General features: G+C 44.8%; 3 protein-coding genes across 4 annotated transcripts in view; all 3 read right to left on the bottom strand.

Annotated features, from left to right (window-relative positions):
• Window positions 1-16,821: 16,821 nt before the first annotated feature.
• MOB2 (MOB kinase activator 2) lies at window positions 16,822-63,657 on the bottom strand. Of its 2 annotated transcripts, none has more exons than XM_073658765.1 (5): window positions 63,501-63,657; window positions 21,995-22,155; window positions 20,479-20,572; window positions 19,808-19,932; window positions 16,822-17,840 (listed from the first exon to the last, which is right to left on the bottom strand). In XM_073658765.1, the coding sequence occupies exons 1-5, from the start codon at window positions 63,515-63,517 to the stop codon at window positions 17,548-17,550; spliced, it is 690 nt and encodes a 229-aa protein (XP_073514866.1). In that variant the 5' UTR covers window positions 63,518-63,657; the 3' UTR covers window positions 16,822-17,547. The 2 variants fall into 2 exon arrangements, with proteins under 2 accessions (XP_073514866.1, XP_073514865.1); XM_073658764.1 differs by lacking the exon at window positions 63,501-63,657 and adding an exon at window positions 37,697-37,912.
• Window positions 63,658-80,580: 16,923 nt separating this feature from the next.
• Window positions 80,581-91,815, bottom strand: IFITM10 (interferon induced transmembrane protein 10). The gene is made up of 3 exons (XM_073658763.1): window positions 91,641-91,815; window positions 87,808-88,158; window positions 80,581-83,667 (listed from the first exon to the last, which is right to left on the bottom strand). The coding sequence occupies exons 2-3, from the start codon at window positions 88,069-88,071 to the stop codon at window positions 83,518-83,520; spliced, it is 414 nt and encodes a 137-aa protein (XP_073514864.1). The 5' UTR covers window positions 88,072-88,158; window positions 91,641-91,815; the 3' UTR covers window positions 80,581-83,517.
• Window positions 91,816-102,155: 10,340 nt separating this feature from the next.
• LOC141174100 (cathepsin D-like) overlaps window positions 102,156-121,896 on the bottom strand; it is a 41,919-nt gene continuing 22,178 nt past the window's right edge. The window contains exons 2-9 of the mRNA XM_073658762.1: window positions 112,069-112,219; window positions 107,413-107,536; window positions 107,005-107,123; window positions 106,606-106,805; window positions 105,090-105,212; window positions 103,498-103,642; window positions 103,288-103,386; window positions 102,156-103,213 (exon numbers count right to left, since the gene is read on the bottom strand). Of these exons, the coding sequence (XP_073514863.1) occupies window positions 103,052-103,213; window positions 103,288-103,386; window positions 103,498-103,642; window positions 105,090-105,212; window positions 106,606-106,805; window positions 107,005-107,123; window positions 107,413-107,536; window positions 112,069-112,219 (1,123 nt within the window). The 3' untranslated portion in view covers window positions 102,156-103,051. The remainder of the gene's footprint in view (window positions 103,214-103,287; window positions 103,387-103,497; window positions 103,643-105,089; window positions 105,213-106,605; window positions 106,806-107,004; window positions 107,124-107,412; window positions 107,537-112,068; window positions 112,220-121,896) is intronic.

Genomic DNA, 121,896 nt, shown 5'->3' with positions numbered 1-121,896 from the left:
CCCAGATAAGACCCTATTGCACTCATTATCTTTCCATTTTTTATTACAATTTAAAAAGGAATATAGTAACAATCTCACATATACCTTACGTAGGTACTAATAAAATCATGACATATTAATAAAGATGACCATTGTGCAGTTCTGGTGAACTAAGGCTAAGGTCATAGCATAGCATAGAAATGCTGTATTTAAAGAGTTTGACCCATTTCAACTAACTTTAGCCCACAGGTTCAGTGAGATATAAGAAACAGACTGAGCTCTTACCCTCCCAGGTCCAGCACTGCCTCTCTAGTCTTTATTGATCAGCTGCATGCAATCACTGAGCTAAGCTACTCATGCTGTCTACAGCGGTAGAGTCATTGCGCTCAGTGATTGGCTGCAGTGGTGATATGCAGTATAGTCATGACTTCACCACTGCAGCCAGGAAAGAATGGATCAGTGACGGATAGCCGGTGCTGGACCCAGGGAAGGCGAAGACTTTCTGTGGTTGTTATTTTATATATACAGTGGGTACGGAAAGTATTCAGACCCCTTTAAATTTTTCTCTCTTTGTTTCATTGCAGCCATTTGGTAAATTCTAAAAAGTTCATTTTTTCTCATTAAAGTACACTCTGCACCCCATCTTGACTGAAAAAAAAAACGAAATGTTGGAATTTTTGCAAATTTATTAAAAAAGAAAAACTGAAATATCACATGGTCATAAGTATTTAGACCCTTTGCTCAGTATTGAGTAGAATCACCCTTTTGAGCTAGTACAACCATGAGTCTTCCTGGGAATGATGCAACAAGTTTTTCACACCTGGATTTGGGGATCCTCTGCCATTCTTCCTTGCAGATCTTCTCCAGTTCCACCAGGTTGGATGGTGAACGTTGGTGGACAGCCATTTTCAGGTCTCTCCAGAGATGCTTAATTGGGTTTAGGTCAGGGCTCTGGTTGGGCCAGTCAAGAATGGTCACAGAATTGTACTGAAGCTACTCCTTTGTTATTTTAGCTGTGTGCTTAGGGTCATTGTCTTGTTGGAAGGTGAACCTTCGGCCAAGTCTGAGGTCCAGAGCACTCTGGAAGAAGTTTTCATCCAGGATATCTCTGTACTTGGCCGCATTCATGTTTCCTTCAATTGCAACCAGTCGTCCTGTCCCTGCAGCTGAAAAACACCCCCATAGCATGATGCTGCCACCACCATGTTTCACTGTTGGGATTGTATTGGGCAGGTGATGAGCAGTGCCTGGTTTTCTCCACACATACAGATTAGAATTATCACCAAAAAGTTCCATCTTCGTCTCATCAGACCAGAGAATCTTATTTCTCATAGTCTGGGAGTCTTTCATGTGTTTTTGAGCAAACTCTATGCGGGCTTTCATATGTCTTGCACAGAGGAGAGGCTTCTGTCTGGCCACGCTGCCATAAAGGCCCGACTGGTGGAGGGTTCCAATGATAGTTGACTTTGTGAAACTTTCTCCCATCTCCCTACTGCATCTCTGGAGCTCAGCCACAGTGATCTTGAGGTTCTTCTTTACCTCTCTCACCAAGGCTCTTCTCCCACAATTGCTCAGTTTAGCTGGACGGCCAGGTTTAGGAAGACTTCTAGTGGTCTCAAACTTCTTCCATTTAAGGATTATGGAGGCCACTGTGCTCTTAGGAGCCTTGAGTAATGCAGAAATTCTTTTGTAGCCTTGGCCAGATCTGTGCCTTGCCACAATTCTGTCTCTGAGCTCCTTGGGCAGTTCCTTTGAGCTCATGATTCTCATTTTGTCTGACATGCACTGTGAGCTGTGAGGTCTTATATAGACAGGTGTGTGCCTTTCCAAATCAAGTCCTATCAGTTTAATTAAACACAGCTGGACTCCAATGAAGGAGTAGAACCATCTGAAGGAGGATCACAAGGAAATGGACAGCATGTGACTTAAATATGAGTGTCTGAGCAAAGGGTCTGAATACTTATGACCATGTGATATTTCAGTTTTTCTTTTTTAATAAATTTGCAAAAATTTCTACATTTGATTTTTTTCAGTCAAGATGGGGTGCAGAGTGTACTTTAATGAGAAAAAAAATGAACTTTTTAGAATTTACCAAATGGCCGCAATGAAACAAAGGGTAAAAAATTTAAAGGGGTTTGAATACTTTCCGTACACACTGTATATGTGTGTGTATATATATATATATATATATATATATATATATATACACAGTACAGACCAAAAGTTGGGACACACCTTCTCATTTAAAGATTTTTCTGTATTTTCATGACTATGAAAATTGTACATTCACACTGAAGGCATCAAAACTATGAATTAACACATGTGGAATTATATAGTTAACAAAAAAATGTGAAACAACTGAAAATATGTCTTATATTCTAGGTTCTTCAAAGTAGCCACCTTTTGCTTTGATGGCTGCTTTTCTCACTCTTGGCATTCTCTTGATGAGCTTCAAGAGGTAGTCACCGGAAATGGTCTTCCAACAATCTTGAAGGAGTTCCCAGAGATGCTTAGCACTTGTTGGCCCTTTTGCCTTCACTCTGAGGTCCAGCTCACCCCAAACCATCTCAATTGGGTTCAGGTCTGGTGACTGTGGAGGCCAGGTCATTTGGCGTAGCACCCCATCACTCTCCTTCTTGGTCAAATAGCCCTTACACAGCCTGGAGGTGTGTTTGGGGTCATTGTCCTGTTGAAAAATAAATGATGGTCCAACTAAATGCAAACCGGATGGAATAGCATGCCGCTGCAAGATGCTGTGGTAGCCATGCTGGTTCAGTATGCCTTCAATTTTGAATAAATCCCCAACAGTGTCACCAGCAAAGCACCCCCACACCATCACACCTCCTCCTCCATGCTTCACGGTGGAAACCAGGCATGTAGAGTCCATCCGTTCACCTTTTCTGCGTCGCACAAAGACATGGTGGTTGAAACGAAAGATCTCAAATTTGGACTCATCAGACCAAAGCACAGATTTCCACTGGTCTAATGTCCATTCCTTGTGTTCTTTAGCCCAAACAAGTCTCTTCTGCTTGTTGCCTGTCCTTAGCAGTGGTTTCCTAGCAGCTATTTTACCATGAAGGCCTGCTGCACAAAGTCGCCTCTTAACAGTTGTTGAAGAGATGTGTCTGCTGCTAGAACTCTGTGTGACATTGACCTGGTCTCTAATCTGAGCTGCTGTTAACCTGCGATTTCTGAGGCTGGTGACTCGGATAAACTTATCCTCAGAAGCAGAGGTGACTCTTGGTCCTCTTTTCCTGGGGCGATCCTCAAGTGAGCCAGTTTCTTTGTAGCGATTTATGGTTTTTGCAACTGCACTTGGGGACACTTTCAAAGTTTTCCCAATTTTTCGCATTGACTGACCTTCATTTCTTAAAGTAATGATGGCCACTCGTTTTTCTTAGCTGCTTTTTTCTTGCCATAATACAAATTCTAACAATCTATTCAGGAGGACTATCAGCTGTGTATCCACCAGACTTCTGCACAACACAACTGATGGTCCCAACCCCATTTATAAGGCAAGAAATCCCACTTATTAAACCTGACAGGGCACACCTGTGAAGTGAAAACCATTTCCGGTGACTACCTCTTGAAGCTCATCAAGAGAATGCCAAGAGTGTGCAAAGCAGTCATCAAAGCAAAAGGTGGCTACTTTGAAGAACCTAGAATATAAGACATATTTTCAGTTGTTTCACACTTTTTTGTTAAGTATATAATTCCACATGTGTTAATTCATAGTTTTGATGCCTTCAGTGTGAATGTACAATTTTCAAAGTCATGAAAATACAGAAAAATCTTTAAATGAGAAGGTGTGTCCAAACTTTTGGTCTGTACTGTATGTATATATATATATATATATATATATATATATATATATATATATATATATACAAACACTTGGGGCCATGTCTTTTGAAGGAGGATAACCCCTTTAAAGCAGTGATTTTAAGGGAAAATACATTTGTAATATATCTGAAACCATAATGTTTGCTTTTCAGTCTGTAAGGGCTGGAACATACTACAAGGCTCCATAAGGATTTTGCATGCTTGGGATTTATAAGGACAATTTAAATTAGGCCTCATTAAGATGTCTGTGTTGCAAATACGTGTTGTATCCGGTTTTATTTTCATGTATACCACCATTATAATCTATAGTGCTATTCACATATCTGTCAGATGGCAAGGTCCAATATACAGTCATGGCCGAAAATTAGCACCCTTGAAATTGTTCCTGAAAATTAAGTATTTCTCCCAGAAAATTATTGCAATTACACATGTTTTGTGATACATATGTTTATTTCCTTTATGTGTATTGGAACAACGCAAAAATGGAGATTGGACATAATTTCGCACAAAACCCCAAAAAATGGGGCGGACAAAATTGTTGGCAACTTTCCAAAATTGAAGGTAAACAACTTTGTTTCAAGCACGTGATGCTGATTCAAACTCACCTGTGGCAAGTAACAGGTGTGGGCAATATGAAAATCACACCTGAATCCACATAAAAAGGGGAGAAGTTGACTCAGTCTTTACATTGTGTGTCTGTGTGTGCCACGCTAAGCACAGGGAACATAAAGAGGAGAAGAGAACTGTCTGAGGACTTGAGAAACCAAATTGTTGAAAAATATCAACAATCTCAAGGTTACAAGTCCATCTCCAGAGCCCTTGATGTTCCTTTGTCCACGGTGCGCAACATAATCAAAAAGTTTAGAACCAATGACACTGTAGATAATCTCCCTGGATGTGGACGGCAAAGAAAAATTGATGAAAGCTTGCAACGCAGGATAGTCCTGATGTTGGATAAGCAGCGCCAATCAAGTTCCAAAGAAATTAAAGCTATCCTGCAGGCTCAGGGTGCATCAGTGTCAGCGCAAACTATCCGTCGACATTTAAATGAAATGAAACGCTATGGCTCAGAAGGATCCCAATGCTGACACAGAGACATAAAAAAGCTAGACTGCAATGTACCAAAATGTACGTGAGTAAGCCAAAATCCTTGTGGGAAAGCGTCTTGTGGACAGATGACACCAAGATAGAGCTTTTTGGTAAAGCACATCATTCTACTGTTTACCAAAAACAGAATGAGGCCTAGAAAGAAAAGAACACAGTACCTATAGTCAAATATGGTGGAAGTTCATAGAGATTTTGGGTTGTTTTGCTGCATCTGGCTCTGGTTGCCTTCACTGTGTGCAAGGCATCATGAAATTTGAAGATTACCAGAGGATTTTGGGTCAAGGTAGTGTCCAGTGGCAGAAAGCTGAATTTGTGTCCTAGGACATGGGTCTTACAGCAGGACAATGACCACAAACATACTTCAAGAAGCACCAAGAAATGGATGGAAACAAAGTGCTGGAGAGCTCTGGAATGGTCAGCAATGGGTTCGGTTCTAAATCCTATTGAACACCTGTGGAAAATTTCTGTTGGGTAAAGGCATCTTCAAATATGAGAGACCTTGAGCAGTTTGCAAAAAAAGAGTGGTCCAAAATTCCAGTTGAGAGTTATAAGAAGCTTGTTGATGGTTATAGGAAGCGATTGATTACAGTTATTTAGTACAAATATTAAGCATCCAAATATTAAGTTGAGGGTGCTAACAATTTTTTTCCAGCCCATTTTTGCGTTTTTGTTTTAAATTATTTGAGATTTGCCTTTTTTTCCCCACTATTTTTTTTTGCGTTGTTCCAATACACACAAAGGAAATAAACATGTTTTCTGGGAGAAATAATTCATTTTCTGGAACAATTTCAAGGCTGCCAAAACTTTCGGCCATGACTAAGTCTATTGTTCCATGAAAAACACGCACAGCACACAGATAGCATCAGAGCGCCATCCGTGTGCCGTACATGTTTAACACTGCAAAGTATAGGAGAAGATTTCTAATTTCTTTCTTTATCCATACCGGAAAAACACTAATGACACTGATGGTAATAATGGACATACTGATGCAAAACACCGGTACCATTTTTTCACATACATGTTTAAACATGGATGTGTGAATGAGGACTAATGGAGACAAAAAAGCAAAGAAATAAAAATCACTTGTATTATGGCATTTCAATTCATTCTACCATAGGAGCAGTTCTCAGAACATCTTGTATTGCTGCTCCATTTAGGTTTTTTTTTTATTAAACATGAATACTGCATATATCAGTTTTTACAGTGCAGGTTTGCACCCCTGTCCACTCTTATCTGACCCATGAGCATTTCAGCAAGAAATCATTTCTGATTGATCACACACTATATTAGATCTCCTGGATGACAATTGTTTCTGTTACTTTGCTTATGTTTGTTTGTATATTTCAAGAGTTAAAACCAAAGTCAATTGCTGAAGATCGACTACAGAGGCTCAAGCGTCCTCTTCAGCCACATTCTCCTGGAGCTGGTACTGATACACTACGAACATCTGAAGAGTCTTGTGTCTTTTAAGAGATATATTAATACCTTTGCGACTGGGTGATTTTTTTGTTTCTACACTTCCTTCTTTCAATTGCCATAACTTTTATTTTTCAGTCAACATATCCGTATGACAGCTTGTTTTTTTTTTGCGTTACGAGTTGCAGTTTTGAATGACACTATTTGTTCATAAAATATATCGGAAATCTCAAAAAAAATTCAAGTGCAGTAAAAACCGCAGATAAAATAAATTTGTGAAAAAAAAATTGTTTTGTGTCGCCATTTTCTGAGGCCTGTAACTTTTTAATTTTTTTGTCAATCAAGCTGTACAAGGGCTAATGTTTTTATTGATACCACATATGATTTTTTGATTACTTTTTTTTTTTATAGTTTTTATGGAGGTGGAGCAGCTGAATAAGGACAATTTTATTTTTATTTATTTTTTTCAGGCAGGGAATAGGAAGAGGCAGGAGAGCTGTAAGTGCAGCGCTCGCTCACTGCACTCACGGCTCATTAGCTACTATTTCAACTATGGATTTCTCTAAAACAAAAAAACAGAATTATACAAAAAAGATAAGGATTTACTCAGCATTAAAGTGCCTTTATATACATGCCATTAGTTTGGTGTATAAAATCTTGATAACACATTCTCTTTAACATAAAAAGGGGATATAAGTTCGTAAAGTTTGTTTTTTGGTGTGAACCTACTAACTGTCCAGAGGTAATCGCTGACTATACAGCAACAAATATTAGCAACATATCAGATCTTGACTAGTGTTGAGCGAGTATGTTCTATTAACCCTATCGCCGAGTATGCTCGGGCGAGCACCGAGTATTTATAGCTGCTCGGTGATATGCTTGAATCGCTCCCATGTGCATGATTTGCAACTGTTTGACAGTTTTATTACATGTGAGGAATGTCTATTTCATGCCTTTTACCACCGACCTTTACCAATGGCCCAGGTTTTCCTAGACTGTGGTGCTGGGAGGGTGTTAAGGAAAGTGGGGGTGACCGAGAACCTCCAGATGTTTTACTGGGAACTGATCTGGGACCGTTGGTCGCTTAACACATTCCTGACAACACTCACAGATCTAGTACTTCATGTGATTCAAATGTCGATGACTTGGATGTCAATGTTATGCATGAGGATAATGTGCTTAGTTGTACAGGAGAACTCTGCCATGTCACGCTGCGGGGTGATGTTGCTGAGGATCCCCTAAAAGGAGCGAGCATCAGTGCTAAGGACGATGGGAACAGGCACCATGATCATAAACAAGGTGGTCGCGTACAGCTGGCCAGTGTCAGGATGGACTGTGACATGGCTGGTGGTAGCAGCCCTATGATTAGCACTGCTGTTGAGGTATTAGGTAGGGGAGGACGGGAGCAGGCACGGGTATCATAAAAGGAGGTGGTGGCATGCAGCTGACCAGTGTCACAATGGACTGTGGCATGGCTGGCGGTAGCTGCTGAGGTATCAGGGAAGACAGGGAAAGTGTTATTCACAGGCTGTCAGGGTGATGGCAAAGAGGTATGCATAGCCTGTCAGGGTGATGGAAAAGTTTTATCCAGAGCCTGTCAGGATGGTGGAAAAGTATTATCCACAGCCTGTGAGGATGGTGGAAAAGTGTTATCCCCCAGGAAGGGGGGGGGGGGGGGGCAGCCTACATAACCACTGTTAGAGTGCCCATAACGCAGGTGGTGCGCTGCCTTGTGGACCCTCATCAGCTGCATAACAAAACCAGTTACTGACCCTGAGCAAGTCCCAGAGGTTTCTGTGAGGTTAGGGCCTTAACTTTGCTTCTGCCTGCCTCTAGCCAGGAGTTTCAGACTGCACTACCCGCAGTCCTGCTGTACCGAGTGACCTCACGGAGAAGCTCATGTCCAAGTCCAAGAAGGAGAGGGTATTGTGGGATCCAGAGAGGTTGTGCTGTGAGATGGGCTTGGGAGACGCTGTAAATCAGTCTCCAATGCTACCTCTAAAAATGGGAGGTGCTGTAGAGAAAAATCGTAAAATCCATAAAGATATCTCTGGAGAGGGGACATATCACCCTCACATTGAACATATGGGATTAATTATAACTGGGGAAGTGAAAAGAGTTGACACTTCAACCTCCATTGAAGTAGGACCTCCTGCTGCGAACCGCTAATTACAGCAGAGATCTGCTTTAAGAGCTAGTCCCTGAGTCTAGGATTAGTGTACTCAGAGGTAGAGAAGTACAGGGGCTTCCTCTGCTCAAAGGATTTGTCTCAGATGCTCTGGAGCCAGTGGTCAGTGATGAACACTGTGGTTTGCATCAATCTGATACTCATGGGAGATATATTTTCGGTATTGTAGCAAAGGAACGAACATAACACATTCACCCACATCAACTTAATATCGGGACGATGGATACATGTTTCATCCATATAGAAAGGTAAAATCGTGATAGAAAACATGACAATATCTACCGCCTGGGACCTCCAGGGGCGAATATATCATGAGAGTTGGGGATCTCATAAAATTCTAAAACACCTAGCACATTCCATGACCAGAACCCATATGGGCTCACCAAGGGGAGATATGTTGGTGTAACCTTTATCTAATAAAAATCAGAGTTTGGTTTTTTATCATTTGTCAGTCCTGGAAGGTACATCTTGCTGTGGGTTCGGTCTGTTTTCCTAAGGATTCCTTCCCTCCGCTAAGCTCTGAGCCATATCTATGACACAGATTTAGTACTTTTCTTTTGTTAACCCATTTATTTTATGTGATTGTATATACCATATTGTTTTGTCTCATTGCATATTTTTTATAAAACACTGCCTACCTTCCCGGATTAAATATATAAAATTGAATAGTTCTGTTCCTCTTACTCTGTAAACTGCAGCCCTGAAGCCATACACAACCTGTAACAGGTTTCTAATCTGCCTGTACAAACGATTGGTAGTGGCTAGTGATGAGCGCAGGTGCTCGTTACTCGAGTTTGCCTAGGATGCCTGAGTGACATGTTCGAGTCCCCGCCCTGCATGTTTCGCAGCTGTTAGACAACCACAAAACATGCGGGGATTGCCAGTGTTTGTCAGGCAATCGCTGCATGTTTGTGACTAATAGCCTCAAAACATGTGGCCGCGTGGACTTGAGCATGTCACTCGAGCACCCGTGATACTTGGTGCATACCCGAGAATCGAGAGCACTTGCGCTCATCACTAGTGGTGGAAGCTAGTAGTTCCTTTTGTTATTGTGAAGTTGGCAGTGATCGTATCGGGGTATTTGTATTTATACACTGCTCAAAAAAATAAAGGGAACACTCAAATAACACATCCTAGATCTGAATGAATGAAATATTCTCATTGAATACTTTGTTCTGTACAAAGTTGAATGTGCTGACAACAAAATCACACAAAAATCATCAATGGAAATTAAATTTATTAACCAATGGAGGCCTGGATTTGGAGTCACCCCCAATATTAAAGTGGAAAAACACACTACAGGCTGATCCAACTTTGAAGTAATGCCCTTAAAACAAGTCAAAATGAGGCTCAGTATTGTGTGTGGCCTCCACGTGCCTGTATGATCCTGTGGGATCTCCTCCCAGACCTGGACTAAAGCATCCGCCAACTCCTGGACAGTCTGTGGTGCAACGTGATGTTGGTGGATGGAGCGAGACATGATGTCCCAGATGTGCTCAATCGGATTCAGGTCTGGGGAACGGGCAGGCCAGTCCATACCTTCAATGCCTTCATCTTGCAGGAACTGCTGACACACTCCAGCCACATGAGGTCTGGCATTGTCCTGCATTAGGAGGAACTCAGGGCCAACCGCACCAGCATATGGTCTCACAAGGGGTCTGAGGATTTCATCTCGGTACCTAATGGCAGTCAGGCTACCTCTGGCAAGCACATGGAGGGCTGTGCGGCCCTCCAAAGAAATGCCACCCCACACCATTACTGACCCACTGCCAAACCGGTCATGCTGAAGGATGTTGCAGGCAGATCGCTCTCCACGGGGTCTCCAGACTCTGTCACATCTGTCCCATGTGCTCAGTGTGAACCTGCTTTCATCTTTGTAGAGCACAGGGCCCCAGTGGCAACTTTGCCAATCCTGGTGTTCTGTGGCAAATGCAAAGCGTCCTGCACGGTGTTGAGCTGTGAGCACAGCCCCCATCTGTGGACGTCGTGCCTTCATACCACCCTCATGGAGTCGGTTTCTAACCGTTTGTGCAGACACATGCACATTTGTGGCCTGCTGGAGGTCATTTTGCAGGGCTCTGGCAGTGCTCCTCCTGTTCCTCCTTGCACAAAGGAGGAGGTAGCGGTCCTGCTGCTGGGTTGTTGCCCTCCTATGGCTCCCTCCACGTCCCCTGGTAGCGCCTCCAGCCTCTAGACACTACGCTGACAGACACACCCTACCTGCAGAACCACTCCTTTATTGAGGGTGTCTTGATAATTGCCAATAATTTCCATCTATTGTCTATTCCATTTGCACAACAGCATGTGAAATTGATTGTCAATCAGTGTTGCTTCCTAAGTGGACAGTTTGATTTCACAGAAGTGAGCAGTGTACAGTCATATGAAAAAGTTTGGGCACCCCTATTAATCTTAAGCTTAATGTTCTATAAAAATTGGTGTTTTTGCAACAGCTATTTCAGTTTGATATATGTAATAACTGTTGGATACAGTAATGTTTCTGCCTTGAAATGAGGTTCATTGTACTAACAGAAAATGTGCAATCTGCATTCAAACAAAATTTGACAGGTGCATAAGTATGGGCACCTCACCAGAAAAGTGACATTAATAGTTAGTAGATCCTCCTTTTGCAAAAATAACAGCCTCTAGTCGCTTCCTGTAGCTTTTAATGAGTTCCTGGATCCTGGATGAAGGTATTTTTGACCATTCCTCTTTACAAAACAATTCCAGTTCAGTTAAGTTTGATGGTCGCCGAGCATGGACAGCCCTCTTCAAATGATCCCACAGATGTTCAATGATATTCAGGTCTGGGGACTGGGATGGCCATTCCAGAACATTGTAGTTGTTCCTCTGCATGAATGCCTGAGTAGATTTGGAGCGGTGTTTTGGATCATTGTCTTGCTGAAAGATCCATCCACTTTGTAACTTCATATTTATCACTGATTCTTGAACACTATTGTCAAGAATCTGCTGATACTGAGTGGAATCCATGCGTCCCTCAACTTTAACAAGATTCCCGGTGCCAGCATTGACCACACAGCCCCAAAGCATGATGGAACCTCCACCAAATTTTACTGTGGGTAACAAGTGTTTTTCTTGGAATGCTGTGTTTTTTTGCCACCATGCATAACGCCTTTTTGTATGACCAAATAACTCAATCTTGATTTCATCAGTCCACAGGACCTTCTTCCAAAAAGAAATTGGCTTCTCCAAATGTGCTTTTGCATACCTCAGCCAACTCTGTTTGTGGCATGCTTGCAGAAACGGCTTCTTTCGCATCACTCTCCCATACAGCTTCTCCTTGTGCAAAGTGCCTTGTATAGTTGACCGATGCACAGTGACACCATCTGCAGCAAGTTGATGCTGCAGCTCTCTGGAGGTGGTCTGAGGATTGTCCTTGACTGATCTCACCATTCTTCTTCTCTGCCTTTCTGATGTTTTTCTTGGCCTGCCACTTCTGGCCTTAACAAGAACTGTCCCTGTGTTCTTCCATTTCCTTACTATGTTCCTCACAGTGGAAACTGACAGGTTAAATCTCTGAGACAGATTTTTGTATGCTTCCCCTGAACAACTATGTTGAATAATCTTTGTTTTCAGATCATTTGACAGTTGTTTTGAGGAGCACATGATGCCACTCTTCAGAGGAGATTCAAACAGGAGAACAACTTGCAAGTGGCCACTTTAAGTAGCTTTTCTCATGATTGCATACACCTGGCTATAAAGTTCAAAGCTCCATGAGGTTACAAAACCAAAAAAAGTGCTTTAGTAAGTCAGTAAAAAGTAGGTAGGAGTATTTAAAACAAGAAAATGATAAGGGTGCCCATACTTATGCACCTTTCAAATTTTGTTTGAATGCAGATTGCACATTTTCTGTTAGTACAATAAACCTCATTTCAAGGCAGAAACATTACTGTGTCCAACAGTTATTACATATATCAAACTGAAATAGCTGTTGCAAAAACACCAATTTTTATAAAACATTAAGCTTAAGATTAATAGGGGTGCCCAAACTTTTTCATATGACTGTATATCCCATGCATTGGAAACCTAGGTGTATATACCATATGCTCACTGTGAATAACGGGTCAACTACTGAAAACAGCTGCAGCCTCGTCCATCACTTGTCAATTGCGTAATTGTTCTGACGATTGGAGGCATCGGAGTTGCGTCCCCTGACAAACTGGTGGCAGCGGTGGGATCTGCGCGATTCCCCCAGCTGTTATGTGAGAAACTGGTGGCAGCGGTGGAATCTGTGTGATCTCTCCGGTGTTCCCCCTTGACACTCACCCTAGTGCTTCTGTGATCATGCTAACCTGGTCTGTCTACCCCTCCGACCGCCAATAGTGTCCTCAACACTAGAGGCTGCTGGTGGGGGACAAGAGAAGCATTATCATGGGAGTGACTGTATTTGGGTAAGGTTTTGGAATTTTCTGGAACCGCTCACTTCTGCGTCATATGGCGAGCAGCACTAATGACATTGTACCTAGACCAGCATGTGACCTGGTATGTACCTGTTGACAATGCCAATGTAGACGCTCCCCTCCCCATGTGAAAGCGGCACCAGTTTTTTTTTTCCTGCTTTAGCTTTCTCCTTTAAGTTCAATGAAGAAATCCAGACTAAACCAATCACATATATTAAGAATGCTGTCAACTTACAATTCTCTTACTACAGGTTAATATCTGTGTGTAAAATTTCCGGGCATCACGATACAATTTTATTTAATCTCTTTGGTGCTCCTATATTCCAGCTACGGATTTTGCACCTGAAAATCACGGTTGTATATGCATCACACAGGATACACTGAGACTGACTCTACTGTATACATCACACAGGGTACACTGGGACTGCTATATACATTACATAAGAGACTGACTCTGTTGTGTACATCACACAGGATACACTGACTGCTGTTTTTACATCACATAGGATACATTAAGACTGTTGGATATATCACATAGGATACGGAGACTTGGCTGAATACATCAGTTGACGACACTTCTGTCATTGATAGATCATTGGCCACCATTAGAATATGAGCAAGAGATTATGGTATCATTGGAAATGTATACAATACATCCCAAAAAAGTGGAGTGTTGGGCAGTAGGAGCGCTTTCAACCAACACCATGAATGTGGGTCAGTAACTTTCTGTTCTTACCATTTCCATCCTTTTTTCACACTCATGGAATATACTTTTGCATTTTATCTTCATTGATCCCAATTCCTTCCATTTATTGCAGCAGCCAAAATATTTTGGATGTTCTGTATATCTAATCCCATATTTTATGGGTTTCATTCAACAACAAATATGTATTTTTTGATTTTTCTTATCCCATATCAAATGTATTTGGCTTGATGACATCATTGATATTTCTAATTCTTTACTGTAAGGATTCAGTTCGGTACACAATACCAGGTACATACGGGGGAAATAATTATTTGACCCATTGCTATTTTTGTAAGTTTGTCCACTGACCAAGCCATGAAAAGTCTATAATTTTAAGGGTAGGTTAATTTTAACATTGTGAGATGGAATATACCCCCCCCACCCCCCAAAAAAAAACAAGAAAATCACATTGTATAAATTAGATTTTTTTGCATTTTGCAGTGAGAAAAAGTATTTGATCCCTCTGGCAAACAACACTTAATACTTGGTGGCAAAACCCTTGTTGGCAAGCAGTCAGATGTTTTTTGTAGTTGATGATGAGGTTTGCGCACATGTCAGGGGGAATTTTGGTCCACTCCTCTTTGCAGATCATCTCTAAATAAATAAGATTTTGAGGCTGTCGCTTAGCAACACAGAGCTTCAACTCTCTCCTTCAGTTTTCTATGGGATTAAGGTCTGGAGACTGCCTAGGCCACTCCATGACCTTACTGTGCATTCTTTTTGAGCCACTTCTTTGTTGCCTTGGCTGTATGTTTTGGGTCATTGTCTTGCTGGAAAACCCAGCCACGACCCATCTTCAATAATCTTACTGAGGGAAGGAGGTTGTTGGCCAAAATCTCACGATACATGACCCCATCCATCTTCCCTTCAGTACGGTCCAGTTGTCCTGTCCCCTTTGCATAAAATCACCCTCAAAGTATAATGTTTCCACCACCATGCTTCACGGTTGGGACGATGTTCTTAGGGTTGTACTCATCCTTCTTCCTCCAAACATGGTGAGTTGAGTTAATGCCAAAAAGCTCAATTTTTGTCTCATCTGACCACAGCACCTTCTCCCAATAACTCACAGAATCATCCAGGTGTTCATTGGCAAACTTCAGACGGGCCTGCACATGTGCCTTCTTGAGCAGAGGGACCTTGCGGGCACTGCAGGATTTTAAACCTTTAAGGCGTAATGTGTTACCAATGGTTTTCTTGGTGACTGTGGTCCCAGCTGCCTTGAGATCATTAACAAGTTCCCCCTGTTTTTTTACGCTGATCTCTCACCTTCTTCATGCTCAAGGATACCCCACGAGGTGAGATTTTGCATGGTGCCCCGGATCGATGTCGATTGACAGTCATTTTGTATTTCTTCCATTTTCTTACTATTGCACTAACAGTTGTCTCCCTCACCCAGCGTCTTACTTATGGTTTTGTAGCCCATTCCAGCTTTGTGCAGGTCTATGATCTAGTCCCTGACCTCCTTAGAAAGCTCTTTGGTCTTGCCCATGTTGTAGAGGTTAGGGTCTGACTGATTAATTGAGTCTGTGGACAGGAGTCTTTTATACAGGTGACTATGTAAGACAGCTGTCTTTAATGCAGGTAAAGAGTTGATTAGGAGCGTCTAACTGGTCTGTAGGAGCCAGAACTCATAATGGTTTGTAGGGGGATCAAATACTTATTTCTCACTGCAAAATGCAAATTAATTTTCTAATTTATACAATGTGATTTTCTTGTTTTTTTGGATATTCTCTCTCTCAATGGTAAAATGAAGCTACCCTTAAAATTACAGACTGTTCATGTCTGTCAGTGGGCAAACTTACAAAAACAGCAAGGGATCAAATAATTATTTCCCGCACTGTAGCTCTTATCCCACATTGGAGGGGCTCAATTCAACATCAGTGAAGAATTATAAACATCATTTACATATTCAATGGGTTGGTATATATTATTGCTACAGCTCCTTTCTTGTACCAGCTCGGTCCAGTCACATATTGGGTCATCATGTGTCACTGAAACATTACCTAACAAGGTTTACACACAATTACATGTGCTTCTCTACCTCAATCATTTTCAACCATGTCCTTTGTGTATTTGTTTTTTTAAATGTCTGTGTAACCATTTGTGTATTAATAAAGAATTATTTAATTTTACCAGTGGTCTTTATCAATCCATCATTTAAAACCCCTTCATAACCGAGCCCTTTTCCATTTCTGCGTTTTCGTTTTTTGCTCCCCTTCTTCCCAAAGCCATAACTTTTTTATATTTTTAGGTCAATATGGCCATATGAGGGCTTATTTTTTGCGGGACAAGTTGTACTTTTGAACGACACCATTGGTTTTACCATATCGTGTACTGGAAAACGGAGACAAAATTCCAAGTGTGGTGAAATTGCAAAAAAAGTGCAATTCCACAGTTGTTTTTTGACCATGTTCACTAAATGCTAAAACTGACCTGCCATTCTGATTCTCCAGGTCATTACGAGTTTGTAGATACCAAACAGGTATAGGTTCTTTTTTATTTAAGCGGTAAAAAAAAAATCCCAAGTTTGTTTAAAAAAAAAAAGAAAAAAAAAAAAGTGCCATTTTCCGAGACCCGTAGTGTCTTCATTTTTCCGGGTCTGGGGCCGGGCGAGGACTTATTTTTTGCGCGCCAAGCTGATGTTTTTATTGATACCATTTTGGGGTAGATCCAATGTTCCTGTTATTGCATATAAATGGAATGTTGCGGTGACCAAAAAAATCCGTAATTCTGGCATTTTGAATCTTTTTCTCGTTAAACCGTTTACCGGACTAATTCTTTTTATATATTGATAGATCGGGCGATTCTGAATGCGGCGATACCAAATATGTGTATATTTGATATTTTTTTTTTATGGTTTTATTTTGAATGGGGTGATTTAAACTTTTATATATTTTTTAATATTTTTAAAAACACTTTTTACTTTTTGCATGCTTCAATAGTCTCCATGGGAGACTAGAAGCTGCAATTGTCTGATCCCCTCTGCTACATATAGGCGATGATCAGATGGCCTGAGTGTAGCAGAAATGCTCACGTGCTATGAGCGCCAACTGCTGGGCGAGTTATCAGCCGGTTGGACATTAATTATTGGTGGTACCTTGGATGACATAAAAAGTGACTCACGCTGATAGAATCTGTTTTATTATTAATATTATCATTATTTAACAGATAAACTAAAATAAGCCATCATTATCATTCCACCCCAACAATGGGTGAGCACCCAGCATTCCTCCTGAAGAGGGAGAGGGGAAGAGCAGATGTCCACGGCAGGCGGTGACATGGAAGCCTTGATTCATTCCACAGCGAGGGGACTGCAGGTGGCCTCTTCTATGCTCTGACAGCCAAGCTCATTTTATTCTCACCCCACTTAGGTGCCACTAACATTCTTCCAAAGCCACGGCAAAAATAAAAGTAAAAAAAAAAAAGCAAATATTTTCTCTCAATAGGATAATAGACGCAAGCCAGAAACGGCAGTGCCACCCATAAAAAGAAACAGGAGAAGAAAAGAAGGTAAAGAAGAGAGTAAAGAAGGAGATCAGAACAGAAAAAAAAAAAAAAGAGGAAAACGAAAAGGGAAAAAAAAACCTCAAGACACAAATAAAAATAAGGTGATACTTGGTGCAACATCCTGCTAAAGATAAGAGCGAGGTCTGCTCCCCTTCAGGCTGGGGTAGTACAGGCATGGTTGTCCCCTACTCCAAAACCGGCAGCGCAATTCCTAGAACCCCATTTCCCCTGTGCTTTGAGCCGGAAGGTCAGCCAGCTCTTTATAGGGGGTCAGGGCACGCTGGGAGGGGGGCAGTGGAAGGAGAGAAAGAGGGACATTTAGGGGAAGGGATGTGGAGAACAACTCATCTCTCCTTTACATGGTTCTGTGCCCCTCCTGTAGCCCCTGCTGCCTCCCTGCTGTCCTCCGTGAAGAGCATCTCAGACAGGTCGTCCAGAATGGCGGTCTCCTTGGTGTCCAGTAGGTTAAACTCCCGAATAAAGAGGAGGAAGTGACTAAAGAGAGTGTTTAAGTGTCCGTGTAGTTCCAAAGCGACAATCTCCTTGAAATGAGCTGAGTAAATATGAGCAATAACATGGAATAGATATCTGCAGATCTTTTTAACCAAGGAATCGAAAGAGCTGGGGAATTCCCTGCCTGTACAATGAATGAAAAACAAACAGCAGATTATAGAGAGAATATAGAAGAGATGCAGAAACACATCACATTGTACAATAGCCACATCTGCCTACAAGTCTCCCTATGTCAACCTTGGTGCTCTCCACAAACAGAAACTTTACCCTTTTATTACCTCTGTCAATTGCCTCTCACCCAGCCAACCAGTTCTCTTGCTTTACAATGATGAGGAGCAAAACCCCCTAAACACGTGTCTGCAAATGCAGGTTCAGGTTTGACTGTCACCTAAGTCAATTTTGACTGTTAGGATTGCTGCTTCCAATAAGTGGACTAGAGACCCTCCTCTCTTCCTCTGTGAAGAGGCTATTTACACATCCGTCTATACATCATCCATGCTACACGGAAGAAAAATATATCAAACAAGGAATAGTTGTATCAATGCAAGTTTATTTATGTGGTCAGCGGCCCTCCAATATATCTGTGCAGTGTTCTGTTCCACAATGCTGATGACCGGAGATGTTCAGGGTCCGTACCAGACACCTAGTGTCCGGTGGTGAAGTCCGAAAACGGAAGCGTTCAGAGTTCCGGGAGAAAGCGAGAAAACAAGAGAGGAGAGCGCGAGGAGAGAACGAGGAGAGAACGAGGAGAGAACGAGGAGAGAACGAGGAGAGAACGAGGAGAGAACGAGGAGAGAACGAGGAGAGAACGAGGAGAGAACGAGGAGAGAACGAGAGAGAGAACGAGAGAGAACGAGGAGAGAACGAGAGAGAACGAGGAGAGAACGAGAGAGAACGAGAGAGAACGAGAGAGAACGAGAGAACGAGAGAGAACGAGAGCGCGAGAGAGAACGAGAGCGCGAGAGAGAACGAGGGCGAGCGAGGGCGAACGAGGGCGAGCGAGGGCGAACGAGGGCGAGCGAGGGCGAGCGAGGGCGAACGAGGGCGAACGAGGGCGAGGGCGAACGAGAGCGCGAGGGCGAACGAGGGCGAGCGAGGGCGAACGAGGGCGAGCGAGGGCGAACGAGGGCGAGCGAGGGCGAACGAGGGCGAACGAGGGCGCGAGGGCGAACGAGGGCGAGCGAGGGCGAACGAGGGCGAACGAGGGCGAGCGAGGGCGAACGAGGGCGAACGAGGGCGAGCGAGGGCGAACGAGGGCGAGCGAGGGCGAACGAGGGCGAGGGCGAGGGCGAACGAGGGCGAACGAGGGCGAGAGCGAACGAGGGCGAGAGCGAACGAGGGCGAGAGCGAACGAGGGCGAGAGCGAACGCCCCATTTTACAGCACCAAACTTCGGGTCCCCATTGACTTCTGAAACTTGAACTGAACTTTAGACAAAAGTTCGGTCGAACCTGACAACCGAAAAAGGCATGGGTCCACTCATCCCTACTGATGACCTCTCTTCCTACCTGAGGAACAGACCACTAAGCACAGATTGAGAGCTTCCAACTACACAATTTTTTTCCTGGTTTCTGCTATGGAGTGCAAGCAAAATATGTAAAAGAAACAGCATTATTTTTTACACTGCTCACTTGTATAGGTATTCATTATAAAGGTGAATCTATGCTTTTAGTTGTCTACAGATATGCATTTTGTGGATATATCAGCCTTAAAGGGGAAACGGTTTGTCCTTGGCTACAATAGGAATAAAATGATTCACTACTATAGGAGATGAGGTACACAACCTGAGTACGTCCACTACACTGGGAATGGAGTTGAGGTGCTCCACTGCGTACTCCCCACAGCTGCGTGACATGCTAACATCTGACTGGTGGGGGTATTGAACCCCAACAATATGATACTGATGACCTATCATATGCTTAGGTCATCAATATTATAGCACTGAATAATCCCTATAATGGATTAACCTCTTCTTCCCATTGCCTCTTGTGATGGTGTCTTTGCTCAGACATACTGCGCATGAGTTTGCCCATATCACCATATTTTAAGGATATGATAAATAAGTTTGATATTTGCAGGTATTTTCGCTCACCGTATTTGGTGGGAAAGACGTCCTCGTCCGTCACCAATTTCTGTACAGAACTCATGACAAAATCAATATATTGAGGAGCTGTGCACTTTATCTTCTTTCCCCGCTCGTCATACCAGTAGTACTGTCTGTAGAAGCAGAGGGTAATATGCGCAGGTTAGCATGATTGCATACAGAATTATAACCCAGCGGGTACCTGGCAGAGCGACCCTCTATACACGCAGTGGCATGACCTCTTCTAGACCAGTAGCAAGGTGAAAAAATATATAAAAAAAGGACATTATGTTGAGATACGTCAGACCCAGTATGGATCCAAATGGCGTACGACTGGATAAGAGGGGAACAAGAACAGAGCGAGCTAAAAGGAGTATTTAAAGAAAATTGGAATTGGTATAAAATAAAAAAGTAACTTGTATGCACCAGTTTTCATCAGACTCTGCTTACTACCTGCACTTCCACCGCAGACATGTCAAACACGTTGGCATCACTGCTAAGGCCAACGATTGGCTGCAGCGGTCACATGCACACTGTGGACAGTACATCACTGATGCAGGAATCAGTGAGCAAAGATTGAGCAGCAGAGCTGAGGATAATACGGGTGATTACAGGGCACTTTATTGTACACTTCATAGTTAATTTTCTTAAAATAGTGGAAAAGCCTTTATATGACTCACGTGTTGCAGGCAGCCATGGTCTGGCAAGTCTCCGCTGTGCAGAACTCTGAGATGGTGCTGTACTGAAGGTTGATGTGGTTGAAGAATGTGGTAACTGCAAGAAGCGCACAAGAACGTTCAGAATAAAGGGGATCCTGTACTCGACAGACTTCACGCACAATTTCATTAATTCAACATCATGGACAGCAGGTCTTAGGACTAATAAAAACGTGATCTCTAGGACCACAAACCCCCTGTAAGTTGTAGTTATCTCTCAGCACCAAACTTTCCAAATGTTTCCACCTTCTGAACTGTGGACTGGAATTTTTTTTGGTAAATAGCAGGCCAAATGTTTTTCAATAACGCTATGACAAGGTGCAGTTAAAGGGGTATTCCCATCTCCAAGATCCTATCCCAATATGTAGTAGGTGTAGTAATAATAATAATAATAATAAATAATAATGAGCAAATACCTCCAATTAGAAATGTAGTATAGTTCTTCTGATTCGCTATGTCGCTTACCCCATGTGCAGGGCATTGCAGTAGCTTAGGTATCCATGGTTACAGCCAGTAACAGCTAGCTAACTGTCACTATATGAACGGTCATAACCGTGGATACCTAGGCTAATGCAATGCCCTGCACATGGGGTAAGCGATATAGTGAATCAGAAGAACTATACTACATTTCTAATTGGAGGTATTTGGTAATATTATTATGACACCTACTACTTATTGAGATAGCATCTTGGAGATGGGAATACCCCATTAATTTACATAAATAGTCTTCAGGATTTCAGCATCCATGTCCTGCTCATGCCTAAGAGAAGGTGATCTCTGATACATGTTCTAATACTCTATTAAAGGCAATCACAATATGCATTAAATTTAAAGGGGTATTTACTAGCGTTGGTGCAAATATATTCGCCAGACTCTGTCTGTCTATCGGCCAAGTCAGTAATCTGTGGCCGCTGGACGGGAGCCATGAGAACTGACCCTACCATGCTTTTGATTAGCCGTCCTGGCACGACATCATTTTTGCGGCCAGACGCACATGAGATATAGAGTTGGGCTGGCTAATTAATAGAAGAGCCACGGATGCTGGGAGGTTGCAGATGGTTCTCATGGCTCTCGTCAGAGATCCATGGATTACGGACGTGGTCGTTGGACCGGGTCCTGCAAATTTATACGCACCAACTCTAGTATTTCAATGTTCTAATTATGAGACATCACTAGTGGGTGTCATTCCATTGCGACCTCAGGGGATGAGAATAAAGGGACAGAGGTTCCTTAATGTTCTCTCCTTTCACATGAAGGACCCTACCATTAGACCCCACAATCAGAAGAAGATGGCTTATCGCTGAGATATGGCACTAAGAACTATTGTGGGAAACCACCAAGTGTCTCCTCCCCTGGACTGCCAACTCTACAGCTGAGAAGAGCAGTTTAGGCCTAGAAGTTCATGGCTGGGGCACCAGCTTGTCATGGAGACACTTGTCCCTATATCTTACATACACACACATTATAGATGGCCACTTACTATTGCTTGCCAGCCACTCGTTCAGGTCTATTTCCTGTGGTAAAGTCACTAGTTGCTTGAATTCAAAGTCTGTGACTCGGACACGTGTATATTCTGGTTCCAGGTACAATTTCTTCTCTTCTGAAACGGGCTTCTTACCATTGGGCTTAGTCTTTGATTTTCTGCAAGAAATAAAAGTAGGGAATGTTAAGGCTGCGTGCCCACTATGCGTTTTTCAAGCGTTTTTGCCGCGGAATTTCCGCAGTGAAAACGCTTAAACGCTTGGTAATACGTGCCCCATGGTCCCCAATGATAATCCGCATGTGCTGTGCACACGCTGCGGAAATTTCCGGTGCGGATTATCATTGCGGAAAAATCCGCAGCATGTCCATTAATTTTGCGGACACGCAGCGTAATCGCCGCCATTGACTGGCATTGGACCGCGTGACATCTGCATCACTACATGTGAACATGCGGATATCACACGGTTCAATGTGCGGATGGTACCTAGGTCTGGAGAAGAAAAGACTCTCCTCCAGACCCAGGTACCATAGAACCTGTAAAAAAAAGAATTTAAAATAAAAAATAAAGATTATATTCACCTTCTGATGTCCTCCCGGTGTTTTATCCGCTGCATCTGGTCTGCTGTATGGGTCGCGGTGTTGTGAAGGACCTGCGTGGTGACGTCATTGAGTCATGTGACCTGACACATGACTCAATGACGTCACCGCGCAGGTCCTTCACACCACCGCGAGCCACCCAAGACACCGGACGGAGCGGAGAAAACACCGGGAGGACATCGGAAGGTGAGTATAATCTTTATTTTTTTACCATTCTTTTTTTTTTTTTTTTTTTTTTTTTAACTAACTTGGTCACACTACTATAAATTCATGCCGGTTGCATGGATTTATATAGTGTGAACAAGTTGTCAAGCACTTTCCAAGTGATGCTAAAATCACTTGGAAAAGCTCTTGACAACCCGCATGCGAAGAACGCTTCACAAACGCTTCTACCTGGCAGGAAAAACGCACGTAAAATCCGCATGTGTTTTTCCTGCCAGGGAGAAACGGAAAAAATATGCAGCATTTCTGCATCGTGGGCACATAGCCTAACTGTTCTATGAACGGCAATAAAAGGGGGACCCCTCACAAATCCAGGAAAACCAATAACTCCAGCAAGGTCTGGAACTAATTGGGACACATCAGAGGGGGTTTATGGACCCCTCCACAAACATGGCAGCTAGGATATACACAAGGACAGCCTGAGCTGTACGAATCACGCAAAGAAAGCCAAGTAGCAACCAACAATGCCGCCATTCCTGCAGACCTCTCCAAAATATTGTAGAAATCCTTCCTAGAAGAGTGGAAGCAGGGGACCATTAATGCCTATGGATATAGTGGAATATCAAATGCTCCCGTAGGTGTATGTGGAGGGGTCTTAATTCTTTTATCCACATATTGTGTATCATTTAGGAGTCTGGAAGAACTGGATGACAAGCCCGTTAGGTGCTTTAATAAACTTCACATAGGTTGTCACCCAGCTGTTCCAGATAGAATTATAGGGGCATTGTCTTCTCAAAGTCATGCCATCATTTTATGATTGGTGGAGGTCCAATTTCTGTGCCCTCACTGATCCTGAGCATTAGGTAACAGCAGCCCAGTGTCAGGAACTGCAACAGGTCCGTTCATTTTAATGGTTCCTGGTCCACCTCTCAGCCCTTACAAGGTGGCCGCCATGCTGATTTATTCACCTTTCCATGCTGAGAATTTGTGCGGGCTTCCACAAGTCGGTCCTTCTTTGATCATAAAGTGATGGCACATCCTAACAAAATACTATCACCCTTTGTCTGTGAACAGCAGAAGTTTGGTTTTAACAATTTTGGCCCACCAACAGAAGGTGACGTGTTGGATTTTTGCTGTACCTTGGAAGTACAGGGTTAAGAAAAGCGAGATCCGGTGCCAGCCTGGTCTCCCCATGCTCCTATTCTCACAGACAAGTCTTTTGCCTTAAAAGGAATCTCCCAGCTGCCAGTGACTCCAGGAGACGGAGGATGAGGAGACGGGGGCAGTGCCCGGGCATGCTGCACATACCACAGCTAGAGCAAAATATGTATAGGAAACAGATGGGCACGGCCTGACAACACAGACAATTAGCAGGAGGGTAGGGTGGAAGGTACAGCCTGGCAGAGGGAGGGAAGCCTCACTAGTGCCGCATAGGAGGAACCCACAGTGGACCGATAACAGAAAGGTGCCAACACCAGGACCAGGGCAGGAAGGAAGCTGTGATGCCAGACGCCAGCCTTCCTGCAGAATTAAGCCAGGGACATGTGGTAAAAGCTTCTTCTAGGGCTACGAAAGTGAAACGATTACTTTATTGTTTTGCATGCCATCCTTTCACAGCACTATCTAAACTATCAGGATGTCTTTGGAGTGTGGGAGGAAACCGGAGAACCCGGAGGAAACCCACAGAAACACTGGGAGAACATACAAACTCCTTGCAGATGTTGTCCTTGGTGGGATTTGGAACCAGGAACCCAGTGCTGCAAAGCTACAGTGCTAACATGCTGCTCATATATGACCCGTATGACTCATGAGCAGGACGACCAGCGAGGAGAACGATGCCCACATTATTATGGAGGAAACTTTGTAAACTGTTTTGTTGATTTTGTTTAGTCTTCAATGACATCTAGATGAGTGATGCCCAACTGGCAGGTTAGGGAGGTCAAGGACCACATCTGATGCCCTCACAACATGAATGTATGAGTGTAGATTTTCCAGTCAATTATACAGTCCCACTAGGAATAGTAATCCAGATAATAAAAGGGTTACATGGGAAACAGGTGAAAGTTTACACATCAAACTGGGGACACCCACTGGAGTCTCTCCCCTCAAAAAAAAGCAGAGAGCTGCAAAAAAACAATGCAGCAACAAGGGTTGTGAGTCTAAATTTTTAGAAAACCTGTCAGCTTGTGTCTAAATATGGAAGTAGTGATATGGCTGTATAAGTGCTTGCCCCCGAATAAAAATGACACCTTCTTTCTAAGATCCAACGTGCCAGTAATGAGAAATCAAGCGGGGAAAAAAAGATGCAAATCAGCCTGTAAGTGCGCTAGGGAGCCATCTAGGTGCACGACCAGCCTGATTTACATGTGGCTTCCTGCTTGATTTCTCATGCCACTTGGGATCTGTGTAAAAAAGGTATCCTTTTTATTGGGGGACAAGCACCTGAACAGCCATACCACAACTTTCATATGTAAAAATATCCCGACATGTTCTTTTAATTATAACTAGAAGTGATAAAACGACTGGCCACTCATCAAAAGGCTCTCCAGTTCCAGCTGTAGTCCAGAACTGTTTAACCATTACGTAGAAAGAACTCAAATACACGGCTCCAGAAATTGTAGGATCACTTGCACATCACAGGATAACTCCAAGTCACCGAAACTTCAATCTGTCCAGTAAGGAAGAGCAAGGAGAGGCGACCGGAGCAGACGAGAGGCGACCGGAGCAGACGAGAGGCGACAGCAAGAGACAACCTCCAATGAAGGAATGGTTTACAAGTTTTGACCACAGAAAATTTACTCTCTCCATATCCTTTCTGACTGTTTCTTCTCTTGTATTGCATTTTTTCTAGTGTCCTTGTCAATATTGGTAGCAGAAGAAGGTGCTTGCAGCCCATTCAGGTGTCACAGGGAGGCCAGCTCCTCCAGGATGGCACACCCTTACAAACCCATCACAAGAAAGGTTGGTGTGTCGATCAGCAGTCTCAAGAACATGAAGAAAAAAAAACAGGACACGGGCCAAAGCACGAGAAGAGATGGACAGGACCACAGCACCATTACTGGTGTGCATAATTCTGTCCCAACAGTCAAGGAGACTTGATGGGGTGGTGGGGCATAAAGGACCGACGTCCCATATTAAGATCAATACTCAAAGCTCAGTTCCATGCAGCTCAATTAGTATTTGCCAGAGAACACCAGAATGGCCGGTCCACTTTTTGCACCCCGTTCTCTTCACAGATGAGAGCAGGTTCACCCCAAGCCGATGTGAAAGCCTTGAAAGAGACTGGAGATGCCGTGGCAAATATTGTTGCCTGCAACATCATCCAGCATGAACAGTTTGGTTGTAGTTCAGTGATTATGTGTGCAAGCATACCCTTGGTGGGTTGCACAACCTCCAGGTAATTGTTAACAATAGCCTGATATTAGACTCCGGATAAAATCCTCAGAGCTATTGTGCTGGTGCAGTGGAGCGGAGTCCCTTCTTGTCTGGGAAAACACCCGGCCTCATGTGGTCATTGTGTGTAGAAAGTTCCTGGATGACGGAAGGATTGACTGGCCTCATATTTCCCAGACCTGAATTCAACTGATAACCTCTGGGACATTATATATTACAGCGCACCTGACGCCACGATTGTCCAGAAGCCATTGATGTCCTGATCCGGATCTGAGGAGATCCCCCAAGAAACCATTCATCATTTTATCAGGAGCATGCCCAGATGTTGTCCAAAGTGCATACAGACACGTGAGGACCAAACACACTATTGAGTCACATTACGAGTTGCCGTGATGAAACTGGATCCGCCTGTGATTCCAAATATTTACTTTGATTTTTGGTGTGATATTAAATCTAGCCCTCAACTGGTTGAGGAACTTGGTTTACACTAATGTGTCATTTTGTCCTCAAAGAATTACACATTGTATATCAGTAAGGATTATCAACCTGAATCTTTCATTTATAGAGACGGGCAATTTAAGTAATCACTTAATATTTTTTTTTTTAAGCAACATGTTTGGTCATTTTGATTCAAGCAGCACAATTGACCAACAATCTCTCTGGGAATACGTCCTGTATACGTCTGATGGACAGCTCAGCAGAAAAATGGCGGTATAAAATATTATGGAATATGCTTTTGTTATATTTTACAAATCTACAGAAGTCAACAGCAAGAGATGATCACCCAAGGTAGCCATAAAGCAGTAAAAAATACTGGTTGAGCAGCAATCCTAAGTGAATGTGGAGTCAAAGAAAATGACTGTCTTCACAGCGGAATGTTCTGTCTCTGGGCTAGGCCACTGGCATCTTCACCTACAGGAGAAACAGACGACCATCCGGCCCACCACATGCTCCTCACAGTCTTACTGAGCGGTGGCCTCACCTGTGAAGTCTACTGGAGTTATTGAATGAGCCAAGTGCGGCTTATGAAGCTCCTTCCATAGCTCTACCGATACGCGAGCATCCCAGAGGGGAAGCTTGCATGCGTATAGCAATCAACATCAGACCCTCACTCAGCCAATCACCGATGTTTCGATTGGTGGGGGATCAGGGTGCAGACACCCCCACGAAAGCTAAACATGATGGAGGAGAAGCGTTGAGTTCTCAGTGATGAGAGTGGTGTGCAGCCATTTCTATAGGGGCTGAGCGCTTCTGTCCTTTTATTCTAAAAATCAGACTTAGGTGGCTGCAGACGAGCGTATGAACAATCGTCTGAGTTTCAGCTAGAAAACTTGGACAATTTCTTTCTAACTTCCACCAGAATTTCATCCGTGTGTCCATTTTTTACGTCCATGTGAGATCCATTTTCATACATCTGCACTAAAAACACGATCAAATACATTTGTATTAAACCTAGAATACTAGATCTGTAAAAATCGGATGCTACTCGGATGTTTAGTGTGGGATAAGTGTTTTTTTTTCTCTAGACTTGGATGGGTGAGACTCAACAGAGAATCGGAAGAAAGTATTGCATGCTGCGATTTATTATCTTACAGACAGCTGGACTAATATACATGGATCAAAGATAGGACAACACAGGTATGATTTACACACCGATCTGCAGGAGCCCTGACACCGATAATATCCCTTTAACAATACCTTAAAGGCAGATTGCACTTTACATACCGCTTTGAAAGTGCTAGTTTTACAAACCTCACCTTATTTAAGCAACTTTCCCCCATAATGTGCCTCCATGCGACATGTACGGACGTGTCTGCAGGGTTTGCTAATGGCAGGATCCACACAGCAGCCAGTCTCCAGATGTTATCTTACTCTGTCTAGTATGGGAAACACTAACAAAGCCGACTTCATGTATTTGTACCAAAGTGCGTCATGTACAAGCAATGAGGGGTAAGGGAAAGCACATACCAACCCCTCATCTACGCCAAGCGTTCCCATCAGCCAGCCTGTACTTTAGTCTCCTAAGGCAGTTACTGATGGGAAACTGAAGAACAAAACACAAGATCTCTGAATCTGAGCATTTAATAATCTGTTTTATTCAGATGAGACTAGATTAATGGAATTTTAAAAGGGGACAGTAGTTTGAGTTTCACTTTTTGTGAGGTTAATGTTTTATTTACTTAGTTACTAATTGCTTTACAGACTACTTGTAGTTGGGGGTTACCCAGGGGTGCGCACAGTCTATATATGTTCCCCTCGTGTCCCAGACTTCCTTACATTCAGAGGAATTATGTATTTTAAAGCTTAAACGCAGCGTTATCAGACTATGACACAATAGTGCCCCCTAGAGGCCAAACAGGTAACACACTTTGTAGGAAGCATTTACAACATTTGTGTTCTGAAATAAATATCTATCTATATATCTCAATGCATGTTGTCATATCTGCAGCCGGACCACCACTCCCTCCTCCGGGAGACAGGCATGGACAGAGGACAGGAAGCTGACTAAACGCTGATGAAACAAAGCGATGCACATCCGCCCCCATTTACCTAAGAAGATCAATACGGTTAATGCTCCATTACCTTCCATCAAAGGGAGTGTGGATGAGCAAGAGATACTGAAATGCCCTTCACTAGTAATTCACGGTATTGCCCTCTTACCAGGATCTGGAAATGGCTGACTAGGAACAATGCAGTCCTGCCATAATGATATCGGTAATATTTAGTGAACTGACAATGAAGCCAAGTTTAAGAGGCTACCCTGCTAACATTGCTGAGCAGGGTTGCCACTACAGCCAGTAAACCAACACCGGATCAGAGACCGAGAGCAAGAATGGATCCTGGACACAATTAGCACCATCTGTGTCTGCTGATAGCACTGCTGGACATTGGCCGAAAATGTCCCAGGAGCCATATTTCAACACGATAACACCTGGCTACATGTTCCTCGTGCTAGTGTGAGGAGCCTGCATGGCTTAAATGAGCTACCATGGCCTGCTGTGTCCCCAAACCTGTCTCCCATCGAGCACAGGTCATTGGTCTACAATTACAAAGGCAGCTGCCAGCAGAGGATCTTGATGATTTCCCCAAGTGAATTCAGCAGAGCAGAACATTCCTCAGACAACCATTAATAAACATCTTGGCTGTTATCAATGAGGTTAAGTGCTAAGATTTCTGTGCGTGGCACTTGTAGTTGATACTGAATAAGTGAAGAACTTTTAAAAATTGTTTCAATTTTTTTTTATCATCTGCATATCTGTAACATATCTGTGCATCCTTTGATTTCCATAATTCCAAGACTTTTCCTCATTGGTGATGCAACTTCAATGTTGAGTGTGTGTGTGTATATAATATATATATCTTCCATAATGGCTAGCTATATTGGCAACATTGTTAACACTTTGGTGTTTTTTTTACCCCTTTGTGTATGCGTTACATACACATATATACCTATACAGTTGTAGCCATGTTTTGAGACTGAAGAAAAAAGTTGCTTTTTATAAAGATTGCAGTTTCAGTTTTTATAGTTGCAATTTTTATTAAATCTAGATTGTTATGAAGAGTCATCAAATTGAATGCAAAAAAGCTGCAGTCATTCCTGCCATGAAAATTCAATTAAATCACAAAAAACAAACAAAAAAAAACACATTTTCACTAATGTTCAGCCCTGCCACAAAATGGCCTGCTGATATCATTTCAGTGATCTTCTCCTTAGCTCAAGTATAAGGCCAAGACAGCTGATATGCTGTCATGAGAACTGAATCATAAGACCAGACTGGTCGCTTTAAAATAATTATATTTTTCGGTTCAAGATGGTTACATCAAGGAAAAAAGTGCAGTCATCCATGTTTCGCATTAAATAGGCTTTACAGGCAAGGAAATTGCTGTTTGTAAGATTGCCTCTAAATCAACCATTTATTGGATCATCAAGAAGAGAGGTTCAATTGCTGCAAAGAAGGGATTCAGGACACCCAAGAAAGTTCAGCAAGTGCCAGGACAATCTGCTAGAGAGAATAAAGCTACGAGATTCGTTCTCTAGGGCAGAGCTTGCTCAGGAGTGGTAGCAGGCAGGCGTCAGTGCATCTGCACATACAATAAGGAGAAGGCTTTTGGAGGCTGATAATGATGTCTAGAAGGTCAGCAAAGCAGACACTTCTCTCCAAAGAAAACATCAAGGACAGACTGACATTTTTCAGGAAGTAATGGGATTGGACTATAGAGGATTGGGGTAAAGTTTTTTCTCTCTGATGAAGCCCCCTTTCAGAGTGTTTGAGACATCTGAAAAAATTATTCTCAAGTGAAGAAAAGGTGAGAGCTACCATGAGTCCTGAGACCATTCGTGTGTGGGGGCATTTTATCCATGGAGAAGGCTCGTTCACAGTTTTACCTAAGAATAACGACATGTATTAGAGGATGTTTAGATCTCATTTCTAAGAGCAACTTCTCCTAACCATCCAGGAGAACTTTGGAGATGAGCATTGCTTTTTCAGTATGGTTGAGACCATGTCACAAGGCAAAAGTGATAACCAAGTGGCGCGGTGAAGAAAACATTGAAATTTTGGGTCTATGGCCAGAAACTTCCCAGATCTCAATCCCATTGATAACCTGTGGTCAATCCTCAAAAAGTGGGTCCAAGTAATGATTATGTAAGGATGGGTGGTCATTAGCCATTATTTGGCCCAGAAGCTGATATCCAGCTGCCAGGGCAAAGGGCAGAAGTCTTGAACGATAGGGTCAAGACTGTGAATATTCAGGTGTTTCATAAACTTGATGGATGTCAATAGAAGTTTAAAAACTTAGGAGATGCTGATAGTTGTACTTCAATAACCATAGAAACATCCGACTAAAAGATCGAAAAACAATGAACACTGATACTTCCAGATAATTGGCTTAGACAAAACTTTACTTAGAGAGTCATGTGCGGAGTACATCTGTTTTTACTTGTGGGTTTTCTGTGTGTAAACAGAATTGTACTTGGAAAAATCTGCACATTAAACTCAGTGTATCCACAAGAGAAAGGGACGTGTTGTGGATGTGAAATGCACACCGCAGGTCAGAGTAAAAAAAAAGCACAGTGGGCAGGAGATTTCTCTAAATCTCTTCCATTCTGCTGGAACTGTAATAAGGCTATGTTCGCACATCACGTTTTTTCAGTGGTTTTTTTTTGTAAATTTTCAGCTGCGTTTTGCAGTACCAGCAAAGTCTATAGGCCCCGTCACACTTAGCGACGCTGCAAACATCCCGACAACGATATGACCTGTCAGGGATCGTTGCTGCGTCGCTATGTGGTCGCTGGTGAGCTGTCAAACAGGCAGGCTCACCAACGATCAGGGGAGCAGCGACATCGTGGAAAGAATCTTTCCACGATGTCCTGCTCTGGTTACCAGCCTGCTGCTGAAGCAGGAGCAGGCTGGTAACCATCGGGTTACATGGGGCACACGCGCACCTAGTAACCCGTTGTTTATCATGGTTACCACTCTGCTACAGTGAGCGGGAGGTTACCGCTCACTTTAGCAGGCTCGTAGCCATGATAAACAGCGGGTTACTAGGTGCGCATGTGCCCCATGTAACCCGATGATATGTGCACATAGTCTAAGACGCTGCTTATTTTGTGCAGAGAAAATATGGAGTGTCAGAAACTACTCTTGGGGACTAGGCGCCCAAGAAGCTTTATGTATAGTAAATACGGGTCTGTTGGAGTACCCAAGATGCGTGGCTTAGACACTCGTTCCCCATAGGAGCCATGCTGGTGAAAACCTGGTGCACAAGGAAGGTGGCATCGTCACCCACGTGTACCCATCAGATCACCTGCACCAACAGCTACAAATATCCCCCACTGTTTCAGGGTCCTACATGTCCTGAAAAAGTACATGACATAATGCAAACACACAAAGACGTGCAGATTGGTGCATGCGCCGTGCCAAATATCTCGTGAGGTTTAATTAGGAGATGCCAACCTAATGACATAAATGGAGAAAATATTCACTGCATAAACAACATGCACTTTCACAGGAATTGGGCTTATAGCAGACTCATGGGAGGGGTGAGGGGTGTGCATTTATTTTCCTTCATGCTTACACATCACCTTGCCACCTAATAAGGCCACTTATTTCCCAAGCAAGCATACCCCTAAAGTGGTTGTCCCTGGGCAGTTTGTTATAAAATAAATAATAAACTGCGCTTTACTCACCATCCCCGGTCCAGAATAGAGTCTCTGCCGCTGCTCCCAGTGTCTGATATTGGCTGTGACACTAAAGTGATGTCGACATCATGGCAGCCAATCCGTGAGCTCAGAAGCTCCGAGTGGGACGTTTCGTCTACCTGAGCAGAGACGCTGAGCTCACTAATTGGCAGCCAATAATGGAAGCCAGGCGTACCGGCAGAGACTGCACTTCCGGTACTTTGGAATCTGGACGATGAGTAAAGGATTTTTTTTTTTAAATAAAACTGCAATGAGGAACCAAGATTTTATGAAAGCAGACAACCCCTTTAAGCCTAAGGACTTATTCATACAACCAATTTCAAAATCATAATTATCATCCTGAAAAATGGGGCGTTTTGAGAGTTTTGCACGCGCTTACATCCAGACACGTCTGTTTTAGGTCTGTATGTTCTCATTAAGTCCGTTTTTTTTATCTTATTACATCAGAGTCTGTATGTTATCTGCTTTATATAAAACATGCTCTTCCCAACTGTCCTAACGCACCGATCATTTTAAAATATGACCCAAAATTTTATTAAAAATTAGAGTTTTCGTTTGATTTGTGTAACTGATCTTTTTCTTCTTTATTTTGTTTCAATTGACTTTTCAAGTTAATCTTCATCCATGCTGGGGATTTTTTTTAAATCAGATTCAGACTGCATTTGCGCGATTTTATAATCATTCATATGACTGGAGCGGACTATAATCGGGTCGGCGTGCAGTCCAAATTCAGATGTTACCTATTCGAACCAAAATTAAATTTAAATAGCAGCCGTATGACTAAGTCCTAAAAAGCAAATAACGCATGCTTCAAGCACCATCAGTCTATGTTCAGACCACATCTGTGTACCCGTTCATGTTTGTTTGGGGCATCCATCAAAATCCCTAAAAAAAAGGATTCATGGGTACCACTGTCGGAACCAACGATGAGGCCAAAAAGAGGAGCATTGAAGACATTTTTGCAAGTGGTGAAACTACACTAAAAAGGCTCGGATTAAAAATAAAAAAGGATAAGAGAAACATTACTAAATATGAATCACATCCTCTCTTCTGTTCTCTTGTATGTTATCAAGAAAAAAATGTATGGACGAGCAATGAAGAAATTATACTGCTTTAGACATGGCAAGACTGTATTAGCAACCACTCTTCCCAATGAAACTAGTCCTCCTGAGCATGAACACTTTACTTGCAGTGGTTGGACCGGTGGAAGTTTGGGTTCTAGTACCTGACCCGAACTTTTGAAAAAGTTTGGTTTGGGTGCCAGAACGGTACCCAAACTTCCATCAGAACCCAAACCCCATTGATAATACTGGAGACCTGAACTGGTAAGAAAAGAAAAAAAATCACTCTCTCTCTCCTCCGCGTCACCTTGGACTTTCTCCTGAAGCCTGGTGCAACATTCGGGGTAAGTCCGTGTTCGGCATTCAAGTGTAAACAGACTGTCCGGTATGAACGCTGAACATTTCTGTTCGGGTTCGCCCATCTCAACACTTAACCCATGCCCCTATTCTTATAGGGTCTTACTTAAACTCCAGCCACTGCTGTAAAGTCAATGCAGACTCCACATCATCCAGCAGGTCTTCTTTGGCCTCCAGACTTTCCTATGTTTGAGGTCCTCTTCCCATTTTCCATTAAGCTATTCATGCAGTCAGATTTACTAAAAATGTCTAATGGTCTGTTCACACCAGCAGAGTTTGCAGCGTTAAACAATCGCCGAATGGTAAATATTTACAAATCAGTGGCCATTTAAAAGTTCTTTCGCACAAACGAGCATTGAGCGATCTGTAACTGATCGTCCTCGGTTGCCAAAACCCGCGGCAGCACGAGTCCTGCGTACACCTGACGATGTGTTGCCAAGGACTATGATCTTTTGTGTAAACCAAATGATCATTTCACCTGAGGAATGAAAAATCGTGTTTGTGGGTGATCCCTAGGCTGTTTACACTGCAGGTTTATTGGGAAATGAGCGTTGTTCCTAGGATAATCTTTCAGTTTAGACTCTAGAGTAGACAGTCTGAGAATGTGCAGTCACACCAGGTGGTTGATAAATGGCGCAACTTTAGACAGTTTACATTTTCACCATTAGCTTCCTTCGTGCCAGAAATTTGCACCAAAATTTTGTCACAGTTTTTGTATACGTTATTACATATTAAGCCATTTCCCATGAAGCTACATTGCTTTACGCGAAGGCAAATATCTGTCGGACAAACTAGTGAACGTGCGTAGAACACACAACACACACAGCATGTAAGACTAATACAACACAAATTATGCAGCATGTTGGAGCATTATGCGTAGCAAATCTCATTTGTTTGTTTTTTGTTTGCTTTTTTTTTATTTTAACTACCGTGAAGGTTCGCATAGCTGTGCTATATCTGTGCACCAAGGACTGCACACTGAGCCATGTTGACTAGGTGCTAGTGCACAAGAAGGTTTTCCTAACAGAGCCACATTTGGTGAGTATTCTGGTCCATTTTAAGGAACTGAATAGTGTAGGTAATGGCAGGAAGCCCCTGAACCCACCTGTGCTACTGACAAGTACATGGAGCTGGCTATGTCTGTAACTTGCAGACGTGACCGGTCTGATGGTATCAATGTTGTTCTGACCCCACCAGAAGGTTCCAAAGTTTTCATAACGGCAGTAACTGCTGTGTAAGGATGCTCTCACACTGCATCCCATTCAGCGGCCCCGTCGGGGCTTATGTCTGAACCCCCTGCAATACAGGATTCAGACGTATGCGCCAATAGACGATAATGGTGCCAATAGAGTGAATATTCTGTTGTGCATCATTTTCGGGCGTACAGGGCTACTGGAGACGGACACCCAGATGCAGTAGTCTACTACTTGATGCGGAACTCTTCATCTGATGTAGGGGGAAACTTAGGACATGACTGTACATAAGACATGGTCGCTGGTCCCACTGACACATTTAGCTGATGTTCATGTAACCTGCCCCACCCTTCCCCCGTCTTCATGAGCGTTATGCTCTTCCAGCTTGGAGCCGCTAGTCTGAACAGTACATGCTGTAAACTGAGGCAGCATCAAATCGGGCTGGATCCAACACTTACAAGCTCTACAGCAAAGTGCTTGTAAGCGCTGTATGCCTCGCCTAGAAAGCTGGCCACCGTTGATAGACTGCAGGGTGGGCATTAACTGAGGCAACGACGAAATAAAAAACCCTCTATTCTTGAGGATTTTTAATAAGAGGTAAAAATGAAAAGTTCCTTGGTTTTACAAGCAACTTTTCAATTTTACCTGTTTCAGCCAACAGTTTAAAGCATCAATCTGGGATTTTAAGTAGTTAAAAAATAAAAGCAGGAACAGGAATAAAACAGCAGGTCCATGGAAGACAATCTCTACTACACTATGGGATCTTCTATACTATAGTAAGCCATTACACTAGCATCTTCTAGCCACAACTATATGCATAAAAAAATTATTTTAGCTATTCTATGTTTAAGGGGAGAAAGCATTTTTATTTCTCCAGTACAATGACAATCATTCACCCCTGTTCTAAAAATCCCGTAAATGCTGAGGTATATATTGGTGCTATAGAAGCAAGCATAAAAGATAGATGGCGTATTTCAGATCCACGTGTGTGGATGCTCCATACCTCGCGGCATCTCCAAGAAACCTCAGGAAGGAGCGAGCAGGTAGTATAAAAACACCATGTCAGACATTTGTACAGACCCTGGAGGAAGGAATCCTCAACACTGTCACATCAGCGGCAACTAGAAAGGTAAGAGCCTGGAGCAAACCCCAAGTGAGCACTTACTGGATAGCAGGTATTACAGTGTATACAGCGGATAGCCTTACTACAAATATTACTGTATGTGCACACAAGTTTGTTTTTTTGAAAAACGCCTTAAAAAAAAAGAAAAAAAAAAAAAAAAACTCTCAAAACACTCATCATTCCTATTATAATACAACTTGCTGATCACATTTTCAGTCTTTTAAAGTGTTTTTTTCCATCTTCAGGATTTAAAAAAAAAACACCCTGTAGAAGAAAAAGTGGATCTAATTCCTTTGCAGGATGTCCTGAAGGAAAACGCTCCAAACTAAGCACTGTCCGATCAAAAGGCCGCAAAGCTTCAGGAAACAAAGGAGTGCTACCTGAAGCGGTTTCCACTAGAAAACCCATTTTTTGGACAGTCTCTAAAAGAACTAAGTCTGCACAGACCCGTATAGGGTAGGGGCACAGGACGCCTTTTACATGTTACGATACGGTATGCACTGAGTTTCTGCAAGCAGAAGACGCTTTGGGAAAGACTGACGGCTGTCTCTTACGGCAGCTTTGGTGGGTGTCTTTTCTTTTTTTTTTTAGTTGCATGTATAAAATAGTCACCTGAAGTATGGTCAGGTCACTTCTTCTTTTGGGACGCTTTGGAAACCTGAAGCGGTTAAAAGCAGCTTTAAAAAAAAAAAAAAAAAACTGAACATCTGCAAATGGTTTTTACATTGCTGTGCAAGTTCATCCTTCATAACTTTTATTTTGCGCTATTTCAGGAGTCTAATGGAGCGTACTTCATCCAGAAACAGCGCCACTCTCATCAACAGGCTGTGTCTGGTATTGCTAAAGCTCCGTATTCACTTGAGCTAGAATACCAGACTTCACCTAGAACCGTGCAGACATGTTTGTAGAGAAGCCACTCACATAGGAAACATTGCTGACGCTACTCATCACATTGTTACCCTTCTACACCGGGTCCTGGTTATTTGCCGGGTCGCTGTACAAGTGTAATTTACACTTATGAAAAACCTCTAAATGCATCAGACATGATTGGGTCAATCCTTGTAGACTTCAGTCGTCACAGGGGCGCATTCCCGAATTACCCCTATGACAATGACATTTAGGACCATGTTCTCACGAGCTGAAACGTGACCACACCACAATACACAATAGCAATCTGCGCTGATTCTTGCACTTTCTAATGGATTTTGGTGCAGATCTGAAATAGTGCTTTTTCCTGCTGTTTTTTAAGTGAAAAAACGCTATGGCTCTGCACAGAAAACACAATCAAGTGCTTTCCAGGCTCCCGATAGAAGCCTATAGGGAAAAAAAATGCACTGTGCACTTTCTGGTAACTGTTATAAAGCAGATTTTTTGCAAAAAAAATAAATAAATGCAGCTCTTATGCTACATGGGAACATGGTCAGACTGAAATAGATTCACTTCCCCTAATAGAAAGGGACAATGCATATCACAATCTGGGGAAAGGCAGTAGATATGGAAGGTACAGCAGAGCAGAAAGTAACTGGTTAACCCCCACAGGTCTGGAAGAATTCTTCGCAGGACTATGTAACTGAATCAACAAGCGAAAACCACAAGCCTCAGCTCACCGTACCTCAGCACTCTGCCCACCGCCTGCAGGACCATCTTACAAGTAAATCCAGACTTGGTGCCGGTCGCCACAAGCAGGGTCCTGTCTGCAGGGAGCGGTGCGGGGTCCCCCAGCATTCTCACCTAAGAGGGTCCCCCCTCCAGTACACCAGAAGACAGCACAGTGACAGGACCTGCTCCTAAACTTCCAAGCACATACAAAAAAAAAAGTGGGAAAACCATGCCCTAATACAGCCTCCTCCAATGGTGGAGTGAGGAGGAGATAGGGAGGGAGGCGAGGAGGAAAACAAATAGTCTGAAAGGTCTTATTCATAGAGAGGAGGAGAGTGCTCACATCCAAGGGCCCCTCCCAACATTTCCAACACTAATGCAAGAAGTTTGGGAAGACTTCTCTAATATTTGCTTTGGAGGGGGCTGCTCTGTTCAGGTGGAGGGGGCTCAGATGCTCCCTACAGTGCAGGCGCAGAGGATAACAACAGGAAATCTCACGTATACAAGACTGTACTGGAAAGGAAAGTGCTGGCTGACGACCTGCGGACACTCGCTGTGAGGCGGAGGAGCGCAATTGTTCTCCACGCTGCGAGCATAACAAGTGGCCACATCAGCCAAGGACGCGATCATCGTCCCATCTCCTCTACAGACGGGTGAAGAGAAGTATTCCCAAAAGAAATCTGTGTAAGGCCAGGGTCGCGCTTCTATGCCTTTTGCCAACAAAAAATATAGATTCCCCTCTATAAAAAAAAAAAAGACCCTACGGTCCTGGCTATCCAAGTGCCTAAATGCCAGTCATAAAGGACCAGTAACGACAATGTGTAACCTTACCATGTCCATGCACAGAGCTAAGCCATTTACCAAGGTTTGACATACAGAAAAAAAAAATAATTATATATATATATATATATATATATATATATATATATATATATATATATATATATATATATATATATATATATATATATATATATATATATATCTTTTTTTATTTGGCCCCCTTGAACTTTTCTACCTTTTGCCACATTTCTGGCTTCAAACAAAGATATAAAATTCTAATTTTTCTGGGAAGAATCAACAACAAGTGGGACCCAATTGTGAAGTGGAATGAAATTTATTGGGATATTTTAAACTTTAACAAATTGAAAACTGAAAAGTGGGGCGTGCAATATTATTCGGCCCCCTTGAGTTAATACTTTGTAGCGCCACCTTTTACTGCGATTACAGCTGCAAGTCGCTTGGGGTATGTCTCTATCAGTTTTGCACATTGAGAGGCTGAAATTCTTGCCCATTCTTCCTTGCAAAACAGCTCGAGCTCATTGAGGTTGGATGGAGGGCGTTTGGGAACAGCAGTTTTCAGCTCTTTCCACAGATTCTCGATTGGATTCAGGTCTGGACTTTGACTTGGCCAATCTAACACCAGGATACGTTTATTTTTGAACCATTCCATTGTAGATTTTGCTTTATGTTTGGGATCATTGTCTTGTTGTAAGATAAATCTCCGTCCCAGTCTCAGGTCTTTTGCAGACTCCAACAGGTTTTCTTCCAGAATGGTCCTGTATTTGGCTCCGTCCATCTTCCCATCAATTTTAACCATCTTTCCTGTCCCTGCTGAAGAAAAGCAGGCCCAAACCATGATGCTGCCACCACCATGTTTGACAGTGGGGATGGTGTTTTGAGGGTGATGAGCTGTGTTGCTTTTACGCCAAACATATCGATTTGCATTGTGACCAAAAAGTTTGATTTTGGTTGCATCTGACCAGAGCACCTTATTCCACATGTTTGGTGTGTCTTCCAGGTGGCTTGTAGCAAACTTCAAACAAGACTTTTTATGGATATCTTTGAGAAATGGCTTTCTTCTTGCCACTCTTCCATAAAGGCCAGATTTGTGCAGTGTACGACTGATTGTTGTCCTATGGACAGACTCTCCCACCTCAGCTGTAGATCTCTGCAGTTCATCCAGAGTGATCATGGGCCTTTTCTGATCAGTCTTCTCCTTGTTTGAGATGAAAGTTTAGAGGGACGGCCCGGTCTTGGTAGATTTGCAGTGGTCTGATACTCCTTCCATTTCAATATGATCGCTTGCACAGTGCTCCTTGAGATGTTTAATACTTGGGAAATCTTTTTGTGTCCAAATCTGGCTTTAAACTTTGCCACAACAGTATCTCGGACCTGACTGGTGTGTTCCTTGGTCTTCATGATGCTCTCTGCACTTGAAACAGAACCCTGAGACTATCACAGAGCAGGTGCAGTTATACGGAGACTTGATTACACACAGGTGGATCCTATTCATCATTACCAGTCATTTAGGACAACATTGGATCATTCAGAGATCCTCACTGAACTTCTGGAGTGAGTTTGCTGCACTGAAAGTAAAGGGGCCGAATAATATTGCACGCCCCACTTTTAAGTTTTTAATTTGTTAAAAAAGTTAAAAATATCCAATAAATTTCGTTCCACTTCACGACTGTGTCCCACTTGTTGTTGATTCTTCCCCAAAAAATTAGAATTTTATATCTTTATGTTTGAAGCCAGAAATGTGGCAAAAGGTAGAAAAGTTCAAGGGGGCCAAATACTTTCACAATGCACTATATATATTATATATCTACATACACAGATACATACACTTTCTGTTCTTCCTTTACATTATTTTATTTTTTTTTTTTTAAAGATTGACATGACTATCCAGGAAAAAGATGGCAGGAGATTGACGCTGTAAGTGGATTTCTGACCCACGTGTTATAAATTAAAGGTTGGCTCTATTCATGCCATGTTTGTGCCTTATGTCAGACGTACAGGATAAATCTATGCCATTGTGCAGACACATTTTCAGGAGCAGTTTTATGGTGCGCACACATGTAAGTTGCTATGTTAAGGCCTAATGTATATGTCACGATCGTCCCCACGGCATCACATTACAGAGATGTTGAGCCACATTAATTATTTATTGGCGCAGATGCACAGCTATCCATAGCTGACGTAAACACAAACTCACGCTTTCAGACAATTATTAATGCACAAGATTTATTAGGATCTGTGCATTTGTATATAGGTGTAATTCTCTCTAACTACCCATAGGTGTAACATACGCCATTATTACTAATAAATGAGACCCAATGGAGCACACCATACAGCGGTGATTCAGCTACTTGCTGGCGAGTATCAGACAGCTGTAGGGATGGCTCCTACTGAGCTTTAGAACAAACTTTTTACAAATCTCGATAAAAAAAAACAGCCATTTGTACGGAGCGGTAACAGGTCTCCCATTGTGGCGTTGCAGCTCCGCGTGCGTCTGACTTTACACAAAGGCACGGGATGATCTGTATGGAATCTGACAAGGCGCGCTCCCTCCGATGCCGCATGTACCTAGAATACGGCTTTTGGGGGGGAATAGCTCCGATGCTGTAACCACCAGAGGCTGTGAAGGCTCAGTGAACATGGCCCCCTGGTTACACGAGCCCTTAGCTTACAGTCACAAGTCGCAGCCACTGTGCAAAGAAACTATTCCACAGCAACATACAAACTTTCTTCCACCTTCATACAGCGTTGTTACAAGCCTTAGGCCTGTTTCACAGGAGCACATTATGGAGCAAGTCCCGGCCCGACTGCGAGTCTAATTACCCAAACTGGCAGATTCATTGGGATCCATAAAACTGTCAGATCGGGCCACTAAACCTACTGTTGGGCTGGGACCTGTGTCCGTAATAAGTTTGTCTGAAACAGGCTTTTTATTATAGTATTATTGCTTATTCACAGCTGTGACGATAGATAGGAGAGCGAGGGAATGTCCACACGTGAAGGGGCTTGTTTCTGCAAAGCTTACATGGATGAATGGGAAAAGGCAGAATAATCTACACGCACATGTGACTATACTATAGACGGTCAATCTGACTCACGGGACCCTGATCCAGAAGCCACATCAGCAGTCCATGGCAGCGAACCAGAGCTCGGTAAACCACCTCCTACCCGCCAGGATCCCAAGCGTCTCCTCTGTTCCACCGGATCTACATATCAATCTCCTCCTACCCGCCAGGATCCCCGGCAGCTCTTCTGATATGTAGATCCAGTGCAGCAATCTCCTCCTACCCGCCAGGATCCCCGGCAGCTCTTCTGATATGTAGATCCAGTGCAGCAATCTCCTCCTACCCGCCAGGATCCCCGGCAGCTCTTCTGATATGTAGATCCAGTGCAGCAATCTCCTCCTACCCGCCAGGATCCCCGGCAGCTCTTCTGGTATGTAGATCCAGTGCAGCAATCTCCTCCTACCCGCCAGGATCCCCGGCAGCTCTTCTGATATGTAGATCCAGTGCAGCAATCTCCTGCTACCCGCCAGGATCCCCGGCAGCTCTTCTGATATGTAGATCCAGTGTAGCAATCTCCTGCTACCCGCCAGGATCCCCAGCAGCTCTTCTGATATGTAGATCCAGTGCAGCAATCTCCTCCTACCCGCCAGGATCCCCGGCAGCTCTTCTGATATGTAGATCCAGTGCAGCAATCTCCTGCTACCCGCCAGGATCCCCAGCAGCTCTTATGATATGTAGATCCAGTGCAGCAACCTCCTCCTACCCGCCAGGATCCGCGGCAGCTCTTCTGATATGTAGATCCAGTGCAGCAATCTCCTGCTTCCCGCCAGGATCCCCAGCAGCTCTTCTGAAATGTAGATCCGGTGCAACAATCTCCTCCTACCCGCCAGGATACCCAGCAGCACTACTGATACGTAGATCCAGTGCAGCAATCTCCTCCTACCCGCCAGGATCCCCAGCAGCTCTTCTGATATGTAGGTCCGGTGTAGCAACCTCCTCCTACCCGCCAGGATCCCCGGCAGTTCTTCTGAAATGTAGATCCGGTGTAGCAATCTCCTCCTACCCGCCAGGATTCCTGGCGGCTCTTCTGATATGTAGATCTGCTGTAGCAACTGCCTCCTACCTGCCAGGATCCCCAGTGGCTCTTCTGATATGTAGATCCGCTGCTACAACCTCCTCCTACCTGCCAGGATCCTAAGTGGTTCTTGTGACACAGTGGTCTGATGCAGCAAACATGCATGATGATGTGCAGGACCCTGCTAATCAGAAGAGACCCCGGAGGAGCCGGACAATAGGAATAGGAGGAAGTCCGCAGAGCTGTACTGGCAGGCCTCAGATTACCAACATAGCTGCTGGACCAGGGTCTTGATCATTTTTTTTTTGCCAAATTGTAGAATATAAACACAATCCTAAATAACTCTGGGAACACTGGTTTTTTTTTTTTTGGTACGATAAAAAAAAACTGTATAAAAAAAAATGTATAACTACTGCCCGAAGGGAAACCAAAAAAAGCGCGAATCTATTACAGATGAACTTATAAAAAGCTAAAGAAACCACTTCCTTGCACTGGATCTGTTCTTGGTGCCTTCACTTCCTATTCTGGTATAAATACACGTCCTTAGCAGTCACATATGTCCTAGCTCTTATCAAGACGTAGGAGCAGAGCTTTTTTTTTTGCACTTTCATCTAGTTGCATGGAAATGAGTTCATATTGCACAAAAAGACAAAAAACTTGTAACTTCACATGTAACAGCACATCTCAGTATCACTGAGTGAATAAGATCTGGCTATGATCATTTACTACACAAAGTCATCCGACACTTAGGCCTTGTTCACATGCTGCACACGTGCTTGAATTTGGTTTTTAGGTTATAGCTGGGATTGTGCTAAAAACTGCACGGTGTGAACAAGATGATAAGATGGTTATAAAATAAATGCACTAGTTTACCTGCAGTGCTAAGAAAAATCACGGAGAAGACATGAGTTAATGAGCAGTGCTACTTCACAATGGAAGCCCTGTTACATCCGCACACAGGAGCACAGTCAGATATATCATACACTCACTAGATGATGGAGCGAGGAGGCTCAGGACGGCGCTTACGTTCTGACGTTATAGGAGCCTCTGCGCCTGATGCTCATAATACAAGCAAGCAGCAGGCAAAGAGCACCAGGGTGAAAGCCTCCTCTGTCCACTTCTCCCAGCACTCACCAGTGAGACCATCAGCGCTAATTGTGCTTAATTACCCAACCTGATTGCTGGTGAGAGTAAAGAGCGAGTCCTACAGTACTGGGAAAGAGAGTGAATTCACAGCGTGAATGAGTTTTATATTAATCCCATCCACACGCTGCGGTTTTTTTTGCATGAAATCAGTGTAGAAATTGTGTTTTGTAGAAATTTTTTTTTTCCTTTATACGTGCAGCATGTCAATTTTTTGTGCAAAGTCAAATGTGAATTTCACCACCTGCACACCACAGGCTCTCTATGTACATTGTCTATAGACAGTGAGCTGCTTATCACAGGAGGGGCAGAGTCAGATTAGCAGTCACCTACACATCAGACTTGGCAGTGATAATGTCCTGGTGATAAAACCTTCACTATCAGTAAACAACAGCAAACAACCTGATAAGTGACACATGTGAATTCTGTGTTTTAACTCCTACTTCATGCGGCCCTCGGATTACATAGTAAAAACCTGCTGTCAGATTCTCTTTAAAACCTGCATCAAAAACGCCTGCAATTTTATTACAAGCTGCAGCGGTTTTGCACTGTGGATTTTATTTTTTGGCTGCACAAACAGCTGCATCTCACTAAATTAGAATATCAAAAAGTTAATTTATTTCAGTTCTTCAATACAAAAATTGAAACTCATATATTATATAGAGTCATTACAAACAGAGTGATCTATTTCAAGTGTTTATTTCTGTTAATGTTAATGATTATGGCTTACAGCCAATGAAAACACAAAAGTTATTATCTCAGTAAAAGCTAATAATTAACAAAAAACACCTGCTAAGGCTTCCTAAGGGTTTGAAAAGTTCCCTTAGTCTGTTTCAGGAGGCTCCACAATCATGGGGAAGACTGCTGACTTGACAGATGTCCAGAAGGCAGTCATTGACACACTCCACAAGGTCCCAGAGTTACAATTTTCATTTGGAAATCAAGGTCCCAGAGTCTGGAGGAAGAGTGAAGAGGCCACAATCCAAGCTGCTTGAGGTCTAGTGTGAAGTTTCCACAATCAGTGATGGTTTGGGGAGCCATGTCATCTGCTGGTGTAGGTTCACTGTGTTTTATCAAGACCAAAGTCAGCACAGCCGTCTACCAGGAAATTTTAGAGCACTTCATGCTTCCCTCTGCCGACAAGCTTTTTGGAGATGGAAATTTCATTCTCCAGCAGGACTTGGCACCTGTCCACACTGCCAAAAGTACCAATACCTGGTTTACACAACAGTATCACTGTGCTTGATTGGCCTGCAAACTCGTCTGACCTTAACCCCATAGAGAATCTAAGAATCTATTATAGAGAATCTATGGGGTATTGTCAAGAGGAAGATGAGACACCAGACCCAACAATGCAGATGAGCTGAAGGCTGCTATCAAAGCAACCTGGGCTTCCATAACACCTCAGCAGTGCCACAGGCTGATCGCCTCCATGCCACGCCGCATTGATGTAGTAAATGATACAAAAGGAGCCCCTACCAAGTATTGAGGGCATTTACTGAACATACATTTCAGTAGGGCAATATTTCAGATTTTAAAATAATTTTTCAAGCTGTTGTTAAAAAGTATTCTAATTTACTGAGATAATGACTTTTGTGTTTTCATTGGCTGTAAGCCATAATCATCAACATTAACAGAAATAAACACGTGAAATAGATCACTCTGTTTGTAATGACTCTATATAATATATGAGTTTCACTTTTTGTATTGAAGAACTGGAATTAACTTTTTGATGATATTCTAATTTTGTGAGACGCGCCTGTATTTTATAAGTCTAGAACGTCAAATAAACAGATTCCACCTATAAAAACCACATTACAAAACAATGGTGTTCACATAGCGTCTGAGGTGTATATCAAAATATATGTATAGGGATCCATTTACCCGACAGTGGCAAAAAAGAGCTTCCCCTATGGTTCCAGATGGTGGCAGGCACATTTTGCCCATAAAATGTGCCACCACAAGAAAAAAATAATACACCACCTTGTGTAAGGCCTCATTCAGATGTCCGTTTTTCATCTTTTGGCTTCTATCCAGTTTTTGACAGATAGGATATGTAAGTACATATTATAGTCTATGGGCTCGGTGACATGACCTTGTTTTTTGTGTTCGCTTTTGGACTGAGTTACAGATAAAACTCGCCCATTCAAATCATTTGGGCTGGGAAGAAAAAAAACTGATGGAACATGAAAGGCTTGTGTGTGTCATTTTAGTGCTGCCTGTTTTTTTTTTTTACTATTTAAAAGAGAATCTGTCAGCAGGTTTTTATTACCCCATCTGACAGCAGCATGATGTAGGGGCAGAGATACTGATTCCAGCGATGTATCCCTTGCTGGGCTACTTGCTGCAGTATTGATAAAATCCCTATTTTTTTCTACAGTAGATCTAGCAGTTCCCTGAACGCTGAGCCCTGTGTAACCCCGCCCACAACACTGATTGGCAGATTTCTATGTACAAGGCCAATCAGTGTTGGGGGCGTTGTCGGACTACCTGTCAGCAGATTTACTAGTCCTCTAATAATAATCTCCTGCTGATAAAACAGTGATTTCATCAAAACTACACTACGCAGCGCAGTTAGTGATAAATCGCTGGAATCAGGGTCTCTCTCTCTACATTATGCAGCTCTCTGATCAGCAGAAACCTGGTGACAGATTCCCTTTAATGGATAGGAGGAACTTGGATTTATATGTTTTTTTCTCCATACGAGAATAAAAAAAAATACCAAAGTGATGGTAAAAACAGATGCTGATTTAACTGATGAAAAATGAATTTGTTTTTACTCATATGCAAAAAAGAAGGCATTGAGTCTTCTCTATTTTCTGCGAAGATGAAAGCAAGCTATTGTCCTTTATCAGCCACTTCATCCAATGGGATGAAGAAATGTCTGCACCTCCAGAAGCCGGTACGTACACACCAGGGGCATACAGAGGTAAGGGGGCACACTGCCATCATCAAAGAAGATGAGGAGATATTGGATTGCAAAGTGCCCATATACTGTTCTTGCACAATTTTGTGTGTCCGCCCCTGGTATATATGAATGATACTAGCAGCGTATAAAATCCAGGGAGCGGACACAATAATACGTGTGTGTCACTGGGCACAGCATGGCATGGTGGCAACCTAAGGCAGGCAGCAGAGTGGGAGAGAGTTAAACTGGAGAAGCAGGAAGAGGGAGGGAGGGAGGCAGTGCCAGGCAGGGAGCGGCACACCCCACCTGCTATAAATACAGTGGCTGCAAAATATAGAAGAGCAGAGCCAGGGGCGGACACCGACCTGGAGGGGAGAATAATCTGCTCTATTCAACACCTCCACTCAGCAGCTCTCCCAGCCCGGCTCTGAATCACCAGCTCTGAGGGACAACTTTCCATGAGATCAGCTACTGTTAGGAGGCTATAAAGCAGAGCATAGCTGAAAATAGTACAAAGCTGCCCCCGCCGTGCTGCAGAGTGGGGTACCGGAGGAGCATCCATTCATACATCCCCCATCATCTACACAGTACAGCAGGACAGCGCCTGCACAGCATTTTAAAGGTCTAGAGTGGGCACATTTTGCTCTTATTTTCTTCCTGCTCCCAAGTATTTTTTTTTTTAATTTTTACATTTCTGTATTTCATGGTCATGTGGGTCTCTGGACCCGAACTAAACAGCTGGATAATCCATGATCGCATTCCACATTCAGGCTGCACAACACAGGTGTGAATCCAGCCTTACCAATATTACAAGGAAGGTGATCAATGTATTTGCACCAAGCAGTAAAAAAAAGTAGTGTGCATAAGGCCTTAAAGTGGTTTTCCAGTGAATAAAAATGGTTTAGAAACTGAAAAAGAATTGTTGCAAAAATAATCTACTATATGCAATATGTTCTGTACTTTCTTCAGTCTTACCGCAGGAGAAAACAAATCTTGTGCTGATACATCACAGTATAATTTGACCCTGTCCCAATAGGTCTCTGACCCCCACCCCCAGGCGGCACGATTTTCTGGAGACAGTCCTCACCACACCATTGGTGTCCGGCCCCCTTCTCGCTGCACCACGTCATCAAATGCCCGCAGCGATCTAAACCTATAAGTTACACAAATGCAATAACGGCATGATGAATAAGACTTGACCAAATATCAACTACACCCCAAACTGACCCGTAGTGCAGAAGTACGATGGGCAGCGTGTCAATTTACACTGCGAATTTACACCATATTTTACATCTACTGCAAAAAAGAGAGTATATCAAAAGATATATATATTATTGCAAAAAGAAAAAAAAAATAATAAAATAAAATGAAAAAAGGTCAATGGCAAGATATATGAAGCTGTTGAATAGAGTTGGAAATACACAGGATAAAAGAATAAAAATGTGAAGGTGGTCTTACTGAGCAGCATGGTTCTTCTGCATGGGCCAGAATCAAAGCCATGCTGAGCAGTCATGTGTCCGCCACCCTTCCTGCTTCAATGAAACACAAAAACAAATAAAGAAACACAAAGCATTGTGTAGTAACAATAGAAAGCTTCCTCCCAGCCCGCGAGACTGCGGAGATCTGGAGGTGAGAGGGGGTGCACACTGTACAGACGCTCCTGAACTATGGAGTAGAAGGGCAAAGAATCGGAAAAACACTGTCACATGTTGACATGCACCTTAGGTTTTCTTCACAATTCCTGACAATTGATCCTAGTACATACGTTCCTTCCATTAGGGTACGTCACACAATGGCTTTTTCAGACAGGTTTGGAGCGGGACTGCTCCGAAACCCACCGGAAAAAGTGCTAAGAAAACGCTAAAACCATGAACATACACTGTCCCGAAACTCCAGTAATCGTTCTCACTTCCCAAACACTTACCTACTGTATAAAGAAGAGGCGCTGCTACACAGTGGTACACACGGCCCAGGCACAACTTTTTGGAGATCTGTTGCTGCCATCAATATCTAAAGGAGTTAGGCTATGTTCACACATCACTTTTTTGATGCATTTTTTTATGCAAATTTTCAGCTGCATTTTGCCGTACCAGCAAAGTCTCTGATAGTCCAGAAATCTCATGCACACATCATGCTTTCTGTTTGATCAGTATTTTGTGCTTTGCATGGTTTTTTGCAGAATAGAGCCCATCTCTTCTCTCAGCGTTTTTCCCCCATTGGAAGTAATGGTCGGTGGAAAAAAACGCAGGTGTCAGTTTTTACTGAACTTTATTTACATGCATAAAGAGACAAAAGGACAGTGAAAAAAAACACAGCAAAAAAAAAAGTAGCAAAATCCTGAAAAAACCTTCCTGGCAAGAGATCAGGTTTTGTGCTGAAAAAACACAATGTGTGAACATAGCCTTAGGTAATTTTTTCAAAAGCAATGGAAAAACGTCCAAAGTTCAATGTCTGATCGGTAGCCTGTGTTTTGTTGTGAATAAAATATGACTGCGACAGATTTTTAGATCATTGTATTCTGGTTTTCTTTACATTTTACACAGTGTCCCGACTTTTTTTTGGAATTGGGGTAGTACATGTCTATACTCATCAGCTATATGATGTACTCGGGAAATAATTACAGATGCCCTGGGCACATATGCCATCATGTTTGTACATCGGTAAATAAAGTCTTTGGCTGTGGGATACATTCGATTAAAACAGAAATAATATTTGTAAGGAGAGAAATCTCTGTCCCAACACGTTGCACACTTATATGTTAATGTGAGTGTGTGAGGTCTTATGCCCTGTCTGCTAATACATATGCGAAACACCCAAAGATTAGCATCTCCTCCCATTTATCTCCTTCATCCATCCTAGATGGCATCTCCGAGACACAAGCATGACGCTCTCATCAAATCAATGGCTCCGGATCTACTCTGACGGCGGAGCCATATCACGTCATACAAAAGCCGTTAAGAAAAGGCCATGAATAAGGAGAGATTTCATGGTGCGGGAGGGGGACTGACAGGCTAATCAATGTCTGCAGTCCGTTATCACCATTTACTGCAACATCCAACCTTGTGTCTATTGATTCTCCCGATACACCGATGGCTGCAGCCATTGATCAGCGCAGCATTAGTATCATTTACATGGGATGGATACCAGTAACCCAACGCTGGGCTCAATCCCATGTTCTGCTACTTCTGCTTTCACAGTTACACCCAGCAGAGGTTCTCAGAGTTGTTCCTCAGACATCTAATCATTTTATATTCGTTGCTCCTACATTACTAGTGGGTGCCTGGCCGGAAAGTGTTCGTAAAGGGTAACTGTACTTGGAAGAAACTTCAGAACATGCAGTCCTGTGTGTACATGATTAATAAGAACATCTGTGGCCATTATATGACTTGTATCCTGCGTTTTCACCTCTGCAAGATCTCTCTCTTAATTTGCAATTGACTCTGAGCTGGTGGGTGGAAGCTAGCTGGTATGAGGTCTCCTATACACAGCACACAGATTCCTCGGTTAGCACATAGAAACAAGCAGCAGTAGCATGGAGGACAACACACAGCAATACTGAGCTGTGGTGATGTGAATCCAGCTCTAAGGGTGCTTTCACATTGCGTTTAGCAATATGCTCAGTGGCCCTGTTGGGGCTTAAGTCCGAACCCCCCACCCCCACATCCCTCAAAACATTATTCGGACGTATGCGGAGACGAGGCCGTAGACTATAATGGTACCAGCAGAACGAACATGAGCTGTGCCGTGCATTAGTTTTGGCCATGTATGCCTACTGGAGGCAGACACAGTCTACTAAGTCTGAGTGTCCGCCGCCAAAAATGATGCACGACAGAGCACACGTTCGCTCTGTCGGCACCATTATAGCGCATATGTCCGACGCAAGCCCCGATGAGACCAACGAACGTTTAACTAAACGCAATATGAAAGCACCATTAGGTGAGGTAAGAGACTTGTTGGAAAGCTCAGCACAATTTTTCTGTGTCTCCCTCTGCTCCTTCTCCCCTCTCTTCATAGAGTAAAATAGGCTGTGTAACCCAACACCTCAATGTCCATCAAGTTGAGCTATTTCTAATTATTTTTTTGTCAGAATGGATGGTAAATTCAGGACGCAGGGGGGAGAGAAAAAAAATGCGTCCTAATTGGGGAAAATTAAACCGTTCACTTTTAGATTACAAAGTTTCTAAAATGTACTTATAATATTGATTGATGTAAAGTTTGCTGAATGAAAGAACAGTTCCCACTTAAAAGGGATAATCACAATAAACGCATAATGCCTAGTTAAAATACCCGGTGCCCTCCTTTTCAATCATTCTGGCATGGTTTCTCCGATTCCCAGTCCTCCCTTGATTTATGAAAGATGATTGTTAGTTTTTCAGACCTCCCCCATGTTCTGGGCTAGTCTATCCAAGAGCATGGGCGAGTTTCTTAGACTACCAAAGTACAAGTGTCTGCCATAAACTTTTTACATGGGAAAACCCATTTAAAGGAGCTCTCCGTTGTACACTAATTAGCACGAACCCACTGAATTATACTAGATAGGTGATAACTATTTGATTGGTGTGCTGAACCCCACCATAATCATGTGGAAGGCTGAAATAGGGTCTTGCATCCCATGTTCTTTCATAGTCGTCTATTAGTTGAAAGTCTGGGGCCAGAAAGAGCTGAATTTATTATCTGGTCACATTTATGCCCTGCTGCTCCCTTCTAAGTCCACATCAATAAAAACTGATCTGCTATCCTTATCAGTGCCACAGAGCAGCAGCGGGTGTATGCGCAGCCAGTCAGCCTCCAACTTCAGGAAAAAATGATGGATCACACGAGAAATACGTACAAATATTATATATACACACACGATTATACTATCTACTATATAATTGTCTTATCCCGTCTGTCTGTCCTGGAAATCCCGCGTCGCTCATTGGTCCGGCAGCGGCCAATCAGCGCCGCGGGATTTCTGAAAAAAGATGGCGGCCGTTAGCGGCTCATCTGGCGGACGGAGGTCAGCGGTGATGCAGCCGGGAGATGAGCGGCGCTAGCAGCACAACTACCCCGACCGGCGCCGCTGACCTCCATGCGGCTAACGTCGGAAGATCAGCAGCTTGGCCCGCTGAGCTCCCGACAGCAAGTGTGAACTGAGGACCGGGGAGCGGCGCCGCCGGTCGGGATGCTTCTGCTGCGAGCAGCAGCTCATCTCCCGGCCTCTCGCAGCAGAAGGAGCCGCACAGGCAGCGCCGCTCCCCAGTCCTCGCTAATACGGAGCCGCACAAGCAGCGCCGCTCCTGGGCCCACACTAATACGACGCTGATTGGTCGCGGTGGCCGGCCGCGACCAATCAGCGAGATGGGCGGCAAATTTAAACACTGCTGTGCTGATTGGTCGCGGCCGCCAGCCGCGACCAATCAGCGATTTTGGCGCCAAATTTAAACACCGCTCTGCTCATTGGTCCCGGTCGCCGGCCGGCCGAGACCAATCAGCGAGATTGCCGCCAAATTTAAACAACGCTCTGCTGATTGGTCGATTTTATCGCCAAATTTAAACAAGCTCTCCGGTCTTCACTAACACAGTTCGCTGATTGGTCGCGGCCGCCACCCGTGACCAATCACCGATATTGCCGCCAAATTTAAACACCGTTTTGCTGATTAGTCGCGGTTGCCGGCCGCGACCAATCAGCGATTTTGGCGCCAAATTTAAACAACGTTATGCTGATTGCGGCCGACCGGGTGCATACATATTCTAGAATACCCGATGCGTTAGAATCGGGCCACCATCTAGTAAATTATATATGCTTACACACATATATGCACATTATATAAACACACACATACTGTGTATAAAACACTAATAAATATACACTGCTCAAAAAAATAAAGGGAACACTTAAACAACAGAATATAACTCCAAGTAAATCAAACTTCTGTGAAATCAAACTGTCCACATAGGAAGCAACACTGATTGACAATCAATTCCACATGCTGTTGTGCAAATGGAATAGACAATAGATGGAAATTATTGGCAATTATCAAGACACACTTAATAAAGGAGTGGTTCTGCAGGTGGGGACCACAGACCACATCTCAGTACCAATGCTTTCTGGCTGATGTTTTGGTCACTTTTGAATGTTGGTTGCGCTTTCACACTCGTGGTAGCATGAGACGGACTCTACAACCCACAGAAGTTGCTCAGGTAGTGCAGCTCATCCAGGATGGCACATCAATGCGAGCTGTGGCAAGAAGGTTTGCTGTGTCTGTCAGCGTAGTGTCCAGAGGCTGGAGGCGCTACCAGGAGACAGGCCCGTTCACCAGGAGACATGGAGGGGGTGTAGGAGGGTAACAACCCAGCAGCAGGACCGCTACCTGCGCCTTTGTGTAAGGAGGAACAGGAGGAGCACTGCCAGAGCCCTGCAAAATGACCTTCAGCAGGCCACAAATGTGCATGTGTCTGCACAAATGGTTAGAAACTGACTCCATGAGGGTGGTATGAGGGCCCGACGTCCACAGATGGGGGTTGTGCTCACAGCCCAACACAGTGCAGGACGCTTTGCATTTGCCACAGAACACCAGGATTGGCAAAGTCACCACTGGCGCCCTGTGCTCTTCACAGATGAAAGCAGGTTCACACTGAGCACATGTGACAGACGTGACAAGAGTCTGGAGGGCCCGTGGAGAGCGATCTGCTGCCTGCAACATCCTTCAGCATGACCGGTTTGGCAGTGGGTCAGTAATGGAGTGGGGTGGCATTTCTTTGGAGGGCAGCACAGCCCTCCATGTGCTCGCCAGAGGTAGCCTGACTGCCATTAGGTACCGAGATGAGATCCTCAGACCCCTTGTGAGACCATATGCTGGTGCGGTTGGCCCTGGGTTCCTCCTAATGCAGGACAATGCCAGACCTCATGTGGCTGGAGTGTGTCAGCAGTTCCTGCAAGATGAAGGCATTGAAGCTATGGAGTGGCCCGCCCGTTCCCCTATACCTGAATCGGATTGAGCACATCTGGGACATCGTGTCTCGCTCCATCCACCACCATTGCACCACAGACTGTCCAGGAGTTGGCGGATGCTTTAGTCCAGGTCTGCGAGGAGATCCCACAGGAGACCATCCGCAACCTCATCAGGAGCATGCCCAGGCGTTGTAGGGAGGTCATACAGGCACGTGGAGGCCACACACAAAACTGAGCTTCATTTTGACTTGTTTTAAGGACATTACATCAAAGTTGGATCAGCCTGTAGTTTGTTTTTCCACTTTAATTTTTGGGGGTGACTCCAAATCCAGGCCTCCATTGGTTAATAAATTTGATTTCCATTGATGATTTTTGTGTGATTTTGTTGTCAGCACATTCAACTTTGTACAGAACAAAGTATTCAATGAGAATATTTCATTCATTCAGATCTAGGATGTGTTATATGAGTGCTCCCTTTATTTTTTTGAGCATTGTGGGGAAAGGGAACACTCAAACACATATACACACACACACGCAGTCAAAGTAAATAAATACAGTTATATGAAAAAGTTTGGGCACCCCTATTGGGCACAGTTCTTAAAAGAGTAACCATTTTCATTTCATATATCAATAATACAAATGAAAATAAGTAACTTTGTAATATATCTTATCAGAGAAATCTGCTTCTTGCTTCTACAGGACTGATCATTCATTGTCAAAATTCTCAATTCACGGGTAAAAATCTATATTCAGTGAATAAAGACTTATTGCTGAGCTAGGAGATGACAGTTGGTGCTCATAAAGTTCTATGTAGAACGGAGGGGTGAAGGCTGTAACTACATAGAATCTGCCTTATCTTCCATCTCGGTAATATAAATATCTGTAGTCACTGAAGACAGTTTACCTGTGAATTGAGAATTTTGCTCATGACTAATCTGTCCGTGAAGCAGACTCCTCTGATGAGATATTACAATATTACAAAGTTTCTTACTTCCATGTGTACTATTGTTTTATGAAGAAAAACAATAAAAAAAAACGACGGCTACTAGAAGTGTTGGATTAAGTCTGTAGGCTGAACAATGACTCACAAATCAAAGTATACAAGAGGGTGGAATAGAAGGATATATAACTTATAATAGGTGTATAGTAACCTCTGTATATGTATAATCGCGAGATCATCGCCTGGTGTCGACAGATACATGGCGCCAAGAATCTTAGTCATATTTTGACACAACCTGGACCAGATACCCTCTATGTGCCCCCTCGGCATTAAAGTCATTAATGAACCCCTGGACCTGGTGTGTGTGTGTGTGTGGGGGGCGGGGAACGCTAGAGAAATATGAGCATACAGTATGGGGAGCACGTTGTGAGAGATACTTATCTGGAGATATCGATCATATATTTGTGAGAATTAGACTATATCGGAGTATATCTGATAATTAGTCGGCATTTTTATTAATCGCCATTATTTTTTGGTTTAACAGTTCTCTTCTCTAACTGGATGCGTTGGATATGGACGGCTCACTCTACTGACATTCAAGGGTATACCAGGTACAGTAAGGGTGGGACGACGTAGCCATTTTCGAACATCTATTAGGGTGCCAACCTCTGCGGTTAGGCAGGGTCTATGGTTGTCTATATGGGATACTATAAGGTCACTACAGGTCTTCTATCTTTCTGATTCATCTATACCTTGATGTGTGAGTCAGCATACAGATCTAAGCTACCTACCTTGGCTGCTGAATCCAACACTGACAATTCTAACGGTACCAGTAAAAAGTTTGGACACACCTGCTCCTGCACTGATTTTCCTTAATGGAATGTGCACATTATAAAATCAGACTGAAGGCAGCAAAACCAGGAAGGAACACGTGGAAACAAGGAGAAAATAAACCCCAATATGTTTTGAATATTGGATTCCTCATAGTACCCCCCTTTTACTTTGATGACAGCTTTACACTCCCTTGGCCTCTCTGAAGTAGTTTCTTCAGGTATCACCTGGAAGGTCTTCCAATAAACAGGTATGCCTCTTCAAGAACTTCTTTTGTGGAATCATCGGTCTTCACAAAGTGTGACCATCAAATGTGTTTTTCAGAGGGAGTTTTGGTATACACATCCCTACAGTTCTAAGCCAGAATATGGCAAGAAGCAAGCAACTAAGGGAAATGATAGTCCATCATTACGTTAAGACATAAAGTTCATTCAATCCAGATAATTGCCAGAACCTGGAAGATATCATCAAGTGCAGTCCTGAAAACTATCAACTGCTATGGTGAAACTGTCTTTCATTAGGACTGCCCCAGGAGTGGAAGACCAAAACTTACCTCTGCTGCAGAGGATAAGTTCATCAAAGTTACCAGCTTCAGAAACCACAATTTGACAGCACCTCAGATAACAGCCCTCAAAAATGATGAAAAAACATCAAAGTAGCAAACACATTTGAAAATCATCTCTCCAAAGGAAATTGCGATAAGTAGGTCTTTCTGTTCGAATTGCAACAAAAAACCTACTACTGAGGACTGAAAACAAGAAGAGAATTGTTTAGGTCAAGAGACACAACTACTGGACATTAGATAAGTGGAAATCTGTACTGTGTTCTAAGAAAAATTTTCAAATATTTGGTACCAACTCTATGTCTTTATGAGACATAAAAAAGAGGGGACATGTTTGGTGCCCAACGTGAAGCATGGAGGGGCAGGTGGAGCTTTGGTGACAGTGCTGGCGATTCATACTAAGTAGAGGCACCCTTTTTTCTTTACTCCTCGTTTCTATATGTTTCTTTGTGTTTTTGCTTCTTTCTGTCTGAATCTACAATGAGCACATGCCAATAAGTAAAAGGAAAATCCTTGCATGAACAGGCGAGTTACATTTTTTGGCCAGTACTGTCTGAATGTTTGTACTTTTTTTCTACACATAATTTGTCCCACAAAGGAGAATTAAAATTTATCTGCATAACATGCTTTTCTATTTAATGTTAATTTTTTCCCCACTGTAACTAGGACACTTATCGGACCCCAGTTAAAGGGGAAAACGGCCCAACAGATACTCAGCAATTGTGCTCGCCAGGCAGTCCTGATTCTTCTATTCAGCACATAGCTCTCATTGAGCGCTACGTATCCAGCAAAACAGAAGACACAGGTACAACAAGCTGTTTCTGTCTTGTCCCCAGGGTCCCTGGCTGTCTCTGACAGCTGGAGACCCGACCTGCCTCCTGCTAGATTGTAGCTTTATTATGGCACAGGACTAAAGTACACTTAGGGTCCGTGCCCACGATGTGCTTTTCAAGCGTTTTTGCTGCGGAATTTTTGTAGCGTAAACGCTTGGTAATCCTTCCCTTATGGTCCCCAATGGAATTCTGCACTCTCAATGCCCATGCTGCGGATTTTTCCGCAGCGCTTTTGATGCGCTCAAAAATCCGCAGCATGTCCATTATTTGTGCGTTTACGCATGTGGAATTGCCATCTACAATGCATTAGAAAACGCATGGCAATTCCGCGCGAAAAACGCATGTCAAATTCCGCACGCGTTTTTCCAGGCAAGGAGATGCAGAAATGAAGCAGAAATTTTCTGCTTCATTTCCGCATCGTGGGCACATAGCCTTACAGCGGTTGGTCGTTATAGATACCCCAGGACACCAGTATTGTTAATATGACACCCCCTAGTGGATCAGTTAAGCAGCCTGCCCCTAAGCAGCATTTATTCACTGCCGGCTGTATATGAATTGGCCTCTCCTGGAGTCAGTTTCTCTGCTCATTATGTAGGCAGCACATTATCACAATGCACACACCCCGGCTCCAGGATGTGGCTCTGGTCGCAGGGACAGCTGAGCAAGAAGCTCCACATTTTGTAGTTTTACAGTCATTTCAGTATAAGACCTAAACCAAGTACATGTCTATCCCCTTCTAAAAACTGTACTGCAAATGTATTCTTGGACCACTCTATATTACAATAATCCATGTAAATTGAATAAATTGTAAATCCGCTCCAGGCAACCACACTTGGATTTCAGACATATTCAGCAGTAGTACATATGGCTGCAGAAAGCCCCAGTCTGCCGGAGAAGAAAGTAAAAAGTACCAGCCAGCACACTATCATGAACAAGTTTTCCTAGGATTGTTCCATTCATGATTATTGTGCAGTTTCAACACCGGATCAAGGAGCGAGACACATGTTTGTCTGGTGAAATGATCTTTTGGTTTGCACAAAAGATAATCGTTCTGTGGTTTTGAGAACAATGGCAGCCTCTGCAAACTGAACGATCTATTACTGATCCATCGATGCTCATCTGAAGTGACGTGGCCTGTCCGGACATGTGATTAAATGACCAACGCCCGGTAAACCTGTTAGCAGCATCAAGCAGCCTAAATGCTCCCTTAGGCCTTGTGCTCAATACAGTGTGCATTTTGGACACTTCATAAATAGAAAAAGGTTGTCTATTGGGGTGTCCTGACTCTTTCCTAAGAGGATGCTGAAAAGAAGATTGTGCAGTTAAATCTCGTACCCGATCCTTTTATCCTCAAGGAAGATAAGCCGAAGCCAAGTGTCTGGCAGCGGCCTACAACCACATTCTTATTGAAAACACATGCACATTCAACCGAGCTGAGCATGCAGGTGCATAAGGCAGTGGGAAGAATAGCTGCCTGAAGAACAAGGGCCATAAATGGCATATTCCTAGCTCAGCAGGTGCGAGGCTCATAAACGTGGAGTAGGTCATATGTCACCAGCCAGGAGGGGAAGAATGCAGGGTTATAGAGAAATTACCAGAAGATCCTTCAATGTCGGCAACAATAAGGACACACGCAGCGGTTGACAGTTGGGAAACTAGTTAGCCTATTTGTACCCAAAAAGTGAACCTTAAAGAAGTCAACCAATTTTATATTTTAATGCTGTGTAGGAATGCCCTGTTACTCATCAGCCCCTGCTCTGGCGCTGCCTCCCCGCTGCGCCCCCGTGCTTTGCTGACAAGCCTGTAGGAGTGACGTCAGGTGTACTGAGCGCTGCAGACAATGGCTAGCTTCAGCAGTGAAGAGGCCACAGAACTGCTGACCTGATGACTGGTGCTGTGGATGTCAGGGAAGAGCTGGAAAGGCAGCGCTGGAGCAGCGGGCACTCTGTACAGCTCATTTTATTATTTTTAAAACAAGGCAACCTTAAAGACAATTAAAACTTACAAGCTGACAACCCACTTAAGTAGTCAGTTATGGGTCACTATAGCATATCTACAGTTATCCAGAGTCCTTGATGGCAATCAGAGGTACTTCATGATACAATCAGACAAGTTCAAAGCATTTCATCAATTCCACAGGGCAGGGAAGCACCAACATGTCAGACAGCGCTTATCATTCACAAGCAGCATCCCCCCTCCCAATCTAACAATAAAGGAGCATGCTAATGTAATCACTAATGCAGCTTCATGGTGACCTTAAAGTCAGTAGTAATGACAGGCCTCACGTTCAAAAGTACTGAATATAAGCAAAATTATTATGTTGAAACCCCCCCAAACTACTACAATCAGTAAAAAAGATTAAACGACAATAACAACAACTGAAACCCGTTGAGCTCCCACAAGTGTCCATTACCTGCTGCTAGAGGGGGAAGATTTTAAGGGGTCAGTCATGCTCTTCCCACTTCTACCTTAAGCAGGTAAGGTCACATCTACCGATACCTGTCGGGAAGGGTGTTTGATCCGCAAGTACCGGGCACCCGATTTATTCTAATAAATGGTCCAGGTGCAAAGTACCTGCTAATCGTGCACATGTCCTGGCAGGTACTGTTCAAGGAGATGCTACCTGCCATGCTCATCTATCCATGGGAAGTAAGTGGAGCAGGACTAACTCTTTAAAGAAGCTGTCCAATGAAAAGAAGTGATCACCTATCCATAAGGTAGGAAATGTCTAAATCAGTGGGGGTCCTACCGCTGAGACACACACTGATCGGCAAAACAAGGCACTTCTATCCCGGTTAAAATGGAGCAGCAGTGTGCATGTCTGAGCACCACTCCGTTCATTCTGTATGGGACGGCCAAGCACTGTACTCCGCTTTTTCAGAAATTTTCTACGGAGAATGAATGGATTGGTCATCAAGCAAACGCTGCAGCTCTACTCTATCAGGAATAAAAGTGCCCTGTTCAGCCAATCAGGGTGGATCTCAAAATCTGGACCCCCACTAATCTATAAGTTCTGTTGATACCTGATAACTACTACTTTCTCCAGAGAATTCCTTTAAGGAATACAAGATCAGGCAGTTTATTGTCTCAGGAATACAGTCTAGATTGGACAGGCTGGTGAGGACACACAAGGTCACATCTGGCCAAGTTGTGTGATGGAAATGGAGGATTTCATTCCAGGACAAAACCATTCATGAATAAATGTCCTAAGTTAAAAGCGATATAGAGTGAACTGAAAACTGCATGAGAGTCTTATATCCCCAGAGTATCCAGTGTTACCTTCTTCACCATCAGCAAATCTGCTGCATTTTCAATAAATAATAGCAAGTGGAACTGAAAACCACCCCGACTGTGTGCAATACACGAGAGGACTGGAGCACCACGCAGGAAAGCCACTGGCCGTTATACCAAGAGCTCAAAAATGATCCTCATAAGCCAAATGGGATGAGCAACTTATGGAAATGGCACCTTCCTGCCCCCATCACTTGTAGCCAACATACAATGCATTAGAACCTATAGCCAATTCCTGTCTATACCAATAAAGGACGAAAGGAGCGGACGCTTACAAGAACCCTTCGTTCTAAGGATCGGTGTGGAACTCAGAGCAAGGACTAAGCCCTACCAATCAGAACCCATGGCACGGCACTATGCCAGGAGAGTCCGAGAAATAAACTTTACAGAAAAATGATCAGTCCTTCTCTGAGATTAACTTTATTGCAGGTGCCACTATGAAAACACTTCTTGTACCTGTGCCTAAAGAAGGTGTCATCACAGAATCACTGTGTTTCTCACCAACAGTTACTGCAGTTTTCTGTTTTAGACAATCCCTAATTATGTAAAAAGGTGCTTTGCCAATCAGCATCTCAAATAGGGCGCCCCCGTATGACGTAAGTGTTCAATCCCCCTGCAGTTCCATCAGAAAGGAAATAACACATTGCATAAGGTTCATTTAAAGGGACTGTCAGCACAGAATGACTGGTCAAACCATGTACAGGAGCTTGGTGTATCATGGAGGCCCGAGTGCACCTTCCCACCTGTTTTCCCTCTACCTCCACCCCTCTTCTTTATTGAGCCAGAGAATGGTGGATATGGAGAGAAAACAAGCAGGTGGAAGGTGTACTTGGCCCCGCCATGATACACTGAGCGCCTGCACTTGATTTGACCAGTCATTCTGTGCTGATAAACTCCCTTTAAATTAATGCTCTGCCTGTGTAATACAGGATAGGACCAATCCAATAGAGCAAAGAACACTCTCTATAGCCTCTCTCCAACCTGTTCAAGAAATGAGGATCCTGAACAGGGTACTCCCATCCATTAAAGTGGTTGTTTAGCAAACACAAGTTATAACTTATTTATTGATGGTGTCCGACTGCAGGGCCCCTGACCAATAGGCAGAACGAGGCACTTCTACCCCCATTATAAAATGTGCATGCTTGACTATCACTCCGTTCCTTCTCTATTGGGCTGCCGAGCGATGAGTTCAGATTTTTCTGGCAGCCATATAGAGAGTGACTGGAGCGGTGGTCGGGCATCTGACCGGCTGCTGCATTTTGTAATGGGGATAAAAATTCCACGTTCTGCTGATTGGTGCCGGTCATACCCCCACTGATCAGTAAGTGATCACCTATTGTGCAGAAGGGTGATGACTTGTTTTCACTAGACGACCCCTTTGTAACAATTAATTTGTTAATTAATGCTGTTCTGTGATGCTCAATGATAAAAGCAAGCTATAAGAAAAATTCCAGGGGTAAAATGTTATCCTAGGGACACATTGATAAAAGCTCTTCTCACAGGAGACCCGATATTGGCGATTTACATTTACTTGCCTTTTTATTCTGATAGTTCCCTTTCCATAGTGTGGTCTCAGTAATGCTAAGCAGCGGTTTCCCTTCTCTGTCCTCAGCTGGGCGCCAAAGTGAAGGCCAGAGTAATCCGAGACTGACCAGACACCAGCGAGCTACAACCTGACAGCAGTTGTTGGTTGTCAGGGTAGGTATCTATAGCAACCAGTCTGTCTCAAATGACCCAGCTGTCCCGCACTGTGCTGACAGCAGAGGAAGCGAAAAGCAGCTTGGCAGCAGTCCTGTCTTGCCATTCTCATCTCCATATGCATTATTAATAGGATTTATCTAAAAATAAAATGTCAACTTTCAGTTTTCTTCCAGTTCGGCAGTGAAAGGGTTGTGTGTCTGCTGTCTCAGAAGCCCAAGGACAGAGCCCTGCATTAGCCAGGTAGGATGCTACAGAGCAAAGCTCATGTTTGCATCAGGCCTATCACGCTTCATGGTTTCAGTCTTAAACAAAATTTTCACAACACTAAATTTTATAATCCTTGGTCCTTCTGATCTCTAATTTTCCCTGGGATGTCACCATACATCTACAATGTTGCCATATCTGCAAATGCTAAAGTTACAGCATAGCATCCCCGAATACTGTGCCCAGTCCATACATAGAGAACAGTCCAAGGCCAACCACACCTCAGACTCACCCCAACATCCCCTCCCGATGTTTGTTCTGGCTGTTTCCAACATTACCATCATCTGCACCTTCAGATGCCCATTACCCCCCAACAGTTACACACAACAAACGGTCACCTCATTATATCTCTCTATTGCAGTATGTACACCATAATTTACTGTCAGCCATTCTGCCCTATCATTATCAGTACCGCTGCCATCTCTCCCAGGTCAGACCCCAATAACTGCTGTCACCTCACTGCCATCTCTCCCAGGTCAGACCCCAATAACTGCTGTCACCTCATTGCAATCTCTCCCAGGTCAGACCCCTCAATAACTGCTGTCACCTCACTGCCATCTCTCCCAGGTCAGACCCCTCAATAACTGCTGTCACCTCACTGCCATCTCCCCCAGGTCAGACCCCAATAACTGCTGTCACCTCACTGCAATCTCCTCCAGGTCAGACCCCCCAATAACTGCTGTCACCTCACTGCCATCTCCTCCAGGTCAGACCCCCCAATAACTGCTGTCACCTCACTGCCATCTCCTCCAGGTCAGACCCCAATAACTGAGGTCACCTCACGGCAATCTCCCCAAGGTCAGACCCCCAATAACCAGGTGTCACCCCACTGCCATCTCCCCCAGGTCAGACCCCCAATAACCAGCTGTCACCCCACTGCCATCTCCCCCAGGTCAGACCCCCAATAACCAGCTGTCATCCCACTGCCATCTCCCCCAGGTCAGACCCCCAATAACCAGCTGTCATCCCACTGCCATCTCCCCCAGGTCAGACCCCCAATAACTGCTGTCACCTCACTGCCATCTCCCCCAGGTCAGACCCCCAATAACCAGCTGTCTCCCCGCTGCCATCTCCCCCAGGTCAGACCCCCAATAACCAGCTATCTCCCCGCTGCCATCTCCCCCAGGTCAGACCCCCAATAACCAGCTGTCACTCCACTGCCATCTCCCCCAGGTCAGACCCCCAATAACTGCTGTCACCCCCATAACTATCCCCCATAACCCCAGCACACTGCTGCCCTTCATGCAGCCTTCTGTGCCCGGGCAGTTGTTACTCGCTGTCTCCCATGGTGTCCTGCCACCCCACACTGCTGTCACCCCATTGCCCTCCATGATGTGGAGCCTAGAATGGCAGTCACCCCTTCGCCCTCCATGTTTCCTCCTTGGCTCTCAGGTGTCCCCCTCCACCGCCCATAGCTTACTCTCTTCAGTTCTTGCCCCAGGACCACCTCTCACCCCATGCCCTTCATATTACCCCTGCACCTGCTCCATCCTCCTGCTGCCCCTCAGGAGCCGCTTCCCCTGTCTTACCCCATAAGCCACTCCATGTCTGCTGCCCCCTCCGGCTCAGCTCATCCTCGGTGCCTCCCGCTTCCCGGCTCAGGCTCCGGCTCCGGCGGAAGTAAACACAGCACCGCCCGCAGCACGCACACTTCCGGGTCTGACGTCACCGAGCGGGGCAGCATGGGAGGTGGAGAGAGCGGGCGCGGAGCATTGTGGGAAGAGCAGTGACAGCTGCGGGTGGTGGGAGGAGCCTGGGGCGCTGGCACCTCGCAGATGCGACTGTATCCGTCCCCGTGCGGGCATGCTGGGAGTTGTAGTCCGCGAGAGCTGCCGAGTCATGGCGCAGGGAGTAACCGGGTGACAACCGATCCTGCAGCCATGCAGCTGTCACAGAGGTCGTCAGCTGCCATCCCAGAGCCTCACAGCCGCCTGGTCACACAGTGCGGCTTCTCATAGTAATTCAGAAAAATATTAACTGACAGCTCCTTCGCTTCTGTATTGTCCTCCCTTCTTACAAAAGTCGTAACTTTTATATTTTCTATATAATGAGCTGAAAAACAAAAAAAAATCCAAGTGTGAAGAATAAAAAACAGCAATTCCTCCATTGTTTTTTGGTTGCATTTTTATGGCGAACTTTATACGGTAAAAATACCTTGGTGCTCTGATTCCCCCGGTCACGATTACGGCGACTCCAAACTTGTGCAGTTTTATTTTAGATTTTAATGGTTAAAAAATTAAAAACTTTGTAAAAAAAAAAAAAAAGTCTGTATTTTCGCAGCCCGATACACGTCCCCTACAGAAAAATAAGGACGTTGTGTGGGGACGCGTGTGAGATGTGTGTGTGAGGAGACGTGGGGAACATGTACGAGGGGACGTGTATGAGGAGACGTGTGGGAGACATGTACGAGGGGATGTGTGTGAGGGGAAGTGTACACGTGTGAGGAGATGTGTGTGAGGGGACGTGTACGAGGGGATGTGTGTGAGGGGACGTGTGAGGAGATGTATTTGGGGGCCATGTGTGTGAGAGGACATGTGAGGAGAAGTGTGTGGGGGACGTATGCGAGGGAACGTGTGTGAGGGGACCTGTGCAGTGGATGTGTGTGTGGGGGACGTGTACGAGGGGATGCGTGTGAGGAGACTTTTGTGGGGGATGTGTCTGAGGAGACGTGTGGGGGATGTGTGTGAGGGAATGTGTTAGGGGGCCATGTGTGTGAGAGGACATGTGAGGAGAAGTGTGTGAGGGGACCTGTGCAGTGGATGTGTGTGTGGGGGACATGTACGAGGGGATGTGTTTGGGGGACGTGTGTGAGGGGATGTGTTTGGGGGCCGTGTGTGTGAGGAGACTTGTGTGGGAGACTTGTGCAAGGGGACTTGTTTGAGGAGGCGTGTGTGAGATGACGTGTGGGGGGGACATGTGTGAGGAGACTTGTGTGGAGGACATGTATGAGGGGACGTGTGTGAGGAGACGTGTGCGAAGGGACGTGTGGGGGATGTCTGAGGAGAACATGTGTGAGGGGACGCGTGCGAGGGGACGTGTGCGAGGAGACTTGTGAGGGGACGTGTGCGGGGGATGTGTGTGAGGGGACGTGTGCAGGGGATGTGTGTGAAGTGACGTGTTCGGGAGTCGTGTGCAAGGGGACATGTCTGAGGGGACGTGTGTGAGGTGACGTGTGAGAGGAGACGTGTGTGAGGGGACATGTGCAAGGGGACGTGTGATGGGACATGTGCCAGGGGACGTGTGCGGGGGATGTGTGTGAGGAGACGTGTGCGGGGGATGTGTGTGAGGAGACGTGTGAGGGGACGTGTGTGAGGGAATGTGTTTGGGGGCCGTGTTTGTGAGGGCACTTGTGTGGGGGACTTGTGCGAGGGGACGTGTGAGGAGACGTGTGTGGGGGACGTGTGCGAGGAGACGTGTACGAGGGACTTGTGTGAGGAGACGTGTGCGAGGGGACGTGTGTGAGGTGACGTGTGGGGGGACGTGTGAGGAGACGTGTGTGGAGGATGTGTACGAGGGGACGTGTGTGAGGTGACGTATGTGAGGAAACTTGAGCAAGGGGACATGTGTGAGGTGAGGTGTGTGAGGTGACGTGTGCGAAGGGACATGTGGGGGATGTGCGAGGGGACGTGTGCTAGTGGATGTGTGTGAGGGGACATGTGCGGGGGATGTGTGTGAGGGGATGTGTGTGAGGAGATATGTGCGAGGAGACGTGTGCAAGGAGAAGTGTGCGAGGGGACATGTGCAAGGGGACGTGTGCAAGGGGACGTGTGCGAGGGAACCTGTGGGAGGAGACGTGTGAGGGGACATGTGCGAGGGGACGTGTGCGGGGAATGTGTGTGAGGGGACGTGTGCGAGGAGACGTGTGCGTGAGGGAACGTGTGCGAGGGGATGTGTGTGAGGGGGATGTGTGAGGGGACGTATGCGGGGGATGTGTGTGAGGAGACGTGTGAGGGGACATGTGCGGGGGATGTGTGTGAGGGGACGTATGCGAAGTGACGTGTGCAGGGGATGTGTGTGAGGGGACATGTGCGAGGGGACGTGTGCGAGGGGACGTGTGCGAGGAGACGTGTGCGAGGAGACGTGTGTGAGGAGACGTGTGTGAGGAGATGTGTGTGCGGGACGTGTACGAGGGGATGTGTGTGAGGAGACGTGTTCGAGGGGATGGGTGTGAAGAGACGTTTGTGGGAAATGTGTGTGGGGGACGTGTCTGAGGTGACGTGTGAGGAGACGTGTTGGGGATGTGTGTGAGGGGATGTGTTTGGGGGCCATGTGTGTGATGGGACATGTGAGGAGAAGTGTCTGGGGGACGTGTGCGAGGGAATGTGTGTGAGGGGACCTGTGCGGTGGATGTGTGTGTGGGGGATGTGTACGAGGGGATGTGTGCGGGGGGACGTGTGTGAGGAGATGTGTGTGTGTGAGGAGACGTGTGGGGGACATGTGTGAGGAGACTTGTGGGGGACATGTACGAGGGGATGTGTGTGAGAAGACGTGTGGGGGATGTGTGCGAGGGGACTTGTGTGAGGGGATGTGTGTGGGGGACGTGTGCGAGGAGACGTGTACGAGGGACTTGTGTGAGGAGACGTGTGCGAGGGGACGTGTGTGAGGTGACGTGTGGGGGGACATGTGTGAGGAGACGTGTGTGGAGGATGTGTACGAGGGGACGTGTGTGAGGTGACATATGTGAGGAAACTTGTGCGAGGGGACGTGTGTGAGGTGAGGTGTGTGAGGTGACGTGTGCGAAGGGACGTGTGGGGGATGTGCGAGGGGACGTGTGCAAGGAGAAGTGTGCGAGGGGACATGTGCAAGTGGACGTGTGCGAGGGAACCTGTAGGAGGAGACGTGTGAGGGGACATGTGCGAGGGGACGTGTGCGGGGAATGTGTGTGAGGGGACGTGTGTGAGGGGACGTGTGCGAGGAGACGTGTGCGAGGGAACGTGTGCGAGGGGATGTGTGTGAGGGAACGTGTGCGAGGGGGATGTGTGAGGGGACGTGTGCGGGGGATGTGTGTGAGGAGACGTGTGAGGGGACGTGTGCGGGGGATGTGTGTGAGGGGACGTATGCAAAGGGACGTGTGCGAGGAGACGTATGCAAAGGGACGTGTGCGAGGAGACGTGTGCAGGGGATGTGTGTGAGGGAAAATATGCGAGGGAACTTGTGCGAGGAGACGTGTGAGGGGACGTGTGCGAGGGGATGGGTGTGAAGAGACGTTTGTGGGGAATGTGTGTGGGGGACGTGTCTGAGGTGACGTGTGAGGAGACGTGTTGGGGATGTGTGTGAGGGGATGTGTTTGGGAGCCATGTGTGTGAGGGGACATGTGAGGAGAAGTGTCTGGGGGATGTGTGCGAGGGAACGTGTGTGAGGGAATATGTGTGAGGGGACCTGTGCGGTGGATGTGTGTGTGGGGGACATGTACGAGGGGATGTGTGCGGGGGGACGTGTGTGAGGAGATGTGTGTGTGTGAGGAGACATGTGGGGGACATGTGTGAGGAGACGTGTGGGGGACATGTACGAGGGGATGTGTGTGAGGAGACGTGTGGGGGATGTGTGCGAGGGGACGTGCGTGAGGGGATGTGTTTGGGGGACGTTTGTGAGGGGATGTGTTTGGGGGCCGTGTGTGTGAGGGGACCTGTGTTGGAGACTTGTGCAAGGGGACGTGTGAGGAGACGTGCACGAGGGGACTTGTGTGAGGTGATGTGTGTGGGGGACGGGTGCGAGGAGACGTGTACAAGGGACTTGTGTGTGGGGGACGTGTGTGAGGGGACGTGTGTGAGGTGACGTGTGTGAGGAGACTTGTGTGGAGGACGTGTATGAGGGGACGTGTGTGAGGAGACGTGTGCGAAGGGACGTGTGGGGGAGGTCTGTGAGGGGAACGTGTGCGAGGAGACATGTGCGAGGGGATGCGTGCGAGGGGACATGTGTGAGGGGACGTGTGTGAGGGAATGTGTGCGGGGAATGTGTGTGAGGGGACGTGAGCGAAGAGACGTATGCGAGGAGACGTGTGAGGGGACGTGTGCGGGGGATGTGTGTGAGGGGACGTGTGCAGGGGATGCGTGTGAGGTGACATGTTCGGGAGACGTGTGCAAGGGGACGTGTGCGGGGGATGTGTGTGAGGTGACATGTGAGAGGAGACGTGTGTGAGGGGACGTGTGCAAGGAGACGTGTGATGGGACATGTGCCAGGGGACGTGTGCGGGGGAGGTGTGTGAGGAGACGTGTGTGGGGGATGTGTGTGAGGAGACATGTGCGGGGGATTTGTGTGAGGAGACATGTGCGAGGGGACGTGTGTGAGGGAATGTGTTTGGGGGCACCTGTGTGGGGGACTTGTGCGAGGGGACGTGTGGGGGATGTGTGCGAGGAGACATGTACGAGGGGACTTGTGTGAGGGAATGTGTGTGGGGGACATGTGCGAGGGAACTTGTGTGAGGTGACATGTGGAGGGACATGTGTGAGGAGACGTGTGTGGAGGATGTGTACGAGGGGACGTGATGAGGTGACGTATGTGAGGAAACCTGTGCGAGGGGACGTGTGTGAGGTGAGGTGTGTGAGGTGAGGTGTGTGAGGTGAGGTGTGCGAAGGGACGTGTGGGGGATGTGCGAGGGGACGTGTGCTAGCGGATGTGTGTGAGGGGACATGTGCGGGGGATGTGTGTGAGGAGATATGAGCGAGGAGACGTGTGCAAGGAGAAGTGTGCGAGGGGACATGTGCAAGGTGACGTGTGCGAGGGAACCTGTGGGAGGAGACGTGTGAGGGGACATGTGCGAGGGGACGTGTGTGAGGGGATGTGTGTGGGGAATGTGTGTGAGGGGACGTGTGTGAGGAGATAAGTGCGAGGAGACGTGTGCAAGGAGAAGTGTGCGAGAGGACATGTGCAAGGTGGCGTGTGCGAGGAGACGTGTGAGGAGACATGTGCGAGGGGACGTGTGTGCGGGGAATGTGTGTGAGGGGACGTGTGAGGGGACGTGTGCGGGGGATGTGTGCGAGGAGACGCGTGTGAGGAGACGTGTGCGAGGGAACGTGTGCGAGGGGATGTGTGTGAGGGAAAATGTGCGAGGGAACTTGTGCGAGGAGACGTGTAAGGGGACGTGTGCGAGGGGATGGGTGTGAAGAGACGTTTGTGGGGAATGTGTGTGGGGGACGTGTCTGAGGTGACGTGTGAGGAGACGTGTTGGGGATGTGTGTGAGGGGATGTGTTTGGGAGCCATGTGTGTGAGGGGACATGTGAGGAGAAGTGTCTGGGGGATGTGTGCGAGGGAACGTGTGTGAGGGAATATGTGTGAGGGGACCTGTGCGGTGGATGTGTGTGTGGGGGACATGTACGAGGGGATGTGTGCGGGGGGACGTGTGTGAGGAGATGTGTGTGTGTGAGGAGACATGTGGGGGACGTGTGTGAGGAGACGTGTGGGGGACATGTACGAGGGGATGTGTGTGAGGAGACGTGTGGGGGATGTGTGCGAGGGGACGTGCGTGAGGGGATGTGTCTGGGGGACGTTTGTGAGGGGATGTGTTTGGGGGCCGTGTGTGTGAGGGGACCTGTGTTGGAGACTTGTGCAAGGGGACGTGTGAGGAGACGTGCACGAGGGGACTTGTGTGAGGTGATGTGTGTGGGGGACGGGTGCGAGGAGACGTGTACAAGGGACTTGTGTGAGGAGACGTGTGTGAGGGGACGTGTGTGAGGTGACGTGTGGGGGGACATGTGTGAGGAGACTTGTGTGGAGGACGTGTATGAGGGGACGTGTGTGAGGAGACGTGTGCGAAGGGACGTGTGGGGGAGGTCTGTGAGGGGAACGTGTGCGAGGAGACATGTGCGAGGGGATGCGTGCGAGGGGACATGTGTGAGGGGACGTGTGTGAGGGAATGTGTGCGGGGGATGTGTGTGAGGGGACGTGAGCGAAGAGACGTATGTGAGGAGACGTGTGAGGGGACGTGTGCGGGGGATGTGTGTGAGGGGACGTGTGCAGGGGATGCGTGTGAGGTGACATGTTCGGGAGACGTGTGCAAGGGGACGTGTGCGGGGGATGCGTGTGAGGTGACATGTGAGAGGAGACGTGTGTGAGGGGACGTGTGCAAGGAGACGTGTGATGGGACATGTGCCAGGGGACGTGTGCGGGGGAGGTGTGTGAGGAGACGTGTGTGGGGGATGTGTGTGAGGAGACATGTGCGGGGGATGTGTGTGAGGAGACATGTGCGAGGGGACGTGTGTGAGGGAATGTGTTTGGGGGCCGTGTGTGTGTGAGGGCACCTGTGTGGGGGACTTGTGCGAGGGGACGTGTGGGGGATGTGTGCGAGGAGACATGTACGAGGGGACTTGTGTGAGGGAATGTGTGTGGGGGACATGTGCGAGGGGACTTGTGTGAGGTGACGTGTGGAGGGACATGTGTGAGGAGACGTGTGTGGAGGATGTGTACGAGGGGACGTGATGAGGTGACATATGTGAGGAAACCTGTGCGAGGGGACGTGTGTGAGGTGAGGTGTGTGAGGTGAGGTGTGCGAAGGGACGTGTGGGGGATGTGCGAGGGGACGTGTGCTAGCGGATGTGTGTGAGGGGACATGTGCGGGGGATGTGTGTGAGGAGATATGAGCGAGGAGACGTGTGCAAGGAGAAGTGTGCGAGGGGACATGTGCAAGGTGACGTGTGCGAGGGAACCTGTGGGAGGAGACGTGTGAGGGGACATGTGCGAGGGGACGTGTGTGAGGGGATGTGTGCGGGGAATGTGTGTGAGGGGACGTGTGAGGGGACGTGTGCGGGGGATGTGTGCGAGGAGACGCGTGTGAGGAGACGTGTGCGAGGGAACGTGTGCGAGGGGATGTGTGTGAGGGAACGTGTGCGAGGGGATGTGTGTGAGGGGGATGTGTGAAGGGATTTGTGAAGGGACGTGTGCGGGGGATGTGTGTGAGGAGACGTGTGCGGGGGATGTGTGTGAGGGGACGTGTGCGGGGGATGTGTGTGAGGGGACGTATGCGAAGGGACAAGTGCGAGGAGACGTGTGCAGGGGATGTGTGTGAGGAGACATGTGCGAGGGAACTTGTGCGAGGAGACGTGTGAGGGAACGTGTGCGAGGGGACGTGTGCGAGGGGAAGTGTGTGAGGGGACATGTGCGGGGGATGTGTGTGAGGGGACGTGTGCGGGGGATGTGTGTGAGGGGACGTGTGCGCGGGATGTGTGTGAGGGGATGTGTTTTGCTGGCGAGCTGACGCCTTCATTGGTCCCAATTTAGGCTACATACAGTGTTATATTGGTTACTGTTGCATTTTTGGGGTACTGCAAAACGCAGCTGAAAGTTTGCATAAAAATCTGCAGCAAAATACGCTGCAAAACACAACGTGTGGGAACATAGCCTTACAGTGGAGTGGTGATGGGCATCAGAATGGACCTTCCCCACTGGGTCACAACACTTAAAGGGGAGTGGTGATGGGCATCAGGATGGACCTTCCCCCCTGGATCACAACACTTAAAGGGGAGTGGTGATGGGCATCAGGATGGACCTTTTCCCCTGGATAACAGCACTTAAAGGGGAGTGGTGATGGGCATCAGAATGGACCTTCCACCCTGGATCGCAGCACTTAAAGGGGAGGGGTGAAGGGCATCAGAATGGACCTTCCACCCTGGACCACAGCACTTAAAGGGGAGTGATGATGGGCATCTGAATGGACTTCAGTCCTGGATCACAACACTTAAAGGGGTTAGCCCAAGTTATAACTTAACTTACTGATCTGTGGGTGTCTGACTTCTGGGACCTGCACCGATCGGCAGAACGGGGAATTTTTATCTCCTTTAAAAAGGAGCAGCAGGTTGGATGCCAGAATGCCATTCCATTCATTCTCTATGGGGCTGCCGGAAGAAGCCAATTGCAGCGCTTGGCAAAACCATAGGGAATGAATGGAGAGGCAGTCGAGCATGCGCACTGATGTCCCAGTCTAAGGCCACATTCACACGTTCAGTATTTGGTCAGTGGTGACCCTCCTGTGATAGGGGTTAGGGTTGGCTGCTGGTTTCAGTATCGAACATCTGGTTCTCTTTCGGCGGACTGACTCCGGGGAGGTTCCGCCGGAGGCTAGCCATTCACAAGGTTTTCTTCATGTGGGAATGCTGGATCACATTTTGTGGGTAACGCAGGAACATTGGTCACGGTGTTCTCATCAAAAGGGACAACATGACATATTGGTAGAGTTAGTTGGCACCAAGACTCAGTTGGGTGCACACCTTGTCTTGAGAGGCATCTTCTCATCAGGGTCAGGTCTGGAAATGTGACACAGCGAAGAAAGAGAGAGAAGCTGAGGACTCCTGGCCTCAGAGTAGGTGGAGAAGGTAGTAACAGAGGGATAGCCACAGCTGAAGTGCCAACCAAGATAGCTAACGGGAGCCACTCTTGAGATCGTGTTGCTGATTATTAGACACAGTGATTTCCTGAAGGAGAATGGGACTGCTTTACTGTCCTAAAACGGCTTGTGAGACACTCAACGTTCCTGGCGAGTTGGAGTTGAGTTGTTGCTAGAAGAAATTAGATGTGAACTCTCCTGCTGCACCCCACGGCACACATCCACATAATGTCAGAATTCATGAAACTTCTCAGTGACAGAGGGTTAATGATCAGCCACCACTTATAAGGCCCAAATCTCACCATGTGTTTTAATTTTATTTCATAAAGAGGCATATTGAGTTTTCTTCTGTACTTTCCAGACCTTGAAAAGGGACGTCAGGGAGACTGAAACATGCAAAAGCATCTGCGAATACATCATTTTCGTAAGTAATGTCAAAGGCATGGGCCAAAGGCATCATTTGGGTCCCCATAGGCTCCTGGGTCTGGGTACTTGTGGGACCTCCTAGGATCCTGGGTCTAGGTACATTTGGGTTCCCTTGGTCTCCTGGGTCTGGGTACTTCTGGGTCCTCCTAGGCTCCTGGGTCTGGGTACTTTTGGGTCCCCCTAGGCTCCTGGGTCTGGGTACATCTGGGTTCTCCTAGGCTCCTGGGTCTGGGTACTTTTGGGTCCCCATAGGCTTTTGGGTCTGGGTACTTTTGGGTCCCCCTAGGCTCCTGGGTCTGGGTACTTTTGGATCCCCCTAGGCTCCTGGTACGTTTGGGTCCCCCTGGGTCTGGGTACTTTTGGGTCACCCTATGCTCCTGGGTCTGGGTACTTTTGGGTCACCCTAGGCTCCTGGTACGTTTGGGTTTCTCTAGGCTCCTGGGTTTGGGTACTTTTGGGTCTGTCTAGGCTCCTGGGTCTGGGTACGTTTGGGTACCCCTACGCTCCTGGGCACAATTGAGTCCCCTAGTTTCCTGGGTACATTTGAGTCCCCTAGTTTCCTGGGTATGTTTGAGTCCTCCGAGGCTCCTGTGTACGTTTGAGTCCCCTAGTTTCCTGGGTACGTTTGAGTCCTCCTGGGATCCTGGGTACGTTTGAGTCCTCCTAGGCTCCTGCGTACGTTTGAGTCCTCCTAGGCTCCTGCGTACGTTTGAGTCCCCCTAGGCTCCTGGGTCTGGGTGAATCACCGAGTTCAATGTTGGCGCCAGGGCAGTACTGTTAGCAGGAAATGCATGAATTTATGTGTATGAATTGATCAGCTTTTTTTATCTGAAAAGTCAATAAAGTCAGTAGAGTAAAAAAAATCTTCTTTTTGGGAAGAGAAGTGGTTAGATCTGAAATACTTGTCATCCGATAGGTAATAATCTGACACTTCTGCACATACATTACTTTTCATGATCCCCAGCAGATATTTACCTATATACAATGTACGAGATGTTTGTACGGTGTTGTGAAGGTGAAAACTATCATTTCTGCTAAGATCTAACCCCCGGTACTGTTACACCAGAATACATGGAAGTTCTATCAATATGTTATTATGCTTTGCTTATATAGCGCCATCATATTCCGCAGGGGGCAATGTGTAAGGAGTAGGACCCACAGGGTAAGTGATTGGTGAGCTGTGAGGCTGGAGCTAGAAGGGGTTTGAGGTGGGAAATTGTTTTGGGAATAATATAGCAGTAGAGTAAATCAGTCAGTGGTCTAAAATAGTTTTTATTGGACACTTGTGGTGCTCAGGAGCTAAGTGAGAAGATCTCAGACTGGCAAATATTACTGCACCATGTGGAGAGGACAACCATCATGGGCCTGCTCTGTACTGCCATCTACTGGAAATTGGATTAAACTCAAATTCTTGCAGTTTAATGACATCCTTTGGCCCTTACTGGATGCAAATTATTTTTTACACAATATTTTGGTGGACAAAACCCCCCATAAAATATGGATTCATAAAACTGTTGTATTTTGTAAATAATCTCACAAATTGCACTGCAGCATTCACATATCTAAACATTCACAAGCAATTCTATCTCCCTTATAGAGGCTGCTTGTCTGGTGGCGTCTGTCAGACATTAACATAGCTAAATAGATATATCTTTCTGCCAACACAAGATGGTGATTTAAAAGGAAATACCCCCCCCCCCCAAAAAAAAAAAACCCAAAAACTAAAACATAGGGCCCGCAAACCTTTAGTATTAAATTAATGTACAGGTGCACAAATATATGAAGACATACAGTATGCGTCAGCACACTGCGATTAATGAATATACATGGGCCACATTGCATCTGTACATTCATTTAATACTAAAGGTGTGCGTACCCTATTTTTTAGTTTCTTGGGTGTGTGTGCCCCTCTCCAGGACTCAGCACCCTTATCTACACATCCTTCCCAGACCAGGTATTAATTGCGAGCTGCGTGCCTGCTTTTCTTTTCCATCCCCATTCATATGAGGTCTAGTCTGGCACATGGAGAAGTACATTAGTGATGGGACCATCCATATTTAGGTGCACCTTGACGTGGTTGGATGGCTTTTGTGCTCTTTGATCCAAAAGTTCTAATGCGTTACAGCAATATTGGAGTTGATGTATTCATTAGTCGCAGTGTGCCAACCCATCATGTAATTAATTTAAAATGAACCTGTCATGTGATTCATGCTGCCATGGATAGGGAGAACCAGGTGAGGAGAATAGACTAGTCTCGGGGTGGGTTCTCACCAGTTACCAGTCCTGCTGTCTACTATATTTTCTCTGAAGCCCTGCAGCATTTCAGAATGTAACATAGATATCTGCATTGATGGAGCCTGTCATGGTTCGGGCAGCAAAAATCACCCAACAGGATCCTTTTAAATTACTGTCTCACATGGCCGCATGCAATATTAGTTCCCAGAACTTAGAACCAATAAGACCTTTAAAAGGGTTGTTCTCGAGATCTTTCTTCAGAAGCATACTGCTCCTCTGTCTACTGTCTTCCACTTTGCCGCTGGGGGTGCGGTGCGCCCTTGAAATTTGACAATTCGGGTCAGTGGCATGGTCAGAGGTGTATCTAGGTTTTCTGGCACCCGGGGAAATAATTCAATTTGGTGCCCAACACCCCCAAGCACATATGCTATTTGTACACTTGTGCCGGAGAGCTGCTCTCCCTAATTCAATGTTCAATGAAAAACTGAGAGAAGCAAAAAGAAAAGATCGTTATCACGTGACTATAAGTATGAAAATCACATATGAGTGAAGGAGCCATGTGATGACTGCTGGAACCTGCAAGCAGAACTGAATCCTAAGGGCAGAGACAGACCTCCGTATAACTTGTGCGAGGATCGCATCATAAGCCTCGTACTGGCTCTCTGCCCTCCTGACCGGAGCTTGACAGCTGCATAGAAATCCATCACGCTGTCATGCTCAGGTCAGGAGAGGTGCCGGCCAGTCCGTTCAGTGGGATGCAATCATTGCACGAGCTATACGGCAGTGTGTCTCTGCCCTTACAGTGTGTATATTACACACTGTTAGGATCGGCTACAGGGCTTTATTTTATAATTAAAGGGCTTGTTCAAGTTTGAGATGAAAGTCTGCAGTCACTCTCTGTAGCTGCAGGCTTCTGAATTCTCACAGCACATGTACTGCACACTTTTAGGATTCTTCCTTGCCGGTGGCAAGAGTGGATGGTCATGTCAGCACAAGTATGAGATTTGTATACTTCTGGCCACATTCTGACTAGACGTGTCCAGCCTCTCTCAATTCATTGTCATTGAGTGAGGGCACGCATGTCTAGTCGGCATGTGACCACATGTATGTAAATCGCTGGCACGAGAGAATCCTGACAGCGTGCAGTGCGCACTGTGAGAATTCAGAAGTCTGCAGTCACATAGAATGACTGCAGACTCATCACAAACTTGGACAACCCCTTTAATGCTCCTAACAAATAATAACATGATGATTAGTCAGTATCACAAATAACATTTACATCCCGGTACCTGATAGATGATGTTGTCTCTGGAGTATCTCTCTTTCTTTTCTTCTTCATCTTGTCCAGACACCATGATGATTTTTCCCATCCACAGCTCGTCTCTGCTTCCATCTTCTCCGGTCTTCTGCAGCACATCCCCACATGGTGCCCTTAAAGACAGCAGTGTCATTATAATGCTCCTGAAAAAAAATACTGCACTGCGATGAGCCCCTGAATAAATAATTGCCCTTCACTTTATTCCCTGCACAAAATATGACCCCCACATAGTCCCTCTTATAGTGCATGCCCTCCACACTGCCCTCTCCTTTCCATACTGGGCCGCCTCTTCACACTATCGTCTCACACTATGTCCCCCCTATAGGGCCCAGTCTCTATACTGTGCCCCCTCACCACACTCTCCCCCTACTTGGCATACTGTCCCCTCCTGGCTGTGCCCTTACACTATCCCCCCATGCTACCCCCCTCCACATTACTCAGTCTTTATTCTGTGCCCACTCACACTTTTTTCCCCCCATACTGTCTCCTCACACTATTCCCCCTCACTCGTCATACTGTCTCCTCTCACGTTCCCTGACTCCCTATACTGTGTCTGTACACATCCCATCATTCTCGCTCCCCATACTGTGTCCGTACACATCCCATCACTCTCGCTCCCCATACTGTGTCCATACACATCCCATCACTCTCACTCCCCATACTGTGTCCATACACATCCCATAACTCTCGCTCCCCATACTGTCCGTACACATCCCATCACCCTCGCTCCCCATACTGTATCCGTACACATCCCATCACCCTCGCTCCCCATACTGTGACTGCACCTATGCCCCCACTCACTCCCTATACTGTGTCCACATACATTCCCCCTTCACTCCCCATACTGCGTTCACACCCATCCTCCTCATTCTGTGTCCGCACCAAACCACCCACTCACCATACTGTGTCCGCACCCATTCCTCCATACTGTTGCCTCATACATGCACCCAATCTCCCCCATTTCTTCCTCATACTGTGTCTTCAAATTTCTCCCACTCCCCATATTGTGTCTGCACCTTTCCTTTTCTTGCTCCCCAAACTACTGTCCTCAAATCTGCCCCCACCCCCGTTACAACAAATCTCCCCAACCCCTCCCCTGTTACACTAAATTAAGCACCCCCATCACACTGCTGGTGTCGCTCTGACCCGGAGGTCAGAGCTTCAATTGTACTCATGTCTGAGTACAATCACCAGGAGCTGGCGCTCTGCAGCTTCTCTGAGCCGGCTGTCAGCCTGACACCCGGCTTAGAGAACGGCCGACTCTCAGTCCGGGGGAATACTGCTGCCGTGGGGAGACACTTCGAACTGCTGCATTAGGTGGCCCGACTGCGCCCCCCTGCCGGCTGCGCCTGGGGCACATGCCCCGGCTGCCCCCCCTTAGATACGCCCCTGGGCATGGTCATGCTTCTCGTCCAAAAAGGCTTTCTCCCATGCAAAGGTAGTTTAGCCTCTGCAGCATCCGAGATTCACAGGGGCACTGAATCCTGCCGGATCCAGCAATCCAGACCATGCAAGCAGTTTGTATGCACTACATTCATTGAAAAGGAAACTGGCCATTTTTGATAGACTGTGGTCTAGAGGTTAACGTTAACCTATGAAATGAGCAGTACAAAAATGAATTAAATGTCCCTCTGTTCTTGAGAATGGAGAAAATTTTTCATAGCAACTAAATTGCAAAAGTGATTGTTTTTACTATTTTACCATTTTATCATGTTTAAACAATACATTTAAATAGTAGTAAATGCTTTAAATAAGATATAAACGGTTTTCTAGCTTTTGAGAAGATACATTTTGGGGAAAAAAAAAATTTGCAAAGGGCTGTTGTTGGCATCCATTGTGTTACTGACTCCAGACCAGGATGCATATGTAGGTCGAGAGCATATGAAGAATCTCTTCTAGGATGCATGTGTGTATGCATTTTAAGTGCTGATACTATGTTTTCAGATATTTACTGTTAAAGGGATTCTCTGCGAAATTATGAAAAAAATAGCTAAAGGAAATGTAATTTAATATATTACTAAAAACTTTTAATTAGCAAATCACACTTGTATTGTCTAAGGAGATAATGACTACAGAATTAAAATGGCTGCAATCTTGTTACACTGACAGAAACCTGTCCTAGAATGTTAATAGGACCTGTGCCTGTGGACATGTACAGCAGAAAGCTCAATCCCCTCCCGTAATGTGTGGAAAGATGTACTCACAGTGGAGATTCTGATCTAATACTGGAGATACCAGGGGTGCTGAGTTAAGAAGAGGCTGCTCACACTGCGGTCCACCATGTGTATCTGATCTAATACTGGAGATACCAAAGGTGCCGAGGTAAGAAGAGGCTGCTCACACTGCGGTCCACCATGTGTATCTGATCTAATACTGGAGATACCAGAGGTTCTGAGGTAAGAAGAGGCTGCTCACACTGCGGTCCACCATGTGTATCTGATCTAATACTGGAGATACCAGAGGTTCTGAGGTAAGAAGAGGCTGCTCACACTGCGGTCCACCCTGTGTATCTGATCTAATACTGGAGATACCAAAGGTGCCGAGGTAAGAAGAGGCTGCTCACACTGCGGTCCACCCTGTGTATCTGATCTAATACTGGAGATACCAGAGGTGCTGAGGTAAGAAGAGGCTGCTCACACTGCTGTCCACCCTGTCTATCTGATCTAATACTGGAGATACCAGAGGTGCTGAGGTAAGAAGAGGCTGCTCACACTGCTGTCCACCCTGTCTATCTGATCTAATACTGGAGATACCAGAGGTGCTGAGGTAAGAAGAGGCTGCTCACACTGCTGTCCACCCTGTCTATCTGATCTAATACTGGAGATACCAGGAGTGCTGAGTTAAGAAGAGGCTGCTCACACTGCTGTCCACCCCATCTATCTGATCTAATACTGGAGTTATCAGAGGTGCCGAGGTAAGAACAGGCTGCTCACTCTGCTGTCCACCCTATCTGATCTAATACTGGAGATACCAGGGGTGCTGATATAAGAAGATACTGCTCACACTGCTGTCCAGCCTGTCTATCTGATCTAATACTGGAGTTACCAGAGGTGCCGAGGTAAGAACAGGCTGCTCACTCTGCTGTCAACCCTATCTGATCTAATACTGTATATACCAGGGGTGCGGAGATAAGAAGATGCTGCTCACACTGCTGTCCACCCTGTCTATCTGATCTAATACTGGAGATACCAGGAGTGCTGAGTTAAAAAGAAGCTGCTCACACTGCTGTCCACCCTATCTGATCTAATACTGGAGATACCAGGGGTGCCGAGGTAAGAAGAGTCTGCTCACACTGCTGTCCACCCTGTTTATCTGATCTAATACTGGAGATTCCAGGAGTGCTGAGGTGTGAAGAATCTGCTCATACTGCTGTCAACCCTATGTATCTGATTGAATAGTGGACATACCAGGGGTGTTGAGGTAAGAAGAGGCTGCTCACACTGCTGTCCACACTATCTGATCTATTACTGGAGATAGCAGGGGTGTTGAGGTAAGAAGAGGCTGCTCACACTGCTGTCCACCCTGTCTATCTGATCTAATACTGGAGATACCAGAATTACTGAGGTGTGAATACTCTGCTCACACTGCTGTCTACCTTATGTATCTGATTTAATACTGGAGATACAAGTGGTGCTGAGGTAAGAAGAGGCTGCTCACACTGCTGTCCACCCTGTCTATCTGATCTAATACTGGAGATACAGGGAGTGCTGAGGTGTGAAAAGGCCGTTGACACTTGTGTCTTCCTTGTCTATCTGATCTAATACTAGAAATATCAGGGGTGCTGAGGTAAGAAGAGGTTGCTCACACTGCTGTCCACCACTTCTTTTTGAACGTGGAGCGGCTAATGTGACCAGGAGATAGTGGGACAATACTTCATATAGGTTATCTCCCTGTCACAGCGGTGGATCTTCCTACTGCACATGCTCACAGGCACCTCTTCTATTAACACTCCTTGAAAGTTTCTGTCAGTGTAAAAGGCGGTGGCCATTGTAATTCCATTGTGAAAAAACAAGAATGATTTGCTAATTATAGGCATTTAAGAATTTATTTACAATGAAATGTAATTTAATTATTATTTTTTTTCTATTTCTGCAGAGCCCCCTTTAAAAATCATAAGTTGAGATGTTAGGTCACATGACTGGCAGCAGTGTGAAGCAAACAAGTCAGTTGCAGATGGCATCCAGCAGAAAGTTTCTAAAAGTTTTTTATATACTGTAAATAAAACAACATGGCTGGAAATTGGAAAAATTATTTGCAAATTTACTGTAGATTTAAATGGCGATTTATTAAAAAAAAACACATTATTACACAACTGAGGCTTTTATCCAGTAGGTCGATCATGGAATGTTGCTCATTTTGCCGATTGTATGCAGATCATGGGATTCATGTAAAAAAAAGTATAGTTAATTGTTATTATTCCTTTATGTCTCCTTACAAAATGTTGAAAGTTTGTAGTTTTAATAATCTAGAAGACTACAAATTACTCAAGTGGTGTAAAATTGCTGATGTCACAAATTTCTGATATCACCTTTTTTTCCTGTAAAGTCGCCTCCACTATTATGAATTGCTCTATTTACAATTATTAAGGCTGGCCATACATTGGGGTCATCCATACTTCTCAATCACGGCAGGATCAGACCACATTCCATTGTGCATGGTGGCGGTATGACTGACGTAAGGCAGAAGATCCTGGATCCTTTGGAGATAATCTGAATTGTCTCTGGAAACACCATGTTCTCCAGATCCAAATGCATGGGGCAGTCAGGAAATATTATCTGCCACAAGAACATTTGACCGACAGTTCTCATGTGTGTCGTCAACTTAGTGGGCTTGTCTCGTTAAGACATATAAGACCCCCAATAATTCCTGCAATGGGCACCCTACTAGCAGCCCGATCAGAGGGTCACTCAAAAGAACAGCTCAGGCCCTGGCAGATCAAACTCCTAAATGTATTAATTTGAATAAAAAAGGGACCTACCCACCTACGCGTTTCTGGTGAGATCACCATGATTTTTGGACCAGAAGGTTCTACATGCCGATCTGTGCATTTTTTTCTGATGTTATCACTATTTTAACTCACTTCAATAAAGTCTGGAATTTTTTACTCCATCTTGAGCTGGATCTCCTCTATATCCTTAACCAATTTATTTCAATGGCCAGCATGTAATACTATATGTACTCTGCAGATGCGGGTGAAGTTGGGGGTTCTGAAGTTTACCCAGCATGAGCAGAAAACTGCAAAAAGACAGTGTCCAGTCATAAAAAGTTAATAATTTTCCCAATAGGGTCCTGAGAAAATAAGCTAAACACAAAATGTCCCTCTACCTGTACCCCAGCTTCAGGGACTCTGGCTGTAAAAGTTTTTTTCCCCTACAGCGCCACCATAGGGCAAAGGAAGAATTTCAATGTGCCGATTCAAATGTACAGTCTGCCAGTGTAATGCAAGGCAGGACAGATCATCCTCAGCGAGAAATGCTTTTTATAGCCAAGGGGATAGTCGACAGGAGATCCTTTCTATTAACTCAGAATTACCAAAAATACAGTTCAGAGCCTCTCACCTAGCCAAATCAGATCTCATACTTTGCACTGACGAGGGGCAATTTCCTGAAACACTGTGTCTGCAAATTGAGATTCTGATTTGGCTTTTATCCTAACACTCATTAAAAGGATCGTTAGTGACTTATAGGATCGCTGCTTTCAACAGGTGGCGCTATAGAGTTCTAGTCCTCTTCCTCTATGAAGAGCCAAGTTGCATATAAAAATATATAAAACTGTGTTTTCTAAACTAGAGTAACCCTTAAAGTCCTAAAATAAGATCGGTATTAAAGAGCTATTCCCATCTTAGCATATCATGGCATAATGCCAGGATGTGGGGGGAAAGATCTCCGAAAAAGGGACCAAGGTCCATGTCGTGCCTTGTTAGTGGGCAGTCGGTAATGGGGATATCAAGTGAAACATCAGAAAGTTTTATCAGCATTCGTCAGAGTCAACCTTAGGATAGGTATAAAAGATCGTTCAGTTTCATCCAGAAAAGTGGGATGATTTTTTTCTAAATGTCATCCGTGTGCAATCTGTTTATTACAGCAGCTGCTATTCATCATTTACAGTTTCCTATGTTACAAAGTATCCATTAAAATCAGATTTATACTGTCTCCATATGATATCTGAATTTTTTTTACCCCATGGACAGCACTGGGGCGAAAAATACAGTTTTGTAAATGAGCCCTTACGACTATTCTACTTGACACCGATAAAGAGATCATGTTAGAAAGACACATTTCATGTATTTTATTCTTTTCCAGGATGTACAAAATAATCGTGTAAGTTTCCATAGTCCATAGAACAATCTAATTTTAGTGTCTTGCTTTACAATTTCATTTTCTGTTTTAACATATTAAGGTTTTTTTTTTTTAATTCGGCCTTTAAAGAACTTGATAGATGCTGAATATTCTACTATACTAGATCTTTGGACTGTCAGGTTAGAGAACCACCAAAAATAAATCTGTTCCCAATTTTTGCATTGGAACGTTATCATATTTTCTGAATAATCAAAGACGAATTAAATGAAATTCATTATATATTTAAACCTTGCCAACGAGGGAAGTACAAATAACCTATATCTACACCCTTACTTGTATCACCTAAGAGACACGGACAACCATCTACCTTATATCGGATGCTATATTAGACTAGAAATGTCTCCTTCCACTGTATTCATGCTTCTACTCCATACACAGAGATATTAAAGGCATTTGACCTATAGTGGGTACTTGTCAAATAAAACCTTATAAAGACCCCATGTCCTACAAACATATTCCTGCCTCCCGACACTGACACACACCGTTTAAGAAAACATTAGTCCTTTATTTGATAGGATGTGATCAGTTGCCCAAAGAGATGACACTCTAAATTCACAGGCTTGGTCAGTTTTGACGAGGCACAGTAGGGAAGGGGCCTGGGAAACAGTCCAATCTCACAGAACGAGCCTTCTCCCCCCGCGGTGCTGAGGTGTTAATCCCTCCCGCTGATGAAGTTTTGCATATAAGCTGCCATCAGCCCATTGGAGGCCACCATACGGCAAGGCGTGACGACATCACAGTGTGTTCCGGAGATAGATGCGGTTGAAATTTTAGAGGAAAAGGAGAGAATTGTGGCTCCCGGCTACATCTAGTCATACTGCACAGAACTCACTGTCCCAGTAGAAGATGAAGAGCTATCTCACTCACAGTTCGTATACAAAGGGGCGCGCTCCTAGTAGTGAGCGGGCGGAGAGCGCAGGTACAACAGCACAATGATGATGGTGAGAGTCGCAAGCGCTGAGCTTGTTATGTTGAATAGTCGCGCCGTCTTTGCATCTTCCACAGCCCCGGTGAGGTCGTTCAAGAGTTTCTTGTCTCTGACCTAAAACAATAAAATAAACCAACATATTTAATAAGTGGATGGAGATGTGGATCCTCAGAATGTAAGTTCCTAATTTTTTTTTAACCAAAGAACATTTAAATCATAAAGAGGTTGTCCACTACTTTAGCTTTGATGATCAATCCTTAGACTAGGTCATCAATGTCTGATTGGTCAGGGTCCGACACCCGGCACACCAGCTGATCAGCTGTTTTCGGTGTTGGCCACCGGTCGGAAATGGTCAGCTGCGGATCTGCTCAGTCTTCTGATAGTGGCCGCGGCCTATTTGAATAGGAGGTGGATGTACAGTACCCGGCCGCGGACACTATCAGAAGATGGAGCAGCTCCACAATTGAGCATTTCTGGCCAGCACAGCTGATCGTCAGGGTTGCCGGGTGTCGAACCCCGACCAATCACACATTGATGACTTATCCTAAGGATAGGTCATCAATGATAAAGTAGTGGACAACCTCTTTAAATAGGATTTCTGAGAAAGTACACTATCACCAGGATAGGTCATCAATATGTGATCAATGGATGCCTAAAAGAGCTTAAGAGGGCCGAGATGTTCTAAGGTTCAACCATGCGTCCATCCATGGACTAGGCCTGGTACGACAGGTTGGTGCTTCGGTTGATCATTGTAGGTCTTAGGGAGTTGTATCCTAAGTGGCCAAATATTATCCTATAACTAGACCATCAAAATGTTTTTATGGCAAACCCCTTTAACTCTAAATACTATTAGCAGCTAAGACCATTTTTTTGGTCCACCACGTGAGATTTGTATTTTCTTGCTTGGGTTAATAGTTTCTAACTTGTAATATGGAGGAAAGAATATACAATATTGCCCAAACAGTTTGACTATTTGCTATTAATTAATACAAAATCTGTAATAGGGGCCCTTATAACATGATATTGTTAATACCAGTGTCTTCTTAGACTGCCCCCCCTGAGGCACAAGAGTCCAGGTGTGAAAGCTACCTCTGTACCCCCAATAGTTACACCCTCCTTCCTGAACTCTGCGTTGTCCATATCTGCTTCTTCGTATTATTAACAACTCTGCATACTTATAACTTCTGCGCATAATATGCACAGTGATGCCTTTGGAAGTCAATTTTAGAGGTCGTGTTTTTGTTGATGCACATACCACACCAATTCTCCTGTGTATGCGCTATTCTAGCCTGTATTATTCCGCCACTGCACCAAAATCAAGATCAGCAAAAAAATAATGGTAATTCTGTTTTCTCAGCCTGATTGCTTCAAGATAATGATTGAAACGATACCCATTCATTGTTCCAAATAGTACTGCTCACAGAAGACTATCCCTACTCCCCACACAAGATGACCTCTTTGAGAAAGATCACCTCTGAACTCACAATCTCCATAAAACAGTTCTAATCACATAGCAGTTCCCAAGGTGTAGAGATTGTCATAGAGGCAGCAACCCAACAGTTGCCCATACAAATGTCCCAGCCGCGATTCTCTGCCTCACTGGTCCTGCATTGCTTTGTACTCCTCTATGCATGCCAGCAGCCACATAATGAAGCCATGCCTTCCTGTGCCAATCTCTAGAGTCAAAAATCACCACTGGAGAAGACATATCAGGCACTAAGGATATGGATTTTGCATTCCAGAACATTGTTGAACCATCTCATTGAATCCTGTACTTGGTCAGCATGGGTTTGGGAAGCCAAGAACCACATAATAGAGGCTCAGGATCGCTACATGTCCACTTATTTCTATTGATCTAGTTCAGGGTCAGCTTCTGTGTATATCCATTGTGGTAGATTGACTTACTCGGCTCCTTCCAGAGGTAGACACAGGAATGTTTTCATCTGCTGGTTTATTTTAATATGGCATAAACCATGGCAGGTTCAACAAAATAAACAAGGCCTTGCTGGCATAACGGCAAAACAAAAGATAAATGAAAGCACAGTCCATAGCTTGTGGGGATTCGCCCACTCAGGTTGCAGCATACTTCAGCTCCTTCTGATCTGAAGTTCCACACAGTCTGGAGACTTCCTTCTCCACACACAACAGGAAGAAAAACTCAATGCTGGAAATTTAACTTCTCCAGCCAAACCCTTGAGATGGAAATATGGTGAACAGGCGTCTGCCCATCTCACACTTACTCCCAAAAAAAAAACAACCCAAAATGGCTGATTAACCTCTTCAGCACCTAATATGCTTGAGAAAAGCTTCTGGGTTTCACATCACGGAAGATAGCAACCTCCATGACACATATTTCCCCTCACATACATCGCCAGTGACCCTGTCACACCAGGCTGTGCCAAATAACAAGTATTTTTCTACATTTTGGATGATTCAAACATATTAGACTAGTTTTGTTCAGGACTATGGTTTTCCCTGCAGCAGCTAGTCAGTGTGTTGACTTACAGTACCAGTCAAAACTTTCTATACCCTTGTTCACGCAATGGATTTCCATGATATTATTGGAATGTGCACATTCTAGATTTGGACTGAAGTCAGAAATAGCACAAAGGAACAAATATGAAAACAAGGAGTAAAGAAACATGTGCAAGAAACCAGAATATGTGATAAGTCCTCAAAGAACCTTCCTTTTACTCTTATGACAGCTCTACATTCCCTTGGCTTCTCTCAAGCAGCTTCATCAGGTATCACCTGGAATGGCTTCTAATGAATAGGTATGCCTCTTCAAGAGTTCATTTGTGGAATCACCAGCCTTAACAAAGTGCTTGCGACCATCAGGTGTGCTTTGCAGAGGAAATGTTGGTACACAGTTCCACACAGTTCTGAGCCCTTTTACACAACTGTTCTAAGCCAGAATATGGCAAGAACCATTCAACTAAGTAAAGAGCAATGACAATCTATTATTACTTTTAAGCATTCGGGAAAATTGCTAAAACCTTGAAGCCATCTCAAGTGTAGTAGTGAAAACCGTTAATTACTATGATGAAACTGGCTCTCATGAGGACCACCCCAGGAAAGGAAGACCAATAATTACTTATGCTGCAGAGGATAAGTTCATCAGTTATCAGCCTCAGAAACTGGAAATTGACAGAACCTCAGATAACAGCTCTCATAAATAATGTACAGACATTAAGTCACAGGGCAGGGACATCTCAACATTGACTGTTCAGAGAAGACTGGAAAAAGCTGATCTTTATGAAGGAATTGCTGCAAAGAAGTTAGTACTGAGGATGACAAACAAGAAGAAACTTGTTTGGGTCAAGAAATACAAGGACTGGACAGTAGATCAGTGGAAATCTGTATTGTTGTCTGATGACTCAAAATGAGAGATTTTTTGAGACCACCCACCATGTCCTTGTAAGATGCAAAAAAGGTGAGCGGATGGTTTCTACATGTGCGGTGCCCACTGTGAAGCATGGAGGGGAGGTGTGATGGTGCTTTGCTGGTGACAATAGTGGTGATTTATTCTAAATTCATTGCACACTTACCCAGCATGGCTATTACAGCATTCTGCAATGTCATACTATCTGGTTTGCACTTAGTGGGACCATCATTTGTTTTGCATCAGGACAATGACTGAAATCACGCTTCCAGGTTATGTAAGGACAGTGTGACCAAGTGGTGGGTTTGAGTGCTTCATCAGATGACATGGCCTTCACAATCACCCAACCTGCATCCAACAGGACAGAAGAGTGACAGTAAAGCAGCCAACAAGCGTTCAGCACCCCTGGCAACTCCAAGACCACTGGAAGCCATTCATTCCATTCCTGATGAAAATGCTTGAAAGAATGCCAAGGTGGTGTAAAATTGTCAGTAGAGTAAAAGGGGGGTACTTTGACTCATAATCTGCTTTGTTTTACTTGTGTTTCTTTACTCCTTGTTTCCATATGTGTTCCTTTGTGGTCTTGCTGCCTTCAGTCTGAATCAAGAATGTGCACATTCCAATAAGAACAAGGAAAACCATTGTATGAACAGGTGTGTCCCAATTTATGAGATGAAAATAACCTTTTAATTGGTTAATATTAATGTGTGGCGTTATAGACTTAGGTTCGTTTTTATACTTTTTGATTATTATTATTATTTTTTTAATGTAGAAAAAGAATTGCTTGTCTATAATTTGTCTAATTTGCCAATTTTGTTGTGTTTTTATTTTCAGGTTTGTTTCGGCTAATGTTTATAAAAAAAAGGGCTCACCTTTAGAGAGTAGGCCAGCGCGATGAAGCCCAGGCAGCAGAAGTTCAGGTAGACAAAGTTGAAGATGGACCACAGGTAATAATCATTTACCTCAGTTGTCTCAGGGGAAATCTCTATGACTGTAACCGCAGGTCCACTTTTACCGGTGGCCACAGACACTGTCCCTGGGGGAGGCTTGGTCGTCTTCTTCTTCTCACGCTCCAGGGTGTGTTTACATTGTGGTAGGTGCCACGTACCTTCAACTTTATACGCTTTATTTTCCATGTCTCATAGAAGGAAGGCAAGCAATGTGAGTGCTATTTCTATTGAGGAAGCCCAGAGCCCAAGCCTGCCCGCGAGGAGCAAAAGCGGCTAGAGACAAAAGAAAGTCACAAAGAAAAGATATAAGTACATCTCTATATTGAGATGAACACAAGATAGACCATTCTGTAACATTTACCAGTTACCCACCCAGTGATGTTAAAGCCATTTAGGACATTTAAATCTCTTGATATTTAAAGGGAATATGTCATTGGAAAATTATGTATTGTTTAAATCAGGTTTTTGTGATAAATCCATTTTTAAAAAAAATTGGGCAATTTATTTTTCTATATCACCATCTTTATTAAAAATAAAAAATAGAAACCTTGCAATTTTCACACTGGCCATTGGGACTTTTTTAGACTCTAACTTCCCGTTTCAGGAAACAACACATGTATATAGCCACAGTGAATAGACCTTAACCTTATATAGACCTTATATTGAAGTATCTAATAAGGATGTGCAAAACTCATTATGAAGGGAAGGGGAGCAAAGGAGCTGTGACATCACCCATTGTGATTGGTGGATCCTGTGTTATCAGCTGTGTATAGAGGTATACCAGTCATTATAATCCTGCCTCTGCTGATAAGAAAACTGCTGAAAACTCTTCCTGATTAGACAGGAATTATGAGTCTAAAAAAAAGCCATATTGGCTAATGTAAAAATTACAAGACTTTATTTTTTTGTGATAAGAAATTAAAAATACAACACAAAAATCTGAATTAAGTAGTAGGTCATTATCTGATTACACATTCCCTTTAAATATACAGTACAGACCAAAAGTTTGGGCACACCTCATTTAAAGATTTTTCTGTATTTTCATGACTATGAAAATTGTACATTCACACTGAAGGCATCAAAACTATGAATTAACACATGTGGAATTATATACTTAACAAAAAAGTGTGAAACAACTGAAAATATGTCTTATATTCTTGGTTCTTCAAAGTAGCCACCTTTTGCTTTGATGACTGCTTTGCACACTCTTGGCATTCACTTGATGAGCTTCAAGTGGTAGTCACCGGAAATGGTTTTCACTTCACAGGTGTGCCCTGTCAGGTTTAATAAGTGGGATTTCTTGACTTATAAATGGGGTTGGGACCATCAGTTGTGTTGTGCAGAAGTCTGGTGGATACACAGCTGATAGTCCTATTGAATAGACGGTTAGAATTTGTATTATGGCAAGAAAAAAGCAGCTAAGTAAAGAAAAACGAGTGGCCATCATTACTTTAAGAAATGAAGGTCAGTCAGTGCGAAAAATTGGGAAAACTTTGAATGTGTCCCCAAGTGCAGTTGCAAAAACCATCAAGCGCTACAAAGAAACTGGCTCACATGAGGACTGCCCCAGGAAAGGAAGACCAAGAGTCATTTCTGCTTCTGAAGATAAGTTTATCCGAGTCACCAGCCTCAGAAATCGCAGGTTAACAGCAGCTCAGATTAGAGACCAGGTCAATGCCACACAGAGTTCTAGCAGCAGACACATCTCTACAACTGTTAAGAGGAGACTTTGTGCAGCAGGCCTTCATGGTAAAATAGCTGCTAGGAAACCACTGCTAAGGACAGGCAACAAGCAGAAGAGACTTGTTTGGGCTAAAGAACACAAGGAATGGACATTAGACCAGTGGAAATCTGTGCTTTGGTCTGATGAGTCCAAATTTGAGATCTTTGGTTCCAACCACCGTGTCTTTGTGCGACGCAGAAAAGGTGAACTGATGGATTCTACATGCCTGGTTCCCACCGTGAAGCATGGAGGAGGAGGTGTGATGGTGTGGGGGTGCTTTGCTGGTGACACTGTTTGGTATTTATTCAAAATTGAAGGCATACTGAACCAGCATGGCTACCACAGCATCTTTCAGCGGCATGCTATTCCATCCGGTTTGCGTTTAGTTGGACCATCATTTATTTTTCAACAGGACAATTACCCCAAACACACCTCCAGGCTGTGTAAGGGCAATTTGACCAAGAAGGAGAGTGATGGGGTGCTACGTCAGATGACCTGGCGTCCACAGTCACCAGGCCTGAACCCAATCGAGATGGTTTGAGGTGAGCTGGACCGCAGAGTGAAGGCAAAAGGGCCAACAAGTGCTAAGCATCTCTGGGAACTCCTTCAAGATTGTTGGAAGACCATTTTCGGTGACTACCTCTTGAAGCTCATCAAGAGAATGCCAAGAGTGTGCAAAGCAGTCATCAAAGCAAAAGGTGGCTACTTTGAAGAACCTAGAATATAAGACATATTTTCAGTTGTTTCACACTTTTTTGTTAAGTATATAATTCCACATGTGTTAATTCATAGTTTTGATGCCTTCAGTGTGAATGTACAATTTTCATAGTCATGAAAATACAGAAAAATCTTTAAAATGAGACTGTGTCCAAACTTTTGGTCTGTACTGTATCTAGTAGCATTACATATATATCACATTTTAGCAGTCAATGGAGAAAAGATTGGTTAAGTGACAGGTGCAAGGTAAAGGACAATACAGGTCATTGGAATGCCATTTAATGCTTCAATATAAAACATAGGGTTAAGGTCTGTTCATTGTGGCTATGTACATGTGTTGTTTCCTTAAACAGGAAGTTAGAGTCTAAAAAAAAAAGTCCCAAATGGCCTGTGTGAAAATTGCAAGGTTTCTATTTTTTATTTTTAATAAAGATGGTAATATGGAAAAAAAAATAAATACAAAAAATAGATTTATCACAAAAACTTGATTTAAACAATACATAATTTTCCAATGACCTGGGTGCACTGGGTGGCAGGGAGAACGGTAGAGTGACATTGGAGAGGTCCACATTGCAAGATGTCATTAATTACTAATATTCTGATAATAGAAGTAAGCGTCAACATCTTAAAGGCACATTTCAACCTGATGAGTAGCCAAAGCAATTGGCAAACCCAAGCCTTCTACTGGAGAGTGAAAAATAGACCTGTTTGTGTCTCTCTTGCCATAACTACTTCTTCACCCTCCTTTCCATTCCTCGTCTCCCCCCCATCGCCTATACCCCCATCTCCCAGTTCTGCAGTATGATCCTGCAGCACACATCCATTCTTTGTTTTGCTTTGGGCACTGCAGGAGAAATCCTAACTTGTCAATAACCTGCAGCTTATTGCACTGCGCCCAACAGAATGGAGATCATTGATCCGTATCTATCACCAGATCCCAAGGCTGGCAGCCTCCCGCTGCATTCAACAGACTTCCACAGCATCTCCCATACCAGAAAGACATCAGAGTATGCGAAATACCCCAGAGCATCACATAGTCACCGGCACTAACATTTAATTGGAAGTATCGAGCTGTGTCCAAAGTATTTTCACCCTGGTAAACACCACCCCCCAAAAAATTACTCAATGCAATAACTACACCATCGTATGATTATTCTAAAGCACTGCAGCAGTTTACAAGGACACCAGTCTGCATTTCATGGATCTTCTGCATTGGATATCATCAATATGACCCCTGCAGAACATCACACCGTCTTTGCCCTTTGGTATCATCTTGCACTAAGATGCTGCGGGTATCATCTGGGTCCCTACTCACCTCGCAGGGCTCTCGTTAGGACCACTCTGACCGCCTGTCCGTGACTAGTGGGTACCCCCAGGGAGAGAGAGCCGATAGGAACAGCTGCATGTCTTAAAACAAGAGACCGTCTGTATCAGACAGACTATAGAGGAGGGAGGAGGATAAAGGGGGTGTCCGAGGAGCTGGAAAGAGCGAAAGGAAGGAAGGAGGAGCAGTAAGGAAGGGGATAGGATGGGGGTGTCCATATAAAGATCCACACATGATTCATGTAAACACTTAAGAAACATTGCATACATGAATGATTGATCTAGGAGATGGAGGGGGGTATAGCAGGACAAAGTAAGTTGACCTCTATATGTCTCATAGGAAAGAATCCTGCAATTCTGGATGGTCTGCTGGTTATAACATTTGTAGCACCTAATAGCTTCTGCCACTTCTCAGTGATGCCATGCATGGATGAGCAGGCAGCAGGTATACATTACTGCTGCCGATGCAAGAATGGCAGGCTCTCCTTGACAATACTGCAACGTCTGTCTCCTGCAGGCTGAGTACACAGGCAACAATGAGAATCCCCAGTAGCCCCGCTCCTTGTCCAAGCAGGCATAGCCGCAGGGAAAGCAGCAAGGAGCCAGCAGCAATCACAAATCATGTCAGCGCTCTACACCAATTGTACAAATAGTTGTCAGCTGCCAAATTTCAACCAACGCTTAATTGAAAAGTGTTATTTTTTTTAAGCTCGGATGTAATATCTCAATGAAGTTCAGTTTTCCTATCTCTGACGTATAAAAAAAAGCCAAAATTCATAATAAGAACTTGGATGAAATTTGCAAAAATACAAATCGCCACATCACTAAGGGCTTCCATTGTTTTGTCTTTTCCTTTTGCCTGCAGTGGTTAAATGGGTTTATAATTATTATTTTTTGCATGAATTAATGATCTAAAATAATCTGGATTAAATAGAGAAAATAAGTCCAACTTCTAGTAAGATGCACTATATTTATCACACAGCGTGGTCCTCTGTGATTCATTTGGTGTATCTTGGGAGAGACTGAGCTATTTACAAAATACACATTTATCCTAGGCCTAATATTGTAATTATTGTACATTATCTATGCTTTCTTTACAAATCCTAGATCTATTTCTTACACACTATTATTGATATTTTATTTCCACATTTCTGATGAAGGTTTATAGACCGAAATATCATTTGATTTTCTTTGGATCGTCTGTGTAATAAAACACAAAATTTGCATTAAAAGGGAATCAGTAAGATTAACCCTCTTAAGTCGTCAGAGAAATCTGAATAAAATGATACCTTGATATCTGCGATTCGATGCCTTATTATAGAGTAATCCACATTTTTCTTAATATGTAAATGAGCTGTTAAGATCTATGGGCCAGACATAGATCTCCCTGAGAATCTGAGCTTATTTTACATAAAAGTGGCGTTACCAGTGTGAGACATGTAGATCAGGAGAGCAGACTGTCAGTCATTACATGTCTCACACTGGTTTTGTCCCGTTTCATTTAGAATAAGCTCTGGAGACAGATTCTCAGGGAGATCTATGTCCAGCCCATAGATCTTAACAGCTCAAAAGTTTGGACACACCTTCTCATTTAAAGATTTTTCTGTATTTTCATGACTTTGAAAATTGTACATTCACACTGAAGGCATCGAAACTATGAATTAACACATGTGGAATTATATACTTAACAAAAAAGTGTGAAACAACTGAAAATATGTCTTATATTCTAGGTTCTTCAAAGTAGCCACCTTTTGCTTTGATGACTGCTTTGTACACTCTTGGCATTCTCTTGATGAGCTTCACGAGGTAGTCACCGGAAATGGTCTTCCAACAATCTTGAAGGAGTTCCCAGAGATGCTTAGCACTTGTTGGCCCTTTTGCCTTCACTCTGCGGTCCAGCTCACCCCAAACCATCTCGATTGGGTTCAGGTCTGGTGACTGTGGAGGCCAGGTCATCTGGCGTAGCACCCCATCACTCCCCTTCTTGGTTAAATAGCCCTTACACAGCCTGGAGGTGTGTTTGGGGTCATTGTCCTGTTGAAAAATAAATGATGGTCCAACTAAACGCAAACCAGATGGAATAGCATGCCGCTGCAAGTTGCGGTGGTAGTCACGCCGGTTCAGTATGCCTTCAATTTTGAATAAATCCCCAACAGTGTCACCAGCAAAGCACCCCCACACCATCACACCTCCTCCATGCTTCACGGTGGGAACCAGGCATGTAGAGTCCATCCATTCACCTTTTCTGCGTCGCACAAAGACACGGTGGTTGGAACCAAAAATCTCAAATTTGGACTCATCAGACCAAAGCACAGATTTCCACTGGTCTAATGTCCATTCCTTGTGTTCTTTAGCCCAAACAAGTCTCTTCTGCTTGTTACCTGTCCTTAGCAGTGGTTTCCTAGCAGCTATTTTACCATGAAGGCCTGCTGCACAAAGTCTCCTCTTAACAGTTGTAGAGATGTGTCTGCTGCTAGAACTCTGTGTGGCATTGACCTGGTCTCTAATCTGAGCTGCTGTCAACCTGCGATTTCTGAGGCTGGTGACTCGGATAAACTTATCCTCAGAAGCAGAGGTGACTCTTGGTCTTCCTTTCCTGGGGCAGACCTCATGTGAGCCAGTTTCTTTGTAGCGCTTGATGGTTTTTGCAACTGCACTTGGGGACACTCTCAAAGTTTTCCCAATTTTTCGGACTGACTGACCTTCATTTCTTAAAGTAATGATGGCCACTCGCTTTTCTTTACTTAGCTGCTTTTTTCTTGCCATAATACAAATTCTAACAGTCTATTTAGTAGGACTATCAGCTGTGTATCCATCTGACATCTGCACAACACAACTGATGGTCCCAACCCCATTTATAAGGCAAGAAATCCCGCTTATTAAACATGACAGGGCACACCTGTGAAGTGAAAACCATTTCCGGTGACTACCTCTTGAAGCTCATCAAGAGAATGCCAAGAGTGTGCAAAGCAGTCATCAAAGCAAAAGGTGGCTACTTTGAAGAACCTAGAATATAAGACATATTTTCAGTTGTTTCACACTTTTTTGTTAAGTATATAATTCCACATGTGTTAATTCATAGTTTTGATGCCTTCAGTGTGAATGTACAATTTTCATAGTCATGAAAATACAGAAAAATCTTTAAATGGGAAGGTGTGTCCAAACTTTTGGTCTGTACTGTATAAAGATTAAAATGGATTTCTCTGGAATAAGACACCAGATCACAAATATCAAGGTATCATTTTGTTCAATTTTCTATGACCTACACGCCCATATAGACGGATTAGAAGGGTTCATCCTACTGACAGAGTCCCTTTAAGGAGTGTCAAGTTCTTTGCATCTTTTTACAGATATTAGACATTAATACATGAGCCCCTTTGTATACACACATTCCCATTCTTGAATGCCACAGAAGGGTAAGCTAGAGCCACCTTCCATGTCAGCGGCTGTTCCTATAATTGCCAGTATCCGAGCCTCTGCACATGCAGAATAATAATATTTCCTCACCTGTGACATGGGCAGTGCCCACATTTTTACAAAGCTTTGGTGCTTCCCTAAAGATCTCAGGAACAAAAGGTCCCTGGTTTTCCTTACTTTCCTTAAGCAGGAGCACAGTCTCCTTACTCAAGCTAAAAAGTGTGATATATAGGTGTCTCCTGTCATTGTAATTCTGCCTCTGTGAGCTCTTCCTGGAAGGACAGTATGTATGAATGCAAATAATCCCAGTGGCCAGTGTGAAAACTGCAAGATTACTAATTTTATTTTCATTTTTTTTTAATAAAGATGGTGACATGGAAAAAAGAAACACACTGACAAAAGTATTTTTAAAATACAAAAAATCTGATTTAACCAATAGATCATTTTCTGATGATAGCTTCCCTTTAATTTAAAGAGGTGGTCCACTACTTTTATAGTGATAGGACAGGTCATCAATGTCTGATCGGCCGGGGTCCGACACCCCCGCTGATCAGCTGGCTGGAAATACCTCACTTGCCGAGCTGCACCATCTACTTGTAGTGGCCGGGGCTGGGTACTACACATCCGCCTCCTATTGATTTGAATAGGAGGCGGATGTGCAGTACCTTGCCGCCACCAACAACAATAACAGCTCATCGGCAGGGGTGCCAGACCCTGGCCGATTAGACATTGATGACCTACAGATAGGTCATCAATGTAAAAGTAGTGAACAAGCAGTCCTCTGGAAGTGACCAGGCCTATGAGACAGCAAAAATGATAGGAGGGGGCCGGCCAGCTTGATTTTTTTTTTCCCTCAAGTTTGTATTTAGCGATCACATTGTGGTCAGATGTGCTTGATTGTGGAACTGAACGGCAAAGCTCCTTCAAATGCATAGCGGCCATGACCTAGTCCTGTACATCCGCCCCCTATTCAAATGAATAGAGGTGTATCTGCAGTACCCCGCTGTGGCCACTATACAGTTGATGGTGCTGTGCTATATGGCTCCACATCTAAGCACATCTGGCCGCCACCGGTATCGCGAACATCTGATCGGTGACGGTGCCGGGGGTCGCACTCCCGCCGATATGGTATTGATGACCTATCCTAAGAATAGACCATAAATATAAAAGTACTGAACTACCCCTTTATAGTGCCAATACAAATGGCCAATTCGGATAGTTACACGAACAAACATACGAGATCGATGACTATTGACTGACGAAAAATGTGTTTTTAAATTTTTGGGGCCATCTTTGGCCAAAACTATATTTCAGTTTTGGAGAATCATCCGCCACTTCCCACATGGCCACCCTGTTGTTTTACACTTTGCTTACAAATATCCCTGATCTGCTACACTAGTCTGGGAGGTGGAAAGTCAAACAATCCCATGTGAAAAAAACCTTATAGCCAGCATTTTCTTATCTAAACTTTCTAACATTGCACCTAAAGCCCCCCACACACCTAGATGGCGGTCAGCCGAACCCTCGTACAGCCGACAGCTCTCTATGAGAGAGTTGTAACCAGACTTGTCTGACAGCAGCTTATCTCAGAGAGAACAGAAGGGTCGACAGTCCAAAATGGGACATGCTGGATCCTTAACTCATCTGTAGGGGTCCCCATATACATTAGACTGCCAGCCAAACCCATCATCGCCCGACATTAGTCTAATGTGTATTTGGGACTTTACTTCTAGCAATCCCACTTATTTACTTTCTGCAGGGGATTTATCCATTGCTTTTATTCTAGGTTTTGTCTGCTAATGGCCACAGTGTGAATGTGCACCTATACTTTGCACTAAGGGCTCGTGCAGACGACCGTATGTTCCCTCATCTGGGAGAATCGGGCCGATTATGCTAATCACACTCTGATCAGAGTTGGATCCGATTTTCTCAGATGGAAAAAAAAAAAAAAAAAATGTTCTCCATCTTCTCTATTCTGTTGGTCTGATCTGAAAATTCGAGCTGCACTCAGATGTCATCCGAGTGCGGTCCGATGTTTTCCCATTGGCTTACATGGCCGAGTCCGATTCAAATATTGGATCTAAATCGTGCATGCTGAGATTTTTTTTCAAATTCTGTCAAAGGGAAAAAAAATTGGACGTGCGCAGCCCCATAGACTAACATTGGCTCGAGTGTGATCTGATGTTTTGTGGGACCGAAAATACGGTTATCTGCAGCTGCCCCCGGTTTTGGTTTAGCAATCCTACATCAGGATGTGCACAAAGGCCTCAAACTCCCATTTCAGCACTTCAATCACTGAATATAAAAGGTATCATTTCCAGTTTAGATGCCTATAAAACTGCCTGTCATTATATTAAAGCTGGGCCACGCCACGAGCTGATGCCACGGTGCTGCCGTCTGACCTTCCGTGGTCACATTGCTGGGCAGATCTAGTGTTCTCAGCCTCCATGCGCCCTGGTGACCGCCTGGAACCAGACTCCATTACACACTGGAGACCCTGCATTGCAGAGAGCTTTAATTCATTGCTGTGCAACCTGGTGGAAATAGTCCTCGTCTTCAGTGTAATCAGAAATGAAATATGCTTGTGCTGCCAACAGGATAATTGCTATGCTCCAGTGTGATGTATAGCCTAAATATTGCTGCCCAAATTACAGAAGGCTCAGGATCTATTCTCTCCAGTGCAAAAATGACTCCGGTTCTGTCGCTGCAGCTAGAGTGGAACTACAGGTCCCAACAGACTTGCTATATAGCACCTGGAGCATCATGGCTGTGCGCCAAAGATATAAAACCGTTCCCCGGCCTCACGCTTTATTACCATGGTAGATTGTTGTCGACAGGATATCCAATTTTAATCTAATGTTACTACGGCAATTAGTTTAGCAGCATAAATTGTCGTCTGCGCCTGCTGTGCTCAGCTGACTGTTAATCAGGGGGAAGCGCAGGAGAACTCCGCTCCTATTAATACAAAGGAGATTGGCTTCACCCCAACCCAAGATTAAGACGGTGCATTTACCATGGTACCTTCATCCTTGTGATGGGCTGCTGGGCGGTGATCGCTTTACTGCATCCCTTCCAAGGATAAGCATTCAATTACCGAATAGTGGGATTAGCAGACGTTTAATACAGAACCGCCAAGCAATCTTCTCATTAATTACAATCTACTCCTATGCTCTGAAGAATCCCCCCCTGTACAAGCAATAAGTCGCTTAAAATGTGGAAATTGTTCAAGTTTATACAAAAAAAAAAAAAAAAATTTGATGAAGGCAGTTCCTAATGTGCGATGTTTACAGCTCCTGTCTGTACTATTCTTCTATCTCCATGGTTACAGACAACAACCGCTGTGTGTAGTCTGACTTTACAGTCACGTGTTCCACCTATTTTATGGGCTTTAACTTCTATGGAGGGTGAAGGGTTAAAGTGATAGATCGACATCGTAAAATTAATGTAAGTTTCTACAAGTCAAAATAATTTCTTTTATTATTTCATATCCAATTTTTTCCAATTGCATTATCAGTTATTAAGGTTTTATTTGACAATTGTCAACTATTTAAAAAGAGTTGTACATACACCTTCCATTACAGAAATATATAGTTCTCAAAGCTTAAAAGGGGTTGTCCAGGATTTTTTTATTTTTTTTCCACTATGGGCCTAAAAACTAACAGGCAGGTTAGTTACTAACAGAGGCAACCACGCGCCTGTTCTACCCAGCGCGGGCACAGAGAAGACCTAGACGCTCCTGACAGTGAGTCAGCTGCTCCACGGCAGCAGAACAGCTCTCCTTCCGGGTTACTCTGCCGACAGGGCGTGAATGTCATCATGATGACTGACAGCCAGCTCCCCGCAGTTAGGCAGCAGGGAGCCAGCAATCAATCATCATGACATCATCAGTCACTCCCCATTGGCAGAGCATAGAGGAAGAGAAACTGATGCTCTGCTGATGTGATGCCGGTAGGAGCGGTCTATGACTGCTGTGTAGCAGCAGAGGTCGGCGCTGGGCACAACAGCTGGTAGGTAGCAACTACCGGTACGAAACCGTAAAAAAAAAAATAGATGCCAAGTGACAGTGGTCACCTTAATATAGAGTGTATAATAAAGAAATAGGAACAATCTCACCAATAGTCTTCAATATTGCTAGAAGGGGAGTAATGGTCCAAGCATCCCATACACGATTTCTTTCAGCCAGCAGAATTACCGTCAGGTGGAGCATACAGGGAGACCCTAAAAGGCCCTATATGGACTATTGTATGCCTCAACCCCAAAAGCTCCCGCCCTGACAAGGGCAGTCCACAACTAGCCCTTTCCTGTGGAAAGCCCTACAATACAGCAGCGTGCGTTTCCCCCTTTAGGTTCTTCAGGGGAGCTCCAAAGCACGTTGCATAGATATTCAAAAAAATATACCTATGCTGAAACCAGTATTACAACTACCGCTGAGAAATAGGGCGGCCTTTTTTGCATATCTATGCAACATGTTTTGGCGCACAACATCCTGCACTGGTGACTGGGGTGTGTGAAGATGTCAATCAAACCGAGTGGGCGTGATTACAGCACCTGAGGCAAGGACCAGTTTGGGGGAAACTAGCTGGACCTGTCCTGGCTGCAAATCATGAGTGGCAAAACAAAAGTGTTTTTTGCTGCTAACAGCTCCAGCGTTTTTCCACACCAGACACTTGATTAAAATGCAAGCATTCAGCCCTGTATGATACTACTGGTAGCAGTTTGGAGGGTAGTGATGGTCTTAAGAGTTCCTCTTAAGGGTTTTTCCATGAACACATTTCTTAAGCCTAATCAGCTTCTGCCACGTTACAATAGTAAAAAGAGCAATTACACCCTCTTGCTGCCCCAGCACTACTGCTCCGGTTTTTGTTTTCATGCTGCTGGTACATTGCGCCAAAGCGTACATCACCACTGCAGCCAATCACGGAGAACAGCAGCCTGTGCAATCTCCATCTGCAGAGCATCTGAGCTCAGTGATTGGCTGCAGCGGTGAGGTCTACTGTAATCACAAGGTTACTACGGCATCTTGTATACAAAGGCCCAGAGCAGCAGGAGAGGGAAAAAGATTATTGTAACCTAGTGGAAGCCGATCGGCTGAAGAAATTTAAAAAAAAAAAAAAAAAAAAAGCATTTAAACAGAAAATAAAATTTTGTATGAATAGAAAGTCTCTAACGATAAACACAATATTTGCTTAGATATTGTACAAAGAAGGGAACAGCATGACAGGCGAGGGGTGAGCATCTGCAATAAGTCTGCAGGAATTGATTTTGTAAAGTGAAGAACTTTATTAAATGTCAGGGTAAGGCCAAACATAACAGCTGCAACATGGCCAAAAAACCTCCACACAGCGGCGAGGAGCTACCTTGGTCTTTTAGTAGATTTGTAAACAATCTTGATTTTGCAGGGAAAGAGCCGTTGGACCCGCAAAATCAATTCATTTAACAAGCAAAACCTGCAGCGTTGGGCCACTTTGGCTCTTACCCTCAGTGTGAACTGAGCCTGAGAGTTTGGGTTCCATCACTTTTAACAGAAAAATTAGCACATGCATCCTTTTGTTGTAGATGCTGACAACCCATTATTTAGATATGTTACGGTTCAGTTGCAGAACATACGCTATATGGGAGGTTTCCCATCCAAATGAAGAGGATGCTTAATACAAGCAGATTTTAAACTTTTTTTTGTAATGCAGATTTTGGAGCAGTTTCTGCATCAGAATCCAGATGTACAAGATTGGGAAGTGATCAGGTATCACAAGGACACGTTTAAGAAGGAAAGCAACCAACTGGAAGTTGTAAAGGCCTTCAACCTACTCGGATCAATGATCACTTAAGATGCAGCGATGACACCAGAAGTCAAGAGGAGAATAGCAATGGGAAAAAAATCAACAATTAAGTCACTGGACAAGGTCTTCAAATCGAGGAAGATATCACTGGTGACAAAGATACAGTCCGTACATAGTTTGGTCTTTACTGTGGTGACCTATGGATACTAGACCTGATAAAGAAACAGAAGAATCGATGCCTTCAAAATGTGGTGCTGGAGAAGGACATCATGAATACCATGGATGGCAAAGAAGAACAAAAATCAATTTTGGAACAAATCAAGCCAGACATGTCATTGGAAGCAAGGATCACCAAGCTACGACAAGTCTACTTTAGACACATCATACGAAGAGAGCAATCACTGGAGAAGGACACCATAGAAACAAGGCAATTGGGAAGACCAGCAACCCAATGGCCTGATAATATCAAGATAAGGGTGGAGAAGACCCATCTAGGCTTACACAAGATCGATCTTCTTACAGATTGAAAATTCATCAAGTCGCCATGGCTCAGGATCTGTTGCTTGTGGGCTCTTCTAACACTGATGCACATTATGTACCTGGCAACAATACTTTTCATTCCACGAGCTGTGGTCTGTATTATTGGCACCGGTGCTCCATAGTATTATCACGTTAATATTACATAGGAATATGGTTCTCGGAGTTACTGAATTGAGACTACATTGTGTGCTCCCTTATCCTATGAAACTCATTATTATGAATATATTTTATTAAGTTTGTTATACTGTACCTTTTCGCTCTATGGATCTGTAGGATTGGGTGCGTTTGGCATTGTGTGTAGGTACAATTATGTTACCTTGATGTAGACCGATTTAGTGACGGTGGAATTACCATGTAGATTTTAGAGAGTACGCTGTACCACAATTTGCCACCCATTTTTGGAAAAAAAAAAAATCCAAAATTGAGACGGATGCAGATTTAAACGTGGCTCATAACTACCAGTGAATTTTGGCATCTGAGTAGGACAAACCTGATGCAGAAATCAAAAGGTTTAGCTTCAAATTTCTGCATTGCAAAGAAAAGTCCAATTTTCCAAAATAAAGAATCCACCATGGGCCCAAATCACCATAAAGGGCAGGTACCGAAGATCTTGCATGAATCAAGGGAATAGGTCAGTAAGGTATAAAATGCAAACTCCGTAATCGCAGTTGTGGTTAGACGTTACATAACTCGGCCTGCCGGCTATACACATGATAATACGGAGTCGGATGTCCTAAAGTGGTATGAACACAATAAGAATTAAAAAAAAAATATATGTCTACACAAAGAAATATTTTATTCCTGAGATGCACAAGAGACAAATACTAAATTGGAGTAAAGCATTCAATAATTGACAGCATTTGATACAATTCTTTCTGAATGCGCTACCTATTTAAGATACTCAGTGCTTGTTACATTTTTTTTTAAAGACAAAATAATTACTTTACAAAATTAAACAATTCCAGTAAGCCGGCCATAATTATGTAACAATCTAACGTTATATTAGTTGTAATCATATAGACAAAAGAAAAGGGTGGAAATTTCTAAAAAAACTTAGTGGATAGAGAGAAAGAAAAAGGTTTTACCCTGTAGTTGCCATAAATATTCTAAAGGAAGAAGAAAAAAAAATGCTTAAAGTGCTGATAATTTATGCAAAAGCCACAACCAGCATCTATCCCATGATTAGAAATATCAACCCCCCAACAAAGCAGCGCAGCTCTTCTGGGAGAAGCAGGCTGCCCTAAAGCAGAGCTGAACATGAACGGTATCATTTGTGCCAGGAACAGTATTGCCTTCCATCAAAGGAACGCAAGTAACTGATTATGAGGCAAAAATGTTGGGGAAATACCTGAACAGAAATTTAGCCCAAAAATATCTTCAGAAGATTAAATAAAGATGCAATGCAATTTCTTCTTCCCCGGCTGGTGCTGTAGTAGATCCAAGACTTTTTTGGTTATCCAAGTCTGACATATACCAACGCCCCGCTTGTAGTGCAGCAGACCACAGGTACAGATTGTATTTTGGACCATGCCACCGAATGTGTTAGGAGGTGGGGAGTGCAAGGCATGGCAAGCTGTAAGAGGGAACACAAGGGCATTGAAGAATAGCTTTTTCTAAGAATCCCAAAACAAGTGGGTGCAGGCCAGGGGTCTCAGAGGAATCGAATCAATCACTTGGCTTTCGCAAACCCAACACGATCATTTGCCCGGTCAAAGACGGTGTAATATTGGCCAATGAACACATCTCCAATGATCCACAGTGGTCCAGCCGGAGGAGGAATGTCAAGGCCCATGAAGCCGCTTAGGCAAACAGTACGGCCAAATTGTGTCACCTGAAGAAGAAAGCAAGATGAAGCCAATGACATATCAATATTATACATGCAAGTACCAACCTTCATTAACTCACCTTCAGCACATACTGATCTGCCGTCAGGCTGTACTCCACTCCTCCCAGTCTGAGTGTAACTACAGGCATTGAGGGGATTTTATCACACAGCACCATATACTACAAGAGACACAAAATTTATTATTAGGAGCTGCTGCAGTGTAGAAGCCCACCCATACTGGACTAACATGAGCACTGCATCCAGTATTCTCCGCCATCGTCAGACCGTACCTCTCCATGGATCAACGGAATGGCTCCAATAGCTTTCTGCAACGCAGTCACCTCTTCCACTGGACCAATCATGAGCGAGGTTCCAGTATCCACAATGGCTTCACAGCCGCCTTTACATAGGGCCAGCTGGTCACCAACACCCAGTCTGCAGGGAAGGAGATCGTTATTTATTTTATTATTTATTTATTTATTTTAAAGGGTTGTCCAGTCTGAAGGTACAAGTCTGAAGCAGTCACTGTGTGACTGCAGACTTGAGTCCTCACTTCGCACATGCAGCACTGAGGATTCTCCTGTGTCCGTGTCAGAATGCTTGTTGTCCTACAGTTTGACCACTAGCAGCTGCTATTGTTCACCTTAATTGTGCTGCAATTCCACTCCTTACCACTGGAGGCTGCTGTTGTGTTCTGCAATTGCCCTTTATCAAGATGGTAGATTCTGAACCTATGGAATCCATATCGCTTCCTGTTTGGGCCTGGTTAAAACCACATGGATCTCTCACTCATTGCTTGAGTATTGTGTCTAGCTGTTAGCCTAGTTACAGTCTTCAGCTCCTGAACATTCTTACCCAGACTGTTTCCAGCAGCTCCTTTTGCTAACTCCAAGAACTTAAACTACCAATTGCTGTTCCTGCTCGTGCTCCTTCGGCCACTGGTTTCCAGAAGTACTACGCCAGTATCGTAACAGTCGGCAGTCATGTGCGATCTGCATACTCCCCGCTACATTCCAACTGGACCGTTTCCAGCCTTATTCAATTTGCTTGCATTGAGTGAAGTCACTCCAATTTAGTTGGAATGTGGTCGGGAGTATGCATATCACACATGACCACCGCTGACCGTGCTGAGGAATCCTCACAGCAAGCACGATGTGAGGATTCACATGTTTGCAGCCACACTGCAGACTTGTAGTTTAAAGATCAAACAACGCCTTTAACTTAAAATTACTACTGTGCCATAAATATCGGATAGATATACGTCCCACCTCAAACCCGCACCCAGCAGATTTATAGCATAGCCTGTGAAAACCACCAATTCTTACAATATGGCAGACCAGCTAAAATTCATCGATGTGCATGGGTGCCAATGGACTGTCTTGGTGGCAGATGTTAACCCCTTCATGACCTTTAACGTACATGTATGTCAAAAGATAGTGACCCTGACTCTTTCCCAACATTTAACAGATTAAGTTAGGTCAGTTACATGCTCCAGATATGAACCACGATGTACAGACAGTGGGTTCTCCTGATCTGAACAATACGTGTGCGAGTTTTCGAATTTGGATCAGTACTCAAGACCATGAATCACAGCTGCAAGATTGGTAAAGAAGGGGCGATGTTGATCAGGTGGGGCTCAAGGATGTAGGATACCATTTAATCTGCTGTTTCATGTCATCTTAACCTATGCTTATATACAATAATATGGTTAGTTTAAGTGATAGCAGCTGTACACTGCCTGTATATAGTGACAAGCACTGCTCATAATGGGAAGGTGGGGGGCCCCCCCACCAGCGGATTTACCAGTTACCCTGCGAGCCAGTCGGAGCCTACCTACCAGTGACAATTCAGTCCATCAAATATAGGATTCCCTTTTACTTACTGGTCCATACGGATCTGCCAATAAGCCTTACGAGTCACATTCAAGAAGTTGAAGTCTCCAGTATAATATGCTGGGTCGGTGCCTCCAAGTAACAGTTCTCCTCCAGGCTCAGAGTCTGGGTTCCTAAGGAAAGCATTGCAGACAAAGCCATTAGAAAACCAGTATAAAAAGAAGTGGATGCTGGGAATATAAATTGTATTGTTGTATCTACTTGTGAGAAGGAAAATTATAATAGCTGATTATCTGTTACTAGATGGTGGCCCGATTCTAACGCATCGGGTATTCTAGAATATGTATGCGGCCGACCAGGCGCGACTAATCAGCGAAGCAGTGTTTAAATGGGTTGTGCACTACTTTAAATTAACCCCCCAATGTATCCCCCCAGGGCCCCTAATGAATTTTGGAGGAGGGCGAGCGTCTGAAGGTGTGAGCGTGTGTGTGTGAGAGCGGGTGAGGGTGAGACTGAGGGCGAGAATGTAAATTTGGAGCCAATATCGCCGATTGGTCGCGATGCATCGCCGCTGACCTCTGTGCGGCAGATGAGCCACTAACGGTCGCCATCTTTTTCTGAAATCCCGCGTCGCTGATTGGCCGCAGCCAGACAAATCAGCGACGTGGGATTTCCTGGACAGAAGGACAGACAGACGGGATAAGACAATTATATATATTAGATATGCCAGCTTTATAAAATCACGTTTTGTTAACTTCAGCTTGGATTGTTCGGTAGGCCAATGGTCACTAGACAAGATGTACCGCAGAAACCAGACGTCTTGCACATATCAAGATTCAGATATTAGTGTTCAAGTACATGCTACTAACGGTTTATATTTTGCATTTATTACTGATGTGCTACATTATTTTGTATTGGCAATGAGATAAAGACAGATAGTGTTTTTTCTAGAGTTTTCACTTAGAGGAAACCAGTCATGTCTCAAAACACTTAACCTGCAGATATGGGGCTAATTTGCAAGTTAGTAGCGTAAAGTCATGTGGCCACCGCACTTAAAGCCCCACCGCCGGGAGGAAATGCACTTTATTGCTCCTGGTAGTCTCTGGCTTTCAGTCATGGAGGCGCAGCTTCAGGCACCGCTCGGTATATAATGAGCAGTGTCTGTAACCATGACCCGGCACGGATACTGCCGCTGCTCACCAAGTACTGATCAGCGACTGAAGTCACAGCTCCATGACTGAAAACTGGAGGCTGCCGGGAGGAATAAAGTGTATTTCCTCCCAGCTGTCGTGCTTTCAGTGTGGCGGCCACTTTGCTTTAGAGCGCCATTACCCTGCAGATTTACAGCATATCTGCAGGGTAATAGCGTTTATTTTTACATGACAACTTCCCTTTAAATACTGCACCCTTTGGGTGCCAAGGCAGACTTAAGGAACCTTAAGGACACCATAGAACACACTAGAATTATTGATGGCACTGGGAATTGTACTTTACAATATGCATTTCAGGTGAGGTTCTAGGACCAGTCTTCTGTTATGAGAGGATTTATCTATGGAAGATTTGTACCTGTTCAAATAGAAGGAGAAGACATTGTTATCTACAAGCTTCTGATCCATGATGTCATCGAACACAGTAGGTGCTCCGTCCACGGAGATTCGGGGATAGGCCATGCCCAAAATGCCATCAAACTTTGCTGCCACAAATACAATACCGGGTTGTTTTATGGCTTCTGCAAAGAGCTGGCCTTTTATTGCCATGTTTCCGATCTGAAAGAGAAAATGCAAAATGTATAAAAATAAAAAAAGACCCCACGCACTTCAACATTATGTCATGGAAGTTGTGTGGCAAGAAATGTCCCAGGAGTAGGGAAACAGGAAAAGGTCCAAAAACTTGGTCCTGTTCGGTTACTTCACAACATCGCCCACATAAAGCCCCCATAAAGCCCCAGCCAAGACACAACCTTACCGACACTGTGTCCTGGCTGATGTATCCCGACAGGCTGCCGCTGCCATATTGGATGGCGAACTCTGTACCATTCTTAACGTAAGTTGAGGATTTGGAGGAATCGTACTTGTGGTGCACCCCTGAGCAAAAGGGAAGACAAAAGCAGACAATGAGCAAACCATCTTATAGTGCTAATACAATGAGTCCTTGAATTTTTGCACAGGTTCGCAAGAACTTATCTGCCTATACCAAATAAAAAAAAAAAAAAGGCAAAAGATATAGTAAATATTTCAAATGGTTTTTTTTTATTTTACTTTGTAGGAAGTGGGAGATTTAAGACAAGTCAGGGGCTGGCTGTAAACCAGATTCTAGAATAAATAAAAATCCTACTAATCAGATTCTTAAAACCTAGAACAATAGCAAACTCACAGCAGGCAATGTCTGTAAAAGCGCAGTGGACTGATGGCACCCAGAGGTTGGAGGAGCCAGTGTCAAATACCACCATGAAGGACTGTGGAGGGGTTCCGATGCCAATCTCACCATAATACTGGGCCTGACAAGAAGGGGAGAAAACAAATAAATGCAGTGTTTAAAACAAAAAGCCTCCTGCAGACATATCCCATCAACAAGTGACCGCAGCAGTGGTGGCACAAGACGCCATGAGTACTACAACATTACATATACAAAATTCATGGTCAAAAATCTGCCCAACTGATTTTTTTTTGGCCACTTTCCAGAAGGATTTTCTATAGGACATGGAGTAAAATCAGAACAATTATAGACAGACAATCACACACCTCCCCCCCCCCCCCCTTTTTTTTTTTTTTTTTTTTGAATATTTCATACCCCACCAGAGATGAATGTCTAATTGAGCCCCAATACATCAAAATGCAGCGCCCATGCACGCTAAAAATAAAACAAATAGTGAGACTGGTCTTAGTATGTAGAATGTCAACCATGAATGCAGAATGCTAAAAAAACAAAAACAAAGCGAGATATAAAAGATCTATTTATAAATATAATATAATAATAATATAATATAATAATATAATAAAAAATGTATGTATTTTCGTTCCAACAGTGAAGGGTACATTTGCATCTTTTTTTCTTGATAGTTTAAGTGCTCCCTGTGCTGTTGCTCACCTGATTAGGATCTGCTGCACCCATTTATACCTGGTCACTTCTAGATTACATTAATATGTGTTGGGGCCATGAGGACTGGAGTTTGGGAAACACTGCATTAGATGGACAGTAAGGGGAAAACAAAGAACCAGAAGTGCACCGGTAAAACGTAGCATAAACAAGACAAGGATGCAGGGCAATGCAAATAACAGGACACACCGTCCCATCTCATCTCTATTATTGGGATTTTAATAGTTATACATTATGCAGTCCATGAAGTGTCGGCTAGTTCTATGGTGTCAGGCAGTCATCGCTTTTAGCACATAATGGGAGCAGTCTGGTTACCATGTGTAATGTAACAAGGAAAAAAATAGAATTTAGGAGATCGCTACACTGATCATGGGGTCAAATTTTGATATGTTTGCACGAGGTAAAGAGACGGGAGGACATTTGTGGTGAAAGCTGGCAGGTGATAATCTTTTTATTTATATAGCGCCAACATATTCCGCAGCGCTTTACAATTCATGAAACATGGCCACGATTGTTACATGAAACATGAAAGCTCAGACAGAGGAAATGGGCACATGACATGGAACTAGCTGCTCCGCTGACAAGACAGAAGAACACAAGGGCTGACATTTTGCAAAATGAGCAACTGGGTTCCTATAACCATTAAGAGGTAAAAGACAAAAGACAGATGTTCTGGGGTTTTACTAGCAAAGCATCACTCCCGCCATTTTTTCCCACATGGTGGAGCATAGGCTATATCTTCTGGAGGATGATCCTAGACCTTCAACTGCATGGAAGCCATCCAGAGACCCAAGGAGGGCAGAACGGCCAGGAGAGATTCCTTAGATGTAGTGGTTGCTCCTGGGTACATATAAAAAGGTGCATGATACAGGTGGTGTACCTCTTCAGGAGCAGAAGTGGGGCGCCAATGGATTGCCATGGAAAACTACTGCACTTTATAGGCGACCATTATTTTCCCTGTATACTTCAATACTGTGCAATTGAAGAATATACAGCAGGCAATAGTTAAAAGTAATATTTTTTTCAAATGATCCTTTTCCTTGCTAAAATAAATGAAAAAAAAAAAAAAAAAATCATATTTGGCATCAAGTCCACAAGAGTGATCAAAATTGCATCACCAAGAAGGAAACGTTGGATGGACAGATGTTAATGATATGCCACTGATTGGAAGATAGAAAACAGTTTTCAAAACATCTCAATTTATTCAGTATGGAGGACGAGCACTACAAGCAGAAATCCCCGCACTTACAGCCTTGGATACTACAATCAGTGAGGTTATTAATGGTTGTCTGAGGAATGTTCTGCTGCACTGAATGCACTTGGGCAAATCATCAAGACCCGCTGCTGGCAGCTCCCTGTGCAACTGCTGACCAACATTGTCCCAGATGTGATGGGAAACAAGTCCGGAAATGCTGCAGGCCACACACACACTGCTCACCGTAGTGCACACACACTATGATCCCTGGCTTTGTGGTCTTGAAAAATAGCTCCTTTACTTTCATGTCCTCTCGTTAAGGCCCCTTCATGGCATTGTACAAGTGGCCTCCAGACCAGTCTTCTGAGGAGACCATGTGGGCAATGCAGCAAAGAAGCCCTCACAAGGGAACGTCACACTGGTCCCACTACCAGGATTATGGTATGGATGGCACAATGTGTGGTAGACAGACCCCTCTAGTCTCCATTCCAGGTACACCAACAGCTCAGTGTTACATCAATTTGGTTGTGGAACCAGCGGTCCAGCTACTTCTCCAACACGTTCCAAGGAGATGTTTCTTCAAAACTACACCAGGCCACATGTTGCTCTGCGAGGAGCTTGTGTGAACTAAAACGTGCCATCATGGCCTCCAGCATTTCCAGACTGGTCTCCCATGGAGCACATCTGGGACGTCATTGGTCAGCAATTGCAAAGGGAGATGCCAGCAGCAGATCTTGATTATTTCCAATCCATACTCAAGTTCATTCAGTGTGGCAGCACATTCCTCAGACAACTGTTAACAGCCAAAGGGTGCAAGTATGGGATATTCTACACATGGCATGCATACTCCATACTGAATAGTGAGTAGTAAATGAAACCAGAGGTCGTGTTTTTTTTTTTTTTTTCTCTTCACATTGCATTTCTCCCCCACCACCACTCAAAAATAAAAAAAAACCTGTTTAAATCAGTGTCCAAAAAACAGCATCAATAAAAACGTCAGATTGTCACACAGAAAGTCAGCCCTCCCATTACTATAGAGATGGAAAGTAAATTGGTTTATGACTTTTCACCATTTAACGGCATATGGATTTTTTAATTTTTTTTTCACCCCTTTTTCTGTACACTGTATGGTAAAATGAACTGTATCATTCGAAAAGACGACTTGTCCTACACAAAACAAGTCTCAGTGTAAAAAACCCCACAATAACAACGTTTTAACTCTAAATCATTGTTTTGGACACGAGACAATTTCCTAATTTTTCACGGACTGCGCACAACCCTTTTGATAAGGGATAATTTCATCGGCTCCAACAGGAGCTTTACAATACAAACTATATGACAGACGACTCGGCAGGCGTTTTCTGGGAAGATCTGATCACATGTCCTAACGTAATCTACAAGTGACGAGGTATAATATAAGTGGGTGCAACGGAGTGTAATAAATAATCAGGTGAGCAACAAGGTAGGTAGAGGACGTCAACCTCCAGGAAAAAACAAAAACACAAATATACAAAAGAGGAATAATTAGGCCAAGTGCCCATGATTTAGAAATGCTGCGGAGCGTTCCTGCATCTCACTGGCAGAAAAAAACCGCATGAGGATTTTACATGCGTTTTTTCTGCCATGTAGAAGCGTTTGTGAAGCGTTTTGGTCATGCATGCAGGTTGTCAAGAACTTTCCAAGCGATTTTAGCATCACTTGGAAAGTGCTTGTCAACTTGGTCACACTATATAAATCCATGCAACCGGCATGGATTTCTGTTGTGCGACCAAGTTACGATGCTGCAAATGCAGAATCAATGGAAAAAAAAAAAATAAATAAATCTTGAAAAATAAAAAACAAACATTATACTCACCTTCCGATGGCCACTATGGTGCATCCGGTGTCTTTGGCGGCTCGCGTGACACGTCACATGACTATATGACGTCATGGAAGGACATTTTACACCACTGCGAGCAGCTGAAGAGCCAGCAGCGCCGCCGGGAGCAGACCGGGGTCCATCAGAAGATAAAAAAAAATAATTAAAAAATATACTTAACTACAGGTACTATGGTACCCGGGTCTGGAGGAGAGTCTCCTTCTCCAGACCAGGGTACCATCCGCACATTGAATCGCTTAATATCCGCATGTGTAAGTGTAGTCATGTAGTCAATGGCGGCGATTTCCCAAAATTATTGGTAGTGCTGCAGATTTTTCCGCAATGATAATCCGGAGGGGAAATTTCCGCAGCACGTGCACAGCACATGCGGATTATCATTGGGGAACATGGCAGACAACTTAACAAGCGTTTTTTAATGTGCTCGCAGCGGAAACGCATTAAATCCGCATCGTGGGCACACAGCCTTAATCATTTTTCTGAAACAGTTATTTCCCCATTTGGTTTTCTCTTTTGTATTCTACATACCAAGATCTGTCTAAATTTTATTTTTTAGCACATGTGTTTTTATTTTAGGCATATGCCTTTACACATGTCCTTTTTATGTCCATATGAAGAAAAAAAATATACGAGTATCTGGCATAAGGGGGCAAAATGTATCATGTAGAGGTGCTTCATGCAGTAATACCAGTGCACTGCTGTCCCGCTTTAGAGTCCCCAGTCACTTACACCACCATTTCTGGCAATATACCACGACCTCTGGTCTTAAGTCTTGTAACATTAGTGCAAAGGAGAAGACAGTTTAGCGAGTGCTGTGAAAAGGTGATGAAACCCAGCAGAACCCCCTTATCCCCACACTTACATCCAAGTAGTTCAGCAGTTTCTCTGGAGTCGGATCTTTAGCAGAAGGAAATCCTGTATAATATTTGCCATTTGTTCCAACTAAGTGCTGCAGCTCAGGGTAAGCACTCGCCATGGTATGGCGGATCGTCGGCATTTTCTTCAGAGGAATCCTGCAGTGAAAGATTCACACACACAAATTAAAAACAAATACCTGATGACGGATTCATCATTTGCATTTCTTTTAAAGTTACTTTTCTATTGCCTTGTGGCATCTGTTGCCATTTTTTGCGCCAGATTCTTCAAAATGGCGCACCCGGTTTATGAATTTTGTGCCAAGACAAGAATAGTCTAACTTTTTCAGGAAACTTATTGTAAAAGGGCACAAAAAAAAAAAAAACAAAGCCAAAACATCAGGTGTACATAAAAACAAATCACTCCAGGGAAGAGGGCCGGGAATAGGACAACGGGCGGAACCCAAAAAACACAACTTCAAATTTGAAGATTATTATTGTGCAAACAGATATAAAAGGTGCAACACTAAAGACAGGCAAACAATAAGGAATCCGGCTGTTTCAATTCCACCATTTTCAAGATCTCGGCTTGCTGTCGGCAGGTGGACAGATTTATACACAGCTTGAAGAGCCAATATCACACTTCTTATAAAGTCATCCACATCAGCTGTAACAAGACTGAAAAAGGGTTATCACCATAAACTTAAGGACATTTTGCCCCACTATAATAAGGCTATGCGCGCACGTTCAGGAATTGCTCGCAGAAATTTCTGCACCTCTTGCCAGCAAAAATGCTGCGGAAAATCCACAGGGTTTACATGCGTTTTTTCCAATGCATTATATAGGCAAAAAAAGCACGCGGAAACGCGCAAAGAATGGACATGCTGCATTATTGTCCGCACCCGAAATCCGCTCAGGAAAATTCCTGATCATGTGAACAAAACTTGCAAAATGTCATAGGAAGTCATGGGATAAGGTATGCAATGCGTTTTTGGCCCATTTCTGCGCTGAAAAAAGAAAAAACGCACCAAAGACACACTGTGTGCACTTAACCTAAGTTATGGCACATCGCTAGAATATAAAAGATATCCCACTGCCCAGAAACACGAGGACATGGTTCTTTATAGTCAGATATGCGATTATGTAGAATTTCATGGGCCACTTTCACCCCCATTACCCACATGAGCAAATGTCTCCTGGCTCCAACCACTTCTGCGAGGGTGCTGGAACAGGAGCTAGCTCCGATCCTAGCACTTTAAAAGGACTGTCAGCACACAATGACTGTTCAAACAAAGGACAGGTCCTCCATGGCGGGGCCAAACGTTTGCGGTATATACCTTATCCCCTGCATCTCTGTGCTTCTCTGGCCCTATGGAGGCAGAACTGTCAAACAACAAGGGAGGTGGGAAGATGTATATAAATGATTGTCCCCGCTGTGAAGCATCAAGTGGTGGGACTTAGTTTGCACAGTCATTCTGTGCTGACTTTCTCCCTTTAACCCCCCCTCAGGCGCCATCGTCGATACTAACAGCATGTGAGGAGTTTGATAGATGGAGATTGCGCCCTCTGATGGCTTATCGGTAACCCTGCAGCAGCATCACAGGACGCCAATGAGTTGCTGAAAAATGGCCTCCAAGTCTGCCATATCACCAAGTCTATCAGGTCCCACTGAAGGCATGGTCTAATAGATTACTGTATTTTAAGGACTATAAGATGCACTTTTTTCCTCCAAAATGTTGGAGGAAAGTGAGGGGTGCGTCTTCTAGTCCAAATGTGTCTCTGCTGCTGCTGTGTCTTTGGATTGATGTGGTGAGCAGAAGAGGAGTGGGTCACAGGAGGCAGGAGCCGGCGGCTACAGTTAACAGTGTGCCCACTATTAGGGAAAATGAATATTCACGCTCCCCACACCCATAGACCCAGGCGTGGGGAGCAGCGAATATTCCAGCAGGTGACCTCAGCGTGTGAGGAAGCATGGCAGGGACGTCATGCGCGGCTTACACACTGAGATCAGCTGCTGGCAGAAGAACAGGACGCAGAGCTGAGGCGAGTAGAATCCTTTATTTTTTTTTATGTGTTCAGAGTGATGGAGGCCATGTTCACCAGGATGGGAGATGTGGCGGGGGGGGTCAACATGTACACATGTACACCAGGATTGGAAATGTGGGGGGCCATGTATACCAGGGGGTGGTCACCATGTACACCAGGATGGGAGATGTGGGGGGCCCATATATCAGGTTGGGAGATATTAGAATTGGGGGACATTACCACTATAACAGGGTCAGCAGCAGACCCTCCCCACCATAACAGTGAATCATGACTTTTTGACCCACTATTTTCCTCCTCTAAAGCCTGGTTACATCTTACGGTCCAAAAAATACAGTAGATCTGTATTACTAGATGGTGGCCCGATTCGAACGCATCGGGTATTCTAGAATATGTATGCGGCCGACCGGGAGCAATCACCAGAGCGGTGTTTAAATTTGGCCCCAAAATCGCTGATTGGTTGCAGCCAGCGAACGCGACCAATCAGCGGAGCGGTATTTAAATTTGGCGCCAATAATGGTGATTGGTCACGGCCGCGACCAATCAGCAGAGCTGTCTTTAAATTTTGCGCCAATATTGCAGATTGGTCGCGGCCGGCCACCGCAACAAATCAGCAGAGCTGTCTTTAAATTTGGCGCCAGTAATGCTGATTGGTCGCGGTTGTCGGCTGCGACTAATCAGCAGAGCGGTGTTCAAATTTGGCGCCAATATCGCTTATTAGTCGCAACCACCGGCTGCGACCAATCAGCACAGCAGTGTTTAAATGTGGGGCCCAAATCAGTGATTGGTCGCGGGCAATCAGCACAGCGGTGTTTAACTTTACCGCTAAGATCACTGACTGGTCGCGGCCGGAGGCCGCGACCAATCAGCGAATCGTATTGGTGAGGACCGGGGTACGGAATCGTATTAGTGAGGACCGGGGAGCGCCGCTGCCTGTGCAGCTACTTCCGCTGCGAGAAGCCGGGAGATGAGCGGCTTCTCGCAGCAGAAGTATCCTGACCCGCACCTGGTGGTTGAGGTCCTTCTGCTACCGGCCGGGAGATGATCGCCTCTCGCCGGTCATCTCCCGGCTGCATCTCTGTCCCGCAGATGAGCCGCTAACGGCCGCCATCTTTTTTCTGAAATCCCACGTCGCTGATTGGCCACTGCCGGACCAATGAGCGACGCGGGATTAGACAGACAGACAGACACCATTATCAATGCCAAAGGACTGCAGGTTCAAGTCCCCTTGTGTAAGTAATAAGCATTGTTTAAAAAAAAAAAAAAAAACATGTGGGAGGGGAGGTAGACTATCATGAAAGTCAAAATGGTCAGGGGTTAAGTATAGTAAATGGGCCATTATTACAGCTATATTTGGCAGCATTTTAATTGTAAACAGCACACTGACTTGTTCTTCCACTAGTGAATTAACAGTCATTACTAAATTATAGGATCAGACAGTCTGTGAAGACCGGGAAGACGTACACACCCTGAGAGGCAGCAGAGCACCAGGTCCTGGAGAACTAGAAGTCTCAGCATGCTGACAGCCACAGTTACACAGAGTCATGCTTGTTCAGTACTGTACTGACATGCCAAACATTCCTTACCAGCAGATACACGGCAACGTTCCTGTACTTGACATTCCTCCTATACATGATCATGTAGCCCTAGACAGGTAATACGGCGTTCACACTTGCGGTTAATGTCCAAAACAGATCCATTACATATCTGATGGACAGTGGAGGGTCCGCCCTGATTATTCTGGACCAGTTTTTTAGAAAGGAAGAAGGAACGCAGCATTCACAACTTCCATTCATTCTAAATACTGACCAGGTAATAATCACGGGGCTCCTTTGCGTCACTTATGCTACGGATACATTTTGGACATAATCCCATTTTCCCAGCCATAAGTGTATAGAATTTTAAAACTAAAAGTAAAGACAATTTTATACCCCCATACTATTAGGAAACGCTTCATTACAAGTATATAGATTCCTTCTCAATGACTGGTCATACAAACCAAGTGCCCAAAGCACAGATTATACCAAGAAAATCCAAAATACTCAGCAATGAAAAGTTAAACATTGACCGATCAGAATGGAGAGCAAATAGCGCCCCCAGAGGACCAGGCAAGTCCCTGCATTACACTGACAGACATAGGATTGGTTACACATTGCTAGAAAATGTATCCTTAATAGTGTTGAGCGAGCACTAAAATGCTCAGGTGCTCGAAGCTCGGGCCGAGCTCGCCGTGATACTCAGGTGCTTGACCTGAGCAACAAGCCCAATGTTAGTCTATGGGAGACCCGAGCATTTTTGCGGCGGCACCCCCGGCAGTCTGTAGAAAGCCTAAAAAGTGCCCAAAACGATAGTGACCGTGCTCAAATGACATGGGGATCGCCCCAGGAAGCATTTGACCCCCAGGTCACTGCTGTCAACAACGTGGTCCGAGGTATTAAGCCACTTTTACGGGCTCACAAGAAAACATTCAAAAACGAAACTGAAATGGTTTTCCTGTGAAATATGTTAAGGAAGTTCCTTTCCAGGGTAGAGACTTGTGTATAAGGTAAAATAAATAACCAAAAATAAAAATACTCCTCCACACCTTGGGCTATGTTCACAAGTAGCAGTTTTTATGCGTTTTTTTCACTTTTGTATTGCTTTCAACCGTGACAAATGCATTCACTGGGAAATGTCATTTTAACATTTTACAACCTTATCTGGCCATGTGCTGTGTGACACATGCATACAGTGCTGAAAAGACAAGGGATCAGCATGGGGAAGACCCCTGGAAGCATCTGACACCCAGGTCACTGCCTAAAAGTGTGCCCATCAGAAGTGATCCTTGCCGCATCAGAAGATGCAGACTTGCAACTATCCCCGTGCAAGTCCTTCTCCCAGAGCAGTGTTCAATTGTACCTCCCCCATTACTTGCAATGCAAGCGCAAGCATGCAGCCTGCCACCCACCCACCCCCAGGCTGCAATACTATACTGCCAAATTTTTGACAGCTGCTTGCACTTGAAATGGGGCCTTTTAGTTTGGAGGAGGCCGAAGCTGGCCACTACCTCATGGCTGCTTTGGCAGCGAGGTATCCATACTCAGTCTCCAGCCGCCCGGGTGCCCGCGCTCTGTCCCCAGCCGCCAGGTGTCCATACTGGGTCCCCAGGGACCCCGTGGCCGGGTGTCCACACATGGTCCCCAGCCGCCCTATTTCTCCTTGGAACATCCCCCCACACACTTTTCTTAGCCCGGCCTGCTTTAGGGCAGCATTGGACGAGCCCACCAGAGAACCAGACTCCTCTAGTAGGCACTGGCTTCTCCATCAGGGGAGTTGAGAGTGCCAGGATGAGGACAATGACGATAGTTAGCGTCTGCTTTGTTTTCTTGGAATGCAAGCGCATGTATGTAGTAGCGGCTAGGCCTGAGGTGGTCAGCGTTTTGGCGCATATCCTACCTCCTCTGAGGATTGCTGGAGGTTTTCCTGCTACTATCCAAGTTCTAAGACTCCCGTTAAAACAAAGCATCAGGTGATGAATGATGGATTAGGTGGTGGCAAAGGAGAAAGAGCAGGAGGAACAGGGACCATTCACATCAATATCAGGCAAGTCAACCACATATGTCTTGCAGGATATGTTCCTGTACCAAAAGGAGCGGTTCAGCTACACAGTTATAGGGCATACAGTGAGTGCAATGCCAACAAAAATTTCAAGGCACTCCCATGCCCCTTGGAAGTGACATGGAGGTCAGAGGGCCTTAACTAAACCGTTTTTTTCCCATTTATAGCAGCTGGGTCTCCTGTACACTGTTGGCCTAAGCAGTGAATGGAAGGCTTTCCAAAAATTATGAGGAGCTGCAATGCCCCTTGAAACAGGCGTGGATTACAGCATACTAAAAACCTTCTACCCATTATTGGGGAGTGGGTCTCCCTTACTGTTCGCCTATGCATTGAAAAGCAAAAGCTGACTAAAATTAGGAGGAAATCCAATGCCCGTTGTAAGAATGGTGGAGTTCGCAGTGGAATAAAAAGACTATCAATGCCCCTTGAAAAAGTGGTGGAGGTCGCAGTAGCTTAACAAGACGGTTTTCATGCCCCTTACAAGAGCCATGCAGTACAGCATATTAAAAACATTCCCATTACTGGGGAGTGGGTCTCCCATAGTCTTTGCCTATGCCTTCCAAGCAAAAGCTGCCAAAAATTAGGACGGAGGAACTTGCAATGCTGACAACACGGACCACGGTCACTCTGGTGGTATAGTGGTGGTGGAGGCTGAGGATAAGGAGAAGAGAAAAATACAGCCGAAATGAGGAAGCGTATACTCATGTGTGGGTGTGAAGCGGTGCATGGGAATACACCTCCCGAAATAACACAGTGGATTTGACTTTATGTTACTCTGCTGTCATTTGGTGGTGATGAGAAGTCTGGCCCAATCCAGCCCTTGTTCATTTTGATAAGGGTCAGCATTGTCAGTTGACAGGCGAGTGCGCTTATCAGTTATAATTCCCCCAGCGGCACTAAACACACGCTCCGATAACACGCTAGCGGCAGGGCAGGCCAGGACATCCAAGGTGTACAGAGCGAGTTCATTCCAAGTGTCCAGCTTGGATACCCAATAATTAAAAGGCACAGAGGAATCACGGAGGATGCTGGGACGGTAGGCAAGGTACTCCCTCACCATCTTTTGAAACTTTTCACTCCTTGTGAGAGTACCCTGCGCCTCAGGGCCTGCAAGCTGGGCAGGTTTCAGAAAACTGTCCTAGAATGTTGACAGTGTTCCCCTGCCTCTGCTGGATTGGAGTTGCGTCTCTCTCGCCTGTACGCCTTGGTTGGTCAACGAACTGTGACCTCAGATGGGAATTTTTTTTAACAGTTCTGCAGCAAGGCCTTCTGGTACTATCCCAGTTTTGTAGACCTCTCCACCTCAGGAAGAGAGTGAAAGTTCTCCTTGTAGCGGGGGTCTAAAAGTGTCAACCAACCAGTAATGACTGTCACCCAACATTTTGACAAAGCGAGAGTCACGGTTAAGGCAGCGTAACAAAGTCAGCCATGCGTGCCAGACTGGTAACGGGCAAGACTTCCATGTCCTCACCAAGATGACGACTGACCATGCTCTCCTCCTCCTCCCCCCTGTCCTCAGGCCACCCATGCTGAACCGACAGTATGACAGTTGTACAGGTACTACCGTCTACAGCGCATGATACCAGCTCCTGTTCTTCCTCCTACTCCTCTCCCTCATTGTCCCCCAATGCATGTTGGGATGAGATGAGGCTGGGCTGTGTGTAATCGACCGCTACGGCTTTTTGATCCATCTCATCATACTCTGGCTGCAATGCCTCCTCTTTAATTCTCTGCAGAGAGCGTTGCAAAAGGCAGACAAGTGGGATGCTGACGCTAATGATGGCGTCATCGCCACTCACCATCTTGGTGGACTCCTCAAAGTTTGTCAGGATGGTACATATGTCAGACATCCAGGTCCACTCCTGAGGTGTGCCGGAAGCTGCAAACGCTGCTGCAACACAGCAAGGGCGGCGGAAGCTGTAGCAGACTTGCGAAAATGAGCTGACAGGCGGCGTACTTTCACGAGCAGATCTGGCAACTCGGGGTACAATTTAAGAAACCGCTGAACCACGTGGTTAAGCACATGAGCCAGGCATGGTACGTGTGTGATCTCGCCTCAGAGCCGCCACCAGGTTATGGCCATTGTCACACACGACCATGCCTGGATGTAGGTTCAGCGGTCTCAGCCACAGATCTGCTTGCTCTTTCACAGCTGTCCACAACTCACAAGCAGTGTGAGGTTTATCACCTAAGCTTATGAGTTTCAGCACAGCCTGTTGCCGCTTGGAGGAGGCAGTACTGCAGTGCTTCCAGCTTGTAACTGATGTGGTGATATCAGATGGAGGCTGAACACGAGGAGGAGGAGGAGGATGCGCAGGAGCTGTACACTGTGGGGGCAACTGACTGACATAGGGCCCGCAATCCTCGGTGTGGGGAAGATGTGTTCCGTCCCAAGGTCCAACTGGGTCCCGGCTTCCACTATGTTTACACAGTGTACCATCAGGGAGATGTACCGTCCCTGGCCACAAACACTTTCCACGTGTCCGTTGTCAGGTGGACTCTCCCAGTAACTGCGTTGTTGAGGGCATGGCAGATGTTTTGGGACACGTGCTTGTGTAGTGCGGGGATGGCACACCGGGCAAAATAGTGTCGGCTGGGGACAGAGTACCGAGGGACGGCCACCGCCATAAGGTTGAGGAAGGATTCAGTCTACACCAGCCTAAAAGGCAGCATTTCCAACGCAAGCAGTCGTGAAGTGTGCGAATTTAGGACTGTGGCCTGTGGGGCGTTGGCTGCGAAATTGCGCTTTTGTTCAAAGCTCTGGGATATGGACAATTGAACGCTGCGGTGGGACGTAGATGCTGTTTCTAGAGAAACTGCCATAACAAGTGAAGACTGAGAGGAGGGGGCATCTTTGCATGTGGTATGGACAGGGGATTGCCTTGCACGAACAACAGGGGGTTCTATTACACGCACAACAGCAGAAGAAGCAGTGGTGACACCCGCTGACACTAGTCGTGGACCCTGGGGTTCGCCCCACAAAGTCGGGTGCTTAGCTGACATGTGCCTGATCATGCTGGTGGTGGTCAGGCTGGTAGTTTTGTCATCCCTGCTGATGCAGACATGGCAGGTGGTACAAATGGCCTTTTTGGGGTTATCAGCAGAGTCTTTAAAAAAATTCCAGACTCTGGAAGACCTACCAGTTGAACTGGCAACGTCCCTAGTGTTGGTGCTATGGGGAACTGTTGCCCGCCTTCTGTGTGCGGCCACCACATTGCTTCTTCCTGCCTGTTGGGGTACTCTGCCTCCCTCCCCCTGTGTGCTGCTGGCCTTGCTCTGCGTGTCCTCCTGCCACATTGGGTAGGTTACTAGATCATCCACCACCTCCTCCTCCTCTTCCACTTGCAGACCACGATCCTCCGCCTCACTTTGTGGCAATAGTGTCTCGTCATCGTCCACCTCTTGTGACAAATTGCTAGCGTCGACTTCCTGTGGCCGTGGCTGTTCAAATTTCTGGGCATCGCTACATGGGATCTACTCTTCCACCACTTCAATCGGAGCAGGCGAGGGGCACAAATATGGAAATGGACCAGTGAACAGCTCTTCAGAGTGTCCAAGTGTGGGATCAGTTGCTGTCTGACGACACTCGGCATGGTGGGAGGGAGGAGCATCAGGGTGAGGAGGAGTATGCGGTCGAGACTCACAACAACTAAAACTTGACCGTGTGGAAGACAGACCGGAGGTGGTGGTGCCCAGGTAACTGGAAGTATTATCTGCTATCCAATTAATAACCTGTTCACACTGATCAGTTCGCAATACTGGTGTTATTCAGTGCTTCCCTAGTAACTCGGTCAAGAAGTGGGAGCGAGAAGATGTGGCTGTTGGTTGTGGCACATTTTCACCTTGGCCACGGTCTTATCCTCTGCACGCACCATTACCAGAACGTCCAGTTCCATGTCCCTTGCCACGCACCTTGCCCATTGTAAATGAAGTAAAATAGCTTACACTTGCACTATCAATGGAAAAAGGGTAATAAAAAAAGATTAGAACCGTGGAAGAGGAAAACCACAGTTCTATTTCTCTGGCCTACACCCGACTCTTTTAAACAGATATATTGGTGTCTGACTAGTCAGGGAGACACTATTAGGCTGTGCGCCCACGATGCAGAAATGCTCAGGATTTTTTCCTGAGCGTTTCTGCATCTCCCTGGCAGAAACACCAAGGTTACTTACCGGTAGCCGGTTTTCCCTGAGCCC

The sequence above is a fragment of the Phyllobates terribilis genome, unplaced genomic scaffold (assembly GCF_046119375.1).
Source record: "Phyllobates terribilis strain yellow unplaced genomic scaffold, ASM4611937v1 Scaffold_13__5_contigs__length_258822181, whole genome shotgun sequence".
NCBI lineage: Eukaryota > Metazoa > Chordata > Amphibia > Anura > Dendrobatidae > Phyllobates > Phyllobates terribilis.
This window is presented reverse-complemented; position numbering and strand designations above follow the sequence as displayed.

Excerpts from the sequence above, each read along its gene's own strand:
- IFITM10 (XM_073658763.1), bottom strand. The coding sequence starts at position 88,071 with ATGGAAAATAAAGCGTATAAAGTTGAAGGTACGTGGCACCTACCACAA. Across the intron at positions 83,668-87,807 it reads CGCTGGCCTACTCTCTAAAG|GTCAGAGACAAGAAACTCTT; the intron begins GTGAGCCCTTTT and ends TTATTGTTTTAG.
- MOB2 (XM_073658764.1), bottom strand. The coding sequence starts at position 37,809 with ATGCTGGGGGACCCCGCACCGCTCCCTGCAGACAGGACCCTGCTTGTG. Across the intron at positions 20,573-21,994 it reads CGAGTGGCTGGCAAGCAATA|TTACCACATTCTTCAACCAC; the intron begins GTAAGTGGCCAT and ends CGCTTCTTGCAG. Across the intron at positions 19,933-20,478 it reads ACCATGGCTGCCTGCAACAC|ACAGTACTACTGGTATGACG; the intron begins GTGAGTCATATA and ends CTGCTTCTACAG.